The sequence below is a fragment of the Ornithorhynchus anatinus genome, chromosome 15 (genome assembly GCF_004115215.2).
Source record: "Ornithorhynchus anatinus isolate Pmale09 chromosome 15, mOrnAna1.pri.v4, whole genome shotgun sequence".
Classification (NCBI taxonomy): Eukaryota; Metazoa; Chordata; class Mammalia; order Monotremata; family Ornithorhynchidae; genus Ornithorhynchus; species Ornithorhynchus anatinus.
The window spans coordinates 9143273-9282063 of NC_041742.1; the positions used below are offsets into that span (position 1 = coordinate 9143273).

The 138791-nt window shown below is 46.7% G+C and overlaps 8 protein-coding genes and 1 non-coding gene across 18 annotated transcripts in view; 4 read left to right on the top strand and 5 right to left on the bottom strand.

The window, feature by feature from the left end:
- The first annotated feature begins 7416 nt into the window (after positions 1 to 7416).
- On the top strand, positions 7417 to 27046 carry GPRC5C (G protein-coupled receptor class C group 5 member C). 2 transcript variants are annotated; one of them, XM_029080071.2, is made up of 4 exons: positions 7417 to 7541; positions 19242 to 20316; positions 24371 to 24465; positions 26447 to 27046. In XM_029080071.2, the coding sequence occupies exons 1-4, from the start codon at positions 7533 to 7535 to the stop codon at positions 26621 to 26623; spliced, it is 1356 nt and encodes a 451-aa protein (XP_028935904.1). In that variant the 5' UTR covers positions 7417 to 7532; the 3' UTR covers positions 26624 to 27046. The 2 variants fall into 2 exon arrangements, with proteins under 2 accessions (XP_028935904.1, XP_028935905.1); XM_029080072.2 differs by lacking the exon at positions 7417 to 7541 and adding an exon at positions 8739 to 8974.
- Positions 27047 to 43387: 16341 nt separating this feature from the next.
- LOC107547813 (CMRF35-like molecule 8) lies at positions 43388 to 58562 on the top strand. The gene is made up of 7 exons (XM_029080027.2): positions 43388 to 43550; positions 45564 to 45896; positions 47018 to 47132; positions 49851 to 49966; positions 53536 to 53573; positions 55379 to 55516; positions 57574 to 58562. The coding sequence occupies exons 1-7, from the start codon at positions 43511 to 43513 to the stop codon at positions 57700 to 57702; spliced, it is 909 nt and encodes a 302-aa protein (XP_028935860.1). The 5' UTR covers positions 43388 to 43510; the 3' UTR covers positions 57703 to 58562.
- A 4548-nt stretch (positions 58563 to 63110) lies between these two features.
- LOC100079851 (CMRF35-like molecule 8) lies at positions 63111 to 71867 on the top strand. 4 transcript variants are annotated; one of them, XM_039914240.1, is made up of 8 exons: positions 63111 to 63365; positions 63467 to 63711; positions 64937 to 65269; positions 66821 to 66923; positions 68297 to 68409; positions 69308 to 69345; positions 70247 to 70339; positions 71522 to 71867. In XM_039914240.1, exons 2-8 carry the CDS (start codon positions 63672 to 63674, stop codon positions 71663 to 71665), a joined length of 864 nt encoding a protein of 287 aa, XP_039770174.1. In that variant the 5' UTR covers positions 63111 to 63365; positions 63467 to 63671; the 3' UTR covers positions 71666 to 71867. The 4 variants fall into 4 exon arrangements, with proteins under 4 accessions (XP_039770174.1, XP_028935859.1, XP_007664684.2 ...); XM_029080026.2 differs by lacking the exon at positions 63111 to 63365 and having other exon boundaries at positions 63375 to 63711; XM_007666494.3 differs by lacking the exons at positions 63111 to 63365; positions 63467 to 63711 and having other exon boundaries at positions 64490 to 65269.
- A 2122-nt stretch (positions 71868 to 73989) lies between these two features.
- LOC100079824 (CMRF35-like molecule 5) lies at positions 73990 to 85002 on the bottom strand. 4 transcript variants are annotated; one of them, XM_029080035.2, is made up of 5 exons: positions 84471 to 85002; positions 81865 to 82092; positions 79656 to 79988; positions 77119 to 77227; positions 73990 to 74477 (listed from the first exon to the last, which is right to left on the bottom strand). In XM_029080035.2, exons 2-5 carry the CDS (start codon positions 81902 to 81904, stop codon positions 74321 to 74323), a joined length of 639 nt encoding a protein of 212 aa, XP_028935868.1. In that variant the 5' UTR covers positions 81905 to 82092; positions 84471 to 85002; the 3' UTR covers positions 73990 to 74320. The 4 variants fall into 4 exon arrangements, with proteins under 4 accessions (XP_028935868.1, XP_028935866.1, XP_028935865.1 ...); XM_029080033.2 differs by having other exon boundaries at positions 81865 to 82058; positions 84138 to 85002; XM_029080032.2 differs by having other exon boundaries at positions 84138 to 85002.
- A 2653-nt stretch (positions 85003 to 87655) lies between these two features.
- On the bottom strand, positions 87656 to 97033 carry LOC100079799 (protein CD300H-like). 3 transcript variants are annotated; one of them, XM_007666493.3, is made up of 5 exons: positions 96918 to 97032; positions 93799 to 94122; positions 92105 to 92158; positions 90817 to 90925; positions 87656 to 88120 (listed from the first exon to the last, which is right to left on the bottom strand). In XM_007666493.3, exons 1-5 carry the CDS (start codon positions 96955 to 96957, stop codon positions 87928 to 87930), a joined length of 720 nt encoding a protein of 239 aa, XP_007664683.2. In that variant the 5' UTR covers positions 96958 to 97032; the 3' UTR covers positions 87656 to 87927. The 3 variants fall into 3 exon arrangements, with proteins under 3 accessions (XP_007664683.2, XP_028935864.1, XP_028935863.1); XM_029080031.1 differs by lacking the exon at positions 96918 to 97032 and having other exon boundaries at positions 93799 to 93897; positions 93998 to 94079; XM_029080030.2 differs by lacking the exon at positions 92105 to 92158 and having other exon boundaries at positions 96918 to 97033.
- LOC114817095 lies at positions 91957 to 92094 on the top strand. The gene has a single exon (XR_003764946.1). It is a non-coding gene; the product is annotated as a small nucleolar RNA SNORA7 (small nucleolar RNA).
- Positions 97034 to 102507: 5474 nt separating the features above from the next.
- On the bottom strand, positions 102508 to 110239 carry LOC114816898 (protein CD300H-like). The gene is made up of 4 exons (XM_029079605.2): positions 109836 to 110239; positions 107460 to 107789; positions 104007 to 104115; positions 102508 to 102767 (listed from the first exon to the last, which is right to left on the bottom strand). The coding sequence occupies exons 1-4, from the start codon at positions 109942 to 109944 to the stop codon at positions 102629 to 102631; spliced, it is 687 nt and encodes a 228-aa protein (XP_028935438.1). The 5' UTR covers positions 109945 to 110239; the 3' UTR covers positions 102508 to 102628.
- Positions 110240 to 115003: 4764 nt separating this feature from the next.
- Positions 115004 to 120086, bottom strand: LOC103170070 (CMRF35-like molecule 6). The gene is made up of 4 exons (XM_007666491.3): positions 119891 to 120086; positions 119020 to 119352; positions 117935 to 118022; positions 115004 to 115802 (listed from the first exon to the last, which is right to left on the bottom strand). Exons 1-4 carry the CDS (start codon positions 119928 to 119930, stop codon positions 115565 to 115567), a joined length of 699 nt encoding a protein of 232 aa, XP_007664681.2. The 5' UTR covers positions 119931 to 120086; the 3' UTR covers positions 115004 to 115564.
- Positions 120087 to 128714: 8628 nt separating this feature from the next.
- Positions 128715 to 138791, bottom strand: part of LOC114817035 (CMRF35-like molecule 1) — a 25346-nt gene continuing 15269 nt past the window's right edge. The window contains exons 6-9 of the mRNA XM_039914262.1: positions 134944 to 135056; positions 131487 to 131524; positions 130045 to 130200; positions 128715 to 129281 (exon numbers count right to left, since the gene is read on the bottom strand). Of these exons, the coding sequence (XP_039770196.1) occupies positions 129132 to 129281; positions 130045 to 130200; positions 131487 to 131524; positions 134944 to 135056 (457 nt within the window). The 3' untranslated portion in view covers positions 128715 to 129131. The remainder of the gene's footprint in view (positions 129282 to 130044; positions 130201 to 131486; positions 131525 to 134943; positions 135057 to 138791) is intronic.

Genomic DNA, 138791 nt, shown 5'->3' on the forward strand with positions numbered 1-138791 from the left:
CTGAGACCCAGAGAAGTGAAGTGATTTGCCCAGGGTCGAGCAGCAGACAAGTGGCAGAACTGGGATTAGAACCCAGTTCCCCCTGACTCCCAGGCCTGTGTTCTATCCATTAGGCCATGCTACTTCCCTAATCATATTTGCTTCCCTCATAATATTTGCATTGGCCGGGAAACAACCCCAAGCCTCTGTCACCTGGGGACAGTTCATCCGGAATCAGCCCTGCAGAAGTGAGAGACTAGGGTCAGAAAGGCTGAAATTAATTCCGCTAGGCAAATCGACTTATTCGATTATTTTGGACACAGCAAATTGAACTCCCCTTTCGGGAGGAATATGATTATTTAATGGTATTAGAGCTTCCCTATCTGGAGGAATATACTCATAATAATAATAATGGTATTTGTTAAGCTCTTACTATGTGCCAGGCACTGTACTAAGGACTGGGGTGGATACAAGCAAATCGGTCTCATTCCCCATTTTACAGATGAGGGAACTAAAGTTCAGAGAAGTACAGTGACTTGCTCAAGGTCACACGGCAGGCAAGTGGCAGAGTCGAAATTAGAACCCATGACCTTCCGACTCCCAGGCCTGTGTTCTTTCCACTACGCCATGCTGTTTATGCGTTACAAACACCTAGGTCCCGCCCAAATACCCTTCATGCCCGGGAGGGAATCCTTTATGCCTTGTTCGCACTTGGCAAGGCAACTAGCTCCCACCCACGAGGAATCCATTTCTGCGTTCCACACCCTGGATGAAGCACTCTAATAATAAAGATGATGATGATGGTATTCAGTAGTATTTACTGAGCGCTTACTATGTGCAGAGCACTGTACTAAGAGCTTGGAATGTACAATTTGGCAACGGATAGAGACAATCCCTGCCCAGTGACGGGCTCACAGTCTAAACGACGGTGGTATTTGTTAAGCGCTTACTGTACTAAGTGCAGAGGTGCATTCTGGCAAATCAGGTTGGACACAGTCCCTGTCTCTCATGGGGCTCGCAGTTTCAATCCCCACTGTCCGTCTCCCCCGATTAGACTGTAAACCCGTCAATGGGCAGGGATTGTCTCTATCTGTTGCCGAATGGTACATTCCAAGCGCTTAGCGCAGTGCTCTGCACATAGTAAGCGCTCAATAAATACTATCGAATGAATGAATTTTACAGATGAGGGAACTGAGGCCCAGAGGAATGATTTGCCCAAGGTCACACAGCCGACAAGTGGTGGAGGCTGGATTAGAACCCATGACTCCCAAGCTCTACTCGCCAGGCCGTGCTGCTTCTCCTACCTTCCAGGCCCACGAGCGTTCAGGGGGACACTCACCCATCCCATGGCTCCTCACTTGGTGCAAGGGGAGAGGACATCCTCCTGTCTGGGCAGAGTCGCCCAGTACGCAGCCAACTGATGCCAATCTCAAACCACTATCCCGAAGGTTAGAACCCACAGGTGCTCATTACCTCTCTGCCTCCAGGCCTTTCTAGCTTCCGGCCTCAGTTTATCCAATCTCCGCCCTCTCCCCCTCCCCCTTACCTAATTTAATTGGCACGGAGGCGAGGGATACCTTCTGGACTCCCGGTTTGGGCTGACAATCTAACGGTTTTGGTCGTGGGGGTGGTAACCCACCCACGCTTTCGAGTTCCACCTTGCTGGCTCGGGCAAGGTCAGGTAGCATTTGTCCTTGAGATGGTGGGGATTCATTCATTCATATTTGAGTGCTTACTGTGTGCAGAACACTGGACTAAGCGCTCGGGAGAGTACAATACAATAACAGACACTCCAGCGCTTAAAACAATGCTTGGCACATAGTGTTTAACAAATACAATCATTATTATTATTATTATTACTCCCTGCCCACAACTAGCTTACAGTCTGGGGGGTGGAGTGGAGAGAAAGATATCCATAAAAATAAATGACAGATAAGTACAAAAGTGCTGTGGAGCTTTGAGGGGTGAAGCTCGGCCACTTCTCTGCTGTGTGACCTTGGGCAAGTCACTTTACTTCTCTGTGCCTCAGTGACCTCCTCTGTAAAGTGGGGATTGAGACTGTGAGCCCCACATGGTAGAGGGACTCGATTTGCTTGTATCCGCTCAGGAGCTTAGTACAGTGCTTGACACATAGTAAGCGCTTTACAAATACCATCGTTATTTAAGAAAGGAAGTCGGGGAGACGCAGAAGGGAGTGGGAGATGAGGAAAGGGGAGTCTTGTTTCCCCCTCTTATCCCTTGTATAACTGGCCCTTTGAGGGTAACCCTGTGAAAATGCATGACTACCCGGATGCTCTCTGCACAGATACATAATAATAATAATAGTGCCTATTAAGTACTTATGTGCTAAACGCTGTACTAAGCCCTGGGGTAATTACAAGATAATCGGGTCCCACCTGAGGCTCACAGTTTAAGTAGGAAGGCGGAAAGGGGGTAATAGTAATAATCATTATAATGATAATGGTATTTGTTAAGCACTTACTCTGTGCCAAGTACTGTTCTAAGCGCTTCGGGGGTGGGGGATGGAGGGAATGCAAGGTAATCTAGTTGTCCCACGTGGGGCTAAATCTTAATTCCCATTTTACAGATTACAGATAAGGTAATTGAGGCACAGTGAAGTGACTTGCCCGAAGTCACAGAGTTTACAAGTGGCAGAGCCGGGATTATAACCCATGACCTCTGACTCCCAAGCCTGGGCTCTTTCCACTGAGCCTTGCCGCTTCTCACGCTCACAGAATCCTCACTCTGCAGAAGAGGGAAATGAGGTCCAGAGAAGTTAAGTGACTTGGCCAAGGTCACACATCTCTAGAGGTCACACTTGTTTCCAAACTTCCCTGTTTCGAAAGGGAAATCTGGTGATAGACGGATGAGGAGCAGAGGAGGAAGTAATTTCCGATCCGGATGGAAAATGTGGCAGTTTCTGCTGATAGCAGAGTTGGACCAAGCCCCTTCTGTCCCATTGCCCTTCTTCTCTACTGGGGAAGTTACCCACCGTGTCTGACCTGATGACATCAAAAATAATTAATTAATAATGGTATTTGTTAAGTGCTTACTATGTGCCAAACACTGTTCTAAACTCTGGAGTAGATAGATACAAGATCATCGGGTTGTCCCATTTGGGCTCACAGTCTTAAAAACCCCATTTTACAGATGATCTAACTGAGGCATAGAGAAGTGAAGTGACTTGCCCAAGGTTACACAGCAGACAAGTGGCGAGCAGGGATTAGAATCCATGACCTCTGACTCCCAAACCCATGCTCTTTCCACTAAGCCATGCTGCTTCTCATTCAGACATCAGAAAAGCAGCGTGGCCTAGTGGATAGAGCATGAGCCGGGGAGTCAGGTCCGCTGTGTGACTTAGGGCGAGTCACTTCACTTCTCTCTGCTTCGGTTCCCTCACCTGTAAAAAGAGGAATTAAAACTAAGAACCCCACGTGGAACATATACTGAATCCAAGGTGATTATCTTGGTTCCACCCCAGCGCTTAGTAGTATACACATAGTAAGCGTTTAACAAAAGCCATTAAAAAACTAACAAAAAAAGAGGATCTACCAACCCTGCTATAGTGTAGCAAGTGTGCTGGGCACACAGTAAGGTCTCAATAAATACCACTGATTGATTGCCAGGGTTTCTCACAAACGGCCGAAGATAGCCGAGGCTGGAGGGATTAATTGAGGATTATTCGCACCTGTTGGCGAGAAGGAAACAAATGACTTCAGGAGTCCAGAAATAATCCCAGGGCAGTACTTAGCTCCACTGAAGGTGACTGCACTTCTAACTCTGCTTAATCGTGTGGTTCTGCTAACCGTGCCCAAGCACACACATTCACTTACACAAACACACACACACCCCCCTTGGATAAGGAGGATTTGGGGGGCAGAGAGGGGTTACCCCACCGAGTGCATCTGGCATAGCTTTTCTTATCCCTAAAGCAGCTACATACATATCTGTAATTTGATTTATCCCTTTGGCTTTCCCCCCTCCAGCCCCAAAGCACTTATGTACATATCTGTAATTTTATTTACTTATATTGATGTCTATCTCTCCTCACATAATAATAATAATAATTATGGAATTTGTTAAGTGCTATGTGCCAAGCACTGTTTTAAGCACTGGGATAGAAACAAGGTTATCAGCTTGTCCCAAGTACAGCTCACACTCTTACTCCCCATTTTCCTGATGAGGTAACTGAGGCACAGAGATGTTTTCCAAAGTCACACAGCTGACAAGTGGCAGAGACAGGATTAGAACCCACAACCTCTGACTCCCAAGCCCATGCTCCTTCCACTAAGCCACGCTGCTTCTCTAGACCGTGAGCTCGTCACGGGGAGGGAAAGTCACCGTTTATTGTTGGATTGTACTCTCCCAAGCACTTAGTAGAGTGCTCTGCACTGTCATTCATTCATTCATTCAATAGTATTTATTGAGCGCTTACTATGTGCAGAGCACTGTACTAAGCGCTTGGGATGAACAAGTCGGCAACAGATAGAGACAGTCCCTGCCGTTTGACGGGCTTACGGTCTAATCGGGGGAGACGGACAGACGAGAACGATGGCACTAAACAGCGTCAAGGGGAAGAACATCTAGTAAAAACAATGGCAACTAAATAGAATCGAGGCGATGTACAATTCATTAACAAAATAAATAGGGTAACGAAAATATATACAGTTGAGCGCCGAGAAGCATCATGGCACAGTGGATAGAGCACAGGCCTGGGAGTCAGAAGGTCGTGGGTTCTAATCCCGGCTCCGCCACTTGCCTGCTATCTTGGGGAAGTCACTTCACTGTCTCAGTTTCCTCATCTGGAAAATGGGGATTGAGACTGAGAGCCCCAGGTGGGACAGGGACTGTGTCCAACCCCATTTGCTTCTATTCACCCCAGCGCTTAATGCAGTGCCTGGCGCATAGTAAACACTCAACAAATTGCATCATCATCATCTCCACACAGTAAGCGCTCAATAAATACAATTGGACCAATGAATGGGAATCAGCTCGGCCTCTCGACTTGGCTTCGCCTGGAGCTGGCTGGGGTCCCAGGAGTCCTGGCCGTCCCCCGCCCTGGGGGACCCGAGGGGCGGCGATTACATGTGCTCTGGGGAAGGGGCTGAGGTTTATCGCTCGGTTGTCATAGATCAGGGCACCCAAACAAACAAGCTGCTTCTCCAACCCTCGCCCTTCTCCTCCTCCCGTCCTCCGTCCCACAGGGAGTCGCCAGATACCCCGACCGCGAAGCCTCGGCTTCCCACCAGGCCCGACGCTGTGCTTGGCACAGAGTAAGCGCTTAACAGGTACCATAATTATTGATTATTATTATTATCTGGAAATCACTGTTCTAAGTGCTGGGGTTGATACAAGGCAATCAGGTTGGACACAGCCCCTGTCCCCCATGGGGCTCACGGCCTTAATCTCCATTTTATAGATAAATGAAGTGACGGGCCCAAGGTCACACGGCAGACCAGTGGTAAAGTCGGGATTAGAACCCAGGTCCTTCTGACTCTCAGGCCTGTGGTCTACCCACTGAACCACGCGGCTTCTCCCTGGGGACTGTCTGCACGGTTTTGCTTCCCGGGGTGGAGAAGTGTGAGCCCCTTATTGGGCAGGGATTGTCTCTATCTGTTGCCGAATTGTACATTTCAAGCGCTTAGTACAGTGCTCTGCACATAGTAAGCGCTCAATAAATACTACTGAATGAATGAGAAGGGGTGCAAAGAATGTTTGTGATTTTTGAGGTGTCCCCACCTCAGGGAGTGCTTCAAATCCCACAGAAACAATCACGTGTGAACGACCGACCTACCTACCTACATACAGACACACACCTGGAGGACAGACGCACGCTTCCAGCAGCATTGTAAGTGTGCGATATTTTGTTACGTACTTTCTTCGTACCCAGCCCAGGGATAGATACGGAATCATACAGTCCCCGCCCCACTTGGGGTTCACAGTCTAAAGGGAAGGGAGAAGAGGAATTGAATCCCCATTTTACAGCTGAGGAAAGTGAGGCCACAGGGAGGTTAAATCCAAGATCACCCAGCAGATGAGTAAGAATAATAACGGGATTTCTTAAGAGCTTACCAGGCACTGTACTAAGCGCTGGGGTGGACCCAAGCAAATCGGGTCCCTGTCTCACGTGGGGCTCGCAGTCTCAATGCCCATTTTCCAGTTGAGGGAACTGAAGCCCAGAGCAGTGAAGTGACTTGGCCAAGGTCACGTGGCAGACGGTGGTGGATTAGAACTCAGGTCCTCTGAATCTCAGGTCTCTGCACTTTCCATCAGGCCCCCCTGCTAGTTGCGCCCCCTCACCCCACGTTCCGGGGGCCCGGATAGGGTGTCTGAGCAAGGCAAGTACATTGCCTGCCAAAGAGTGTGTGTGTGTTTGTGTGTGTGCGCATGAGGAAGGAAAGGGACGCACAAAGTGTGACAAAGAAAGACTTTATGTGCAATGGTGCATGTGGAGGAGAGACCCGATAAGCACAGCCAAAAAAAAAAGGGCTGCGTGTGTATGAATATTTATGTGAATGTACTATTGAGTAAATGAGAGGCACAGTCCTCTGGTAAGGCTTGGGTGTACATCTGGGAGAGGTACAGAGCCATTAAGGGCCGCAAAGAAAACTTGTGTGTCTGTGTTTTTGTGGGTGTATTTGCAAGTTACTCAGGAAACCGGGATTCTAATCCCCGTTCCACCATTTGCCTGCTGGATGACTTTGGGTAAGTCACTTAACTTTCCTCAGCCTCGGTTTCCTCATCTGTCAAACGGCAACAAAGTACCTGTCTCCTTTTCCCCTCGGACGGTGAACCTCTTGTGGCTGTGTCCGACTTATCTGATCATCCCAGTGCTTGGCACAGTGCTCGGAACCTGGCCAGGGCTTAATGATTATTATTATTTATTGTTATGAGCAGCTTGGTTTAGTGGAAAGGGCATGGGCTTAGAAGCCATGGGTTCGAATCCCGGCTCTGCCACTTGTCAGCTGTGTGACTGTGGGCAAGTCACTTAACTTCTCTGTGCCTCAGTTACCTCATCTGTAAAATGATTAACTGTGAGTCTCACGTGGGACAACCTGATTACCCTGTATCTACCCCAGCGCTTAGAACAGTGCTCTGCACATAGTAAGCGCTTAACAAATACCAAATACCGAGTCAGAGGACGTGGGTTCTAATCCTGGCTCCACCACTTGTTGGCTGTGTGGCCTTGGGCAAGCCACTTAACTTCTCTGTGCCTCAGTTCCCTCATCTGTAAAATGGGGATTAAGACCGTGAGCCCCACGTGGGACAACCTGATGACCTCGTATCTACCCCAGCGCTTAGAAAAGTGCTTGGCATACAGTAAGGGCTTAACAAACACCATTATTATTATTATTATTATTATTATTATGGCTGTTGCTCCTGGTGAATGAATGCTTGATCCAGCTCTCACTGTTGGCAAGGAACCGAGAATCGCCGACAACACAAACATTCCGGTTGTGTGTAGCAGTCTGAGTGTGTGCTACCAAGCAGCAGACAAAATTGGCAAGGAATTTCAAATCGCAGAAGCCACCCGAAAGTGAGAGGCCAGAGGAATGTGGGAGGTGAGTCCGGTAAACCCCGTGTGGGCAGGGATTAATCTCTCTTTCTCTTTAATGCTGTACTGTACTTTCTAAGTGCTTAGCCTAGTGCTCTCTCTGCACACGATAAACGCTCAGTAAATACAATTGAAGCAGCAGCAGCGTGGCTTAGTGGAAAGGCCCAGGGCTTCGGAGTCAGAGGATGTGGGTTCTAATCCTGTCTTCGCCATTTGTCTGCTTTGCGACCTTGGGTAAATCACTTCACTTCTGTGTCTCAGTTACCTCATCTGTAAAATGGGGTTTAAGACTGTGAGCCCCACGTGGGACTACTTGATTACCTTGTAACCACCCCAGTGCTTAGAACAGTGCTTGGCACATAGTAAACGCTTAACAAAGACCATAATGATAAGAATAAAAGAAGAAGGAGGGATCAAGGAGGGGCGGGGTTCTGGGATCAGGGCCGGTTTTGTTAGCACTTGTCTGCTGTGTGCCACTTAATTTCTCTGTGCCTCAGTTCCCTCATCTGTAAAATGGGAATTAAGACCGTGAGCCCCACGTAGGACAACCTGATGACCTTGCATCTACTCCAGCTCTTAGATCAGTGCTCGGCACATAGTAAGCGCTTAACAAATACTATCATTATTATCATTATTACTCACTTCTGTGTGCCTCAGTTCCCTCATCTGTAAAAAGGGGGATGAAGACTGTGAGCCCTACATGGGACCTCCTGATGACCTTGTACCTCCCCCAGCTCTTAGAACAGTGCTTGGCACATAGTAAGCGCTTAACAGATATTAGCACTATTTTTATTATTACTCGCTTCTCTGTGCCTCAGTTCACTCATCTGTAAAAAGGGGGATGAAGACTGTGAGCCCTACATGGGACCCCCTGATGACCTTGTACCTCCCCCAGCTCTTAGAGCAGGGCTTGGTACATAGTAAGGGCTTAATAAATATTATCACTCTTTTTATTATTACTCCCATCTCTGTGCCTCACTTCCCTCATCTGCAAAAGGGGGATGAAGACTGTGAGCCCCACGTGGGACCGCCTGATGACCTTGTACCTCCCCCCAGCTCTTAAAACAGTGCCCGATCCATAGTAAAGACTTAACAAAGACCGTAATAAGAAGAATAATAAAAGAAGAAGAGGAAGGGATCCAGGCGGGGCGGGGCTCCGGGCTGTGGGGAAGGTTTTGTTAGCTTGCAAAACGGATTGCCCAGATACCTTGGGAGGACTCCTGGCGCTGCGAGGAGGCAGATAAGAGCCCTGAATGGAGCTGATGTCACGGTGATGTCAGGTCTCCGGCCTCCCCCTGGGAAGAGGAGGAAGCCGGAGAGCCAGGGACAGTCGAGGGAGGCGGGTCCACGAGGCTCATAGTCCAGGGTTCCCCTGGCCGCGCCACTGTGCGCTGTGCGCTCTGCACCGTGCGCCCTGCTCCGTGCGCCCTGCGCCTCCAGGTAAGAAGGCTTCCCTTTCTCCCCACCCTGTGAGGTTTTGGGGGGGGGGGGGAGGGGATCGTCCCCGGACCTGGGGAGGGGGCTGCGGTCACTCCGGCGCCCCTTGGAAAAGTTTCCAGCTGGATTTTCTCCGAGGAGGAAACTCCTGGGAGGGCCCGATGCGGGAATGGAGAGGCTGGGGAGGGGTCCCGGGGACAGAGGCTGCTCCCGCCTTGGGGGGCTGGGAAGGGGGGTGTTTCTCTCCCTGGACGTTTGTGGTCGCCCCTCGGACTCTCTCGGACAGAGTCCAGAGGTCAATATTGACTCTTAGAGGACAGATACCTGCGGAGCCCCACAAGTCTGGCTTTTTGGGGGGGAAGGGGATTGTTGGGGGCGGGGACGGGGGAGCAGATTCCCACGTTGGGAATGGACGGCTTCCTTCCACCAAGGACAACCCTCCTGGGAAAGTAGAGCTCGGACAGCCTCGCATGGCGGGCGCCTGACGGACCCCAGCTCTGATTTAAGGGGAAACTGAGGGGGGGCACCCTCCTGCAGAAAGGCGCCCACAAAAAACCCTTAGAACGGTGTTCCGGCGCTTAGAACAGTGCTTGGCACATAGGAAGCGCTGAACAAATACCAGAATTATTAAAGAGCTGCCTACATGCGCACCTTCCCCCCCCCCCCCCAATTCCCTCCCACTCAGTTTGGTGGCGACTTGCACTTTCTAAGCGCTTAGTACAGTGGTCTGCACAGAGTAAGCGCTCAATAAATACGAGTGAATGAATGAATGTTTCATCCTGGACCCTTTATAAGCAGCCTGACTGTCTCCTTGTCTTCCCAAGTCTCCTGACTCTCCAGGGAACTTTCATTTCGCCCCTGGAAAAGATGGGTTAATTCCTTTTGAGCAGATGGACACGACCCCAGAGAATAACTGGAGCTTGTTCCCGCAATGGGGATGGGAGGTAGTAAGGAGACCTTATCCCTGATTATTTTTATTTCCTTTTTTATGGTGTCTGTAAAATGCTTGCTAGGCTCCAAGCACTGTACTAAGCGCCGGGGCAGATACAAGCTAATCAGGTTGGACGCGGTCCATGTCCCACATGGGGCTCACAGTCTTACCATTTTACAGATGAGGGAACTGAGGCCCAGAGAAGTGAAGCGGCTTGCCCAAGGTCACGCAGCAGACAAGGGGGCACAGGCAGGATTAGAACCCATGACCTTCTGACTCCAGGGTCCCGGCTCTATCTACTACATCCTGCTTCTTCCTAAACACTCAGAGGCCACCTTGGATCTGTAGGAGTCAGAGGAGGAAAAACTTGGTGGAAAGTCGCCTGAATCCTGATCCAGAGAGGAGAGGAATATTTAAAGCGCCAAGCCTTAGGCATTTGGGGACAGTTTCAAAACTAGAAGTTCTTGCTTCCCGGATCCCCTGAGGGCTCTGACCTAACTATTCAGGCATCTGGGTCTTTCTGGCTTTGGCGTTTTAAAACAGTTTTGGAGAAAAGATACCCCCTCCCCCCAATCCCCGTGCAAAAGTCTTTTCGCCCCAGCAATCCTGGAGGCCTGAAGCAGCGTGGTCTAGTGGATGGAGCAGGGGCCTGGGAGTCAGAAGGAACTGGGCTCTAATCCCAGCTCTGCCACTTGCCTGTCGGGTGACCTTAGGCGAGGCATTTCACTTCTCTGTGCCTCAGCTACATCATCTGTAAAATGGGGATCAAGACCGTGAACCTTATGTGGGACAGGGACGGTGTCCCACCTGATTATATTGTATAATGATTAATGACTGTTGTATTTGTTAAGCGCTTAATAATAATAATATTTGTTAAGCCTTTCTAGGTGCCAGGCACTGTACTGAGCACTGGGATGGGTATAAGCTAATCGGGTTGGACAGAGTCCCCGTTCCACGTGGGGCTCATAGTCTCGATCCCCATTTTACAGATGAGGTGACTGAGGCCCAGGGAAGTGAAGTGATTTGCCCAAGGTCACACAGTGGACACGTGGCCGAGGCAGGATTAGAACCCATGTCATTCTGACTCCCGGGCCCATGCTCTATCCACTACGCCATGCTGCTTACTATGTGCCAGGCACAGTACTAAAGCGTTGGGGTGAATACAAGCAAATCAGGTTGTATGTAATAATACTAATAATGATGATGGTATTGGTTAAGCGCTATGTGCCAAGCACTGTTCTAAGCGCTGGGGTAGATACAAGGTAATCAGGTTTTCCCACGTGGGGCTCACAGCCTTCCCCGTTTTATAGATGAGGGAACTGAGGCACACAGAGTGAAGTGACTTGCCCATAGTCACACAGCTGACAAGTGGCAGAGTGGAGATTAGAACCCACGACCTCTGATTCCCAAGCCTATTCTCTTTCCGCTAGGCCACGCTGCTTCTCATGTACCTACCCCAGCGCTTAGTACAGTGGCTGACACATAGTAAGCGCTTAGCAAACCCCATCGAAAACAAAACACACCCACCTGTAGCTCCTTGGTGGGCGGTGGGCTGGGAGGGGAGCAACGTCTAGACTGAGGAGTGGGTCAGCTGGAGCTTCCTCCCGGCTAGGAAGGAGCAGAAGATGATGCCTTAAGAGGGGAGGAAATGGAAAAAACAATCGATACGTCAATAGATCGGAAAGACTTCTTAAATGGAGGGGAAAGAGAAGAGTCTGAGAAGTTCACGGGAGAGAGAGCTGAGGGGCGAGGGTGGGCAAGGAGGACAAGACCCCCCAAATCGGTAGGCTTCAAAGCCCCGAGTTCAGTATCTTGCTCCTTGGGGGTCTTTGTTGCTACTGGGGGGATGGAGGGAGGTGGAATGGTGGAGAGAAGGGGGTATGAGGAAGAAAGACGCTTTTAGTAGCTGCTGCACTTGTGTTGCTTTCAAGAAGCCGGTCCGTTCTGGTTTCAAACCCCAAACCCATCCCCTCCCCATGTCCAAAGCGTCCCCTCTCCACCCAGCTGGCTGGGCCAAACAGCTCGAGGTTTGGGCCGGACTGAACCGGACCAACGTTCGGAGGCCGGGCGGCTGGGCCTGGGGAAAGCCTGATTTTGAAGGTGATTAAAAAATGTTGTGTGCTTCTTAGGAGCGGAAGCGAAAAGGCCTTTTGTGTGGGAAGGAACCCAAGTCGGGCCCCGATCTCGGGCCTGGAATGTACTGCCAGGGGGTGAGGCGAGAGGGAGAGGAGAGAAGAGAGTCTCTTGGATGGGGGGGGGGTCTTGATAACAACAATAATAATTCTGGTATTTTTTACTGGGTCCCAGAAACTGTACTAAACACTGTGGTGGATGCAAGCAAATCAGATTGGACACAGGCTCTGCCCCACATGGGGCTCACAGTCTTAATCCCCATTTCACAGATGAGGAAACTGAAGCCCAGGGAAGTGAAGTGACTTGCCCAAAGTCACACAGCAGACAAGTGGCAGAGGTGGGATTAGAACTCAGGTCCTGCTAACTCCCAGGCCCGTGCTCTACCCACTAGGACACAGTCCCTGCCCCACACGGGGCTCTGTCTTAATCCCCATTTCACATTGAAGCCCAGAGAAGTGAAGTGACTTGCCCAAAGTCACACAGCAGACAAGTGGCAGAGGTGGGATTAGAACTCAGGTCCTTCTGGCTCCCAGACCCGTGCTCTATCCACTAGGCCCTGCTTCATTTTTCCCCTCTCTCTTTCTGTGGGCCAGGCTGATGGGTTTTAGCAGCCTAGGCTGAACTCAGAAGGAATCTTAAGAATCTAAACTCAAGATCTTCCAGGCATTGCTCAGGAAATCCAGCTTGTGAGCTTCATTCACTCATATTTATTGAGTGCTTACTGTGTGCAGAGCATCTTGCATTTTGCACTGTAATATTTATCAAACACTTATTATGGGCAGAAGCAGCAGGGCCTAGTGGAAAGAGCACGGGCCCGCGAGTCAGAAGGACCTGGATTCTAATCCCACCTCCCTCACCTGTCTGCTGTGTGATCTTGGGCAAGTCACTTCTCTTCTCTGGGCCTCAATTCCCTCATCTGTAAAACTGGAGATTAAGACTGTGACCCCCATGTGGGACAGGGACTGTGTCCACCCCGATTATCTTGTATCTATCCCAGCTCTTACAGTAAACCCTTGGCAAATACCACAGTTCTTCTTATTCTCTGTGCTTGTTTCTTCAACTTTAAAAAAAAAATTAAAATGAGGATTCAATCCCTGTTCTCCCTCCTAATTATACTCTGAGCCCCATGTGGGACAGCAACTGTGCCTGACCTGATTAGCTTGTACCTATACGAGTGCTTTAAAACAGTGCTTGACACATAGTAAGCACTTAAATACCATCATAATAAACGCACTGTACTAAAGGGTTTGGGAGATCTCAGTGCCGTATACACAATCCCTGTTCTCTCTCAGTAAATACTTGCTAAAATGCAAAAGAAGAGAAAAATTATCTTCAGAGGTGCCTGCTCTACAGGAAGTTGAACCAACCGATCCAGCAGCCTATTTAGTAAGCACCTTCTCACTGCGTGCTTGGGAGAGTTTTTAGAAGAGGTTCCCCTCAAAGAGTTTACAACTCAAACATTTTGGTAGTCATTAAGCACTTACTAGGTGTCAAGCACTATTGAAGATCTCTGGCCACCCATTCACTGCCTCTGTCTAAATTTCACTGTCCAAGAGATAAGGATTAGCAGGCATTTTATCCCCATTTTACAGAGAAAACTGATGGGTTGATTGACGAAATGCTGAGTGGCTGTTAGGCTGAAACATATGGGATGCTAATAACAATTGTTAACGGTTACAAGGTAACGATGTGTCAAGCACCTTAGTAAACTCAGGAGTAGATACAATCAGGTCAGATACGGCGGGGCTCATAGTCTAAAGAGATGGGAAAACAAGTATTTAATCCCCATTTTGCAAATGAAGGAACTGAGGCTCAGTGAAGTTTAAGTGACTCCTCCAAGGTCACCCCGATCAGGGGAGCCGTGAAGTTGGAGCTACCAAGTCCTCTGACCCCCGGGCTTTTTCCACTAAACCACATAGCTTCTCTAATAATAATAATAATAATGGTATTTGTTAAGCGCTTACTGTGTGCCAAGTCCTGTTCTAAGCGCTGGGGTAGATACAAGGTAATCAGGTTGTCCCAGGTGGGGCTCACAGTCTTGATCCCCCATTTTACAGATGGGGGAATTGAGGCCCAGAAAAGTGAAGCGACTTGCCCGAGGTCGCACAGCAGACAAGTGGCGGAGATGAGATTACTACCCAGGTCGTCCGGACTCCCAGGCCCGGGGTCTAGCCGTGGTGGTGGGAGATTAACCCGGAGGAGGTGGGTTCCCCAAAGGGCTCTGGCAGATTTGAGGAAGGGGCGAGAGTAAGCAAAGGGTTGGAGGTGGAAGGCCTGCTCTCAGGTGCCTCTTGGTGGGTGGATCGATAAATATGATTTTTCTCTGCGCCGATACGGTGACAGGGAGGAAATGGCGGAGGGAAATGCTGGGACCCCAGAAAGGTCAGAAAGAGTGGATGACCTCAACTTTCCAAGCCTGGAATGTGGAGGCCCTTCGGGAGGGGATGGGCATGGGGGGGAAGGGGGTGGAAAGCCCCATGATGAAGGGGTCCCAGGGCCAGTGGAAATAAACTGATTAGATTGGAAGCTCCTTGTAAGCAGGGAGTGGTCACTTTATTATTCTAAACTTCCCAAGAACCTAATACAGTGCATCACACCAAGAGGGAGCTCAATAATTACTACTGTTACTACGACAGCTCCTACTACTTTTAATAATTTTATTTATTTGTATTGATGTCCGCCTTCCCTCCTCTAGACTGTGAGCTCGTTGTGGGCAGGGATTGTCACTCTTTATTGTTGTACTGTGGAAAGAGCCTGGGCTTCGGAGTCAGGGGTCATGGGTTCGACTCCCGGCTCTGCCACTTGTCAGCTGTGTGACTGTGGGCAAATCACTTAACTTCTCTGTGCCTCAGTTACCTCATCTGTAAAATGGGGGTTACCTGTGAGCCTCACGTGGGACAACCTGATTACCCTGTATCTACCCCAGCGCTTAGAACAGTGCTTGACACATAGTAAGCGCTTAAATACCAACATTAAACCAATACCAACATTACTGTACTTTCCCAAGCGCTTAGTACAGCGCTCTGCTCTCAGTAAGTGCTTAAGAAATACAATCGAATGAATTTTAAACTTTTCCTCAAGTGGCTAGAGTACTGGAACTCTGGATTTTTCTCTTTGCACTCCTGGTCTTCCATAAACTCTTCCGGCCAGTGGTCTTTCCCTCCCCATGCCTCAGTTTCCCCACCTGAGAGATAATAAAACCCATCGAATTCCTACCCAAGGAGTGCTAGTGGCTATTTATATTAATGACTGTCTCCCCCTCTAGACTGTGTTTGTTGTGGGCAGGGAATATGTGTGTTATATTGTATTCTCCCAAGCGCTTAGTACAGTGCTCTGCACGCAGTGAGCGCGAAATAAATACAATTGAAAGAATGAAGAAAGGAAGGAATTTTGCTCTATGGGAGAAGGAGAGAAGCGAATTCTGTGTTCCTGCTAAGTGCATTAGTCTGTTTTGTTTGTGTCCTGGTGGAAGACAAAGAATGGGACCCACAAGCCAGATATCAGCTGATATGCCTGCAGGAAGGGAAGTGAGGCCAAGGATTCTGAATGGTTGGTTGGTAGGGTATTTATTTACACAGACTGGACTCTGGATCTTCCCAGAGTGATGCAAGGGACCAGGGTGTGTTGGTTAATGATAGTTAGTTATGATAGTTATTAAGCGGTTCTCTTGGGGAAGCAGCTTGGCCTAGTGGAAAGAGGATGAGGCTGGGAGTCTAGAGAGCCGGGTTCTAGTCCCAGCTCTGCCACTCATCTGCTGTGTGTGACCTTGGTCCAATCACTTCACCTTACCTCAGTTTCCTTATTTGTAAAATGGGGGCTCCCTCTTAGACTGTGAGCCCCTTGTGCGACAGGGACTGTATGCTACCTGGGTATCTTGTGTCATCTACCCCAGTGTTTAATACAGTGGTTGGACCGTAGTAAACACTTAGATGTCACTACTACTAGAGTGGGGCTGGAAGTTAAGAGAACCAGCTCTGCCATTTACCTGCTGGGTGAACTTGGGCGGGTAATTTACCCTCTCTACCTCTGTATCTTCATCCTTAAAATGGGGATTCAATCCCTGTTCTCCCTCTCAGACTGTGAACCCCACGTGGGACCGGATTATTTTGTATCTACCCCAGCGCTTAGTACAGTGCTTGCCCCATAGTAAGCACTTAACAAAAACTACAAGCTTTAGTATTATTATGATCATTCATTCAATCTTTTTTATTGAGCACTTACTGTGCAAAGCACTGTACTAAGCACTTGGAAGAGTACAATATAACAACAAACACATTCCTGCCCACAACGAGCTCACAGTCTAGAGGGATTATTTGATTATCCTGTCTCTGCCCCAGTGGTTACCGCATAGTAAGCACTTATAATAATAACAATAATAATAATAATAATAATAATAGCATTAGCTGGCTCTGGAATTTCTGGGCATGGGGAATAGCAATCCGGATAGTGCGCTTTAATACTTGTTCTCCTCCCTCTTAGTAATAGTAATAGCATTTATTTTATTAAGGACTGACTGTACACAGAGCACTGTAATAATAATAAGAAGAAGAAGTAGTAAGATATTTGTTAGGTGCTTACTTTGTGCCAAGCACTAAGCACAGGGGTAGATACACGGTAAACAGATTGTCCCACATGGGGCTCACAGTCTCAATCCCCATTTTACAGATGAGGTAACTGAGGTGCAGAGAAGTGAAGTGACTTGCCAGTGCTGTACTGAGAGCAGAGAGAAAATGCACAGGTAGAAATTAAACACACAGTCCCTGTCTCTCGGGGGACTCGCAAACTAAGAACCCTTAAACTAAATACCCCATTTGGGACAGGGATTGTTTTCTACTGTCCAATCTGATCAATCAATCAGTTTATTGAGCACTTACTCAGTGCAGGCACTGTACTAAAAGCTCGGGAGAGTATAATGCGACAGTTGCTAGACATATGTCCTGCTCATAATCTGGGGGCGGAGGCAGACATTAATATAAATAATTTATAATACATAATTTATAGATTTGTACATAAAGCGCTGTGGGGTTGAGGGTAGGGCAAATATCAAATGCTCAAAGGTGACAGATCCGAGCGCATAGACGAAGCAGAAGGGAGAGTGAGCTGGGGAAAAGAGGGCTTAATCGCGGAGGGTCTCTTGGAGGGGATGTGACCTTAGACCTTGTTTCTAAATCAGTGCCCAGCCCAGGGTTTAGCACGTGGGTATTTTGGGCCAGAGAAGGGGAGGGATGGAGAGAAGCAGCAGTGTGGTCCAATGGATAGAGCTCGGGCCTGGGAGTCAGAAAGACCTGAGCTCTAATCCCAGTTCCTCCACTTGTCTGCTGGGTGACCTCGGGCAAGTCAATTCACTTCTCTGTGCCTCACTTCCTTCCTTTTTAAAAATAAAAAAATGGGGATTAAGACCGTGAGCCCCCTGGGAGACAGGGACTGTGTCCAACCTGATATTAACTTATATCTACTTAGATAAGCATATTTTGGACACATAATCAGGAGGAGTAATTCTCTGAAGATGACAGTAATGTTAGGAAAAGTCCAGGGAAAACGTGGAAGAGGCAGACCAGCAGTTAGATGGAGAGAGACCATAACAACGATAACAGAAGAACCATTAGAAAGGTGGTGGATCAGGGCAGAGGACAGGATGTTCTGGAGAAAGTATATCCATGGAATCACGATGAATCAGAAACGTCTCTACGGCACTTAATAATAATAAAGCCCCAGCACTCATTACGGTATCTGACACATAGTAAGCGCTTAACGAATACCATCAACAACAACAACAAAACGTTGGTTAAGGGAGACATGAGAAGGGCAGGAGCAGAGAGACAGTTTGCAAAGTCAGGAGGGGAGGGGACCGGGAGGACACCAGGCTGAATGGAGAGAAGAACACTCCGCCTTACCCCTAGGCCGTTGCTGGGTGCCGGGTGCTGGGAGGGCAGCCAGAAAGGAGCACTGTGTAATCAGCTGATTGCCACGGGGGCCTCCAGGGCAAGCAGAGGGGAGAATGGAGCAGGTGTGACAGGTAGCAGACGCCCTAATAATAGGTCCTGGTGTTAAAATGGAGATTCAAATTGTGAGCCCTATGTGAGATAGGGACTGTGTCCAACCCCATTACACTATGGGGAATGCAGCGTGGCTCGGTGGAAAGAGCCTGGGCTTCGGAGTCAGGGGTCATGGGTTCGACTCCCGGCTCTGCCACTTGGCAGCTGTGTGACTGTGGGCAAGTCGCTTAACTTCTCTGGGCCTCAGTGACCTCATCTGTAAAATGGGGATTAACTGTGAGCCTCAGGTGGACCACCTGATGACACTGTATCTACCCCAGCGCTTAGAACCCTTCTCTGCACATAGTAAATGCTTAACAAACAGCAACATTATTATTATTATTACTATATCTACCCCGGCGCTTAGTACAGCAGCATAATGCCATAGCGGATAGAACACAGGCCTGGGAGTTCTAATCCCACTTGCCTGCTGGGTGATCTTGGGCAAGTCAATTCACTTCTCTGGGCCTCAGTTCCTTCCTTTGTAAAAAATGGGGATGGGGACGGGGGGACAGGGACTGTGTCCAATCTGATTTGCTTGTATCCACCTCAGTGCTTAGTACAGTGTCTGGAACATAGTAAGCGCTTAATGAATATCATTATTATTAATAATACTAATATTAACATTTATATCGTATATTATCCTATTATACAATTCGATTATAACTTTAACACTATCAATAGTGGTAACATCATTACTTATTAATGATATTATTAATAATCATAAGCACCGGGGAAGACACAAGATAATCGGATTGGATCCGGTCCCTGTTCCACATGGGGCTCACAGTCTTAATCCCCATTTTACAGACGAGGGAACCGAGGCCCAGAGAAGTGAGGTGACTTGTCCAAGGTCACACAGCAGAGAAGTGACGGATCCGGGATTAAAACCCTGGTCCTTCTGACTCCCAGGCCCGGACTCTATCCGCTGGGCCACGGTGCTTCTAGGACATGAGTAGCCCAGAGAAAGGATAGCAGTAGGCCTCCCAGGGCAGCGTGGACCTGCCCCGCTTGCTACTCGGTTATATCGTACTCTCCCAATCGCTTAGCACAGTGCTCTACACACGGTGAGCACTCAGTAAATGGCGACTGACTGACTTTGCGTCCAAGGGCAGGGACCGCCCTCTGTCCAGCCTCGACCCTTCATCGTAACTTCCTTCCTCCGTTCCAGGCCGCTCCAGCGTCCCAAATGGGATTAGGCTCGAGAGGCGGGATGGCCTCGCTCACCGGTCTGTGGCTTCTCCTCCTTCTCCTCCCCGGAAGCGGGGCCCAGACGCCAGCCCCTCCCGGCTGCGGCCCGGACCTGGACCCCATCTACTACAACCTGTGTGATCGGTCCGGGGCCTGGGGCATCGTCCTGGAGGCGGTGGCCGGGGCCGGCATCGTCTCCTCCTTCGTCCTCACCATCATTCTGGTGGCCAGCTTCCCCTTCGTGCAGGACGGCAGGAAGAGGAGCCTGCTGGGGACCCAGGCCTTCTTCCTCCTGGGGACCCTGGGCCTCTTCTGCCTGGTTTTCGCCTGCGTGGTCAAGCCCAACTTCTCCACCTGCGCCTCGCGGCGCTTCCTCTTTGGGGTCCTCTTCGGGATCTGCTTCTCCTGCCTGGTGGCCCACGTCTTCGCCCTCAACCTCCTGGCGAGGAAGAACCACGGCCCCCGGGGCTGGGTGACTTTCGCGGTGGCCCTCCTACTGGCCGCGGTGGAGGTGGTCATCAACACCGAGTGGATGATCATCACCCTGGTCCGGGGCGGGGGGCCGGCCAGCCATCCCAGTAACGGCAGCGGGGTCGGGGCCACCTCCTGCGACGTGGCCAACGCCGACTTCGTCATGGCGCTCATCTATGTGATGCTCCTTCTGCTGGTGGCCTTCGTCGGGGCCTGGCCACCCCTCTGCGGCAGCTTCAAGCGCTGGCGGAAGCACGGCCTCTTCCTCCTGCTGACCACCGCCGCGTCCGTCTCCATCTGGGTGGTCTGGATCGTCATGTACACCTACGGGAACGAGCGGCGAGCCGGCCCCACCTGGGACGACCCCACGCTGGCCATCGCCCTGGCCGCCAACGCCTGGACCTTCCTCTTCTTCTACGTCATCCCCGAGGTCTCCCAGGTGACCAAGTCCAGCCCTGAGCAGAGTTACCACGGGGACGGCTATCCCACCCGTGGAGTGGGCTATGAGACCATTCTCAAAGAGCAGAAGGCCCAGAGCATGTTTGTGGAAAACAAGGCTTTCTCCATGGACGAGCCTTCCTCCGGTAAATAATGGGGGGACGTGATCACGGGCTTTGTCTATCTACTTCTGTATTGGACTCTCCCAAGCGCTCAGTACAGTGCACACAGTAAGCACTCGATAAATACAATTCAATGAATGAATGAATGAATCAGCAGCCGGGCCAGGGAAGTTTAGGTTTGCATCCTCAAGAATTGGACATTCCCGTTGCTCTTCAACAGGCAAGGTTAACGATGATGATGATGATGATGATAATTGTAGTTTTTGTTAAGCGCTATCAGTCAAGCACTGTACTAAGCGCTGGGGTAGATACAGGATAATCAGGTTCCACATGGGATTCCTAGTCTAAGTAGGAGGGAGAGCAGGTATTGTATCCCCATTTAGCGGCACTTTGACTGGGAGCCCCATACGGGACGGGGACTGTGTCTGTCCTAATTAACTTGTACTTACTCCAGCATTTAGAACACGTAGGAAGTGAATAAATACAGAGGGACAGAGAGAAGTGAAGTGACTTTCCCAAGGTCACGTAGCAGGTATGTATGTGGAAGAGATGAGGTTAGAACCCAGGTCCTGTGACTCCCTGGACAGTGCTCCAGCTCTTCCTAATAATAATAATTACGGTATTTGCTGAGCGCTTAATGTATACCAGGCACCGTACTAAGTCCTTTGTGGAAAGAGCACGGGCTTGGGATTCACAGGTCGTGGGTTCTAACCCTGACTCCTATCAACTGTGTGACTTTGGGCAAGTCATTTAACTTCTCTGCGCCTCAATTACCTCCCCTGTAAAATGGGGATTAAGACTGTGAGCCCCACGTGGGACAACTTGATTACCTTGCATCTACCCCAACACTTACAACAGTGCTTGGCACGTAGTAAGTGCTTAACAAATACCAAGATCATCACTTTCATAAAAGATAATCCTATTGGCTGCGGTTCCTGTCCCACATGGGGCTCAGAGTCTTAACCCCCATTTTACAGATGAGGTAACAGAGGCACAGAGAACTGAAGGGACTTGTCCAAGGTCACGCAACAGACAAATGGTGGAGCCGGGATAAGAACTCAGGGGTCCTCTGACCCCAGGCCTGTACTTTTTCCACGAGGTCCTGTTGCTTCCCAGAGTTTGTAATCTTATAAGAGTTTATAAGAGTTTACAAGCACTAGTTGGGGTTTGGGGAGGGAGAGGAGTGAGGAGGCTATCACTACTATCCTCCCACCCCAGTTTCCACCCTCTACCCTTTTGCCAAGACCAAATAGTTCTTTGCTTTTGTTCTCGCAAGGTAAACACTTCAGTACTGTGGGTTTTTTTTTTTTTTTTTAATGGAAAAATCAATAGACTGAGTTCAGCACTTAGGCAGCTTTATGCGAGCTGTGGTCTCATGGGGTGTGGGGGGAGAAAGGAGGGAGGCGACATAAACCCCTGTAAGAGCCAGCTCTGCTACTGAAGACTATTCAGTAGCCTCTCTGTAGTAGCCCACTGGGGGAGGGGGGGCTTGCTTTAGGAGTAACTCTACAGTAATGGTACTAAAACTAATAATAGTAATGTTTGTCGAGCACTTTTGGGGTATCTGTTAAGCATTACTGTGTGCCATGCACTGTATTAAATCATGGGGTAGATACAAGCTAACCTGATAGGACACAGTCCCTGACCCACATGGGGCTCACAGTCTTAATCCCCATTTTACAGATGAGGTAACAGAGGCACAGAGAAGTGAAGGGACTTGCTCAGGGTCACATAACAGACAAATGGTGGAGCCAGAATTAGAACTCAGGTCCCCTGAATCCTAGGACCGTACCCTTTCCACTAGACCACCCTGTTTTCGAAAACACTATATGCCAGGTGCTGTACTAAGTGCTGGGGTAGGTACAGGAAAATCAGAACAACACAGTCCCTGTCCCCTGTGGGATTCACAGTCCATGAGGGACATAGTGGGGATTTTAATCCCCATTTTATAGATGAGGAAAGCCAGGGCCAGAGAGGTTAAGTGATTTGACCAAAGTCACACAGTAGCTGAACGGCAGAACTGGGCCTAGAACCCAGGTCTCATGACCTTTCCACTAGGCCACCTGCCTCTTTGAGTAAAAACGAGTCCCAAAAAGGTTAATCAATCGTGTTTCAATCAATGGTATTTGAGCGCTTACTAGGAGCAGAGCACTCAATGAAGCCCTCGGGAGAGTCCGGTATAACAGAGTTGGTAGACACGTTCCCTGCCCACAAGGAGCTTCTAGTCTAGAGGTTTGAGTGACTTGCCCGAGGTCCCTCAGCAGACTGGGGTCTTGGGGTCAGATTCAACTCCTCTGGCATAATCCTGGGGTCAGAAAGCATAGATCCCAAGCGCCCCATACTCCATGGACTCTGACCACCTCTAGCAGGAAGTAAGCACTCATGGGGGACCTGCTCCGGCCCCAGGGGAGGGCTAGGGCTAGCGGGCCCTTATGGCAAGCGATGAGCGATTCTCTCTCCTCATCTCTGCCGCCAGCCCAGGAGGGGAGTCTAGACTATAAGCTCCTTGTGGGCAGAGAACTTGTCTACCGATGCTGCCGGAGTGTACTTTCCCAAGCACTTAGTACAGTACTCTTCACCCAGTAAGTGCTCAATAAATACCATTGATCGATTGAGTGATTGAGTCAGCAGACTGGGATTTCTGGGAAAGAAGGGAATCTAGTCGACCCTCAAATTTGGGGTTCGGAGGGCTCCTAGCACCAGCGGAACACCCGGCCCATCCACTTGCCATCCTGGCTTTAAAGGATTGGGTAGGATGAGGTGGGAGATGGTCCGGGTCGCTTCCTACCTGAGTTCTAATCTTGACTCCTCCATATACCTGCTATGTGACCTTGGGCAAGTCACTTAATAATAACTGTGGTATTTATTTAGTGCTTACTACGTGCCAGGCACCGTGCTAAGCCCTGGGGTGAGTACAAACAAAGAAGGTTGGGCACAGGCCCTGGGGCGTTCAGCGTCATTCCCCATTTTCCAGACGAAGTAACTGAGGCCCAGTGAAGTGACTCATCCCAGGTCACGCAGCAGATAAGTGGCAGAGCGGGGATTAGAACCCATTACCTTTTGACTCCCGGGCCCATGCTCTATCCACTATGCCTCTTTTGTGCCTCAGTTCTCATTCAAATCCTGTTCTCCCTTCTACTCAGTCTGCAAGCTCCACATGGGACCTGATCATCTTATATCTACTCTGGCACTTAGTACAGTGATTGGCACATAGTAAGCCCTTAACAAATACCGCAGTTACGACTACTAGTCTTGAGGGATTATTTCCGGACGTTCCTGATAAGTGCTCCATCCACACTCCTGCTTTCCTCCTTTCCTGTCAGTCTGCTCTCCAGGCAGCCCGGCCCAGCTTCTGAAATCATCCATCCATCAGTGGTATTGAGTGAGCGCTTGCTGTGTGCAGAGCATTGTACTAAGCAGTTGGGGTGTCGCTGAGTGGATAAAGCACAGGCCTGGGAGTCAGAAGGACGTGGGTTCTAGTCCCGTCTCCGCCTATCTGCTGCTGGGTGATCTTGGGCAAGTCGCTTCACTTCTCTGGGCCTCGGTTCCCTCATCTGGAGAATGGTGATTGAGACTGGGAGCCCTATGGGGGACAGGGACTGTGTCCAACCTAGTTACCTGTATCTGCCCCAGCACTTAGTGCAGTGCCTGACACATAGTAAGTGCTTAACAAATACCATTATCGTTATTTTTATTTTTTACTAGAGATGGTTGGCACATTAGAGAAGCAGCGTGGCTCAGTGGAAAGAGCACGGGCTTTGGAGTCAGGGCTCATGAGTTCGAATCCCAGCTCTGCCACTTGTCGGCTGTGTGACTGTGGGCAAGTCACTTCACTTCTCTGTGCCTCAGTTCCCTCATCTGTAAAATGGGGATTAAGACCGTGAGCCCCACGTGGGACAACCTGATTCCCCTATGTCTACCCCAGCGCTTAGAACAGTGCTCGGCACATAGTAAGCGCTTAACAAATACCAACATTCCCTGCCCACAATGAGCTTACAGGGTAGAGCTGGAAGCTAAGAGCACTGTAGCTCGGGACTCTCCCTCGTACCTACTGTCCTGTTCTCTTCCTTCCTTCCAGCCAAGAAGCCTGTGTCTCCCTACAGCGGATATAATGGACAGATGCTGACCAGTGTGTACCAGCCCACGGAGATGGCCCTGATGCATAAAGGCCCCGTAAGTGACCTTTGGGGAGTGGGAGTGAGAGGCTTTGGCCAGCCCCGGGTGTCTCAGTCTAGAAGCAGCGAGGCATACTAGAAGCAGCATCGTGTAGTGGATAAAGCATGGGTCTGGGAGCCAAAAGGTTGTGGGTTTCAATCCCAGCTCTGCCACTTGTCTGCTCTGTGACCTTGGGCAAGTCACTTTACTTCTGTGCCTCAGTGCCCTCACCCGTAAAACGGGGATTAAATCTGTGAGCCACAGGGACCGTGTCCAACCCGCTTTGCTTGTATCCCTAGCGCTCACTACAGTGCATGGCACAAAGTAAGTGCTTTACAAGTACCACTATTATTATTATATAGGAGCCGGGTGGGAGTTTCCAGCTGAGACTGGCCAGATGTGTTGGCAGAGGGGGGCTCCCTCTGAATGACTCTGCTCCGCCTCACCTGTCACTACTACCTAATATCCTTCCCCTTCCCAGCAGTGGTATTACAGGTTCCAACCAGTCAGTCAGTCCTATTTATTGAGTGCTTACTATGTCCAGAGCACTTTACTAAGCTCTTGGGAGAGTACGATATTCATTCAATCATTTATTGAGTGCTTACTATATGCAGAGCATGATACTAAGCAATAGAATAGAATAACAGACATAATTCCTGCCCACAGTGAGTTTACAGTTTAGAGGGGGAGACATATTAATATAAATAAATCCCAGATATAACTCAAGTGCTGTGGGGCTGGGAGGGGGATTGAATAAAGGGAGCAACGTAGGGTGAGGCAAAAGAGAGTGGGAGAGGAGGAAAGGAGGGCATAATCGGGGAAGGCCTCTCGGAGGAGATGTGCCTCCAATAAGGCTTTGAAAGAGAGGAGAATTTTCTGTCGGATAGGAGGAGGGAGGGCTTTCCGGGCCAGAGTCAGGATGTGGTCGGCAGCGAGATAGACAAGATGGAGCTACAGTGAGAAGGTTAGCACTAGAGGAATGAAGCGTGAGGGCTGCATTGGGCTGTTAGGGCACTGAGCGTCAGTGTAGTTCTGGTGGAATCACCCTTATTGAGCATTGGGTGCAGAGCACTGTACTAAGCCCTTGGGAGAGTACAAAGGCGTTAGTAAATATCATCTCTGCCCTCAAGGAGTTTACAATCTATTAATTCTAATCTACAGTGCTCTGCACCCAGCAACTGCTCAAATGCCGTGGATTGATTGATACTGGATGTAGAGCCCTTACAAATAGACTTCCACCCCACCTTGTGTTCTCTGATCCCTGGGTAATAAGCCTTCCCAGAACTCTGAATATAAATCAGCTTCGCCCTGGTAGGTTTCCCGAGGTCCTTTGTACACCCCAAGGGGAGGGACAGGGCAGGGAGCAAGGTTCCCTGCTCCCTCTAGCGGGAGTGAAAATTCCAGACCCGTGAGCTTTCCCAGATGGGAAAACTTGGAAATGGGCCTGAGTCTGGGATGGAAAAGGGGTGACATTCCCAGGGGACTCACTGGTCCTTCTCCCCCTTTAGTCTGTCAGCTCATGGTGGGCAAAGAATGTGTCTGTTCTATTGTTATTTTGTTCTCTTCTGAGGGCTTCGTACGGCATTCTGCACACAGTAAGCGCTTAATAAATATGATTGATCGACTGAATGGACCGGTAGTTTGAACTGAGAAAAGATTCCCGGAAGCAGGCCCTGTTTTCTCAGACGTCCAATGAGTCGCTGTCCATCCTCCTTCCCCGGGGAAGGATGTGGACCCTCAACCCGGAGAGGAAAGGGTTTCCCAGAGTGTTTTTTTTTCCCTGAGGGGAGGCCCTCCCCTTCCCTCTTGCCCAGGCCCAGTTTGGTGCCAACGGTAGGGCATCCTGGTCCGAGGCCGGACCGCTCAGTCTGGTCAGCCTGGAGGACGACGGACTCCCCTCGGCTTGGCCGGTGGGCGTGATTCTTCCTGGTAGGATACCTGGATGGATTGCGCCCAGGACCCCCTGACACCCACGCCCCCCGCGTTCTTCTCTTTCCAGTCGGAAGGGCCCTACGACGTCATCCTCCCCCGGGCCACCGCCAACAGCCAGGTGATGGGCAGTGCCAACTCCACCCTGCGAGCCGAAGACGTGTTTGCCGCCCAGAGCCGCCAGGCCCCGGGGCCGCACAAGGACAAGAATCTGCAGGTCTATACCAACCCTTATGTTTGGGACTGAGCCCACCGCCTGGACGAGCGAAGCAGCCGGGAGGGGCGAGCCCTGGCCTGGGACTCCTGGGTTCTCTCCACCGCCTACTCACTGGACAGCCTTGAGGGGAATCTATCGGCATAGCCCCCCGTGCCTCAATTTCCCCTCTGCCTGCTGAAGGGTGGGTGAGAGTTCCAGACTCCTCCCTGCTTCACAGTGTTTTGAGTATAAGGAGCTCGCTCTGGGGGCCACGTTGAGAGAAACTCGGAGCATCACGTGAACAGACATTGGGGGTTTCCTCCTCGTTACCGCTGGTCCCGCCCTCCATCCGGCTTGGAGGAGCCGCCGAGCTGATTTGCCGGAGGCCCTTGGAGCCGACGACACCGACTATTCCGAGCCTTGCTCCTCTGTGAGGAACAGGGGAGTCTAAATAAAATGCGTTATTGCTTTATATTCTGGGCCTGTGTCATTCCAATCTGGGCTGCAGTCAGCTGTCCTCCTTCCCTTTAAGTCTTCTCCCTGTCTGGACTTCCCATGTATCTCTTGGAGATGAACGCTTCCCCTCTAGACTATAAGCTCCTCGTGGGCAGGGGTTACAACTACCAACCTCGTTGTATTGTACTTTCCCAAGTGCATCACTCTGTACACAGTAAGTGCATAATAAGCGCTCAATAAATACCATTGATTGATTAACACTTAATAAATACAATTGATTGATGCCCTGGATCCCACCTAGAGGTTGTCTGATTGAAACAAGAGAGTCTGCCAATCGATTCAGTATCCACGGCCTTCCTTCTCCCTGCTCATGCACTTTTTTTTTTTTTTCCAAACATTGAAATGCGTACTGTATTCCCTTGCATAATTGCCCCCGACATAATTATCTCCCCGCTCCCGGGTTCTCAAAAAGGAAATCAGAAATTATTTCTGTAAGCAGCGAGAGCGGTAGGGGCTCGGGTAAGAGTATTGTGCGGTGCTGGGTTATTGTGGATAAAGCTACCGGAGATGTGTGAACTCCAAGTTAGAAAGACGATGGTCAGACTTTGACCCTGTGAATTCCAGGCTAGGAGTTATAATTAATAGCTGTGACATTTGTTAAGCACTTACTATGTGCCAGGCACTCTATTAAGCGCTGGGAGGATATGATTAAATCAGGTTGGACACAGTCCTGCTGGGATTCACAGTCTCAAACCCCATTTTACAGATGAGGTAACTGAGGCCCAGAGAAGTGAAGTAACTAGTCCAAGATCACACAGCAGACATATGACGGAGCAGGATTAGAACCCATGTCCTTCTGACTTCCAGCCCCGGGCTCTGTCCACTAGGCCAAACTGCTTCCCAGAAGAAAGCAGAGAAGCAGCGTGGCTCAGTGGAAAGAGCCCGGGCTTTGGAGTCAGAGGTCATGAGTTCGAGTCCCAGCTCTGCCGCTTGTCAGCTGTGTGACTGTGGGCAAGTCACTTCACTTCTCTGGGCCTCAGTTACCTCATCTGTAAAATGGGGACTAAGACTGTGAGCCCCACGTGGGACAACCTGATTCCCCTGTGTCTACCCCAGCGCTTAGAACAGTGCTCTGCACGTAGTAAGCGCTTAACAAATACCAACGTTATTAAGAAAGGGGAAAGGATCGAGCCCCATTGCTCCAACCCCAGCCCTCGCCGGGACTACCTGGGTGGCTTCCACTCCCCCCATCCTCTTCCCGCGTCTCCTTAGAAAAGCTGGTTCCACCAGAGCCGCCCCGTCCTCATCCTGGCCCTCGCACCCACGCTTCAGCTGGATGTGGCCTCACAGCAGTGGGAAAGTGAGCTTGTTGTGGGCAGGGAATGTGTCTATTATTCTATTGTACCCTCCCAGGTGCTCAGTATAGCGCACTGCACACAGTAAGCGCTCAGTAAATACGATCACATCAGTGAAGGTCTTTCTGCCTGGTTTCTCCCTCTCGCCTTCCTGGGGAGGTCACTTGGCTGTGTGACCTTGCACAAGTCACTTCACTCCTGGGCCTCCGTTCCCTCATCTGTAAAATGGGGATCAAGACTGTGACCCCCCCGACTTGGGACAGGACTGGGTCCAGCCTGTGTACCTTTTATCTACCCCAGACCTTAGAAGAGTGCTTGACACATAGTAAGCGCTTCACAAATGCCATCAACATTATCATCATCATTACAATATAAGAATAAGCAGACACATTCCCTGCCCAGAACGGCACCGCCCCCCACAGATGTTCCAGAGCAGTAGGCGGGGCTAGGAGATGCCCCACAGCAGAAGGAGGGGCAAAAGGATGCACTGGAGCAGGGTCGCCAGGGAATCAGTGTGGGTCCGGGGCAGGGAGGGATGGAGAGAGGACACGTCAAGGTCAGACAAGAGCTTTTAGGTCTGTATCGTCTTTCCTGTCTGCAGTCTCGGCTCCTGCCAGTCGGGAAGCCGCAGCCCCCGGTAGAAGCAACTCCATGAATAATTGAGCATCGGTCCGACCTCTCAGGACTCCCCCCACCCCCCGTCTTCCGTGGCCGGAGCCAGCGTGGATGGGTTTAATGTATAGAGAGGGGGCCCTAACACTGCGTTGGAGGAAGTAGGGAAGAGACAACTGCCCTATGGTTCAGGAAACCTTTCACAGTTTAAGAATAATAATAATTATTATGGTATTTGTTAAGCGCTTTAATCCACACTGCAAAACTTGTTCCCTGCACTACAATAATAATGATGCTATCTGTCAAGTGTTGACAATGTACCCGGCATCTCACTGGGGTGGATACAAGCAAATTGGGTCGGACACAGTCCCCGTCCCCCATGGGGCTCACAGTCTCAATCTCCATTTTAAAGATGAGGGAACTGAGACCCAGAGAAAGTGAAGTGACTTGGCCGAGGTCACACAGCAGACAAGTGGCGGAGATGGGATTAGAACCCATGACCTTCTGCCTCATGATATTTCTCATGCTGCACTGCAGGGCCTGGGTTCGAGGTGATATCTAAGACCACAGGTTCGAATCCTGATCCTCACTTTGGGTTCACGTTCTGCTCCAGGAGCTGCTATGTATTCCATGGAAAGAGACCCAGTTTAAACTTTAGTCAATGGTATTTATTGAGAGCTTACTGTGTGCAGGGCACTGTACTGAGCACTTGGAAGAGTATACTACAACCAAGTTGATAGACAAGTTCCCCATTTCCCCCTTAGGGCCCACACCAAGAGCCTCCAGAATAGCTGGGTCAATCAACTGTATTTATTGAGTGCTTACTGTGTGCAGAGCACTGTATTAAGCGCTTGCGAGAGTACAATTTAACAATGAACAGACACATTCCCTCCCTACAACAAACTTATAGTCAAGAAGGGGAGGCTGAGCCAATGTTCACTCTTGCTGAGCATCCTGCCCCTTTGCCCAGAATTCCCATTCTCACCCACCAGGGGACTTGTACTTACCCTCAATCAGTGGTATTTATTGAGCACTTTCTGAGTGCAGAGCAGTGTTCTGAGCTCTTGGGAGAGGACAAAATAAGAGATTTGCTACAAACGTTCCCTGTCCACAAGAAGCTTACAGTCTGGAGAGAACACATTCTTAAGGATTTCACTGAACCTCTCAGGTCTGTATTGGAATTTACTCCCACAGCAACCAAGATGGATGAAAACCTGCGAAAAATTGTTATGCCCATTCTAGGTAAACGCTGGAATTAATTTTTCTCCCGCCCTTTGCTCCTCAGCTCGGGTTCAGAGCAGCATTCATCCACTCAATCGTATTTATTGAGCCCTCATTGTGTGCAGAGCACTGTACTGAGCGCTTGGAAAGTACAATTTGCCAACAGATAGAGACAATCCTTACCCAACAATGGGCTCACAGTCTAGAAGGGAAGGGAGGGGTTGCTTCTCCTACTGAGAGAAGCGTGGGGCTTGAAGGACCCCCCCCCAGAAGCCAACCCCAAAGACTCCAGACCTGATGGGCTGGGTAGAGGCAGTGTGGATTATTTTCAACCTGGGTTTCCTTTCAGGTCAATACAAAATCCAGGGAAAAATGTGTTAAAACAACATCAACGCCCTTTCACAAACGCAATTATCTTTCTTTTTTTTATAGACAGCATTTCCATTCAAAATAGGATTATATTGAAGATGAAGAACCCACACCCACCCCTGCCTGGCCAGTTTCCTCACCCCACCCACTGGTTCTTCCCTCTGTGCTACTCACCCTGAGCCATGGCGCCCATTAGCCATTTCCAGCAGGCCACTGGTCCAGGGGAATGAGCATGGCTGTGGTGATCCGAGGACTCAGATTCTAATCCTGGCCCTGCACTCACTCAATCGGTGGTATTTAACGAGCATTTACCGTATGCAGAGCATGATACAAGCGCTTGGGAAAGCCCAATACCATAGAGTTGGTAGACAAGATTCCAGCTCTCAAAGCGAAGAAGCAGCAGCAGCACGGCCTGCTGGATAGAGCCTAGGCTTGGGGGTCAGAAGGACCTGGGTTCTAACCCTGAATTTGCCACTTGCCTGCTGAGGGAACTTGGGCAGATCAGTTAACTTCTCTGTGCCTCAGTCACTTCATCTGTAAAATGGGGATTCATTCATTCATTCAATAGTATTTATTGAGCGCTTACTATGTGCAGAGCACTGTACTAAGTGCTTGGAATGTACAAATCGGCAACAGATAGAGACAGTCCCTGCCCTTTGACGGACTTACAGTCTAATGGGGGGAGACAGGCAGACGAGAACAATGGCAATAAATAGAGTCAAGGGGAAGAACATCTCATAAAAACAATGGCAAATAAATAGAATCAGGGTGATGTACATCTCATTCAACAAAATGAGCCCCATGTGGGACAGGGACTGTGTCCAATCTAATTAGTTTCTACTTATCCCAGTGTTTCCCTCTCGGGATGGCACCTAGAGAGTTTCTCCCATACTCTACCAGTCTCGGCTACGGGACGGAGAGTCAAGCAGAGGCCTACCTATTCCATTCCTAGCTCGGGCAACGGCTAGCAAATGGAAGTCAATCTGCTACAAGTCAAAACTCACCCGTGCTGGGCAGCAGCAGCATGGGAGAGAGTCAAGGGCAGAGACTTGAGTTTACTGGACGGAAGGATGCAGCGGTAAACCACTTCCCGATTTTTACCAGGAAAACTCTACGGCTCCACTATCGGAACGATTGGAGGTGGGGTGTTCTGGGAAAGAGGTGCCCATGGAGTCGCTATTCGTCGGAGATGCCTCGGCGGCATGAGACAGAACCCCAGGGCTTAGAACAGTGTCTGGCCCAAAGTTGATTGCTTAACAAATGCCCTTTAAAAAAAATGAATTGAGAAGACACCATCCTTGCCCTTAAGGAGCTGTCAATCTAATGGGGAAGGCAGACAGAAATTAGCAATCTATCCAGAGAGGCACACATTGCTGAAAGAGAGTTCCCTAATTGTACAGCTGTAGTCTATCCAAATTGGGTCACAAAAACATACCAGGAGGCAGAACTGACTGCACTACGTTCTGGAGAACCCCATTATCATGTTTCCACCCCAGTGCTTAGTACAGTGCCTGGCACACATAGTAAGCACTTAAGAAACACCACAGTGATTATTATTAATAAGGGAGTAAGTAGAGGAAGCAACATGACCTAGTGGAAGGAGCATGGGCCTGGGAGTCAGAGGGTTCTAATCCCAGATCTGCCACTTGTTTGCTGTGTGACTTCAGGAAGGATTCTTCCCTTCTCTGTGCCTCAGTTACCTCACCTGTAAAATGGAAATTGAAACAGAGTCCAATGTGAGACAGGGACTGTGTCCAACCTGATTATCTTATAATTACCCCAACACTTAGTACAGTGCCTAGCACATAGTAAGCACTTGGCAAATACCATAATAATAATTTCCCTGCTGCTCCATCTCCTACCTGAGCCCTTGGCTGCTGGCCTTTGCCCCTGGACACGGTGGAGGGCGCCCTCATCCTCCAGGAAGAAAGACTAGATGGTCTCTCCCTCTAAATTGTAAGTTCATTATAGGCAGGGACTGTCTCTACCAACTCTCTTTATATGGTACCCTCCCAGGTGCTTAGTAGAGTAAGTAAGTGCTCAATAAATACCATTGGTTGATTGATTGATTACAGATTAGTGACAGGTGATTGCCCCACCGACCTATCAGCCTCACCCTCTCCAATCTCTCCAGCTTCCAAAATGCCCTCCCGACTCCTCTTCCTGAGCCTCTGTTCCCTTAGGGTCCTGGTCTTTGGAACCCTATTTTTGGCTCCCTTCTCACCTCCCGTGGGCTCCCAATATCCCCAAAATACATATATTAACACAGACACACTTGAACTCCATGTTCATGAGCTTGAAGCAGTGTGGCCTAGGAGCCAAAGCCAGGTCTAGGAGTCAGGAAGCAGCATGGCCTAGTGGATAGAGCACGGGCCTGGGAGCCGAAAGGACCTGGGTTCTAATCCCACCTCTGCCTCTTTCTGCTTCTCTGGCCCTCAGTTACCTGATCTGTTACAAATACCATCATTTTATTATAGGACAGCAGGCTCCCAGGCCCACCTTTCATTCATTCATTCAATAGTATTTATTGAGCGCTATGTGCAGAGCACTGTACTAAGCGCTTGGGATGAACAAGTCGGCAACAGATAGAGACAGTCCCTGCCGTTTGACGGGCTTACAGTCTAATCGGGGGAGACGGATAGACAAGAACAATGGCAACAATGGCACCTCTGACCCTGGCCTTCTGGGTCTTTAACCCTTCTAAGCCTCAGTTTCCCAGCATGGTCTAGTAGGAAGAGTGTGGGCTTGGGAGTCAGAGGATGTGGTTTCTATTCCCGGTTCCACCACTTGTCTGCTGTGTGACCTTGGGCAAGCCAGTTAACTTCTCTGTGGCTCAGTTCCCTCATCTGTAAAATGGGGATTAGGACTGTGAGCCCCACAGGGGACAACCTGATTACCTTGTATCTACCCCAGTACTTAGAACAGTGCTTGGTACATACTAAGCGCTTAACAAATACCATCATCATCATCATCATTATTATTATCATCTGCACAACGGGGATAATACCTGCCTTTCCATTCCCTACAGGGAGATTGTGAGGATAAATGAGATCACTGTTGTGGGAAAATGACAGCACCATACAAACTCAAGGTTGTAATGACCATATTGTGAAGGCTACGCTAGTCTGTCCACTCATGCTTGCCCATCTGTGCCCACCTCCAGAGCCTTTGGACGGCTTGGGACGGGGGGATGTTGGGAAATTATGGCTAGGCAGATGCGGCCTCTGGCCTGGAACATCCGCTCTCTTCGTATTTGACAGGCAATGACTCTCCCACCTTTCAAAACCTTATTGAAGGCACATCTCCTCCAAGAGGCATTCCTTGACTAAGCCCTCATTTGCTTTTCTACCACTCCCTTCCGTGTCGCCCTGATTTGCTCCCTTTATTCACCCCCCCCACCCAGCCCACAGCACTTATGCCCATATCTGTAATTTATTTAAAATTATGTCTGTCTCCCCCTTTAGACTGTAAGCACATTATGGGCAGGGAATGTATCTGTTATACTGTTAAATGTAGTCCCCCAAGCACTTAGTACAGTGCTCTGCACACAGTAAGTGCTTAGTAAATTTGATTGATTGATTGATTGATTGATGGGGCATAAACCAGAAATATTAAACAGTGTTGGAGAGCCGGGAGTCTGGGGTCCAGGTTTGGGGGTCTGCAGGACTAGGAGGAGGAATAACTGGGTGCTACATCCCTCCACTTGGTTGGGATGGGGTTGGAATTGGAGGGTGGTGGGGGGAAGGGCTTCTCTCTTCTGGTCTCCAGGCCAACACAAGAACAGTCTTGGGGCTCCTGGACTCCTGTTTCCTACTTTTTTCTCTTTTTTTTTCGGTTTTGCATTTTCTAAAAAAACGGTATTAAGCACTTACTACATGGTAGGCACAGTTCTAAGCGCTGGGGGAGACACAAGCTAATCAGGTTGTACACCGTCCCTGTCCCCCATGGGGCTCACAGTCTTAATCCCCATTTTACAGATGGGGAACCCAGAGTAGTGAAATGACTTGCCCAAGATCACACAGAAGACAAGGAGCTGGGATTAGAACGCAGGTCCGAGGCCCCTGACTCCCGGGCCCCGTGCTCTCTCCACTAGGCTTCAGTGCTTCTCTGGCTGACTGGGCTTTTGCTGGAGATCGCCAGCTGTTGGTTGACGTCAGCTGAGTGGATCCCGTTCTGCCTCCGCTAGTGTTCAAGAGCACTGTGTCCGCAAAAGAAGCTGGAGGGAGGCAAGGGACTTGCCCAATTTTAGGAGGAAGAGGACACTGAGGCCCAGGGGGATGAGACAGAGGAGAGGGAGGAGCCAGAGGAAGAGGAGTAATTTATTTATTTGTATTTAAGTCTGTCTCCTGGCCTCTAGACTGTAAACTCATTGTGGGCAGGGAACGTGTCTGCTTATTCTTGCAGTGTACTCTCCCAAGCGCTTATTACAGTGCTCTACACACAGTAAACCCTCAATAAATAGGATTGAATGAATTAGTAAATAAAGGAAAAAGGGGAAGTGTTGGCTCTTGAGAAAGCCTTCTTGGGATGCTGAGTGTCGGAAGAAGTCCAAGACTTGGTCCCCCCAAATTGGCAGGAAGGAAATGACAACAACTCTGGGTAGGGTGCAGTCTCCCCAGAGAGAAAGCATTTGACTGCAGGGCAGGGAGCTGCAGGTCACACAGATACAGAGATTAAATTTCTCAAACCCCAAACCCCATGAGGGACAGGCAGTGTGTCCAATCTGACTATCTTTATCTACCCCACTGCTTAGTACAGAGTTTGGAAAATAATGATAATGATGATAACAACAACAACTACTGGTATTTCTTAAGCCCTTACTATGTTCCAAACACTGTAATAATAATGGCACTTGTTAAACATTTAGTATCTGCCAGGAAGGATTCTAAGTGCTGGGGTAAATACAAAGTAATTAGGTTAGATGCAGTCCCGGTTCCACATGGGGCTCACAGTCCCCATTTTACAGATGAGGCAACTGAGGCATAGAGAAATGAAGTCACTCTCCCAGGTCACACAGCAGATACGTGTTAGAGGCAGGATTAGAACCCAGGTCCTTCTCACTCCCAGGCCCCTGCTCTATTCACTAGACCAAGCTGCGTCCCACCGGGGTAGATACCAGATAATCAGGTTCCACTTGGATCTCACAGTCAAAATAGTAGGAAGGCAGTGAACGTCCATTTTGCACATGAGGGAACTGAGGAACAGAGAAGTTAAGTTACTCACCCAAGGTCACCCGGCAGGTATTTGTAGGACCAGGGATTAGAACTCAGGTCCTCTGATTCCCAGGCTTATGCCTTTTCCAAATGCTTACCAAATTCCACAACTAATACTGTTACTGTTATTATTACTCTCCCAAGCATTTAATACAGTGCTCTGGCCATAGTAAGCGCTCAATAAATACCATTAATTGACAGATCACTGTTAAATCTCATGATTTCTGCAAAGGACGAAGTGAAGACTCACAGGCTGGTTATCATGCGCCATCTGGTGGGATCAGAGAATAAGCTGCCCTCGTAGGGAAATAAGATTCATTTTAATCGTCACCAGTGGTATTTATTGAGCGCTTTCTACGTGCAGAGCACTGTACTAAGCTCTTTGGAGAGGAAAGTGCAACAGGAGCTGGTAGACAAGACCCTGGCCCTTAAGGAGCTTACAGTTTAGTGGGGAAGACAGGCATTAGCGTAAATTCGAGATAGGAAGCAGCAGAGTGTAAGAACATATACATGAGTAACTTGGGGTATCAAAGTGTTTATTCTGCATGGACACGACAGAAAGGAAAGAGAAAAGGAGGGTTGAGGGGAGGAAAGAGAGGGTGAGTCTGAGAAGCCTTCTTGGAAGAGATATGATTTTAGTAGGGATTTGAAGATGGGGCGAGTGATGTCTGTTGGATATAAAGAGTGAGGGAGTTCCAGGCCAAAGGGAGGATGTGAGGAAGGGGTCGAAAGAGAGAGACAAGATGCTGGTGCAGTGCAGAGGTTAACATTGGAGGAGCCGAGTGTGAGGGCTGGTTGTAGTGAGAGATAAGTGAGGCTAACTAGGAGGGGGAGAGCTGATTGCCTGATTCATTTATCAGGTTTTCCTGTTCGATGCAGAGATAGATGGACAACAATTGGAAGTTCCTGAGGAGTGAGATGATGTGTTCAGAATGAATTTTTAGAAAAGTGATCCAGGCAGCAGGGTGAAATATGAACTAGACTGGGGAGAGGCTGGAGACAGGGAGATCTGCGAGGAGGCCGATGCAGTAGTCTAGGAGGGATGGGGGACATGCTTTGATCAACAGAGTAAGCCATTTGGTTGCAGAGGAAGGGACAGAATCTAGAGATGTTGTGAAAGTAAAGCCGAAGGGGACAGAGTGGATATATGAGCTGAATGAAAGGGATGAGTTGAAGATGATGCCAAGATGTCAGGTTTGTGAGACAGGGAGGACAGTGGTGTTATCTATCGTGATGGAAAAGTAGTGGGGAGGACAGGGTTTGGATGAGAAGATAAATTCTGTTTTGAGCACATTAAGTGAGAGGTGTCAGTGAGACCTCTGAGTAGAGTTATCCTGAAGGTAGAAGGAAACGCGAAACTTGCAAAGAAGGTGAGGGGTCAGGGCTGGAGAGGTAGATTTGGAATAATCCACAAAAGAGACGGCTGAGAGGCCAGAGAGAGAGAGAGGAGAAGGCTCAGAGAAACAGTGTCAGCGAAGCCAAGGTTAGATAACGTTTCCAGAAGAATGGAATGGTCCTCAGTGTCGTAGGCAGCTGAGATGCAGAGGAACATTAGGATGGAATTAGAGGTCACTGGTTTTGGGAAGAAGGAGTTCATTGGTGGCCTTAGAGATGGTAGTTCCATGGAGCGGAGGGGGCGGAAGCCAGATTGCAGTAGATCAAGGAAAAAATTAGAGGAGAGGAAGTGGTGTAAACAATTCTCTCACAGAGTTTGGAAAGGAATGGTGGGGGAAATGAGGTGATAACTGGATGGAGCTGGAGGTGTTTTTGCAGGCTAGGGGAGATGTGGACACGCTTGAAAGTTAGTGGAGAAGGAGCCATTGGAGAGTGAGTGGTTGAAGATGGTGGTCAGGGAGGGGGAAGTGGATGGAGGCAAATGTTTTAATAAGCTTTGAAAAGAGGGGTAAAAGGCACAGGTGGAGAGGGCAGATTTTAAGAGGAGACAGGAGATCTCTTTTTGAGATACAGTTGAGAAGGATGGGAGGGTTGAAGAGGGGCCAGGAAGAGTGTGAGACTGGAGAGAAGCAGAGGAGATTGGAGGGAATCACCCCTCATGCCGTTGTGGGTAATGGACATGGGAGTCAGTAAGGATGGAGAAGTATTGTTGCTGAGCAGAGGAGAGGGCAGAGTTTTAGCCTGTGAGGATAAGTTTGAGATGGATGAGGTTGGCCTGGTGTCTGGATTTCCGCGAGGAGTGATCCTCAGCTCGTACACAGGAGCGGAGGAAGCGTACTGTGGAGGTGATCTACTGTGGGTAGGTGGGTTGGGGCAGGGGAGAGAGGGATTTGAGATTGACGGACAGGGCAGAGTGAGAGGTTTGGATTTTTGTGGCAAGAGAGGGTAAATTGAGTATGGAGATCAAACACTGAAAGCAGCATGGCTTATGAATATGAGCCCCATTTGGGACATGGACTGCGGTCCAACCTGATCAGCTTATATCTACCTCAAGGCTAGTACAGAGCTTGACACATAGTAGATGCTTAACAATACCATAATAAAAACAAAAAAAACATGTTGGCACCTAAGCCCTCATATGCCCCATCTCTCCACTTCCATTTCACTTATGACCACATCTTTAAATGCTTTCCTTTTCGCTTCTGCAGTTGATTTTAGCTCTATCTCCCCTGATTTTTTTCTAATGGTATTTGCCAAACACTTATTATGTACTAAGCACTGGGGTAGCTACAGAATGTCAGAATGTCATGTCAGACATTGTCCCTGTCCCACTTGGGGTTCAGGAGGGAGGACAGGTATTGATTGTAAGCTCTTTTGAGGGCAGTGGTTCTGTCTACTAACCCTATTACACTCTCCCAGGCATTTAGTACAATGCTCTGGACATAGTAGGAGTTCAATAAATATCACTGATTAGTTGACTGGCCCCTATTGTTCAGGAGCTTACAAGATCTAATTCTGGCTCTGCCGCCTGTCTGCTTTGTGACCTTGGACAAATCACTTCACTTCCCTCTGCCTCATTGACCTAATCTGAAAATGGGAATTGAGACTGTGAGTCCCACGTGGGACAGGGACTGTGTCCAACCTGATCTGCTTGTATTCACCCCATCACTTACTACAGTTGCTGGCACATAGTAAGTGCTTAAATACCACAGTTATTATAATTATTATTATGATAAACACCTCCTTTCACTCATAATGGGAGGGAATGAACCCAAGCCATCAAACCTGAATTCGATAATTTCTCCATCATATGAGCGATCCCTGACCTTGCCATAAGCACTTGCAGTGGATAGATCGAACAGGGACCAGCAGAGAGAGTGCAGTAGCCTTCTTCCAGAGCACTGGTCCAAACTGATTACCCTTCATCGAGGGCACAGGCAGTTTGAGTTTAGGTATCCAATCATTCCTGCCACACTCCCTTCACCCAGTCTGTCCTCTGGCCCATTTCCTGGCTGTGGTTTTTCCTTATCTTCCACTCCTTTCTGCATCACCTGATTTGCTCCCTTTATTCTCCCCGTCCCCTGCCCCAGTCCCTCAGCACTTATGGAGCACTGTACTAGGTGCTTGGTAGAGTACAATACAACAACAGACACATTCCCTGCCCACAACGAGCCTACAGTCTAGAGTGGAGGAGACAGACAGACATTAATATTAAAAAAAAAATCCTGAGGAGGCAAGCGGGGGATTCGGTGAGTATCGCAGTCAGTTTGGAGGCCTCTTTCCCGCACAGGAAGCTGCAGAGTTTCCCAGAGAGCTTCACAGCTCTTGGGTTTTCTGATGTGGTCAACTCCTCTCTGTTCTCTCCTCTCCTCTTCCTCCAAATCTGACAAGCCTGGGAAGAGAGCCAGTTTCAAGAAGATCAGGACGAGGGTGTGCCTCAGGAAACCCCTGTGCATTTGGGGTGAGAGGAACAGGGTCAAAAATCTTACTTCCTTTTTATGGTATTTGTTAACTGTCTACTATGCACCAGATTCCCCTCTGAGGTTCGCATCTGGAGAGTTTCCAATACTCTACCAGTCTCAGCTCTGGGAGGGAGAGTCGAGCAGAGGTCTTCCCATTCCATTTCTACCTTGGGCCGTGGTTCGCCAGTGGAAGGCAATCTGCTACAAGACAAAACTTACCGGTGCTGGGCAGCAGCGGCATGGGAGAGATTTGAGGGTGGAGACTCGAATTTACTGTGCAGAAGAAGGCATACCAGCTCCACCACTTGTCTGGGCCTCAGTTACCTCATCTGTAAAATGGGGATGAAGACTGTGAGCCCCACGTGGGACAACCTGATTCCCTTGTGTCTACCCCAGCGCTTAGAACAGTGCTCTGCACATAGTAAGCACTTAACAAATACCAACATTATTATTATTAACATTATTAAACCATTTCTGGATTTTTACCACGAAAACTCTATGGATCCATTTTCTTGCTGAATTGTACTTTCCAAGTGCTCTGCACACAGTAAGCGCTCAATAAATACAATTGAATGAATGAATTCTGGAATATAGTAAATGTTTAACTCCCCCCTTAATCACCACCAGCCACAATGGGGGCTGTTTTCTCTTCTCCCTTCCTCCCTCCGTTCCCCAAGCTGGAGTCAGGATCCTGACTGTGAGGTAGATCATGGCTGAGGCTGGGGTTTGAGATCCCGATTCCAACTTGCTGCCACTTCTTGGAAAGCTTTGAGACTCTGGAGAGATGGGGTGCGGGTAGGGTCAGAGGGTCAAGTCTAGGCAGGGGATGTGGCTTTCACAGCTCCTAGAGTTTTTACACACCGACCTCCTGGGATACAGAGTGAACCTGGCTCTAATTCCACATCTAGGGATCTAGTAGCCCCGGTCTACTAGGTGACCTTGGGCTTGTCATTTCACTTCTCTGGGCTTCATCTGTAAAATGGGGACTAAATCCTACTCTCCTTTACTTAGACTGTGAGCATCACGTGGGATGGGGACTGTGCTCAACTGGATTATCTCGTATCCACCCAAAGACTTAGAACAGTGCCTGACATATAAAAGCTTGTAACAAGAACCATAATTATTTTTTTGGCAATGATGAGGGGGGCAAAAAGGAATCAGGAACAGAACCAGAAAGGTGTTTTGAAGTGCTGAGAAGGGAAGACAGATAGGAGAGGTCGGAGGAGGATGTCAAGGAGACAGGGAGGGGAGAAGCAGCAAGACCTAGTGGAAAGACCAAGGACGTGGGAGTCGGGGACCTGATTTCTAATTCCAACTCCACCACAGGGTCTACTGTGTCACTCTGGGCAAGTCACTTGACTTCTCTGGGCCTCAGTTCCCTCACCTGCAAAATGGGGATTCAATCCCTCGTCTCCCTCCCACTTAGACTTGTGAACTCCATATGGGACCTGATGACCTTGAAACTACGGCACTTAGTACAGCCCATGACCCATATTAAGCACTTTAACATATACCACAATTAATATTATTTGAGTCCACTGCCCAGGTGGAATTCATTCCCAGCCAGGAGACGCTTTCCTTGGGGAGAGAATGACCAGAAGCACCCAGGAGTGGGAGGAGTGACAGTTTATTTCTGGTCACCAGAAAGTTAATCTCTAGCTCAGAGAAAAGGAAGGAAGTTTGCTGAAGCCCTCCCCACTCTCCCCACTCTCCCCACCCTTTCCAAATGCTGACAAAGCAAAAGGGGAGGATCTGAAGTAAGTCAGTCAGGCCCTCTTTCCTTGCAGTGGTCTCTGTAGTGCCCGGGCTGTGGTGAGGGGGGAATGAGAATAGCGTGGTATAACCAATGTGTGGGGGAAAAGGCATCTTCTTCCGTCAGCGTCTCCATCCACTCTTAGGCTCGGGGCATCCCTACAGTTTCTAAGTAGGAGCTGGGGTGGCCCTTAAAGTGGTTTAGTGGAAAGAGCTCCGGTCTGGGAGTTGGAGGTTCTGGGCCCTGGGTTCTTATCCCAGCTCTGCAGATTGTCAGCTTTATGACCATGGACAAGTTGCTAAACTTCTCTGGGCCTCAGTTCCCTCCACTGTAAAAATGGGAATTCAAAACCTGACCTCCCTCCTCCTTAGGCCAGACACACTCTCTGTCCCACATGGGACTCATAGTCTAACTGATTTGTATTTATCCCAGCACTTAAAACAGTGTTTGATGCATAGTAAGTGCTTAACAAATACCATTTAAAAAAATGGCTAACCACCTTTTTTCTGTCTATCTCTTTCTGTCTCTGTCTCTCTCCCTCCCTCCTCTAGATTGTAAACTCACTGTAGGCAGGGAATGTGTCTATTATATTGCACTCTCCCAACCTCTTAGTACAGTGCTCTGCACACCGTAAACGCTCAATAAATACGACCGACTGAAATCTAATAAGATTTCCCTGTACTTTGTTTCCTTGTAGACTGTAAATTCTTTGTGGTCAGGGGTCATGTCTACCAACTGTCTGTCCCCACTTAAGTCCATATTTCTCTCTGCTGCCCATTTCATTTTCCTATAGAAATGTTTAGGCCATATTTCCCCACTTCATTCATTCAATCATATTTATTGAGTGTTTACTGTGTGCAGAGCACTGTACTAAGCACTTGAGAGAGTACAATACAACAGTAAGCAGACGCATTCCCTGCTCACAATGAGTTTACAGTCTAGAGGGGAGTCAGAGAGAACCTCCAGTGGATGCTCATCCACCTCCACAGCAAACAAAAACTCCTCATCATTGACTTTAAAGCAATCAATCACCGGCTCCCCTTCTACATCACCTTGCTACTCTCCTACTACAACCCAGCCCCCACACTTCTCTCCTCTAATGCCAATCTTCTCACTGTACCTCTTGATCTCATTTATCTTGCCCACATCCTGACTCTGTCCCAGAATTCCCTCCCTCCTCATATCTGACAGACAAATACTATCCCTACTTGTAAACCTTACTGAAGGCACATTTCCTCCACAAAGCCTTCCCTGTCTAAGCCCTCCTTTCCTCTTCTCCCACTCCCTTCTGAGTCACCATGACTTGCTCCCTTTATTTAACCCCCTCCCAGCCCCACAGCACTGTATACATATCTGTCATTTATTTATTTATATTGATATCTGTCTCCCACTCCAGACTATAAGCTCACTGTGGGCAGGAAATGTGTCTGCTTATTGTTGTTGCATTGTACTCTCCCGAGCGCTTAGTACAGTACTCTATACACAGTAAGCACTCAGTAAATATGATTGAATGAATGAATTATGGGGATTAATACCGTGAGCTCCATGTGGGACAGGACCTGAGTTCCACCTGATTATCTTGCATCTACTCCAGGGCTTAGTACAGTGCCTGGCACATTGTAAGTGCTTAGCAAATAGCACAGTTATTATTAGTAGTACAGTGCTCTGCACGCAGTGAGTGCTTAATAAATATGACTGACTGATGGATTGACTGATTAACTGATGGAGCAGTTGCTGAGTAGCCGGGGTTACAGTGTTACACAGCTAGGCGGGTCAGGCTGGGCTGGACTCTGTGAATTCTGAAACCAAGCTGGTGAAGCCAGGAAGGTGGGCTGGGGTAGAGTGATGGTGGTGGGGCACATTTCCGGCCTATAACTCTCAACTTTGCCTTATAGCAGCTCCTCACTCCCCCTCCCCCCAGCTTCTTCCTTCTCTGCTCAAAAATATGAAGCTAAAAAAGGAAACGGTTGAGAGAAGGAAATGAAAAGGAGAAACGAGAGATCTGGAATTTGGGGTTGTTTAAAGCTTGGGTCTAGTCCAAGGAAGAGCCAGAATTGGAGGTCTCTGAAGGCATCAGACCAATGAGTTAATGAGCTAGAACAATGCTCTCACCTTGGCTCCTGGTGCTCCTAAGCATCCCAGGTAAGACTCCATTCTCTGGGAATGGGTAGGGTTGGGGTGGGAGGAGAGGGAAAGAGAAAGCAGGAAGAGGTGTCAGTAGGGAGGGTATCAAGAGTGTGGCCTAGTGGAAAGAGCATGGGCCTGGGTGTCAGGGGACCTGGGTTCTAATCCCAGCTCTGCCACATATCTGCTGGGTGACACTAAGCAAATCCCTTCACTTCTCCGTGCCAGTTTCCTCAACTGTAAAATGGGGATTCAATACCTGTTCTCCCTTAGAATGCGGCTGGGTGAAGGAATGTAGCCAACCTGAGTGCTTTGTATCTACACCAGCGTTTGGTACAGTGCTTGATATATAGTAAGCACTCTAGACTATAAGTTCGTTGCGGGAAGGGAAAATGTCTGTTGATTGTTGCACTGTACTGTCTCAAGTGCTTAGAACAGTACTCTGCACATAGTAAATGTTCAATAAGTAAGATCGAATGAATGAACAAATACTATTATTATCATTACTAACAGGATAATAATACTACTAATAATAGTATTTGTTAAGTGCTTACTATGTACCAGGCACTGTTCTAAGCACTGGCGTGGATATAAGCAAATTGGTTTGGACACAGTCTCTGTTCTACAAGATGCTCACAGTCCCAATCTCCACTTTACAGATGAGGAAACAGAGGCCCAGAAAAGTGAAGTGACTTCCCCAAGGTCACACAGCAGACAAGTGGCAGAGCCGGGATTAGAATCCATGACCATATAAGATCCACAGGGAGATGCGGGGAGTAGGGGATGTTGTTCCATTCTCCACTCCTGAAAATTCCCACTTGATATCTAGAGGTTTCCTGCCTGAGGAAGTTGGTGTTATTTTGGAAACTGACTGAAGGGCAGTCTGAAGGGCAGAACCCAGCACTCTTTCCTTCCAGGAACTGACGGAAAGATTCTCGCCTCGGCCCCTTCCACCTCCACTTCCCCATCTTCCCGCCCACCCCCCAGCCTCCCCTAGCCGGCCTGCTGGACCAGAAAGAGTTAATAAAATCTCAGCCGGGGTGATGGTAACCGCGGTCGGTGTGTGGATTCCGTGAGGACCGGGAATGTTTTGGGGAGGGCACTGAGAGGAAGAGGGAGCAGAGAGGAAATCGTTGCGGCAATAGGGAAGATGGCAGGCTGCTTGGGGTCGGAGGTCAGGGGTGGAAGAGCCAGGAGCAGACAGAGGAGGAGAGAAGGGATATGGGTGAGGGATGATGGGAGAAGGAGATCCCTGGAAATTCAGAAATTACTGGAGACTTAATCGTGGGATATTTTAGAGAAGCAGCATGGCCCACTGGATAGAGCACAGGCCTGAAAGTCAGAAGGACCAGGGTTCTAATCCTGGCTCTGCCATATGTCTGCAGTATGACCTTGGGCAAGTCACTTCACTTGTCTGTGTCTCAGAGACCTCATCTGTAAAATGGGGATTGAGACTGTGAGCCCCACTTGAGACATGGACTGTGTCCAACATGATTTGCTTGTATCCACCCCAGCATTTAATTCAGTGCCTGGCACATAGTAAGCGCTTAACAGTTATTATTCTTATTATTGTAATCCCAGCTCTGCCATGTACCTGCTGTGTGACCTTGGGCTAGTCATTTCACTTCTCTGTGCCTCAGTTCCCTCATCTTCAAAATGTTCTCCCTCCTACTTACACTGTGAGCCCCATGTGGGACCTGAGTATCTCGTATCTGCCCCAGCACTTAGTACAGTGCTTGGCACATAGTAAGCCCTTAACAAATACCATAGTTCTCATTTTTATTAACTCAGCACTTTCCACTTTGTCCACACCCAATGTCACTGCAGTGGCCGAGGAAAGCAGCCCTAGTTAATCCTCTGGAAACACCGTCCTAATCCTCGAAGACTACAGGCCAACTCCCTGCTTCCTCTTCCCTCAGAGAGACCCCTCCAGTTCAAAACTTTCTGGGGACCAGGCCCTTGGGCTGGGAAGGAGGGGGACACCTTCTCCCAGCGTGTGAGGAGATGGGGACACGGGGTTATGTTTTCCAGGTTGTTTTCTGGTGAAAAACCATACGAAGGTGAATGCGATCATGGGAGAATCCCTGAACGTGCAGTGCCCGTATGAGGAGGAATACAAAATGTCTGATAAATACTGGTGCAAAGGAAGCTTTCGGGTATCCTGCTCCCCCATTGTTGAGATCAAAGGGTCACAGGAAGAGGCGAAGAAGGACCGAGTGTCCATTAGAGACAGTCGGCAGAACCGCACATTCACAGTGACCATGGAGAACCTGGCCGCAGAGGATGCCGGCTCTTATGCCTGTGGGATCGACAAATTCTTAAAATTCGATCCCCTGCTGTGGTTTACGGTGTCTATCTCCCAAGGTGAGGACTCTCCGCTCTGGGCCCCAGGGGTGTGAAATCTGGAACTCCTCTCCCTTCCTCTCAGTTCTAAGAACCAGCTCAGGGCAGCTGAGGGAATAAGAAAATGTTGGGTTGTGTAAATCTGGGATCTCTGTGGACATTTATTTGATGTCTATCTATCTGTTGTTGCCTTTCATGCTGGAAGAAGATACCGATGATGAAATTCACCTTTGGGTGCTTGGGAAACTTAAAACGCTAATGAGATCACCATCTTTTCTGCCCTTAGCAAACATTAAAAGTGTCCTTCCTGAAGCTGACACTTTTATTGCTGCAGTTCCAGGTGCTGTCTTCACTTTTGCCCCCATGGTCATCATCATCATCATCATCAATGGTATTTATTGAGCCCTTACTGTGTGCAGAGCACTGTACTAAGCACTCGGGAGCATATACTACAACAGATTGGTAGACACATTTCCTGCTCACAACTAGTGATCCTTCCTGAGGCGTAGAACATAATTAAATGCCATCATAAATTGCTGCAGTCTGATCTTTCATCTTTTTCTTCTTGAAAATGGGGATGATGGAAACGTTTTGTTGCATATCCTTGGTGGTTCACAGGTTGAGGAAGAGCTTGTGTAAATGTGCCTATCACAATCTCAGGGAAATCTCAGAGCAATGAGATGGGGGAGATTCCTTTTGGTCCAAAGAAAGAATGGAGAAGTCGCTCAGTGGGGTCGATTTTCCCACCAAGAAACGATAGACGAGAATTCGGGTTCAGGAACTCAGAAAGAAGAATTCTATATTATATATAAAAATTATGCATAAGTGCTATACTGTAAGTTATTTATTCACAGTAATGTCCATCTGCCCCTCTAGACTCCAAGCTCACTGTGAGTAGCGAACCTGCCTGCCAACTGTCGGATTGAACTCTCCCAAGCGCCTAATACAGTGCTCTGAGCATAATAAGCACTCAATAAATACCACTGATGGATTGATTAACTGATGTACCAAGCCCTGCGCTAAGCACTGGGGTGGCTACTAGAAAATCAGTCCCTGTCCCACATGAGACCCAAGGTTCCAAGGGCTCAGATGGCTGCCGGGGAGAGGTAGTGAGGAATTATTGTGTCTGGTTTGAATTCTAGTACCAGAGGTCAGATCGACAACTATCACCCAATCTCCCTCAGCTGCAGCGGAAACAAGTGTCACCTCTACTTCAGCTCACAGAATAGGCGGGGAGACGGCCTTCCCCACATCTGGGTAAGGAGAACAGGGTGCTACTGTAGTCTGATCCGACGTGACTTCTCCCACCGGTATTAATTGAAGGTAGGGATCACCTAAGCATTTGTTCCATGGTCCATCCAACGTCCACGTGGGATATGGACTGTGTCCAATCCGATTGGCTTCTATCTCCCTCGGGACTCAGTACACTGCCTGGAACGTATTAACAGATACAATTGAAAAAGAAAATTCTGCCGTATTGTACTCTCCCAAGGGCTTAGTACAGTGTGCTGCTCACAGAAAGTGCTCTAAACTGTAAACTCATCGTGGGCAGGAAATGTGCCTGTTTATTTTTATATGGGGCTCTCCCAAGCGCTTAGTACAGTGCTCTGCACATAGTAAGTGCTCAATAAATAGATTTGAATGAATGAATGGAGTGTTCTGGGTGTCCCTATCCAAAAGAGACCATCCTGTTGTTACCCAAATAAAATCCTTCCCCCAACAATTTCCATCTCCAGAGAGCTCCTTTTTTCTCCTTTTCCTTGGATCAGTGTTTCAGGATTCATTCATTCATTCAATAGTATTTATTGAGCGCTTACTATGTGCAGAGCACTGTACTAAGCGCTTGGGATGAACAAGTCGGCAACAGATAGAGACAGTCCCTGCCGTTTGACGGGCTTACGGTCTAATCGGGGGAGACGGACAGACAAGAACAATGGCACTAAACAGCGTCAAGGGGAAGAACATCTCGTAAAAACCGATGGCAACTAAATAGAATCAAGGCGATGTACAATTCATTAACAAAATAAATAGGGTAACGAAAATATATACAGTTGAGCGGACGAGTACAGTGCTGTGGGGATGGGAAGGGAGAGGTGGAGGAGCAGAGGGAAAAGGGGAAAATGAGGCTTTAGCTGCGGAGAGGTAAAGGGGGGATGGCAGAGGGAGTAGAGGGGGAAGAGGAGCTCAGTCTGGGAACGCCTCTTGGAGGAGGTGATTTTTAAGTAAGGTTTTGAAGAGGGAAAGAGAATCAGTTTGGCGGAGGTGAGGAGGGAGGGCGTTCCAGGACCGCGGGAGGACGTGACCCGGGGGTCGACGGCGGGATAGGCGAGACCGAGGGACGGCGAGGAGGTGGGCGGCGGAGGAGCGGAGCGTGCGGGGTGGGCGGTAGAAAGAGAGAAGGGAGGAGAGGTAGGAAGGGGCAAGGTGATGGAGAGCCTTGAAGCCTAGAGTGAGGAGTTTTTGTTTGGAGCGGAGGTCGATAGGCAACCACTGGAGTTGTTTAAGAAGGGGAGTGACATGTCCAGATCGTTTCTGCAGGATTCCTTCTAGACTATGAGCTTGTTATGGGCGGGGAAATTTCTGCTAACTCTACTGTGTTACGGTCTCCCAAGTGCTTAGTTCAGTGTTCTGCACATAGTAAGCGCTTAATAAATACCATTAATTGATTTGGGTTCTAATCCCCGCTCTGCCACCTTTCTGCTATGTGGCTTTGGGCAAGTCAAATCACTTCTCTGTGACTCAGTTACCTCATCTGTAACTTATTTGTAACTGATTTGTAACTGATTTGTAACTGATACAAACTCGATTTGTTTGTATCCACCCCAGAGCTTGGCACACAATAAGTGCTTAATAAATACCACAAGCATTTCCAGTTTTACATTCTGCATCCCCTGCTTGATGCCCAAGGGAACATCGCTGGACTGACATGTTTCCATCCATCAATCAATCGCACATGTTGAGCACTTACTGTGTGCAAAGCACTGTACTAAGCACTTGGGGGCTTAATAATAATAATTATATAACAATTATATATAATTATTATTATTATGGTACTCGTTAAGTGTTTAGTATGTACTAGCCCTGTTCTAAGTGCTGGGGGAGATACAAGTTAATCAGGTTGGACACAGTCCCCGCCCCACATAGGGCTCACACTCTTAATCCCCATTTTACAGATAGGGGAATTGAGGCCCAGAGAAGTTAAGTGACTCGCCCAAGGTCCCACAGCAGATGTGTGGCAGAGCCAGGATTAGAATCCAAGTCCCTTTAAAGCCCAGGCCCGTGTTCTTTCCACAAAGCCACAATGCTTCTCTACAACATAAGGAATCGGTAGACACATTTCTCGCCCACTGGGAACTTACAGTCTAGAGATTCTAGGCATCAAACACTTCTCGGTTACTAGACAAGCCTTCTTTGTGCGTGGACTCATCTCTCTGGAGCCCCTCCCTAGTCCCTTACATTAATCATCAGGCAAGCCACCTAACTCTCAATTAAATTCTCTTCATTCAATCGTATTTACCGAGCGCTTACTGTTTGCAGAGCACTGTATTAAGTGCTTCAAAAGTACAATTCGGAAATAAATAGAGCCAATCCCTGCCCACAACGGGCTCGCAGTCTAGAAGGGGGGAGACAGGCATCAAAACAAGTAAATAGGCATCAATAGCGTCAATATAAATACATAGAATGATAGATGTATATACATCATTAATATAAATAAATAGAATTATAAATATGTACATATATACCCAAGTGCTGTGGGGCGGGTGGGGGGGAGGGCAAAGGGAGTGAGTCAGGGTGATGGAGAGGGGGAGCAGAAGAAAAGGGGGGCTTAGTCTGGGAAGGCCTCCTTGAGGAGGTGAGCCTTCAGTTGGGCTTTGAAGGGAGGGGAATCCGGTGGTCAAGCCCGGAAGTGCCAGGGTTCGGACAATGGTTGGGCGGGATGCGCATCGACTGGACTGCATTTTTATTTCTTTCCAGGGCCGGTTTTACTGAAAGGATCGAAATCCTGCTGCCCTTCATCTTTGCAGTTCTGCTGGTTCTGTTTGTGGGGGTGTCCCTTGTGGCTTGGACAATGTTGCTGAAGCAGAAGAAAGGTGAGGGAGAGGATCGGGCTGCTTTTCCTGTCCTCCTCTCTTCTGAGTGTCTGTCCTCTCTCCAAACAGTCTTTTTTACCAGGCGAGGGGCTCCTTAGAGAAGCAGAACGGCCTAGTGGATAAAGCCCAGGCCTGGGTGCCGGAAGGTCATGGGTTCTAATCCTGGCTCTTCCATTTGTCTGCTGTGTGATCCCTTCACTTCTCTGGGCCTCAGTTACCTCCTCTGTGAAATGCAGACTGAGACTGTGAGCCCCATGTGGAAGAGGGGCCGCTTCCAACCCAATTGGCTTGTTTCTACCCCAGCTCTTAGCACAGTGCCTGGCACATAGGAAGCACTTAACAAATACCATTGTTGTTATTATTATTATCACTGGGCTAAAGCTATAGACAGAGTCAGATTCTTCCCTAAAACTAAGCCCGTCAAGAAGTTTATAACCAAGCCCGTTGTCGGGTAGGGCTTTTCTCTAACTGTTACCAAATTGTACTTTCCAAGCTCTTAATACAGTGCTCTGCACACAGTAAGCGCTCAATAAATACGACTGAATGAATGAATGAATAAATGAGGCCCAGAAAGTTTTAAGTGATTTGCCCCAAATCTCACTGTGAGTCTCCCAGGGCCAAAACAGAGTCCTCGGTGGAGCCGGGACTCTCCCCAAGATGCAGAAGCGGTGTGGTCAAGGGGAGTAGGAGGACCTGGGTTCTAATCCCGGCTTCGTGGGTCTGGTGTGTGACCTTGGGTAAATCACATCACTTCTTTGGGCCTCAATTCCCTCATCTGCAAAATGGGAATTTTGAGCCCCTCGCCAGAAACTGTACTAAGTGATGGGGTAGATACAAGGTAATCGGGTTGGACCCAATCTCTGTCCCACAGGGTGCTCACAGTCCTACCCCCCATTTTATAGATGAGGCAACTGAGGCACAGAGAAGTGAAGTGACTTGCTCTAGGTCACCCAGCAGACAAGTGACAAAGCTGGGATTAGAAGCTAGATCCTCTGTCTCCCAGGCCCGGGCTCTTTCCACTAGGCTACACCACTTCTCAAAAGGCCACGTTACTTCCTCTAAGGGCCAGACTAACTGACTCCTTGCAGTGAGGACAGGTCTTGGGCCCTAAAATGTCAGGACCCTGGTCATGGAACCACAGCAGAAACAAACTCATGGAGAGGCGAGTGGAACTCTGATGAATTATTGCCTGACGCTTTCCATCTCCCTGTTAAACTACACTCTTGTGTGTCAGGGTGGGCCGGGGGGAGATCCTGTTGACACAAAAGAGTCGGGGTCTCCTATCCCTGCCCCTCTACCTTCCCCCGGCTTCTCACCCTTCACCCATCCCGCCCGAGCTGCTCGCTTCGTCAGTTGCGCGTGTTCAGATTTTCATTGGGCTTTTTCAGAGACTTGGGGAAGTATGAGGTTCTCATTTGCGGAGAGTGTCTGTGTCAGGAAAAAAAACCATTTCTTGCCCTTCGTTTGGGCTTTCCCCGTCGGTCTCTCCCTGACCTTATGGACTTCAACACTCTTATTCCTCTTTCCCATTTGGTTTTTGTGCAGTAGTCAGCTCATACAGAAGTCAAGTCCATGGCCCGTCTCGTAGAGCCGGGGAAGGTGGAAAAATTCCCCAAAACATCCGTCCAACACCGGGCCAGCCGGGGGTTGTGGTGGGCACAGCAGGGAAACACAAGGACTGTGAGATATTAGAACTAGATGCCTTGGGAGAGGTTAGTAATAATAATAACAATGAAAATACAGTGGTATTCATTATGATCATTATAATAATTATTATAATAATAGTATATGTTAATAGCACATTATTAGTAATATTACAATAATGATAATTATAATAATGACATTTGTAAAGTGCTTACTATTTGCCAGGCACTGTTCTAAGCGCTGGAGTGGTTAGCTAATTGGTTTGGTCACAGTCCCTATCTCACATGGGGCTCACAGCCTTAATCTCCATTTTACAGATGGAATCTGTGAGGACTAGAGAAGAGAAGTGATTTGCCCAGGGTCACACAGCAGATGAGTGGCAGAGATGGGATTAGAGCCCACGTCCTTCTGACTTCCAGGCTTGTGCTTTCTCCATTTTATTATTTACCCAGTACTTACCCCAGTGCTTGGCACATAGTAAGAGCTAAGCAAATGCTGACATTTGTTGAACTCTTACTGCCTAACAGCTTATTCTTACTCTAAGCGCTTGTATTTAGTAAGACCTTAACGAGTAATAATAATAATAATAGTATTTGTTAAGCTCTTACAATCTGCCAAGCACTGGTAGATGCAATATAATCAGATTGGACCCGGTCCCTGCCCTACATGAGGCTCACAGCCTAAGAGGAAAAGAAAATAGGTATTTAATCACCATTTTATAAATGAAGAAACTGAGGCACAGATAAATATAGTGACTTGCCCAAGGCCATACAGTCAATCACTGGTATTAATTGAGTGCTTAATGTGAGCAGAGCTCTGTTCTTCATTCTTGAGAGAGCACAGAAGACTTGGTAGACATGCTTGCTGCTCTCAAGTGGTGGAATAAGGATTAGATCCCAGCTCTCCTGACTCTAAGCCCTGTACTTTTTCCAATCAATCAATCAATCAATGGTATTAATTGAGCCCTTACTGTGTGCAGAGCACTGTACTAAGCACTTGGGAGAATGCGATATAGCAGATTACAGTACAGTAGAGTTCAGCAAGAGAGATCTTCAGTGAAAGAGACCATAAGGAACAGAGAATGGCTACTGTAGTTGCTTACTTGTTTAGAAAGGTTCTTTTTTTGTTTGTTTTTCAATGGTGTTTGTTAAGCCCTTACTATGTGCCAGACACTGGGGCACATACAAGCTAATCAGCTTGGACACAGTCCATGTACCAAATGGAACTCACAGTCTCAATCCCCATTTTACAGATGAGGTAACTAAGGCAGACAGAAGTTAAGTCTTACCTAAGGTCACATAGCGGACAAGTGGTAGAGCCGGGATTAGAACCCAGGTCCTCTGACTCCTGGGCCCGGGCTCTAGCCACTAGGCCGAGCTGCTGCTCTTGAGGTAGAGCCCTTCCAGGTAAGGGGAATAGGATCATCTTTTTTTTTATGGTACTATTTGTTAAGTGCTTACTCTGTATCAGGCACTGTTCTAAGCACTGGGGTCTCTTGCAGCTCTGTGACTAGATGTTGGAGTGAGGGATTTTCTGACTCTTTTCCTTTTAGGGCCACTATTCTAACCCTGAGGTTCCCTCATCCTTCCTGTGTGGCCTGTCCTGATGATGATGATGATGATAAAAATAAAAATTTTGCCATTTGTTTAGTGCTCACTACGTGCCAAGCATTGTGGGAAGCACTGTGGTAGATATGATGCAATCAGATCAGAAACAGTTTCACAAGAAGCTAAGTGGGAGGGTGAAGTGATAGTTAATCCCTACCAAACTGATGAGGAAACCGAGGCCGGGAGAACTTAAGAACTCGGACAAGGTCACCCAGCAGGCAAGGGGCAGGGTCAGAACCGGGGTCTCCTGACTCCCAGGCTGGGAGTTTTGAGTGTGAAGATGATTCTGTGGTTTCTATTCCCTTCCCTTCCTTTTAGCTGGTGATAATTCAGAGGTTCGTCGAAACTCCAATCAGGTAAAAAAGGCTACCTATCTGGTTGGGTGGGAAGGAGGGTCAGGAACACAGAAAGCTTGCCGGGCACCTAGAGGTGAAAGGTTGAAGAAAGGGCTGCCTCTTTGGGAGGCCATGATGATGATGGTATTTATTAAGAGCTTACTATGCACCAGAAACTGTACTAAGTGCTGGGGTTCGATACAAGCAAATCGATTTGGACACGGCCCCTGTCCCATGAGGGGATCACAGTCTCGATCCCCATTTTACAGACGAGGTAACTGAAGCCCAAAGAAGTGAAGTGACTTGATCAAGGTCACACAGCAGACAAGTGGTAGAGCCGAGATAATTATGGTATTTGCCAAGAACTTACTATGTGTCAGACACTGTACTAAGAGCTGGGGTGGATACAAACAAATAAAGCCCATAAAGCCAGTGTGGCATTTTCTAAGTGACCCACAGATCTGGTGGGTAGCTGAGGGGGGGAAGGGGGAGACGCACTCCCCAAAATAATAACAGTGATAATAATAATAATTGTGGTATTTGTTATGTGCTTACTACATGCTATGCACTGTACTGAGCACTGGAGTGGACACAAGCGCTGGGTTAGACACAGTCCCTGTCCCCCATGAGGCTCTCAGTCTTAATCCCCATTTTACAGATGAGTTGACTAAAGCACGGAGAAGTGAAGTGACTCGCCCAGGCCCACATAGTAGACAAATGGCGGAACTGGAATTGGAACACAAGTCTTTCTGACTTTTGAGCCTATGCTCTACCCACTAGGCCATGATGCTTCCTCAATTTCTCAGTGGCCCACAGATTTGGTGGGTAGCCGGGGGTGGGAGAGGCATTCCCAAGCAGGCTCAGCACCTCTTGGGAAGTGGGATGAATGAGGGCCATTCCTAATCTGTCAGCTACACTCCACTGGCTCCTGGGCTATTGTTAGGCCGTCTCCTGCCCTCTCATAGCCGAGCAGCTCCCCACCCCCTGGCCTCCATCTCGGCTTCCCGGCTTCTGCCTCCCACCTGCCCGTGATTCCTTCCTCTGATCTGCCTTCACCTTCCTGAGCTGGCTTTCTACCCATCATCGCTTCTCAGTCGATCAATTGTATTTATTGAGTGCTTACTGGGTGCAGAGCACTGTACTGAGCACTTAAAAGAGTACAATATAGCCAATTTAGTAGACACATCTCCAGTGAGCTTTCAGTTTAGAGGACTCACCACCTGATTAACCTGTCTCTACCCCAGTGCTTAGAACAGTGCTGGGCACATAATAAGCGCTTCACAAGTACCATCATAATTATTAATGATTATTACCTCCGCTCATCACCCCAGCAGCCAGTGGGGAAGTAAAGCTGGCCCTGGTCAGGGGGAGACCTAGGGGGACGGAAACCTGAGCACTAGTGTGGGAGATGGGGAAAAGGCCGGGGTCAGTTAGTCAGTCAATCTTAATTATTGAGCGCTTACTGTGTGCAGAGCCCTGTACTAAGCGCTTGGGAGAGTACAGTACAACAATATAGCAGAAACATTCCTTACCCACAACAATCTTACAGTCTAGAGGGGGAGACGTTAATATAAATTAATAAAATTACAGATATGTACACTGGGGTGGTGAATGGGGATCCAGGGATCTCTTGGCTATTGGAGGGATGGTAATCCTGGGTGGGGAGTGAGAGGGAAAGGTGGTGGGGAGGCCTAGAAGGAGGAGTGATGAGGAAGAGAAAGAGAGGTCTGGGCCAATCAGAAAAAAGGGAATCTCTGCCGGGGGCCTTGAGCATCTCGGAGCAGTTGCCCACCTGCCCACTTTTTTCAACATTGGCAACGGAGAAGGTTGACCTCTGCTACTCCTCGTTGGAGCTCCAGCCAAGAAGCCCAGGCGTCAACCTTGTGGGATCCCACCGAAAAGGGGGTCCATCTCTGGGACCCTCCAGGCCCCAGAACGACCAAGGAGTGGAATACAGCCAAGTGGTATGTACCGGAGAATTCCTCTTTCATTGCAGAAGCTTTAATAATAATAATTGTGGTATTTCCTAAGCCCTCACTCTGTGCCAGGCACTAGACTAAGAGCTGGGGCTGATACAAGCAAATCTGGTGGGATACAGTTCCTGTCCCCTGTGGGGCTCACAGCCTTAATCTCCATTTTACAGATGAGGTAACTGAGGCACAACGTCATGACGCAGATGAGTTGAGGAGCCGGCATTAGAACCCGGGTCCTTCTGACTCCCAGGCCCGTGATCTATCCACTAGGCAATGATGCTTCCTTTTAATTCTGGGTCCATTTTGGCCCCAGACAACTCTGAGGTTTGCAGCAGCCTCCTGCCCACGGCAGATGGTTTGGTCTGAGCTAGACAGGTGAGAAACCAGTGAAGGACAAGGCTTTGGCTGTGGAGAACCAGCTGATCTGTTCTTGGCTAGTGGTTACTATTTGTTTTCTCCCAGGCCCCGTTGTTCTATGTGGCCTAATGGAATGATCCAGGGCCTGAAAGTCAGGTCTAATTCTAATTCTGCCACTCGCCTGCTGCTTGACCTTAGACAAACCACTTCGCTTCTCGGTGCCTTGGTTCCCTCATCTTTAAATAAGAATTAGATACCTGTTCTCCCTTCCCTCTAGACTCTGAACTCCATGTGGGACAGGGAGTGGGCCTGACTTGATTATCTTGTATCCACCCCAGCACTTAGCACTTGGCACATAGTAAGGGCTTACTAAAACCCCCCAGACTGCACTTTGTAGGGTTTCAATCTTGGTTCCTCAGCCCTCCTTCTCTCCAAATTTCCCCCGAGATTCTGCTTGGCACTTATGAAGATCTTAAAATTAGTTAAGACAGGTTCAGTCATATTTGTGGCTTCTGGCTCACCAAGGGGAGGAAGCATTCTTTCTGGGTTTCAGGGAGAGGGGAAGTGAGTGTCTCTCGATCCTACACCTGGTTGGAGAATCTAGAAAGGGAAAGAAATCCTGACCCTCTCTGATGAGCTGGTGGGGGAAGATCACTGATTAACCTATTATTATTATTATTATCTATTGTTCACTTACTATGTGTCAAGCACTGTTCTAAGCACTGAGTAGCTGCTAATCAGGTTGGACACAGTCCCTCGCCCACATGGGGCTCACGGTCTAAGTAGGAAGAATAGGAATTGATATTTAATTCCCACCTTAGAGATGGGGAAACCAAGGCAAAGAGAAGTTAATTGACTTGCACAGGGTCCTATAGTGGGTAAGTGAGAGAATCAAGATTAGAACCCAAGTCTTCTGATTCCTCGGCCCAAGGACACTTACTGTGTGTCCAGCACTCTACTAAGCACTGGGGTAATAATAATAATAATACTGGTATTTGTTAAGCACTTACTGTGTGACAAACACTGTTCTAAACGCAAGGGGAGATACAAGGTAATCAGGTTGTCGCATGTGGGGCTCACAGTCTTAGTCCCCATTTTACAGATGAGGTAACTAAGGCACAGAGAAGTGAAGTGACTTGCCCGAAGTCACCCAGATGACAAGTGGTGAAGCCGGGTTTAAAACCTTTGACTTCTGACTCCCAAACCCATGCTCCTTCCACTGAGCCACACAGCTTCTCTAGATACAACATAATCAGATCCCACAAAGGTCTCAGAATCTAAGTTGGAACGAGAGCAGGTATTGAATCCCCATTTTGCAGATGAGGGAATGGAGGCCGGTGAAGTGAAGTGACTTGCCCTGAGGTCACACCACAAGCAAGTGGCAGAGCGGGGATTAGAACCCATGTTCAGTGACTCCCAGGCCCAGGATCTATCTTTCTACTTGGCCAGGCTGATCCTCAAATCCTTCCGACTTTAGTATATCTGAGCTGGGTAACCCTACCATGGGGGTGCGGAGATGCTGGTTTCCCACCATAGCCCCCATCTATATCCTCTGGCCCCATCTATTCATTCATTCATTCAATCGTTTTTATTGAGGGTTTACCACGCGCAGAGCACGATACTGAGCGCTTGGGAGAGTACAATACAACAATAAAGAGACACATTCCCTGCACAACCATTTCTGTTCCCAGGCTACCACCAGGAGAAAGGATGTTAACTTCGCCACCTTGAACCTGCATACTATCTATGACAACTTGTCAGATCCAGCCCCCAAGAGGAAACAGACGGAAACCGTTTACAGCGAGATAAAGAAGACTTAGGCTACAGACTCTAGCAGCCTGCCAGACCTGGAAATTTTCCTTGTGGCCTCTGTTCCTGACTTCATCACTTCTCTCCATTCTAGGCCTTCCTGGATTTGGTAGTTCCTGAAAGAACTATAGTTAAAGCTAACTCGAGTTCTCTTTCTCTTATATTCAGCCTCAGTGACTGTGGAAAGAGTCCCACAATGTAGGTCCTGCCCTCAGGAACCTCCCACTTTGTAGGAATTAAAGTGAATGCTATAGGTCAGATTTTCTTTTGATAGTTTTTCCTCCACTTCATAATGTTAAGGAAAGGTCAGAGATCTACTTTCATGGTGCACACAGGGAAAGCTTCCTGGAGGGGGTGGGATTTGGGAGTGGGTTTTAGAGGGCAATGTGAAGCGGAGGAAAAGCATGGCAAGAAGCAAACCTCTGGGAAGTGGGAGGGGCAGAGGCAAAAGTCAAGAAAGAGGAAGCTTTATTATAGCCCTGAGATCAGGGCTGTTTGTTACTTCTGAGTCAAATCTGTGCTTTTTGAGATCTTGGGAACAGGGAATGTTTAAGTAGATTTAAAAGAAGAGAAGGCAGGAGAATTGTTAAAGAGACAGTAGGAAATAATCCCAAGTAGAGGGGTTGTTGGGGGAGGGCCCAATGGAGATATCTTGGGGTGAAGACCCCTAGGGAGAAAACAAAATATGTGGTTTCCTGAGAAAAGATGAATGTCAGAGGGAATTCTGAATCAATTAATCCATGGTATTTATTGAGTACTTGTGTGCAGAGCTCTGACTGAAGTAGGCATTTGAGCATGTATTGATAATAATAATTTTGGCACTTGTTAAGCTACTTATTATGTGTGCTAATTGCTGGGGTGGATACAAGCTAACCACGATGGACACAGTCCCTGTCCCTTATGGGGCTCACATTCTTAATACCTATTTTACAGATGAAGAGAAATGAGGTACAGAGAAGTTAAATGACTTGTCCAAGGTCACCCAGAAGACAAGTGACAGAGCTGGGATTAGAATCCTTCTGATTCCCAGGCTCGTGCTCTATCCACTAGATGATGGTAGGCATGAACAGTGCTCTGCACATAGTAAGCGCTTAACAAATACCAACATTATTGTTATTATTATGATTCCCTGTCCTTAAGGAGCTTACCATCTAGTAGGGGAGATGGACATTAAAATAAATTACAGGTAGGGGAAGTGGCAGAATATAACAATATATGCACATAGGTGCTGTGGGGCTTGGGGTAGGGTAAACAGAAAGTGTTTAAAGGGAGATTGGTTTAGATTAGAACCCAGGTCCTCAGATCCCCAGGCCTGCAGTGCATAGTGATGCAGAAAGGAGGGCAAAATGGACGGGGAAAAGAGAGGTTAGTCAGGGAAGGCTCTTTGGAGGAGATATTTCAGTAGGGCTTAAAGATCTGGAGAGTGGTGGTCTTTGTGGGGAGAGTTACAGACCAGAGGGAGGATATGAGCAAGGTGTTAGCGGTGAGATAGGTGAGATTGAGGTACAGTGAATAGGTTGGCATTAAAGGAGAAAAATGTTTGGGCTGGATTGTAATAGGAGAGCAGGTAAGTAAGGTAGAAGGGGGAAAACTGACTGAGTGTTTTAAAGTTACTGGTGAGAAGTGTCTGATATGGAGATGGATGGACAACCACTGGAGGTTCCTGAGGAGTGGGGAGATGTTCTCAGGGGGTTTTGAGAGAAATGATCTGGGAAGCAGAGTGAAATATGGACTGGAGTGGGGAGAGGCCGGAGGCAGAGAGATCAGCAAAGAGGATGATGCAGTAGTTAAGGCAGAATGTGATAAGTGCTTGTATAGGTGTGGTAGGAAAGGGGCAGATTCTACACATTGAAGATGGACAGGATTTGGTGGCAGATGGACTATGCAAGTTGAATGAGAGATGAGTGGAGGATGATGCCAAGGTTAGGGGCTTGTGAGACAGGAAGGATGGAGGTGTTACCTGCAGTGACAGGAAAGCCAAGGAAAGGAGAGAGTTTGGGTGGGAAGCCCATGGGTTCTGTTTTGGACATGTAAAGTGTGAGGTGCCAGATGGACATTCAAATAGAGATGTCCTGAAAGCAGGAGGAATTGTGAGACTTACAGAGAAGGCTGGAGATGTAGATTTGGTAAAAATACGCATAGAGGTGGTAGTTGAAGTCATCGAAGCAAATGAGTTCTCCAAGGGAGAGGGTGCAGAAGGGAGAATAGAAGGGGACCCAGAACTGAACCTTGAGGGACTCCCACAGTTAGGGGGTGGGAGGCAGTGGAGGAGTCAGCCAGAAAGACTGAGAAAGAACAGTCAGAGCGATAGGAGAAGAACCAGGAGAGGACAATGTCAGTAAAGCCGAGGTTGGATAATGTTTCCAGAAGAAAAGTGTGGTCTGTAATGTTGAAGGCAGACAAGAGTTCGAAGAGGACTAGGATGAAGTAGGGTTGTTGGATGGTTGGATTTGGCAAGAGATAGTTCACTGGTGACCTTTGAGAGGGTGGTTTCCATAGAGTGGAGGATGAGGAAGCCAGATTGCAGGGGATCAAGATGAGAATCAGAGGAGAGGAAATAGAGGTAGCTGGTATAAACAACTCACTCAAAGAGTTTGGAGAGGAAAGGTAGAAGGGAGATGGGGCGATAATAGGAGGAAGCCATGTTGGTTTTTTTCAGGATTGAGGATGGTTGAAAGCAGTGCAGAAGGAGACATTGGATAGAAAGCAATTGAAGATGATAACAATAATGGTATTAGTTATGTGCTTACTTTGTGCCAGACAGTATTCTAAGTGCTGGGGTTGATACAGGATAATCAGGTTGGACACAGTCCCTGTCCCACATAGGGCTCACAGTCTTAATCCCCATATTACAGATGGAAGAATGGAGGCAAATGGAGGCAACAAACAAGAGGCAGAGCTGGGATTAGAACCCAGGTCCTTCTGATTCCCAGACCCATAATCAAGGTGGGAAGAAGAGAGGGGGGAAGGTTCAGAAAAATTGAGTTGGGGTGTAGGGGGAGGATACAGGCTATAAGATGAGGCAGGAGATCTCTTGAAGACACTTCTGGAGGGATGAGAGAGTTGAAGAGGTGACAGGAGGAAGATGAGGCTGGAGAGGTGTAGGGGAGATTTTAGGGAGATCATCCCTGATGGTTTTAATTACACTGATAAAATAGGCGGCAAGATCGTTAGGGGAAAGAAACGGGAGGTGGAGAGACAGGTGGTTAAAAGTCAAAAGTCTGAAGCAGCTGGCATGGGCAATGGGCAGGGGATTCAATAAGTATTTCTGCTGAAAAGAGAGGAGGGCAGAGTTCTAGCACGTGAGGGTGAGTTTCCCCGGGCGATTGAATTTCCACCAGCAGCGCTCTGCAGTTCATGGCAAAGAATAGAGGAATCTCACTGAGGAGATGATCCAGGGCTGTGAGTTGGTTGTGCAATTATTGTGATTATTATTAGTAGTAATTGTAGTAGCAGTGATAGTATGGTTCTGTGATGTGGCAGCCAAAAGTCAGAAGGACTTGGGTTCTAATCCCCGCTCCGCCACTTGGCTGCTGTGTGACCTTGGGGAAGTCACTAACCCTTCTGTGTCTCAGTTATCTCATCTGCAAAGTGAGGATTAAGACTGTGAGCCCCAGGTGGGGCATGAACTGTGTCCAACTTATTAACTTATATTTACCCCAGCAGTTAGTGCAGTGGCTGGAACATAGTAAGGGCTTAATAAACTCCACTAAAAAAAAGAAACAAAATAAAGGACTTTAAGAAATCTGGAAGTCTATTGCTGCCCCCTCATGGTGTGATTCTGCAAAGCAGTGAAAAAGGGATTTTATGGTCTTTTCTTAATAATAATAATAATAATAATAACTGTGGTATTTGTTAAGTGCTTACTATGTGCCAGGCACTGACCTAAGCGCTGAGATAAATACAAGCTAATCTGGTTGGACACAGTCCCTGTCCCATGTGGGGCTCACAGTCTTAATCCCCTTTTTCCAGATGAGGTCACTGAGGCATAGAGAAGTGAAGTGACTGGCCCAAGGTTACACAGCAGGCAAGTGGCAGAGTCGGGATCAGAAGTCAGGTTCTTCTGACTCCCAGGCTCGGGTTCTATCCATTAGGCCATTGCTGATGGTGATGGAATCTCAGGTGGATATCAGTGGATCAGGTTTAGTTCTACCACACACCAGGAAGGCTTTAGGAGCAATAACCTGTGTGATGAAAATGATTATAGTGATGGTAGTTTGAACGGTTCCATCTGCACACTTTCAACCTTTGCTCTTGGGAAGCAGCACGGCATAGCAGAAAGAGCGAGGAGACCCAGGTCTAATCCTGGTTCTCCCACTTACTTGCTATATTGCCTTGGAAAATGGGGACCCAATATCTGTTTTCTCTCCTCTTAGACTGTGAGTTCCATGTGAGACAGGGACTGTGTCTGACCCAAGTGCTTGGCACAGAGTAAGTGCTTAACAAAGACCACCATAATTATTATTCATCTTTACCAGTCACTGCCTTCTCTCTGTGAAAGTGTGTCTGATCACAGTCATCAACTGAGGGTCAGAATCCCTTACTGTTCCTTAAAGGACCTGAGTCTCCCCCCAAAAAGAGCAAAGCACACGAAAACTGATTCAAATGGGTGAGAATTCCCTGGAGGGTCTGGAGACAATAAGAGAGAGAAGTCCTGGGGTTAAATGAGAAGTAGCATGGCCTAGTGGAAAGAACATGGGCCTGGGAGACATAAGACCTGGATTTCAATCCCAGGTCAGACACTTGTTTGCTCTGTGACTTTGGGCAAGTCACCTGACTTCTCCATACCTCAGTTATCTCATCCGTAAAATAAGGATCAAGACTATGAACCCCATGTGGTTCATGGACTACTTTCAAACTGATTAGCTTGTATCTACTCCGTTTTGTACAGTGCCTGGCTCATAGTAAGTGCTTAACAAATATCATAACAAATTGGGCTCTCCCCTGAGCATTCTCTCTTGTTCCCCTCCGAATGCCACCAAAAACAGGTATCTGAGCTTCTATGAATTCTCTAGACTGTAAGCTCACTGTGGGCAGGGAACATATCTATCAACTCTGATGTATCATACCTTTGGTCCTCCCATGCCAATCTACTCATTGTACTTCGATCTCCTATATCACACCGCTGATCCCTCTGCCTCTGAACTCGAACACCCTCCCTCTTCATATCTGACAGACGATCACTCTCCCCACTTCAAAGCCATATTAAAAGCACATCTCCCTGACTAAGCCTTCATTTCCTCTCTCCAACTCCCTTTTTTATTCACCCCTCACTCAGACCCACAGCACTTATGCATGTATTCATAATTGATTTATATTAATGCCTACATCTCCTCCTAGACTAAGCTGGTCGTGGGCAGGAATTGTGTCTACCAACTCTGCTATATTACACTCCTCCTAGTGCTTAGAACAGTGCTCTGCATACAGTAAGTCCTCAGTAAATGCAATCGATAAATATGATTGATTGATTCCCTGATGTCAGCTCTGCAGAGAACCCAGCTTGCTAGATGCCATCATCAAAAGTCAAAAGGTCAAGCCTGATGCACACGCTCAACAGAAAAGTTGTGACATAACCACAAATAGAGCAACCATCTGGGTAAGATGGATGGTATTGGTCAGATCCAGATGGAGCAACAACATCTATGAATCCTCAGTGCAAGGCGACAGGCTACAGGTTGGGAACTTGTATTTTTCTTTGTGAAAACAAACTGTGTGGCAGAGATGATTGTTTTTGATGAAGGTATCATCCTGCACATTTCTATCGCTTTGTGTTAGGAATTTAGAGCTTTCTTTTTTCCTGATCGATGCCACTGTTGAGAATTGAAAGACCACAGAAAAAAAGGAAGCAGAGAAGAAAAACAAGGGAAGAGGAGAGATGAGAGATTTGGACCTTTGAAACTTCTAGATCTGCTTTGTCCTCTTGAAACCCAAGCCAGCTGTGCTTTTGGTTAATAAGCCAGACAGGTAACGGGACAAGACAATGTTTCTGCCTCTGGCTCTGCTTCTTCTTGACTTGTCAGGTGAGTAGACCTGTAGACTTGTCAGGTGGGTCTTCAGCCCACCGGAGACAGATCTGAGGGGGATGAGGAGAGGAGGTGGAAGCAATCATTTTTTTGAGCTCTTACTGAGAAAGAACACTGTACTAAGTGCTAGAGAGAGTACAATACAGCAGAGTTGGTAGACATATTCCCTGCCCACACCGAGCTTACACTCTAGAAGGGGGATGCATACATTAAATATCAATAAATTATGGATACGTGCATAAAGGCCGTGGGCTGAGTGAGGGGTGAATAAAAAAGGGAGTGAGAGAAGAGGAAATGAGGGCTTTTATATGAGGGGAAAGCCTCTTGGAGATGTGGTTTTAATATGGCTTTGAAAGAGGGGAGAATGATCGTCTGTGGGCTATGAAGAGGGAGGGTGTTCCAGGGCAGAGGTAGGATGTAGGCAAGGGATCGGTGGTGTGATATAGGAGATTGAAGTACAGTGAGTAGGATGGCATTAGAGGAGCAAAGTGTGCGGGCTGGATTGTAGTAGGAAGTCAGTGAGATAAATTAGGAGGGCATAAGGTGTGTGAGTGCTTTAAAGCCCATCATAAGCACTTATGGTAAGCGCATATCTGTAATTTATTTATAATAAATTCTGCTTCCCCCCCTAGACTGTGAGCTCATTGTGGGTAGGGAACATGTCTACCAACTCTTTGATATTGTACTCTCCTGAGCGCTTAGTATAGTCCTCTGCACACAGTAAGTGCTCAATAAATTGACTGATTGGTAAGGAGTTTCTGTTTGATGTGGAGGTAGGAGCTGTGCTATAGGGGGGAAAGCAGGGGAGAATTCCGTAGGGATTATGCTCCCTCTAATTTGCTTGCTCGTTGTGAGCAGGGAACATGTCAGCCAACTCTTGTACTTTCCCAAGTGCTTAGTATAGTACCCTGCACCTAGAAAGCACTTAATAAATAGTACTTACTGATTGAGGCTGACACGGAGATGAGACAGTCCAGTTCTGACATTCACTTCTGGGAAAAATCTGCCTGAATATTCTGAGGATTTACTCCTGAGGAGAGTATGGGAATTTTACACTGCAAGTGCTGTGTCCTGGGCTCTAAAACGACGTTTTCCTGGCTCCTCCCTCCCTCTGGGATCCAGGACAAGGTCTTTAGGGGCTATTTGTGCAGAGGATACACCTGCTCAGGTCCCAGAACCCCCAGAGTTGGGGGAGATGAGAACCTGAGGTTGTGTTTTTCAGGCTGTTTTCCGAGCAGAGACTCCACGGAGATGAAGGGCATCATGGGAAAATCCCTAAGAGTGCAATGCCAATATAAGAAGGAATACAGGACATGTGGGAAATACTGGTGCAAAGGACCCAGTAGGTTAGACTGTCCCACCATCGTTGAAACCAAAGGGTCAGAGGAAGAGGTGAAGAATGGCCGGGTGTCCATCAGAGACAATCGCTTGAACCGCAGATTCACAGTGACCGTGGAGAACCTGACGGCAGAGGATGCCGGCTCTTACGCCTGTGGGATTGTCAAGAACTTTGACTTAGATCTCCTCTTGTGGTTTACAGTGTCTATCTCCCAAGGTGAGGGTCCTCTGCTCAGGACCTCAGGGATTTGGATTCTGAAGCTCTTCTTCATCTTCTTCTCCCTTGTCTCACTGGTGCTTCCTGGCAAGGGTGAATGTGTGCGTGAGTGTGTGCGCATGCTTGTGTGTTGTCTGGATCCTCCTATCCTCGCTCCAGGTTCAAGGGAAATCTCAGCCAGGAATGGGTGAGATGGGAATGTGGCAACAGAATAGATGGATGACTGAATTTCTGGGGACCGGTCAGAAGATCTAGCCTGAGCTGGGGGTGGGGGGAGTTAGGGGCCTCTCCAGAGTAGAATAGACCCCTGGGCATTTCGTCTTCTGTGCAGCCAAGGGCCCGGAGGGTGTCCATGGCCTCTCCATCTTGCACCAGGACCCTTCTGAAGCCCCCAGAGGCATCCTTCCAGCACAGAGAGGCACCGTCCCTCCCTCTCCTTTTTCCCAGAGGGCCCTGCTTCAGGAGATAGAATCTGCTCCCACAATCTGCCAAACTATGGCATGGCATACAAGATAGAGCAGGGGCCTGGGAGTCAGAAAGTCATGGGTTCTAATCCCAGCTCTGCCACTCATCTGTTGTGTGGCCATGAGTAAGAATAAGGCACTTCACTTCTCTGTGCCTCAGTTCCCTCATCTGGAAAATGAGGATTGAAACTGCGAGCCCCAGGGGGAACAGAGACTGTGTTCCACCCGATTTGCTGGTATCCTCCCCAGCCCTTAGTACAGTGCCTGGCACATAATAAGTGCTTAACAAATACCACAATTTTTTTTAAAGGGCCAGGGCCCCCCACCCTTGTACTGAGCCCTCTGCCTGCCTCATGCCACCCACATTTGGAGGGAGAAGCCCCCAGTGTCCATCATGTGCTTTAGATGGAGTGGAAGGAACCATGTCTGGTCCCTAAAAAAGCAAGTGGACTGGATGGGGAGAAGCCAGTCAGGATGATAATAATAAAAATAATAAGTATGTTATTGGTTAAGCACTAACTATATGCCAGCCACCATTTTAAGCACTGGGGAAGTTACAGGATAATCGGGTTGGACTCGGTCCCTGTCCCACCTGGGGCTCACAGTCTTAATCCCCATTTTACAGATGAGGGATCTGAGGTCCAGAGAAGGTAAGTGACTTACCTGAGGCACACAGTAGACAAGGATCAGCTCAAGGTGCCAGGAGGTGGGTTCCAGACTCCACTTTCCTGCAGCGCCCACCTCCCCGCCATCTTCCAGCAACCACCTCCACCAATCGGAGAAGGTTTTCCTTCTCCTTCCCTCTGGGGGAAGAAGTGTATGAGGGGCTGAGGACTCACCTGAGGGCTGGTTGTGTCCCAGAGTCTTGTGCGTGGTGTCCATGTGAAATTGATGCCCCGTTCCTTCCAGTGGTCCTGGTTTTGTCCCTGGGAGACTTTGGTCTCCAGAGTCATCTGGCCTGCCCTTTTGGTGTAAACCAAGTCAGATGGGGAGGGTGATATGAGAGGTCTCAGATTAGCGCTTTGAAGTCAAGGCTGTAGAGTTACTGGGGAATGGGGGAAGTGCCAAATCTGATTTTGAATTTTAGAGAATGAGTCGACCACAGCCAAATCTCCGTCAACGTCAACGCTGATGACAAGATCTCCTGGAAGGGGCAGTGCGGAGCCTGTCTCCATGTCTCACCCCTCTGGGTAAGGAGAATTCAAACCAAAAATAACTTTAGAAGCAGCATGGCTTAGTGGATAGAGCATGGGCCTGGGAGTCAGAAAGACCTGGGTTCTAATCCCGGCTCCACCATGAGTCTGCTGTTTGACCTTGGGCCTCAGTTCCCTCATTTGTAAAATGGGGATTAAGAGTATGAGTTGTAATAGCATTAGTAGTTGTAGTATTATTATTATTACTCCTAATAACAATAATGGTACTTTTTAAGTACTTATTCTTGTCAAACACTTGTTCTAAGCACTGGCGTACATATAATACAATCAAATCAGACACAGTCCTTGTTCCACATGGCGCTCATAGCCTAAGGAGGAGGGAGAATGGGCACTGAAACTCCATTTTACGGATGAGGGAACTGAGGCACAGACAACTGAAATGACATGTCCAAGATCATGCATCAGGCAAGTGGTAGAGCTGGGATTAGAACTCAAAGGTCTGGTCAGTAGAGAGTCAGGGTGGGGTCCACATCGATGCCAAGGGCTACTCCAGCACCAGCCCCGGGTCTCAACTAGGCACCAGCCCTGAGCTGAGGAACCAATCTATTTTCTGAGCACTTATTGTGTGCAGAGCACCAGACTAAATGTTTGGGAGAGGGAAGCATGGTAGAGTTTGTAGGCACCATTCCTGCCCACAGGAAGCTTACAAACTGGAGCAATCAAGAATGTAAGTGGGGTGTAGAGGATGAAGAGGGCTGATAGAGGGAAAGTCTAAATCAGAGGGAAAGGGGATTGAATCACCATTTTATAGATGAGGAAACTGAGTCACAGAGAAGTGAAGTGACTTGTCCAAGGTCACCCAGCAGACAAATGGCTGAGCCAGGATTAGAACCCAGGTCCTCTGACTCCCAGGTCTGTGCTCTTTCCACTAGTACAGAAGTCACTGGGAAGGAATTTCTGTTTAATGTGAAGGTAAGCTCGTTGTGGGGAGGGAATATCTGTTTATTGTTCTATTGTACAGTCCCACATGCTTAGTGCAGTGCTTTGCACACAGTAAGCACTCAATAAATACTATTGAATGATTGAATGACTAGAATTACCCTATTTATTTTATTAATGAAATGTACATGGCCTTGATTCTATTTAGTTGCCATTGTTTTTACGAGATGTTCTTCCCCTTGACTCTATTTATTGCCATTATTCTTGTCTGCCTGTCTCCCCCGATTAGACTGTAAGCCCGTCAAACGGCAGGGACTGTCTCTATCTGTTGCCGACTTGTTCATTCCAAGCGCTTAGTACAGTGCTCTGCACATAGTAAGCGCTCAATAAATACTATTGAATGAATGAATGAATAGAAGGATAAAGAGAATGAACAGCACTGGCTCCATAGGCTTTTCTTTTCCTTCCAGATCTGGTTTCCAAAAACCTGAAATCTTGCTGCCCCTCGTATTGACAGTGCTATCACTGTTGTTGGTTGGGGTCTCTCTTCTGAGCTGGAGAGTGGTGTTGAGAAGGAAGAAGGGTGAGTGGCAGGTTTCTGGGGCCTAAATGAGTCCATAATAATAATAATAATAACTGTGGTATTTGTTAAAAGCTTACTACATGCCAGGCATTGTACTAAGCACCGGGGTAGATGCAAGATAATCAGCTTGGACACAGGCCCTGGCCCACATCCGCATTTTCCATTTGAGGTAACTGAGTCCCAGAGAAGTGAAGTAATAATAATGATAATGGTATTTGTAAAGTGCTCACTATGTGCCAAGCACTGTTCTAAGGGCTGGGGTAGATACAAGGTAATCAGATTGACCCACGGGGGGCTCACAGTCCTAATCCCCATTTTCCAGATGAGGGAACTGAGGCCCAGAGAAGTGAAGCGTCTTGTCCGAGGTCAACCAGCGACAAGTGCAGGAGCCGGAATTAGACTCCGGGGCCTTCCGACTCCCAGACCCGTGTCCTATCCACTAGGCCACACCGCTTCTCGTGGTCCCGGGACAGAATGCCCTATTGGAGGCCTCTCTCTGGTGTAGGTGAATGTGACGACAATAGGGGCAGGAGAGAGAGAGGCCCAAACCCCAGTATATTTCTGGACTTGTAGTACCAGAACGAGAACCCTGGAGGAAGAGCAATGCTCCCCTCAGGCGTATTTCCAACCCCAAATCTGGAAGTCAGGGCTCTTTCATAGTCATACCGGTTCCCTTCCCCATGGTGGATGCATACAAAGTCTTCAGGGATAGGAAGAAGGGCCCTGGGCAGTTTCCCCAAGTGCCCCAATGGGAATTACCTCCCTCCAGCTCTCATCATTCCCTCTCTCCTGTTGAGTCTCTGTGTGAGAGTTGATAAACCTGGCCCCGCATGGGTCAACAACAGCGATGATCATGGTCTGAGGTTTCTAGTTCCCCATTTTTCTGTGTCATTGTTAGGTGATGGGAAACGAAAGGCGCTTCTAGGACACAATCAGGTAAGGAAGATGTCCTTCCTGGGAAAGAAAGTAGCTGAGAATGGGGTTAGAGGAAGACTCGGGCGGCAAAATAATAATGATAATGATGATAGTAATGAAAATGGTGTTTGTTAAGCTCTTACTATGTGTCAAGCACTGTTCTAAGCGCTGAGGTAGATATAAGTTAAGCGAGTTGGACACAGCCCCTATTTTCTGGTCTGGAAGAAGCTACTCCACATCTGACAGATGATCACTGTCCCCGACTTCTAAACATGATTAAAAGTACATCTCCTCCAAAAGGCCTTCCCTTCCTAAGCCCTCATTTCCTCTTCTCCCACTCCCTTGCGAGTCCCTGGGGCTGAGAGTCCAAATTGGAAAGAGGGGGGTTTAATCACCATTTTATACATGAGAAAACTGAGGCACAGAGAAGTGACTTAACCAAAGTCACCCTGCAGACAGGTGGAGGAGGCAGGATTAGAACCCAGGTCCTCTGACTCCCAGGCCTGTGCTGTTTCCACTAGTTCAAAGCCTGCCTTTACCCTGGGCTCAAGCTGCTGAGCATCTAAGACAGTGGAGGGAGAAGAAATAGGGGCAAAGGGGAGATCTCAGTCTGACAGGAGAAAGAGAATCTCCCTCCAATGACCACTCAAACCTGGGCAGTCAATCAGTATTTATTGAGCACTAACTCTATGCAGAGCACTATACTAAGCACTTGGGAGAATACAATATAACAATAAATAGACATATTGCCCACCTACAACTAGCTTGCATTCTAGAGGGGAGCTATCAACTGATGATATTTATTGAGCACCCACTGTGTGCAGAACACTGTACTGAGCGCTTGGGAGAGCACAATATAACAGAGTAGCAAGGGAGTGACAACCAGCTCTGAGCAGCCAACCACAGACTGTTCTGGCTACAGGTTCCAGAGAGGACGGTGGATGATCTTTGTTACGAAAATCTGGAGTTGCAGTCAAAAGCCCGAATAATGAAATCACCTGGCAGTGACACAGCGGTATGTCCTGGAGAATGTCTCTCATTGCGTTCGCTCTAATGCTTCATTTTCAACTGTTCGGTTCGTGTTTCCCCCTTCTCAAGAACCTCCGGGGGTTGGCCATCCACCTCAGCATCGAACAGAAACACCTTACCATTGGCTTCATAACACATAATCACCTTGCTCCCACCTTGCTGATTTCCTACTACCACGCAGCCTGCACACTTCACTCCTCTAATGCCAATCTACTCACTGAACCTCAATCTCGTCTATCTCATCACTGACTTCTCACCCACGTCCTGCCTCTGGCCTGGAACGTCATCTCTCCTCATAACCGACAATCACTCTCCCCACCTTAAAACCCTGTTAAAAGCACATCTCTTCCAAAAGAACTTCCCTAAGTCCTCATTTTCTCTTCTTGTACATGGTTGCCTTTGAATTTGGATTTGCACCCTTTGTTCACTCCTCCCTCAGCCCCACAGCACTTATGTACATATCCATAATTTATTTATATTTGTGCTTGTCTATCAGGGGAGACAGACACAAAAATAAATTACTGGTCAGGGAAGCACCACCAAAAAGTGTTCTTCAGTGTAAGGATCCACTGATAGTGACCACTGATTTATTTTTATATTTCTGGATGTGAAGCTGTTAATTAGCAAATCCCCAAAACACACGGAACCAAAGCAGAATGCTTTGTTGAATTACAGTCTGCTTTGCCCACGTCATAGATACAACTTCTTCTTCTTGGAACAAAACCTCAAACCAACAAACCTAAACACACGTAGACTTTCATTACACTGGGCTTCCCCTTGCTCAGCTGCTCCCAGAAGTTCCCAGCACATCAGGCCTCAGAGAACAGAGATTTTTTTAATGACATTAGATGCTTACAGTGTGCCAGGCACTGTACTAAACGCTGGGGTACACATAAGCTTACCAGGATAGATACAGTCCAAGTCCCACATGGGGCTCACAGTCTTAATCCTCCTTTTACAAACGAGGGAACTGAGGTACAGAGAAGTTAAGTGACTTGCTCAAGGTCGAACAGAACACGGGTGGCAGAATAATCCCTTTCTTGGGGAAGACCAAATCTCGGGCCCCACGTTGTGGAGTCTTCCTGTTAAACAAAGCAGAAAGTGACTTCTAAATTCCTCTGGTGGCCCCACAGTGAATCTCTGACCCCTCTGCTGATTTCACCTGCAGGCATCCAGCAAGGAAGATGATAACTACGTCACATTGTCTCTTTCCCATTTGAACCCAGCCACCACCTCTAGCAACTTGTCGCGTTGGATCTCCAAGCAGGAACATACTGAGGAAACAGACTATATTCAGATAAAGAAGACTTAGACTGCAACCTCTCGTACCTGTCTCACACATTCTACTCCAGCTTCAGTTCCTGAGTTCATCTTTCTTCTCTTCACGCTTCCAGCAGAAGAGTTCTCTCTGGGGGCTGGTATCATCCTGTGTAAAAACGGACATGGTTTGGTCCTGCCTTCGGAGAACTTTTATCCTAATCAATCAATAAATGATACTTATTAAGCATCACTCTTCAGAGAAATCAGTGAATCAGTAATACTTACTGGGCATTTAGGAAGAGCGCTGTACTAAGCAGTTGGGAGAGTAAAACAGAATGGGTAGGCATGATCTCTGCCCATGAGGAGCTTATAGTCTTGAGGGGGAGTCAGATAGTAATATAAATTATGGATATGTACTTAAGTGCTCTGAGGATAGGTAGGTGTGTAGGTGATTCAGAAGGGAGATAGATTAGGGGGAAAGGCAGGCTTAGTCGGGGGAGGCTTCTTGGAAGGGCTGTGGTTTTAAGAAGCCTTTGAAGATCAGAAGAGCGGTGGTCTGGTGTCTGTGGAGGGAGAGGGAGTTCCAGGCCAGAGGCAGGACGTGGACGAGGGGTCGGCTGTGGGCTACTAGTTGGCCTTAGAAGAATGGATTGTGTGGGTTAGATTGTAGTAGGAAATCAGCAAGGTAAGGTAGGAAGGAAATCGCTAATTAAGTACAAAAAGGGGTTTCTGTTTTTGCAGAGGTGGATCGACAACCACTGGAGGTTCTTGAGGAGTGGGGAGACATGGGCTGAACTTTTTTTAGACAAATCATCCCAGCAGCAGAGTGAATAAGGAACACTGGGCTAGTCCCATAAAAATAGAAGAGACAGTCCCTGCCTTCAAGAAGTTTACAATCGAATTGGGGGAAACAGAAAGATATTCACGTAGTACAAGTATTTTTAGCGGAAGGAAGAATAAAGTTAAGCTGTAGATCACAGGAGTAGTGCAGAATCAGAAAGAAAATATAAGTGCAAGTAGATGGAAGTCGACATAAACAGAAATTGCTAAGGGTAAGAGTAAGAACACATTTGTGGATGTTGAATTGATAGGATCTGGGAAGACCAAGATTAATTGGGAAAGGCCTCCTGGATAGATGAGTTTTCAGAAGGGCCTTCATATTATTTTAGTCATTCATTCAATCGTATTTATTGAGTGCTTACTGTATGCAGAGCACTGTACTAAGCATGCGGGAGAGTACAATACAACAATAAACAGACATTAGCTGCCCAAAATGAGTTTACAGCCTCATATTAATGTCTAGACTATAAACTCGTTATGGCAGGGAATGTGTCTGCTAATTCTGTTGCTTTGTCCTCTCAAGTGCTTAGTACAGGGGTCTGCACATAGTAAATGCTCAATAAACACCACTGAATGATTAATTGAGGGTTTTTGAAGAAGGGGAGAGCAGTGATCTGGAAAAATTAGAAGGGGAGGGAGTCCAAGGTGGTCCAAGTACAGTGTGTGCTGAGCACTGTATTAAGTGCTTGGGAAAGTACAATACAACAATAAATGTGACTTTATGGAAAGCGTTGGGCCATTCGCTAGTTAGATACACACCTATCTCGTACCCAGTTGAGAGCAAGGTCAAGTAAGAAGGCTAACTGGGGAGGAACAAAGATGGCAAGCTGGGCAATGGGTGGAGAGAACTGAGAAGAAAGAGGGACCGAACTGGTGGAGATCCTTGAAGCCAAAATTCAGGGATTTTTGTTTTAATATAAATGGCTAAATATTGGGGATTTTGAGGAGTGGAAGAGGCATGTGCTGAGCAACATTTTAGAAAGATAATCCAGGGATTATTTAGACATATGGGCTGTTTCCAACTTGCTCAGTTTGTACCTACACCAGTGTTTACTACAGTGCCTGGCCCATGGAAAGTGCTTAACAGATAACATGAATGAAAAATTGTCAGGGTAACTTTTCAACAACTCTGAGAGTGATTAAGTTTGGGAGGAATTCCAGGCAAGGGAAGAAAAGATCGCTTGGCATCTAGAGTTTCTTCTATTCTTGTTCCAGTGTTCAGAAGATGCTTTTAATCCTATTAAATGCTACCAACTTTGTAATACTGTACTCTCCCAAGTGCTTATTACAGTGCTCTGCCCACGGTAAATACTCAATAACTACCCTTGATGAAGTAATCTGGTTTCCCAGTTCTTGACCTCCCTCTGTTTTTAAAATACCTAAATATTTAGAATTGAGGATTTAAAAGAAGCCATACCTGCAGGAACTGTTTTTCCACTGGAGTGGGATATATATATATAAAATCCACTTTGAGGGAAGGTGAGAGAAACCAATTTAAGGTTCTGAGAGATGACAGCAAAAAGCTCATACAGAATATCAAGAGGCCACTTGGTGTCAGTTTTTATTCTGAGTCTATTGATCACTGTGCATTTTAGCGAGTGGATCACTCTGGGCCTTCACAAGAACAGGGTTGATCTATTCTTGGGCCAGGCAGAAGTTAGTCCTGGGTGGTTAGAGTCCCTGCTGCTTGCCGCTTTCCATGCTGTCCTGTGGAGAACATCTGGAGAGATGCCCGGTTTGGGTGATCCGGCCCCAGCCCTCCCCACCCTCCTTGGAAGCAGGTTGTCAGATGATGCAGGCTCTGCTCATTGAGCGTCCAGAACCTCGGGCCCTGTGGGTGGATGTTGGGATGAAAAGCAAGAGTTCCTCAGTGGTGATGGGCACCTGCTGCCCTCTGCCTCCTCTGCAATCTCTTCATCCAGATGACCATTGAGACCAAGCTCAGGAAGATGGGCAGCTTCAAGCTGGTGAGGAAGATCAGGACCACAAAGACGTTGCTGAGAGATGACCTGTGTGGAAAAGTTCTGGAGATAAGGATTGACATCCCCTCAGCCAGTCTGTCCATTCATTCAATTACATTTATTGAGCGGTAACTGTGTGCAAAACATTGTAATAAGCATTTGGGAGAGTACAATACAACAACAGATACATTACTTGCCCATAATGAGCTCACAGTCTAGAATTCTGAAAGTACAGTGAGCACTCAAATTATTAATATTATTTCATATTAAACATTTACTAATGCCAAGTGATGTACTAAGTCCTGGGGTGGATTTCTTTTTATAAGGTATTTGCTAAGCATTTGCTATATGCCAGGCACTGTTCTAAGCACTGGGGTAAGTACAAGAAATTCAGGTTGGACACAGTCCATGTCCCTTATGGGGCTCAGAGTCTTACTTCTCATTTTACAGATGAGATATGTGAGAAATGGGGAAGTTTAATGACTTACCCAAGGATACAAGCTATTCTGGTTGTCCAGAGTCCCTGTCCCTTGTAGGACACAGTCTAAGTAGGAGGGAGTAGGATTTAATTCCCATTTTTCAGGTGAGGAAATTGAGGCACAAAGAAGTGAAGTTAGTCGGCCAAGATCTCGCAGCAGAAAAGAGGCAGTCCTGGGATTAGAACCCAGGTCCTCTGACCCTGAGGCCCATGCTCTTTCCATAAGGTTTGGCTCTTTAGGGCCTGGGAAGATTTCATTGGAAGGGTGTGGCCTGCCCTTCCCCATCATCATCAACATCACCCCCTCCCTCAGTTGAGAGTCCTGGAATCACTCCACAAACCAGTTTAATATGACTTCTGGGGTCTTCCAACTATCAGGGGTTGATTTCTCAGAATCCATCAGTGGTAATCTTGAAGGTCAAAACCCCCAAGAAGACAAGGAATCAGCTATGCCTCAGGGATGAATTCCTCTTTTTAAAGTAGGAAAGCGGCAAGCGGGCTGCTGAAGAAAATACAGTTGTGCTTTAACATCAGAAGAGATTGTAATCTATATACACACACCCCCAATCGAGCCCTCTGTGGAAAAGGGAGACAGAAGGAGATAGCAAAAATGGTAGTTTGAAAACTCTATGGATCCACTATCAGAACGATTGCAGATGGAGGTGGGACACTCTGGGAGAGATGTGTCCCGAGAGTTGCTATGGGTCAGAGACGATTGGACAGCCTAAGACAAGACATTGCAAACCCACTCTGACGCGTGCTTTTTCTGTTATTGATGAGCTAAAGAATTATGGCTCGGGGGCTGAATTTTATATTTGGAGGCTCAGAGGTGACTGAAGAGGGAGAGATCCAGTGGCTATGATGACCAATAGTGGGGCGGATGGACTGGATCTCTGCCTCGGGAAGAAGAAGAGGAGAGTGACATTCCAGCTCCTTGATGGATCATTTTTCACCGAGGATAGTGAGTGTGTGTGTGTTGGGTGGCAGGGGATGGGAGTCCTCTCAACTGCAAGCTCATTATGGACAGGGAACATGACCACTAATTCTGTTGTATTGTATTCTCACAGTCACTTAGTACAGTGTTCTGCATGGGCAGCGAACGTATCTGCTAATTCTGTTATATTGTCCTCTCCTAAGTGCTTAGAACAGTGCTCTGCTTATATTAAATGCTCATTTAACTTCTCTGTGCCTCAGTTATCTCATCTGTAAAATAGGGATTAACTGTGAGCCTCACGTGGGACAACCTGATTACCCTGTATCGCCCCCAGCGCTTAGAACAGTGCTCTGCACATAGTAAGCGCTTAACAGATACCAACATTATTAGTAATAAATACCTCTATCACTTGATTGATTCTACACAGTAAGTGCTCAGTAGATACTATTGATTGAGCATTTAAGTACCTATCTGTAATTTATTGATTTATTTGCTTATGTTAATATTTCTTTCCCATCTAGATTGTGAGTTTATTGTGGGCAGGGAATGTGTCTGTTTATTGTTATATTGTACTTTCCCAAGTGCTTAGTACAGTGCTTTGCACACAGTAAAACTCAATAAATATGAATGAGTGATTAAATAATAATAATTATGGCATTTTTATTTTAAGAGTCTCCCCCCTCCTCAGAAAAATTCGGTAGTTGCCCATCCACCTCGGCATCAAACAAAAACTCCTCACCATTGGCTTCAAAGCACTCAATCACCTTGCCCCCTCCTATTTCACTTCATTTCTCTCCTTCTACACCCCATCCTGCACACTTCACTTCTCTAGCACTAACCTTCTCAAAGTGCCTCCATCTCACCTGTCTTGCTGCCGACTCCTAGCCCACGTCCTGCCTCGGGTTTGGAAGGCCCTTCCTCCTCTTAATCTGACAGACAACTACTCTCCCCAGCTTCAAAGCCTTAATGATGGCACATCTCCTCCAAGAGGCCTTCCCAGACTTAACCCCACTTTTCCTCATCTCCCACTCCCTTCTGCGTCGCCCTGACTTGCTCCCTTTGCTCTTCCCCTTTTCCAGCCCCATGGCACTTATGGACACATCCAAAATTTTATTTATTTGTATTGATGTCTGTCTCCCTGCCTCTAGCTCTCTGTGGGTTGGGAATGTCACTATTTACTACTGTACTGTACTCTCCCAAGAACTTAGTAACAGCGTTGTGCACACAGTAAATGCTCAACAAATACCATTGAATGAATAAATGAAGGAATGAGACTAAGGAACTCGCCTTACCTTCTAGGAGAGTTTTTGTCTTTAGGCAAATTACCGTCCAGTAACCCTTGTGTAGTGTTTGTTATTTCAGCAGTCCATGTTGCTGCCTTGCTTGTTTTCACCACCGTTTCTAAACACACAAATTGCACCACAACGTGAGTCACTCTTCCGCCTGACCCACTCTTCTCAGCCTTCCAGCCCACTGCCAGCTCTACGTTTCAGGGGGCTTGGGGTCTCTTCCAGAGCAGGGTGTCTATGAAGTCTGGCAGCTAAGACTTCTGCCCTGGGCAGTGGGGATGGAGGAGGATGGGCCATGGTGAATTAGAGGAAGAAGAGGGATATGCATTGGGATGGGCAGGGCCTGGTGGGATGCTAAGTGTTTGCGACTCCACCTTTTCCAACAGAGCTTGAAAGATCCCTTTTCTGCTATCTACTCAGGGTTTGGGGGTACATGGGGAGAGGGGAGTTCACCAGCCTTGCTTTTACCTCTAAGCACTCATCTATGCAATTCATGAAACAGTGTGGCTTAGTGGAAAGAGCATGAGCTTGGGAGTCAGAGGACGTGGGTTCAAATCCCGGCTCCGCTGCTTGTCTGCTGTGTGGCTTTGGGCAAGTCAACCTTACTTCCCTCTTCAAAACCTTACTTAAAAATCACCCCCTCCAAGAGGCGTTCCCAGACTGAGCTCCTCTTCCCCCTCTACTCCCTCTGCCATCCCCCCTTTACCTCTCCGCAGCTAAAGCCTCATTTTCCCCTTTTCCCTCTGCTCCTCCACCTCTCCCTTCCCATCCCCACAGCACCGTACTCGTCCGCTCAACTGTATATATTTTCGTTACCCTATTTATTTTGTTAATGAATTGTACATCACCTTGATTCTATTTAGTTGCCATCGGTTTTTACGAGATGTTCTTCCCCTTGACGCTGTTTATTGACATTGTTCTTGTCTGTCCGTCTCCCCCGATTAGACTGTAAGCCCGTCAAACGGCAGGGACCGTCTCTATCTGTTGCCGACTTGTTCATCCCAAGCGCTTAGTACAGTGCTCTGCACATAGTAAGCGCTCAATAAATACTATTGAATGAATGAATGAAAGTCACAACTTCTCTGTGCCTCAGTTACCTCATCTGTAAAATGGGGATTAAGACTTTGAGCCCCAAGTGGAACAACCTGACAACTTTTTATCTACCTCAGCGCTCAGAACAGTGCTCGGCACACAGTAAGCACTTTAAAAATACTGTATCATTCAATCGTGTTTATTGAACGCTTACTGTGTACAGAGCACTGAACTAAGTGCTTGGGAGAGTACAATGCAACTGAGTTGGTATAGCACTTTCTTTGTCCTCTATGAGCTTACGGCCTCGAGGAAGCTAATTTCTAAGTGTTCATAAGGTGGTCAGTCCAAAAATTAGCCTCCTCAGCTGCATTAATACCAGAGTGGGAAGATGGGTGAGGTCCATATATAGATTTTTAACGTATTAGTGTAGGCTTCTCAGTTCTCAAACTCCATAGATTCTCCCATCCCCTCACCCCACTCTCTTGTTCATAGCTGGTTAGTCCTGGTTAGAGAAAAGTCTTGGCTCTGAAAATCTCAACACATCCATTTTAGAATATCACTACTACTAATAAAAATAATAACAATCATCAGTTGTGGGGGTCTCAATCTCTTTCTATGTATCAAGCACTGTATTGTACAGGGGAAGATATAAAAGAATTATATGTGTGTATGGGGCTCACAGTCTAAATGCACAGCCTCATATTCTCACACACACGTACACACACACACATTAAACAATCAGTCACATTTATTGAGTGGTAACTTTGTGCAGAGTACTGTACTAAGCACTTGGGAGATTTCAGTATAACAGACTGATAGATGTGTTCTCTGCCCACAATGAGTTTACAGTCTAAAGGGGGATAGAGATATTACTATAAATGAATAAATCATGGATATTTTCTTTAAGTGTTGTGGGGCTGAGGGAGGGGTGAATGAAAGATGCAAATTCAAGTGTAAGAGCAATACAAAAAGGAGTGGGAGAAGAGGAAATGAGGGCTTAGTCGGGGGAGGCTTCTTGGAGGAGACATGTTTTTTACATGGCTTTGTCGGACATGAAGAGGGAGGATGTTTCAGGTCAGAAGCAGGACATGGGTGAGTTGCCACTGGTGTGACAGATGAGACTGAGGAACAGTGAGTAAGTTGGCATTAGAGGAAAGTATGTTGGCTGGGTCGTAGTAGGAGAGCAGCGAGGTAAACTAGGATCGAGTGCTTTAAGGCTTTGTCTAAATCCATGTATTCACTCACGCACACACACATACATACACATAATTATTGGGTACGCACAAACATTTGTAAACATCCACACATTTTCCCAGGCATGAGCACAGTCAAGAGTATCAACAAATAACCTCCTACACACGTATTCATAGTCCCACTCTCTCCTGCACCCAAATAGGCACAGTGAGAATAAGCCAGGGGCTTGAGCACTGAACTATTCCTTGTAGAGGTTGGATAGGGCAAACAGTACACATTCAAGACCCCTGGCGCCAGGAATAAAGGACTCTCACCTTGGGAGATAGACACTGTAAACCACAACAGGGGTTCAAAACTAAAGGGTTCATCAATCCCACAGGCATAAGAGGCAGCATCGTCTGCTGACAGGTTCTCCATGGTCACTGAGAATATGAGATTCTGGTGATTGTCTCTGATGGCCACTCGGCCCTTCTTCACCTCTCCCTCTGACCCGTTGGTTTCAAGCAGGGTGATACAGAATACCAGACTGGATCCTTTGCACCAGGATTTGCCATGCGTCCTGTGTTTCTCTTCATACGGGCACTGCATGCTCAGGGATCCTCCCATGATGCCCTTCACCTCCGTGAAGTCTCTCACCAGAAAACAGCCTGGAAAACACAATCCCGTGTCCCCATCTCCTCTCTCTCTGATGGGGGAGGGAGGTTCTGGTTCCTTCAGTTTACCGGGCCCAAAGGAATGGGGCCCCCATTGGACTCTGTACACTGGGGGAGCCAGCCGAATTGTGGAAACTGTCATCAGGTAGAAGGACAGGGTGGACATCCAACAGGATGAAACCTGGACCTGGGCATCAGGAACTCTGAGGGCGATAATGGGAGTGACCCACAGAGGAACTCAACCCATTGAGGAACCAAAGAAAGCAATGAAATGCTAGTAACAGTTCCTGTCTTGCACAGGGACAGGAACTAAATCTAAATGTGAGGGAGATTTGATCTGCGTTTTACATATGAGGAAACTCAGGCACAGAAGAATTACATGACTTGTCCAAGGTCACAGAGCAGTTAAATGACTTGCCTCGTCCACATACACACCACCACTTCCCTCCCTTCTGCAGCTTCTATCCCTGGGACATTCAAACCAACACCAGAAACCCAGAATCTTGCAACATTTTAAGCATAATCCTGAACTCTTTGTCATTTCCACAGGGTGAAGCAAGTACACTGAAGCATGCTTGTTTTCTCTCTGGGCCACGATGCCCCCAAATCGATCTTTACCATCTTCTTCCCACACGTGCTCCTCTCCACCCCCACTTCTTTGCCCAGTTCTGTTTCCCTTTTCTGCCTCTCTGCCTGTTGTCCTTTGGTTGTTTCAAATGTTTACTCCTAGAACCCAATTCCTCTCTCTCTCTTTCTCACCATCAGATTCTTCCGCTATAGTGCCCACCTCACACCCACTTAACGGATCCTCTCTCCACTGCCCAAATCCACCCCCTCAGCCTTCCTTGGTCCTACCCAGGTCCATTCTGCTCCTCATTTCTCACCTGTGGTCTTCAATGACCCTGGCTTTATTTAAGTGGAAACCCCCCTCTCCACTGGGTGGATTCCCCAACCTCTTCCAGTTCCTCCTCAGTGCCCGCTCTTCCCCCAAGTCTTTCCTAGTTCCAAGATTACAGGCATCAGACATTCTCCTTTTTCCTTTTGTGGACAAGGTCTGATCCGGGTGGCTTCATCTGGAGGCTCCAACAGGTCCCCTGGACCGCTGGACCAGTTTGGCTCTGAACTTTTTCTTTTATATTATTTAGTATTTATGTCATTTTCTCTTTCCTATCTGCCACCAATCCCTTCTCTACCTTGTTTTTAGACCTGGAGCCCCTGGAAGGCCAGGAGCTCTGTTTAAGTTTCACTTGCGTATCCCTATCCAGTGCTTCATCTGCACCTGTTACTATTACTGCTGGTACTAGAATGGGTAGAACATAGGCCTGGGAGTCAGAAGGATATGGGTTTGAATCTTGGCCACGTCACAAGTGGCTTCGTTTCTCTGTGCCTCAGTTCCCTCATCTGTAAAATGGGAACTAAGACTGTGAGCCTCGTGTGGCACCTGGATTGTGTCCAACATGATTTGCTTGTATCTACCCCAGGGATTAGTACAGTGACTGGCACATAGCACTTAAATTCCTTAAATACCACAGTTATTAGTGACTAGTACTGCTATTATTACTAATATTAATACTATTACTATTATTGCTACCACAACCATTACCACTATTTTCGGGATCCCAGCCCGACTGTCAAGCTTTGAGAAGAGTTCATTCCCATCCCTCAGCAAACGTTCCTCGAGGGAATCTTCAAGTCATTCAGATGGATTTCCTAGAATCAGGGATCATCATCCAGTTTCTCTGGACTCCTTAGAAGAATCCCCAGTGATTTCCCCATTATTTCTCTTCCCCCATGACCTATTTCCTCTACTCTTCCTTCTCCCCCACCCTCAGATTAGCCTTCCTCGGGCCGGAGACCCAAACGCACTTACAGGGTAGCAAGAGAAAAAGCAGAGTCCAAGGTAGATGCATTGTCCTGTCTTCTAATCTTGTTCTTCTGACAGCAAAAATGAAGTGTGGTGGGTCCCTGGGAATAGGCTAGTTTGCTCTGGAGAATTGAAATTTTAATCCTTTCACTTCCCTTTATGATCTTTCTCCTCATTTACTTCCGGTGTTTGCTTTCTGACTGTTGGAGGGGAGAAGTGGGTGATGAGAGAAATCTGAAATTAGACAAAACCCAGCAATCTAAGACACGTGTCACAACCCTTCTTTTCACAGAGAAACACCAGAAAAGAACAAATCCCAGCCTTCAAGAATTGTACTTCTGCTGTTCTGGGGTCTGGCTACTTTCTGGATCTCTGTCTCATCTATCTTATCTTAATCTCATTTATTTCACTCTCCCCACCTTCGAAACCTTACTGAAAGCACAACTCCTTCACAAGAGGTCTTCCCCTACTAGGCCCTCATTTCCTATTCTCCCACTCCCTTCTGCATTGCCTTATTTGTCCCCTTTATTCACCCCTCCTTCAGCCTCACAGCACTTATCTATAATTTATTTATTTATATTAATGTCTGTCTTCCCCTCTATACTGTGAGCTCACTGTGAGTCAGAAACCCGTCTACTAACTCTGTTCTAGTCTCCCAAGTGCTTAGTACAGTGCTCAGCACACAGTAAGCACTCAATAAATATGAATGACAGATTAATTCCTGGACCTGATTGATGACTCTTCCTAGGATTCTGCTGGAGCTGCTCTGCAAAATCTGGGGTTGAGAGCTCCCTGGTTTGTTTCTGTGGCCAAAAGGCCTTTCCTCTGTAGGCGTCTGAAGCGTGGGCATCTCAGAGTATGAAGCCTGGGCATCAGGAGCTCTGCCCTCTGCTGCTGCAGCAGTTCTGTGTGGGGGTGCAATGTGGTGGGGGGTGTGGGTAGGGGTGTGGGGAGCACACTGGATTTCAGGGAGTTGGGCTGTGCTCCTCCCGCGGAAATGTCAGCCACTAAGATAGACCATCCTGCCCCTTTGTGCCCAGACCTAATGCGAGTGACTCACAGCAAATCCAACCCATTGGAGGAGCCAAAGCCAAACACAAAATACTAGTGACACCGTTCCTATCCCACTTGGGGCTCACAATCTAAGCACGAGGAAGATTGGATCCCCATTTTACAGATGAGGAAACTCAGGCTTAGAGAAGTTAGATGACTTGCCAAAAGTCGCACAGTCGTTAAATGACTTGCCTCTTCCATATACACCTTCCTTATTGTCCCCTCTGCAGCTCCTGTTCCTTGGAAATTCATCAGGGACTGTGTCTGTTTATTGCTGTATTTTCTCTCCCAAGCGCTTAACACAGTGCTCTGCCCACAATAAGCACTCAGTAAAAGTGACTGAATGAATTAATTCAAACTCACACCAGAGACCCGAGAATACCGTTATGTTTTAAGTACAATCCTTTGCCCTTTGTCATTTCAGCAGACAGAAGCAAGTTCCCTGAAGTGTGCTTGTTTTCTCCCTGGGCCACCATGCCCCCCCAAATTGATCTTTACCACCTTCTTCTGCCCCTAGTCAAGCCCACTCCTTTATCCAGTTCTGTTTCCCTTTCCAGACTGTCTGGGGGTGCCAAGCACCACTGGAGGACAGTACAGAGAGGAGATAGGAGAGGGAGAGAGCAGGAAGGGGGATTAGTGAACTGTGCCATCACCTCTCAACCCCCTGCGCCTCTCATACTACTCCAGCATTTCCTGGACTGACCTTCCTCCTTCTGTCCAGCCTCTGAGTTTCTGGGAATCTGAGTATCTGGTAAGTAGCTGGGTTTCAGGGCGTTGAAGGAGGAAGGAAAGAAGTGTGCTGGACACTGACCCCAGAAAGGTGCCCCTCTTCCCTTGAAGAATCTGAGGCATCCTGGGAGAAAGGGCTCCAACTGTGGACCCAGCCAGATGGAGGCACCAGAATGGGAAGCACTGTGGCCATGTGGGAAAAAGCCCAGACCTAAGAGTCAGAGGACTTAGAATCTAATTCCAACTCCAACGCTATCTGGCTGTGTGGCCCTGCGGCAGTCACTTATTTACATCTCAGATTCCTCACCTATAAAATGGGGTTTGAATCCCTGTTCTTCTTCCCTCTTAGCCTATGAGCCCCATGTGGGACAAGGACTGTGTCCAATCTACCTTTCATTCATATTTATTGAGTGCTTACTGAGGGTAAAGCACTGTATTATGCACTTGGGAGTGAACAATAAAATAACAGACACATTCCCTGCTCACAACAAACTTACCTTTTCTCTATCCTAGTGCTTAGTATGTTGGTCAGCCCAGAGTTGAACAAATACCATAATCAGTATTTTCAGAGAGAGTATATTCACGGTAGCTTCCTTCTTACTCCGTCCCCTAAATAGACCGGCTACCAGAAGAGGATGAGCTTTGCTAAGACTGTCAGTTTCTCATTCTTCTTCCTCCAAGCAAAGAAACTCCTTCTCCTTCTACTTAGCCCTATGTGGGTCAGGGACTACATCCTCCTTGAATATCTTGAATCTCCCTCAGTGCTCAGCACAATGCCTAACATACAGTAAGTTCTTAACAAATACAATAATAATAATTAGGCTTCCGACCTGTAGAGATCAGGGTAAGCAAAAGCTTGGGAGAATAACGGGACGAGCCAGATGGTGACCCTTGTTAAGTCCAAAAGAAATCAAGTGGCATCAACATGGTACAGGAACTTTTGTTGGTTTTTTTTTTTTAAATGACACTATTTAATACAGATCTCTATGGGTGAGGACAAACAGAATCTGAGACCCTAAAACCATGCTCAACCTCATCACTGAGAGCTGGAGGAGTGGGGGACTGTGGGAGGCAGCTATTTATAGTCTGTGGTGGGAGCTGTGCTCCTTCACACCAACAACTGAATCCAATTAAGTGAACTCCCATTTTCTTAATTGAGGACAGAGTAGTGGTTGAAATTGAAGATGGGGAAGGGTGCAGCTGAAGCATGATTAGAAAAACAAGGAAGATTAATGCAAAATGAAGACTGAAACCAAAATGGAGTAAGACTGGTTAAGAGTGGTTTTCTTACCCTGCTTGCATGTAATGTTTTCTACAAAATTGCCCAGGGCTGAGCAGGGTGGGCATTTTGCTGGATAGACTGAGACATTGGAAAGGTTGTATCTGTCTAAATGAAGAATCCCCCCAGTATAGGACCAGAGAAATCAATCTATTTTTTTAATTTTATGGTCTTTGTTAAGCTCTCACTATGTGCCAGGCACTGTACTAAGAGCTGGGGTAGATACAAACTTATCAGGTAGGACACAGTGCCTGTCCTAAATGGTGATCCCAGTCTTCATTCTCATTTTACAGATGAGGTAGCCAAGACACAGAGAAGTTAGATGATTTGCCCAGAGTCACACAGAAGACAAGTGGCAGAGCTGAGACTAGCACCCAGGTCCTTCTGGTTCCCAGGCCCGTGCTCTAACCACTAGACCATGCTGTTTCTAATCATGTTTATTATTATTATTTTGGTATCTGTTAAGTGCTTAATATGTGCCGAGAATTGTTCTAAGTGCTGGGGTAGATGCAAGGTAATCCAGTTGTCCCACGTGAGGCTCACAGTTTGAATACTAATAATAATAATATTGGTATTTGTTAAGCGCTTACTATGTCCCGAGCACTGTTCTAAGCGCTGGGGTAGACACAGGGGAATCAGGTTGTCCCACGTGGGGCTCACAGTCTTAATCCCCATTTTACAGATGAGGTAACTGAGGCACCGAGAAGTTAAGTGACTTGCCCGCAGTCACACAGCTGACAAATGGCCGAGGTGGGATACGGACCCATGACCTCTGACTCCAAAGCCCGTGCTCTTTCCACTGAGCCACGCTGCTTCTACTCATTTTACAGTTGAGGTAACTGAGGCACAGAGAAGTTAAGCGGCTTGCCCATGGTCACAAAGCAGACAGGTGGAGGAGCCGGGATTAGAACTCATGTCCTCTGACTCCCAAATCCATGCTTTTTCCACTAAGCCATGCTGCTCATTATCAATTTACTGAGCATTTACTAGGTATAGAGGTCTGTGGTAAACGCTCAGGAGAGTACAATATAACCGAGTTGGTAGACACATCCCTAGCCCAAAAGGAGTTTATAGTCTATATTAATGTCTGTCTCCCATTCTAGACTGTAAGCTCATTGAATGTTTAAGAATTTGAAGAACAGAGTGGAGATTCAGGTATTAAGGAAGCAAGAGTGAAGCACCTAATGGGATGAAAGCACAGCTTCTAAACTTTGAAACTAGAAGACACTCTAGATGCAAGGCAATCTTTTCTGCCCTTGCCTAAATTTCCTCCCAGAGTTAAATCAGCCTCTGAGTTGTTGAAATAGAGAAGCTCTCTGACCCTCTACTATTCCCCTATTTTTAATTTTAATGTCGGTCTCCCATTGTGGACTAAATTCCTCGTGGGCAGGAATCATGTCTACCAACTCCATTGTTTTGTAGTTTTCCAAAGTGCTTAGTACACTGTAAAGCCCACAGTAAGCACTCCACTAAATCCTGTCAATTCTACCTTCACATCACCAAAATCTGCCCCTTATCTCCGCCCCAACTACTATCACATTAATGCAAACACTTATTATAGTTATTACTATCATTATTATTACTAATACCTCATTAAGTGCTTACTATATGTCAAGCACTGCTCTAAACTCTGGGATGGATACTAGCTAGTCACAACAAACACACTTTCTGTCCCACATGGGGCTCACACACTAAATGGGAGAGAGAACAGGCATTGAATCCCCATTTTTCAGATGAGGAAATTGAGGCACAGAGAAGTTAAGTGCAGCCTGTTGTGGGCAGGGAATGTGTCCATTTACTTACTGTTGCATTATACTTTCCCAAGCACTTAATACAGTGCTTCGCACACATCAAGTGCTCAATAAATATGACTGAATGATTGAGTAAAAGAGATTCAAGTGACAAATTCAGGTCACATGCTGTGTTTTCTTTTTTTCCTCTTCCCTGTTCCTTGGTTGGATTGGGTGGTGTCTGTGGGTGGTGGGAAACCCTCTCTCTTCTTTCACTCTGGAAAGGCTAAAGGAGATGTTTAGGTGGTTTTGAAAGAATGGAGGTGGGAAACTTGCCAGAGATAGAATGTAAGGTGGGGAGGGATTCTGTGTGTGTCTGTTTATGTATTTGGGAGTGGGAGTAGGTGGAAGGAGGGGGTTTAGACATAGCTGGCAGAATAGGGAAAGGAAGTCTGTAGGGGATTAAGACACATGGACTGTTTTCAACTTGCTCAGCTTGTATCTACCCCAGTGTTTAGTACAGTGCCTGGGCACATGGAAAGCACTTAACAGATAACATAAAAAAAATCAGCAGGGTAACTTTTCAGCAACTCTGAGACTGATTAACTTTGGGAGGAATTCTAGGCAAGGGAAGAAAAGATTGCTTTGCAACTGGAGTTTCTTCTATAATTGTTCCAGTGTTCAGAAGATGTGCTATTAATCCTACTAAATACTACCGACTCTGTAATACTGTGCTCTCCCAAGTCCTTAATACAGTGTTCTGCCCATAGTAAAAGCTCAAAAAAAAACCCTTGATGGAGCGATGGTTTCCTAATGCCTGACTTCCCTCTGTTCTTAAAACACCTAAATATTTAGAATTGAGGATTTTTTAAAAAGCCATACCTGCAGGAACTGTTTCTCCACTGGAGTGGGATATTAAAAAAAAACCATTTAGAGGGGAGGTGAGAGAAACCAACCTAAGGTCTGAGGGATGACAGCTAAAAAAGCTCATACTGAACATCAAGAGGCCACTTGGTGTCAGTGTTTATTCTGTCTCTATCATCCGTTGCGTATTTTAGCGAGTGGCGTCACTCTTGCCTTCCAAAAAACAGAGTTGACCTGTTCCTGGGCCCAGGCAGAGGTTAATCCCGGGTGACCAGCTGTCCCTGCTGCAAGCCGCTTCCCATGGCTGTCCTGTGGAGAATGGCTGGAGAGATGCCCGGTTGGGTGATCCGACCCAGGCCCTCCCCTCACCTCCTTGAAAGCATCTTGGAAGATATCAGACAATGCAGGCTCTGCTCATCGAGCCTCCAGACCCTCAGGCTCTGTCGATGGACATCGGGATGAAAAGCATAAGCAGCTCAGATGCCATGCCTTCTGCCTCCTCTGCAATCTCTTCATCCAGATGGCCGCCAAGACCAAGCTCAGGAATATAGGCAGCTTCAAGCTGGTGAGGAAGATCAGGGCTATGAAGCTGCTGCTGAGAGACAACCTGTGTAGAAGAGATCAGAGGATAAGGATTGAGATTCACATCAGCTGGAAAGACTCAAAATGCCAGTCTGTCCAGAATTCTTAGTGTACAATGAGCCCTCAAATTACTATTACTATTATTATTGTATTAAATGCTTACTAGTACCAAGTGCTATACTAAATGCCGAGATGGATTTTTTTAACGTATTTGTTAAGCACTCACTATATGCCAGGCACTGTACTACGGGCTGGGGTAGATACAAGATAATCAGGTTGGACACGTTTTACAGATGAGCTAAGTGAGAAACAGAGAAGTTAGATGGTAGAGAAGTGACTTGCCCAAAGATACAAGTTATTCAGGTTGTCCCTGTCCCACACAGGAGTAAGCCTAAGTAGGAAGGAGTAGGATTTAATTCCCATTTTTCAGATGAGGAAACTGAGGCACTGAGAAGTGAAATGACTTGGCCAAGGTCACACAGCAGACAAGGGGCGGAGCTGGGATTAGAACCCAGGTCCTCTGACTCGGAGGCCCGTGCTCTTTCCAAAAGGTTTGGCTCTTCAGGGCCTGGGAAGATTTCCTTGGTGGGTGTGGCCCGCCCTTCACCATCATCACCAACATCAACCTCTTCCTCAGGTGAGAGATTCAGGCGTGAGATTCAGGAGAAACAGCGTGGCTCAGTGGAAAGAGCCCGGGCTTGGGAGTCAGAGGTCATGGATTCGAATCTCGGCTCTGCCACTTGTCAGCTGTGTGACTGTGGGCAAGTCACTTAACTTCTCTGTGCCTCAGTTACCTCATCTGTAAAATGGAGATTAACTGTGAACCTCACGTGGGACAACCTGATTACCCTGTATCTACCCCAGCGCTTAGAACAGTGCTCTGCACATAGTAAGCACTTAACAAATACCAACATTATTATTTTTATTAATCATTTTGCAAACCAATTCAATATGACTTCCGGGGTCTTCCAGGAATGAGGGGTTGTTTTGTCAGAATCCATCAGTGATAATCTTGAAGGTCAAAACCCCCGAGAAGGCAAGAAATCAGCTATACCTCTTGGGATGCATTCCGTTGGCCGTTGGCCGTTGAAGAAAATACTACAACGTTTTAACATCAGAAGAGAAAGTAGTCTATACAAACAAACACACACACACACACACACACACACACACACACACCTTCCCTCTCCTTCCCACCCCCCTCCCCAAACCCTCCATATCGAGTCCTCCATGAGAATGGGAGATAGGAGGAGCTAGCAAAAGAGACTGAAATGACAAACCTGCTCAGCAAGGTGCTTTTTCTGTCATCAGCATGCTAAAGAATTATGGCTCGGGGATGAATTTTATAAAATAATAATGATGGTATTTGCTAAGCGCTTACTATGTGCGAAGTGCTGTTCTAAGTGCTGGGATAGATTCCAGGTAATCAGGTTGTCCCACGTGGGGCTCACAGTCTTAATCTTCATTTTACAGATGAGGTAACTGAGGCCCAGAGAAGTTAAGTTCATTCATTCACTAGTATTTATTGAGCACTTACTATGTGCAGAGCACTGTACTAAGTGCTTGGAATGTACAATTCGGCAACAGATAGACAATCCCTGCCTTATAATGGGATTACCGTCTAAACAGTCACAGTCTAAGTGACTTTCCCAAAGTCACATAGCTGACAAGTGGCGGAGTCGGAATTGGAACCCATGACCTCTGAATCCCAAGCCTGTGCTCTTTCCACTACGCCATGCTGCTTAAGCAGCGTGGCTCAGTGGAAAGAGCACGGGCTTTGGAGTCAGGGTTCATGAGTTCGAATCCCAGCTCTGCCACTTGTCGGCTGTGTGACTGTGGGCAAGTCACTTAACTTCTCTGGGCCTCAGTTCCCTCATCTGTAAAATGGGGATTAAGACTGTGAGCCCCACGTGGGACAACCTGATTCCCCTATGTCTACCCCAGCGCTTAGAACAGTGCTCGGCACATAGTAAGCACTTAACAAATACCAACATTATTCTCTACATTTGACAGATTAAAGGTGACTGGAAAGGGACAGATGAGAGGTGACTGAAAAGGGAGGGATCCAGTGGCCAACAATGGGATGGATGGACTGTATCTCTGCCTCAGGAAACAGAGGAGGGTGAGATTCCAGCTACCAATCAATTATTTTCCACCCAGGACATTGAGAGAGAGAGAGAGAGAGAGGGAGAGAGAGAGAAAGAGGGAGAGAGAGTGTGTGTGTGTGTGTGTTGGGTTGGGGGGGTGGGGGGAGCATAGTCCTCTAGACTGTAAATTCAGTATGGGCAGGACACGTGACCTCTAATTCTCCTGTATTGCATTCTCTCAGGCATTTGGTACAGTGCTCTGCATGGGCAGGGAATGTGACTGCTAAGTCTGTTGTATCATCCTCCCCCAAGTGCTTAGTACAGTGCTCTGCACATTGTAAGTGCTCAATAAATAGCACTGATGATATGATTGATTCCACACAGTTGGAGCTCCATAAATACTTTTGATTGATTGGTAGAGCACTTATGCATATATCTGCAATTTATTTATTTATATTAATGTCTGTCTCCCCCTCTAAACTGTAAGCTCTTGGTGGGCAGGGAATGTGGCTGTTTATTGTCATATTGTATTCTCCCAAGCAGTTAGTACAGTGCTTTGCACACAGTAAGAGCTCAATAAATATGATTGAATGAACGAGCAGAGATCAAGGAACTGATGTTTTCTTCCCCTTACCTCCTAGGAGAGTCTTTGTCTTTAGGCAAACTCATGTCCAATAAGTCTTGTGTAGCGTTTGTTATTTCAGCAGTTGATGTTGTTGGTTTGCTTCTTTTCACGGCCGCTTCTAAACACACAAACCATAGCACGAGTCACTCTTCCCCCTGAGCCATTCTCCTCAGCATTCCAGCCTACTGCCAGCTCTACGTTTTAGGGAGTTGGGGTCTCCAAGATATCCAGAGCCAGAGCAGGAAGAAATTCATAAATCAATCAGTGATATTTAGTATTTTCAAGATTTTCAAAATATGTAGCTTGAAAATGATTGCAAGCTAGGAACCAGAGGCAATCCATCAATCAGTGGTATTTATTGAGCCCTTAGTATGTGCAGAACACTAATTGAAGCACTTGGGAGAGTACAAATAAAACAGAATTAGCAAAAATGTTCCCTGCCCAAAACGTGCTTTCATTCTAGAGGCAGGGAGTAAGTACATGGCACTTAATCCTAAGCCAGTTTGAGATGCCGGAGTGGATACAATCTAATCAGGTTGGACACAGTCCCTGCCCCACATGGGGCTCACAGTCTTAAGCCCCATTTTACAGATGAGGTGAAAGGCAGAGAGACGTGAAGTGACTTGCCCAAAATCACACAGCAGGCAAGTGGCGGAGCCGGGATTAGAACCCAGGTCCTTTTGAACCTCAGGCCCATGACTCTAACCATTAGGCCACGCTGCTGTTGCCGTCATTGCAGCCAGCTGGACGACAACCCCAGGTGGACAAAGTCCATAGGCCCTGGTCTCCCCTCTGCAGTCCTCTCAGAGTTCCCAAGGTTCTTGACTTTGTCAGTTCAGTTGTTCAGCAACCAACAGTAAAAGTGGTGTTCCCTAGTGGAAAGAGACTAAGACTGGTTGTCAGGAGACCCAGCTCTGCCACCGGGCTGCTGTGTGTCCTTAGGAAGGCACTTAACCTCTCTGGGACTCAGTTTCTTCATCTGCAAAAATGAGGATAAGATCCCTTCTCTTCTAACCTCTTGAATGGTGATCCTTGTGAGATTGGAACTGCGCTTGATCTTATTGATGCCCCACAATTAATACATATAAATATGCTGGTTGTCCTACTGCTATCTATCTATGTATAGCAGATAGCAGTAGGACCCCAACTCCCCTCTCAGGATTGCACCTGGAGAGTCTCCAGTCCTCTACCAGTCTCCGCTACAGGAGGGCGAGTCAAGCAGAGGCCTACCCATTGCATTCCTAGCTTGGCCAGGGGCTAGTGAGTGGAAGGCAATCTGCCACAAGGCAAAACTCACCTGTGCTGGGCAGCAGCATCATGGGAGAGAGTTGAGGGCAGAGACTCAGATTTACTGTGTGGAAGAAAGCAATGGCAAACCACTTCTGAATTTTTACCAAGGAAACTCTATAAATATACTACCAGAATGATTACAGATGGAGGTGGGGCATTCAGGGAGAGCTGCGTCCATGGAGTCGCTTTAAGTCAGAGACGACTCGACAGCATAAGACGAGACAAGGACAAGGATTTTTATTATTTTAGGCAAAAGCTTAGGGGGGACTGGGAGAAAAAGAGTTAAAAATGGAAACAGAATTAGACATAATAAAGCCCAAACATGTCAGCATATAGGCCAGTTTCAGACAGTCAATCAAAGGTACTTCAGTGCTTACTACTGAGCGCTTGGGAGAGTACAATACAACCAAGTTGGTAGAGCACATTCTTTGCCCACTAGGAGCTTACAGTCTAGAGGGAGCGTATTTGGAGGTGTTCATAATGTGGTCAGTCCAAAATGAGCCTCCTCAGCCACATTTATATCAGAGAGGGAGGAGGGTTGGGGACAAATATATGTATTATTGTAGGCTTCTCAGGGCTCAGACTCCATAGATTCTCCCATTCCTCTCCCCCTACTCTCTTGTTCATAGCCGGTTAGTCCTAGTTGGATAAAGCTGGCAAAAGAAGAGTCCTGGTTCTGAAAATCTCAACACATTTGTTTTAGAATACTACTACTACTAATAAAAATAATAACAATAATCAAATGGGTGATCTATTAAGTTCTTTCTATGTGTCAAGCACTGCAGTGAGCACTGGGGAAGATATAAAAGAATTAGGTCAGACATAGTCCCTGCATGGGGCACACAGTCTAAATGCATAGCCTCATATTCTCACGCACACACACAATCAATCACATTTATTGAATAGTTACTGCGTGCAGAGCACTGTACTAAGCATTTGAGAGAGTTCGCTATAACAGAGTTAGTAGACATGTTCCCTGCCCACAATGAGCTTACAGTCTAGAAGGGGAGACAGATATTAATATAAATGCTTAAATCACAGGTACATTCTTAAGTGCCGTGGGGAGGCGGGAGGAGTGGATAAAGGGTGCAAATCCAAGCGGAGGGGCCACACAGAAGGGAGTGGAGATGAGGAAATGGGGGCTTAGTCGGGGAAGGCCTCTTGGAAGAGATGCCCTTTTAATACAGCTTTGTCGGATATGAAGAGGGAGGGCATTCCAGGACAGAGGCAGGTTGGGGGTGAGAGGTAAGTGGTGACATAGATGAGATCAAAGAAGAGTGAGTAGGTTGGCATTAGAGTGAGTGAAGTATGTTGGCTGGATTATAATAGGAAAGCCGCGAGATAAGCTAGGAGGGGGCAAAGTGATTGAGTGCTTTAAAGCCCGTGGTGAGTAGTGCTTTAAAGCCTATGGTGAGTCCATATCCACAAACATATATATACATGTATATATATATCAGGAATGTACATACAATTGTACACATCCACATACGTTCCCATTCATCAGCACAGACATGTGTACCAACAAGTAACCTCCTGCACATGTATTCATAGTCCCAGTCTCTCCTGCACCCAAATACACACACCATGAGGCAGTGAGAATGAGCCAGGGGCTTAAGCAACTGAACAACTCATTGCAGAGGTTGGGTAGGGAAAATGGAGCCAGATTCAAGACCCCTGGGGCTGGGAGCAAAAGACACTTACCTTGGGAGATAGACACTCTAAACCACGATATGATTAAGCCTTTGTTGATCCCACAGGCGTAAGAACCAGCATCATCTGCGGTCAGGTTCTCCATGGTCACTGTGAATGTGAGGTTCCGGTGACTGTCGCTGATGGCCACTCGGCCACTCTTCACTTCTCCCTCTTTGCTTTCGGTCTTAATGATGATGGAACAACTTACCCAAAAGTTTCCTCTGCACCAGTATTTCCCATACATCTTGTATTCCTCCTTATACGGGCACTGCACGCTCAAGGGTTCTCCCACGATGCCCTTCACCTCCGTGAAGTTTCTTGCCAGAACACAGCCTGGAAAACACACCACCATGTCCCCATCTCTCCACACCCTGGGTGAGGGAGGGGGTGTCTGGTATCCGAAGGAGTTGGGCGTCTATGGGCCTGGTGCACTGAAAGGTCTCAGGGGGAGGGAGGAGCCAGTTGAATGATGGCAACTGTCATCGGGTAGAAGGACGGGGTAGACATCCAAGAGGATGAAGCCTGGGTCTGGGCGGCGGGAGCTCTACCTTCTGCTGCTGCAGCAGCTCTATTTGGGGGTTTACTGGGGTGGGGGACGCTGGATTTCAGGGAGTTGGACGATGCTGCTCCGGGGGACTGTCAAGCACTGAGATAGACCATCCTGCCTCTGTGGGCCCAGGCCTAATGGGAATGACCCACAGAGGAATCCAACCTGTTGAAGAACCAAAGAAAGTCACAAAATGCTAGTGACGCAGTTTCTGTCCCGCATGGGGCTTACAGTCTAAGTGCAGAGGAGATTTGATCCTCATTTTAAAGATGAGGAAACTCAGGCATAGAGGAGTTATGTGACTTGCCTTTCCCACATACACACCACCCCTTCTCTCCCCTCTGCAGCTCCTGTTCCTTAGAAATTCAAACCAACACCAGACACCCCAGAATGCTGCTTGTTTTTAAGCATAATCCTGAGGTCTTTGTCATTTCCGCAGAGTGACGCAAGTTCACTGAAGCGTGACTGTTTTCTCCCTGAGCCACCATGCCCCCAAATTGATCTTTACCATCTTTTTCCCACATCTGCAGCTCCCCACACCCACAGAATTCGGTTTCCCTTTCCAGTCCCTCTGCCTGTTGTCCTTTGGTCATTTCAAATGTTTACTTCCAGAACCCAATTCCTCATTGATTCATTTCATTCCTTGTCATATTTACTAAGAGCTTACTGTGTGCAGAGCACTGCACTAAAATCTTGGAAAGTACAATTCAGCAATAGATACAATCCCTGCCCACAACAGGGAAGAGTCTAAAGGGAGAGACAGAGAACAAAACAAGTAAACAGGCATCAATTTCAGTGGGAATCAGTTCTTTTGCAGACATTTAGACCACAACATTCTAATTTCTTCAAACAAACACTCTGCACTGCTCCTGGAGCCTGAGCACAAAAATGAGCCAAGCTCTGTTTCAAAGCAATCTAATATTCACTAAAATAAATGAACGCAGGATAGCTATACAGCATACTGTCCATTTCCTATAGCTTCCATTTCAAATCTAATATCCTATGAATGATTTTTACGGGAAGTCATCTTATGTTGCAGAGCATTGTTATTTTCTTGAAGCCAGGGAAATTTAATGTTCAGAGAAAATTAAAAAACACTCAGAGTTTTGGCAAGACAGTTCTCCCTGGCTCTTGAACAGCATTTGATTTTTCAGTTGAGCATGCAACCTGAGGGTGAAGGGAAAAGGATTGAAGAACCCCGGACCTGGCCCACAACCAAAAAGCAGTTATTGAACAGCTCCAGTGGTGAAATGGTGGAAATCTAAGCAAATACTGAAGGCCATTATAAATGTACATAATTTAATCCACCTGATAGAGTAACATCATCAATCTTTCTCATTCAAAATTCTGATCTCTCTCTCTCACTTTCTCTGTTTCCCCCCATCAGATCCTCTCTCCACTGCTCAGATCTCTCCCCTCAGCCTCCTTTCATCCAACCCCACGCCCATTCTGCTCATTTCCTACCTCGTGGCCTTCAACGATCCTAGGTCTATTCCACTGGAAATTTGCTAATCCACTGGGTGGGCTCCCAACCCCTTCCAGTCCCTCCTCAATGTCCGCTCGTCCCCCAAGTCTTTCCTAGTTCCAAGGCAACCGGCATCAGGCATTCTCCTCTTTTTCTCCGTGGACAAGGTCTGAATCGGGTGGCTTCATCTTGAGGCCCCGACAGGTCCTTTAAGACCACTGGACCAGTTTGGCTCTGAACATTTTCATTTATATTTGTTGTGTACTTTGATCACTTCATCTTTCGTATCTGCCACCAATCCCTTCTCTACCTTATTTTTAGATCTGGAGCCCGTGGAGAGCCAGGAACTCTAAGTCTCCCTTGTGTTTCCCCATCCAGCGTTTCATCAGTGCTCCACAAATTGACACTACCACTGCTGCTCCTTCCGCTACTACTGGAACCCCAGTGCTTAGTACAGTGCCTGGCACATACTAATTGCTAAGCAGTGTGGCTTAGTGAATAGGGCACGGGCCTGGAAATCAGTAGGACCTGGATTCTAATCTCGGCTCTGCCACATGTCTGCTGTATTAACTTGGGCAAGTCACTTAAATTCTCTGTGCCTCGGTTACCGCATCTGTAAAATGGGGATTAGAGCGTGAGCCCCATGTGGGATAGGGACTGGGTCTAACCTGATTAACTTGTACCGATTCCACTGATTAGAACAGTGCTTGGCACAAAGTAAGTGCTTAGCAAGTACCATTATTATTATTAATAATAACAAATACCAAAATTATTATTATTACTACTATCGGTACTATTACTAGTATTATCATTACTACTACTACTATCATTACTCCTGCTACTACTGCTGCCTGGATTCCAGCCCAGTTGCCACTAGTCAAGCTCTGAGAAAAAGTCATTCCCACCTCTTAGCAAATGTTCCAAGAGGGAATCTGAAAGTTGTTCAGACAGATTTCCGAGCATCAGGGATCAGTATACAGGCCCTCTGATCTCCTTAGAAGAATCCCCAGTGATTCTCCACCATTTCTTTTCGCTCCCGACCTCTTTCCTCCTGCGCTTCCTCCCTTCCCCTCCTCAGATCAGTCTCCCTTGGGCTGGAGACCCAAGCACACTCACCTGGCAGGAAGAGAAGAAGCAGAGCCCAAGGTAGAGGCATTGTTCTCTCTTCTAATCTTGTTCCTCTGACAGCAAAACCAGAGCACAATAGGTCTCTGGGAATGGGCTGGTTTGCTCTGGAGAAATGAACTTTTAATCCTTTCACTTCCCCTTTTGATCTATCTCCCTCATCTACTTCCGGTCTGCTTTCTGACCATACATGGAAGAGGGGAAAAAGAAGCAGGTGATGAAAGAAATCTAACACCCAGCAATCGAATACGCAAATCCCCAACCTGCTTTTCACAAAGGAAGCGGAATGGACCAAACCCCAGCTTTCAGGCCTGACTTGCATTGCACTCTTACCGCTGTCGTCAGATCTGGCTATTTCCTGGATCCCTATCTCATCTACCATACCTTGATCTCATCTATCTTACCGTCAACCTTGCAGGTCCTGTCTCTGGCCTGAATGACCTCCCGCTTCATATCTGACAGACGATCACTCTCCCCACTTCAAAACCTTATTGAAGCCACATCTCCTCCAAGAGGCCTTCTCCAACTAAGCCCTCATTTCCTTTTCTCCCACTCCCTTCTGCATCGCCCTTGTAGTTGGATTTGCACCCCTTATTTACCACTCCCTCAGCCCCACAGCACTTATGTCCATATCCATAATTTATTTATTATTAATAATAATGATGGCGATATTTATTTATATTAACATCTGTCTTCTCTAGACTGCGAGCTTATTGTGGGTGGGGAAAGTATCTACCAATTCTACTATATTCTAGCCTCCCAAGCGCTAAATACAGTGCTCAGTAAGCACATTCAGTAAATGCTCAGTATAAATACGATTGACTGATTGATTCCTGGACCTGAATGATGACTTCTTCCAGGATTTTGCTGGAGCTGATCTGCAAAATCTGGGGGTGAGGCCTTCCCAGTTTGTTTTTGTGGCCACATGCCCTTTCCTCTGTGGGGATCTGAAGTGTGGGCATCAGGAACTCTGCCCTCTGCTGATGTAGCAGCTCTCTGTGTGGGTACATTGGGGGCACTGGATTGCGGAGAATTGGACTGCGCTCTTCCTGGGGAAATGTCAGCCACTAAGATAGACCATACTGCCCCTGGGTGCCTGGGGCTAATGGGAATGACCCACAGAGGAATCCAAGCCATGAAGAACCAAAGAAAGTCACAAAATGCTAGTGACACAATTCCTGTCCCAAACAGAGTAAGTGCAAAAGAGATTTGATCCCTATTTTACAGATGAGGAATATCAGATATGGAGAAGTTACATCACTTGCCCAAGGTCACACAGCAGTTAACTGACATCTCTCCCACATAAACATTACCCCTTCCCTCCCCTCTAATAATAATAATAATAATTATGGTATTTGTTCAGCGCTATGTGCCAAGTACTGTTCTAAGAGCTGGGATAGATACAAGGTAATCAGATTGTCCCACGTGGGGCTCCCAGTCTTCATTCCCATTTCACAGATGAGGTAACTGAGGCACAGAGAGGTTAAGTGATTTGCCCAAGGTCACACAGGACAAGTGACGGAGTCGGGATTAGAATCCACATCCTCTGATTCCCAAGCTCGGGCTCTTACCACTCACCCACGCTGCTTCGGCAGCTCTTGTCCCTTGGAAATTCAGAGCAACACCAGAAACCCCAGAAACCTAGATTTTAAATGTAATCCTGAGCTCTTTGTCATTTAATCAAAGTGAAGAAAGTTTATTGACATGTGCTTGTTTTCTCTCTGGGGCCCTATGCCCCCCAAATCGATCTTTACCATAGTTTTCCCACATCTGCCCCTCCCCACACCCACTTTTTTATCCAGTTCCATTTCCCTTTCCCAACTCTCTGCCTGAGGGGTGTCAAAGATCACTGGAGGACAGTACTGAGAGGAGAGAGGAGGGGGCGAGCAGGAAGGGGTATTAAGGGGCATTAAGGGGCATTAAGGGGCTCCTCGCCTTAGTGAAATATGTCACATCCTCCCAACTCACTATGCTTCTTTACACTACTCCAGTGTGTCCTAGATTGACCTTCCACCTCGTGTCCAGCCTCTGAGTTTCTGGGAACCTGAGTATTTAGGAAGTAGCTGTGGTTTCAGGGCCTTGAAGGAGGAAGGAAAGAACTGCCCTGGGCACTCACCCTGGGATGGGAGAGGGGGCAGAGGTGCCCCTCCTCCCTTGAAGATTTGGAGGCATCTGGAAGAAAGGACTCCTGTGTAGAACGTGGTAGGGTGGGGGACGGAGGCCCCAGGATGGGAAGCAGAGTAGCCTGGTGGGAAAAAGGCCGTGCATGGGAGTCAGAAGACTTGGGTTCTGATCCCAGCTCCACCACTTTCTAGCTGTATGGCCCTGGGGAAGTCACTTATTTATGCCTCAGATTCCTCACATATAAAATGGGGGTGAATCCCTCTTCTCATTCCCTCTTAGCCCATGAGCCTCAAGAGGGACAAGGTCTGTGCCCAATCTGACTACCTTTCATTCATTCATTCAATCATATTTATCGAGTTCTTACTCTGTGTAAAGTACTGTACTAAGTGCTTGGGGGGGGGAGTAAAATATAAAAATAGACACATTCCCTGCCCACAATGAGTTTACCTTCTACCTACCCTAGTACTTGACACACAGTGTTTGACACATCCTAAGGGCTTAGCGGTGCTCAGCCCAGAGTTTAACAAATACCACGATCAGTATTTTTATCAGAGGGAGTGTGTTCACGGTAGTTCCATTTGCTTCCTGCTTAGCAGCGTGGCTTAGTGGAAAGAACACAGGCTTGGGAGTTAGGAGACATGGGTTCTAATACTGGCTCTGCCACTTGTCTTCTGTGTGACCTTGGGCAAGTCACTTAACTTCTCTATGCCTCCCTTACCTCATCTGTAAAATGTGCATTAAGACTGTGAGCCCCATGTGGGATAACCTGATTATCTTGTATCTACCCCAGTGTTTAGGACAGTGCTTGGCACATGACAAAAACCATAATTATTACTTATTATTATTCCTCGTCACTTGGCCCCCTAAATCAACATGCTATCAGGAGTAGAACTGGAAAAACTTTGCTGAGACTGTCAGCTACTCGTTCTTCTTTCTCCAAGAAAGGAAACTTGCTGACACCAGTCCATTTGGCTCATAGAGTTTTATGGAGACAATAAAGGCATCTTGAAAGTTCAACTCGTTCGCTAGGCCAAGCTGAGGCAACTCGGGGAAGAAGAGAATCAGATTCCTCCAACTTCCACTTCCCGGCATGGCACTGAAAAGGAAGCAGGTGTGAACTGTGATTCAAAGGTCACTTACACGGTGATACGGAGTGGAACGATGGTGCTACAACGGAACTATCGAAGGATCCGCTGGCTAGAATTTGAGAAGCAGCATGGTCTAATGAGTGGAGCATGGGACTGGGAGTCAGAAAGATCTGGGTTCTAATCCCAGCTCTACCGCTTGTCTGCTGTGTGACCTTGGGCAAGTAACTGGAATTCTCTGGGCCTCAGTGACCTCATCTGTAAAATGGGGATTAAGACTGTGAGCCCCCTGTGGGACAGGGAAGGTGTCCAACCTGATTAGCTCATATCTACCCCGGCACTTAGAACAGTGCTTGACATAGTATGTGCTCAAATACCATTATCATCATTATTCTGGATCCTCCATACCCTGATCTCTGTGTGGGGCCAACTCAGCTTGACTGCCTCATGCAGCCCCGGGCCTATCCTACCTTTTAGACATCTCTTCCTTCGACTTTCTAGAACCCCACTCTAAGATCCTTATTAGACTATAAGCCTTCCATTAGATTGTAAGTTTGTTGAAGTCAGGATTGCATCTGTACTGTTGGTACTTTCCCAAATGCCTAGTACAGTGTGCTATGCGCAAAGTAAGTGCTCAGTAAATATTACCGATTGATTGAGCTCACATTTCTATCTCAGAATCATGATCCCCTCTCTTCCTCTTCTCCCTCTTTCCAGACCATCACTCCCATGGCATCACTGCCTGTCATTTTCAATCTCTGGTGCCCTCAAAAACAGGATTGATGTTAGGCTTCATCACAGAAAAATCCCAAGAGCGGAGGTTCAAACACAGCCCCTCTGACTCAATGCTGATCTCCCCGAAACACTTTCTCACTGATTCCCTACAGTTTCCCTTCACCCACCTTTACCCTCCCACTACTGTTACCACTCTACCACTGTCCTCAATTCCTCTAATCTCAGATTCCCAGCCCCACTCAGCAGGGAAGACCAGAAGGTGCCCAGCTAAAGGGTGAAGTGTTATCCTTGTCTCTTCCTTCCGGAGGGTTCAAACATCTTCTCACTTTGGTGGATTTAACCTTCCCATATCACTTGGTAATTCTGCTCTGAAAAAAAAAAAAAACAGGAACTGGGGAAAGGTAAACCACAATAAATCAGCAAAAAATAAATTGTTTTTTTAATGGTATTTGCTAAGCTCTTCCTATGTGCCAGGCACTGTTCTAAGCAATGCAGTAGTTACAAGGTAATCAGGTAGGACACAATCCGTGTCCCATATGGGGCTCACAGTCTTCATTTTAATTAATAATAACTTTAGTCTTAATTTTACAGATGAGGTGCCCGAGGTGAAGTGAAGTGATTTGCCCAAGGCCACACGGCAGACAAGTGGAAGAGCGAGGACTAGAAACCTGGTCCTGGTGACATTTGGTTTCATTTCCAGTAAATTAATAACTATCTCCGTGAAAGACTCACATCTTGGAAGCTCAAGAGAAAGACATGCTCCCCAACTCCCGGGGTACATCACCTATTCTTCACCAGATGGCACACGTAGTTCAGGTTGATTTTCCTGGATTTCCTGGGCATTCCTCTCTTAGTCTCTTCTCTTTAGATTTTAAGCTCAGTGTGGAGAGGGAACATGCCTGCTCCCTTTGCTGTATTATCTTCTCCCAAGCATTTGGGAAAGTGCTCTGCACATTAAGCGCTCAATAAATATCATTGGTTAATTGGAACGCAAGTCTCTTGCCTTCCAGACCTGTGCTCTTTCCACTAGACCACACTGCCTCTTCTTCCCAGCTTGTGGCGGTTCCTTATGTAGGAACCAAGAGGAGCTGAGCAGAGGTTTGTGTTCCGGGGTGGTGTTACCCCTGCCCTTACCTTGACTGTCCTGGGAAGCCCTGCTGCCCCTGCTGAAGAGGCTCTGACTGTCCCTCTGACTCAGGTAACAACATTAATAATTATAATAACAACAATAATAAGTATATTATGGTATAATGATGGTAATTTTTAAGCACTATGTGCCAAGCATTGTTCTCAGTGCTGGGGTAGATACAAGGTAATCAGGTTGGACACAGTCCCCATCCCACATGAGTCTTACAATCTTAATCCCCATTTTATAAATGAGGTAGCTGAGGACTGGAGAAGTGAAGGAGACTTGCCCAATGTCACACAGCAGATATGTGGCAGAGCGGGGATTAGAACCCACATCCTTTGACTCCCAGGCCCGTGATCTTTCCATAGTCCACTTCTCAAAGGGCTTTTCTCAAAGTGCTTTGTGGTGAACGGGAGGGGATGGAGATCAGCTGAGAGATTGTAGTTCAATCAATCCATAAGTGATATTTATTGAGCACTTACTATATGCAGAGCTCTGTACTAAACGCTTGGGAGAGTATAATGCAACAGATTTGGTGAACATGTTCCCCGCCTCCTCCCTTTATCGAGCTGACAGTCTGTAGTTCTTCCTTCTTCTGGGGGTGACAGGAAGCTGGAGGCAATGGGAAGTCACTGGTTACTGTGGACATCTCCTTTCCTCAAGGTCCTCCATGGCCTGTTCACCCAGAACACGGCACATAGCAGGCTCAGGAAGATGGGCACCTTCAGGAAGACCAGGATCTGGATGTGAATGTTTCCAAGGAAGGATCTGTGCGGAGATCAGATGATAGGGGAGTGAGCTGCCCGAGACACATTCATTTATTCATTTGATCATGTTTACTGAGCTCTTACTGTGTATGGAGCACTGTATTAAGTGGCTGGGGGAGTACGACAAAAAACAAAAAAGGTCTAAACAAAACAAAACAAACCAAACAAGCTCCTAAACAAAAAACAACAACAGACATTCCCTGCACATGATGAGCTTACAGTCTAGAGACGAGCTCTAGTTCTTCTGACTCTCTCTGTGCTCCATCCTCCTTCCTTCTGCAAGCTTCCGGGACAGAGATCATGTCAGTCTACTCCACTCGACCTTCCTCCCCGAGTCTCCATCTGCTTCCACTCTGCTCCCAAATCACAGAACAGGTCACGGCTGAGAAAATACTGTAAAATCTTCTAAGTTTATGGGGATCTCCCTCCCGCATACCGTCTGCTCTCCCTCTTAATAATAATAACAATAATAATTATAGCATTTGTTAAGCACTTACTATGTGCCAGGCACTGTATTAAGCACTGGAGTGGATATAAGTAAATTGGGTAGACACAGTCCCTGTCCCACATGGGCTCAGTTTGACAGTTGAGGTAATTGAGGCACGGATAAGTGAAGTGACTTTCCTCAGTTCCAACAAAATTAGAACCCAGGTCCTTCTGACTCCCAGGCCTATCCATTAGGCCACGCTGCTTCCTTTTCATATTTGGGAGAATTAGGGAGCTTTGAGAGATCTTGCCTACATCCAGCCTCTGTCCTGGAACTCCATCCCCCTTCATGTCCATAGAATTATCACTCTTCCCACCTTCAAAGCTTTATTCATTCATTCATTCAATAGTATTTATTGAGTACTTACTATGTGCACAGCACTGTACTAAGCACTTGGAATGTACAGTTCGGCAACAAGTAGAGACAATCCCTGCCCAATGACGGGCTCACAGTCTAATCGGGGGAGACAAGACGGACAAAAACAAGACAATATAATCGAAAGCACATCTCCTCCAAGAGGACTTCCCCAAGCCCTCAATTCCTCTTCTCCCACTCCCTTCTGCACTGCCCTCACATTTGATTTGATGGGAAGATTGTAAACTCACTGCAGGCAGGAGACAAGTGTTTATCATAGTATTGTAGTCTCCCAAATGCTTAGTCCAGTGCTCTGCCCATAGTGAGCACTCAGTAAATACGATTGAATGATGAAAGAAAGAGAAATGGGTGGCTAACGCTGACAATACTTCTCCTTACCTGGAGAGGGGAATGGGTGCAGGTGTCTTCTTGCTGTATGTCCTCAGAGGTGAATCAGGGGCTCCTCTGGAACCTTTCGGGGTTGACTTGATGACATTTGTGGCTGATGCTGAAATCACATTCAGACCCAGAATACTTTACTCCTGCCCTCCTAAACTGTGAGCTCTGTGTGGAACAGAAACACGCTTTACTGTGTAAGCTCCTTTTAGTCTGTAAGCCGGTTGAAGGCAGGGAATGCCACTGTTTATTACTGCACTGTACTTTCCCGAGAGCGTAGTGCAGTGCTTTGCCCACAGCAAGTGCTCAATAAATACAATTGAATGAATGTGTCTTATGAATGCCTCAGCATATGGTTCATCTTGAACTCTTAAAAGCTGTTATTAGTAGTAATTATGATTACAGTGCTACTATTAATAATTATGGTATTTGTTAAGTGCTTACTGTGAGCCAAGCAAAATTTCAGAAATGTGCAGATGTGCCAGGCAGCAGAGACCTCTGGTAGCAGGGAGAGCTGGGGATATGAGAGAGTTATTGGTGAACAGCTTAAATTCTAAAATTAATTAGGATCAAGGCAAAGCCATAGGGCATTTGGAGCCTTACAAGACCTTCATCCGTCACCCTGGTTAGAGTGGCAGGCAGAGTGTATCTCTCCAATTGGGCCTGAACAAGAAGCAGAGACACTGAGTGTTTGCTTTGTCCAGAGCACTGTACTAAGCACTTAGGAGACTACAAGGCAGCAATGTTGATAGAAATGTTGCCTGCTCACAGGGAGCTTACAGTCTATAAGGGAGAAGCAAGAATGAATATAAACAAATAAATTAAGGCTATGTGTATATGTGCTATGGGGCTAGGGTGAATGTCAAGCTCTCAATAATAATAATTAATAATTATATATTTAATTGCTATGTGTCAGTCACTGTACTAAGCAGTGGGATGGATATAAGCAAATACAGTTGGATACTGCCTGATCCATGATTCAGTCTTAATTTCCATTTTACAGATGAGGGAACTGAGGTCCAGAGAAGTGAAGTGATTTGCCCAAGGTCACACAGCAGACAAATGGTGGAGTGACCTTCTGTCTCTCAGCCCTGTGCACTATCCTCTAGGCCATGATGCTTCTCAAAGGGTATGGATTCAATAATAATGTTGGTATTTGTTAAGCGCTTACTATGTGCAGAGCACTGTTCTAAGCACTGGGGTAGATACAGGGTAATCAAGTTGTCCCACGTGAGGCTCACAGTTAATCCCCATTTTACAGATGAGGTAACTGAGGCACAGAGAAGTGAAGTGACTCGCCCACAGTCGCACAGCAGACAAGTGGCAGAGCCGGGAGTCGAACCCATGACCTCTGACTCCCAAGCCCGGGCTCTTTCCACTGAGCCACGCTGCTTCCCATGTTGGTATTTGTTAAGCGCTTACTATGTGCCGAGCACTGTTCTAAGCGCTGGGGTAGACACAGGGGAATCAGGTTGTCCCACGTGGGGCTCACAGTCTTCATCCCCATTTTACAGATGAAGTAACTGAGGCACAGAGAAGTGAAATGACTTGCCCAAGGTCACACAGCAGACAAGTGGCAGAGCTGGGATTCGAACTCATGACCTCTGACTCCAAAGCCCGTGCTCTTTCCACTGAGCCACACTGCTTCTCTAATAGTTACTCAATAGTTACTCATCCCTCTCTGCATCAAGCAGAAACACCTGGCCATTGACTTTAAGGGAAGCAGTGTGCTCTAGAGGAAAGAGCTTAGGTGTGGGAGTCAGAGGACCTGGGGTCTAATCCCATCTCTGCCATTTGCCTGCTCTGTGATCTTGGGAAAGTCACTTCACTTCCACAGGCCTCAGTTTCCTTATTTGTAAATGGGGGGGGATTAGATACTACTCCCTCTACTTAGAGTGAGAGCCTTATGTGGGACAGAGACTATGTCAAACTTGAATATCTTGCATCTACCCCAGTGCTTAGTACAGTGCCTAATGTATAGTAAATTCTTAATGAATACAATACTAGTAATAACTATTATTATGAAACATGACCTGTAGAAGTCAGTGTAAGTAATAGATGCAGCATGTCAAAGTGGATAGAGCACAGGCCTAGTAGTCAGAAAGTCCTGGGTTCTAATTCCAACTCCACCCCTTGCCTGTTGTGTGACCTTGGGCAAATCACTTACTTCTCTGTGCCTCAGTTACCTCATCTGTAAAATGGGGATTAAGACTGTGAACCACACATCGATCAGGGACTGTATCCCAGTGCTTAACTCACAGTAAGCATTTAGCAACTACCATAATTATTATTATTAAAAGTTTGGGAGAAGAACAGCAAGATCCAGAAGGTAATCAATCAATCTTGTCAATCTCCCCCCCAAAATCAAGTCACAGCAACATGGCACAAGAACTCTTTTCATATTGCAATATATAATACAGATCTGGATGGGTGAGGACAGATAGAATCTGAGGCCCTAAATGAGAGCTCAACCTCATCACCAAGAGCTGGGAGAGGTACCTATTTATAGTCCTTGATGGGAACTGTGCTCCTTCACACCAACAACAGAATCCAATTAAGCTGGCTTCTATTTCTTAATTGAACAACTTGTGGTTGAAATTGAAGACAGGGGAAGGGTGTGGTTGAAGCTTCATTTAGAAAAACAAGGTAGATGAATGCAAAATGGAGACTGAAACCACAAATGGAGTCAGGCTGCTTAAGGGTTGTTTTCCACACCCTGCTTTCATGAAATATTGTCTACAAAATGGCCCAGGAAAGGATAGAGTGGGCATTTTTCTGGAGAGACTGAGACATCGCAAAGGTTACATCTGTCTGCAACCAGAATCCCCCAATATAGGACTAGGGAAATCAACCAATCTATAAATCTATTTTTTTTTATTTTATGGTCTTCATTAAGCTATCGCTATGTGCCGGGCACTGTACTAAGTGCTAGGTAGATACAAAGTTATGAGGTTTGACACAGTCCCTGTCCCACTTGGGGCTCCCAATCTTAATCCTCATTCTATAGATGAGGCAGCTGAGACTAAGAGAAGTTAGATGACTTGCCCAGGGTCACACAGAAGACAAGTGGCAGATAGGAGATTAGAACCCAGGTCCTTCTGATCCCAGGCCCGTGCTCTAACTACTAGACCATGATGTTTCTCAGTTGTATTTATCATTGCTTATCAATCATTATCAATTTACTGAGTACTATGTGTAGAGCTCTATATTAAGCGCTCAGAGTACAATATAATAGAGTTGGTGGACACTTCCCCCGCCCACAAGAAGCTTATAGTCTATATTAATGTCTGTCTCCCACTCTAGACTGTAAACTCATTGTGGACAGGGACCATGTCTACCAACTCTTCCACTGTACTTTTCCGAGAGCTTGGTACAGTGCTCGGCACACAGTAAGTGCTCAATAAATACCATCAGATGATTGATTGATGCCTGAGGCCTGGAGCAGAGAACACTCACCTTTGGAAACCAACACCATAATCCAGAACTTGGGATCCTTCCGGGTGGTATTGATCCCACAAGCATAGGAACCGGAATCATCTTCAACGAGATGTTTCATGGTCACGAAGAAGGTGAGGTCTCGGGGATCGTCTCTGATGGACATCCGGCCGATAGTCACCTCTTCTCCTGATCCTCTGGTCTCCACAATCTTGGAACAGGCTAACCAGTAGCCCCTTCTGCACCAATATTTCCCACTCATCCTGTGTTCCTCCTCATACCGGCACTGCACTCGCAGGGATTCTCCCACGATGCCCCTCAGCTCCTTGGGGCCACCCAGAAGGTAGCAGCCTGAAAAACAAAACTCTTTGACTCCATCTTGCTATGCCCTGGTTGAGGAACCAGTTTCCTAGGGGGGGGGATTGTCCTTAGAATAGAATAGATAATCCTTGTCTCGGGTGGTCACCGGAGGCCTCAAGGCCCTCTCAAGATCATAAGCTTGTTGTGGACAGGGAATGTGTCCACCAACTCTGTTGTACTGTAGTCTCCCATGCGCTTAGTACAGTGCTCTCTGCACGTAGTAAGTACTCAATAAATAGCACTATATGTTTTAAAGGATCCACAAGTGCCACCAGTGGCAGGTGTTAGAAAGTCACAAAAGTTTCATGACACAAAGTGGTCTAAATAATAATAATAATGATGGCATTTGTTAAGCGCTTACTTTGTGCAAAGCGCTGTTCTAAAACACCTTGCTAACCTCCCCATACTCATCTCACTTTCAAGTCGAGTGCCTTGCCCTCTATCAGAATTTGGACCAGAACCACATAAACAAAAGGAATGAAAGCTCATTGTCTGCAGGGAATGTGTCTGTTATATTGTTATACTGTAATCTCTATTGACCTTAGTTCAGTGCTCTGCACAGAGTAAGCACTAAATGAGTACCACCGATTGAAGGGATCCACAAGTGTCACACTTAGAAATTCAAGGGAAGTCTTCCAAGTGTCTTGACAAAAAGGGGCCTTGAGACACCTTACTAGCATCCCCATTTTCATGCACTTTCAGACCACAGGTGGCTTGCTCTCAGTCAGAGTTTGGGCCAGAACCATGTACGCAAAGAAACGAAATTGTAAAGTAGTTGGGAAACAGGAAGTGGGAAACCTATTTGCTTAGAAATCCTCAGTTTCACCCACTCTGGTTCTAAAAGGCAGGCTCAGCTGATGCTTTTCCACTCTCCCATCCTCCTTAATTCTGGCCACTTCTTAAACGGCAACGACCACCTCTGCAATTGAACAATCCCACCTCCAAATTTTCTAAGCCCTTTTTTATAAGCAGCAAAATCACAGAACTTTCAAGTCTTGCTGAAAACACAATAGAACAGGGTTCTAATCCTGGCTTTGCCACTTTTAATAATGTTGGTATTTGTTAAGCGCTTACTATGTGCCGAGCACTGGTCTAAGCGCTGGGGTAGATACAGGGTAATCAGGTTGTCCTACGTGAGGCTCACAGTTAATCCCCATTTGACAGATGAGGTAACTGAGGCACCGAGAAGTTAAGTGACTTGCCCACAGTCACACAGCTGACAAGTGGCAGAGCCGGGATTCGAACTCATGACCTCTGACTTCCAAGCCCGCGCTCTTTCCACTGAGCCATGCTGCTTCTCACTTTTCTGCTGTGTGATCCAGAATAAGACATAACTTCTCTGCGCCTCAGTTACCTTATCTGTAGACTGGGAATTCATGAATCAATCAATCAATCATATTTCATGAGCGTTTACTGTGTCAGAGCACTGAAGCGCTTGGGAGACTACAGTATTACAGTGTTGGTAGATACGTTCCTGCCCGTAACTAGTTTACAGTCTAGAGGGGGATTATTAATAATAATTATAGTATTTTTAAGCGCTTCCTATGTGCCAGTGACTGTTCTAAGCGCTGTAGATACAAGGTAATCAGGTTGTCCCATGTGGGACTCACAGTCTCAATCCCCATTTGACAGATGAGGTAACTGAGGCATAGAGAAATTAAGTGACTTACCCAAAGTCACAAAGCAGACAAGTAATGGAGCCGGGATTAGAACCCACAACCTCTGACCCCAAGCTCGTGCTCTTGCCACTAGGCCATGCTGCAATAAAGACTGTGAGCACTATAACCAAACTGTATCCAAACTGATTAGCTTATATCTACCTCAGTGCTTGGCACATAGTAAGTGCTTAACAAATCCCATTAAAAAGAAAAGAGGGTAAGGACTGGTTGGTAAGCAATTAATGAAATTTATTGATCATTTGATTTATCACCTGCTCTTTCCTCACATATCACCACTTTGTCCCCTTCCCACATTCCTTTTCACCCCTTCTTCTCACTAGATCAGATTCCCTTAGGCTGAATCCTCATCTCTACTCACCTGGAATGCAGAGGAAAAGCAAAACACAAGTCAGGAGCATTATCTTCCGCCTGTTTTCTTGGTTCATTTTCCCTCCTTCTCTCTCCAGGAACTCAGCCCCAAATCCCATCTCCAGTTCTTTCACTTCTTTTTTTATTATTTTTTAAAATTTTATTTCTCTCATAGTGGATTCCTTTGAAGCAATCTCACTTCCTTTTTCCAGTGAAAATGACAAATAATCTGTGGGAGAGGCAGACTGCACGTAACGGATTGAAAACTTCGGTGGAATTTTGCTAGATTTTGTCTGATCGTCTAACAATCAAATCCTCAGAGCTCACTCCGGGTTTCTAGAGAGTGAAATCCAATTCTGGTCTTTTCTGCCTCTCACAGGGTCTCTTATCGCTCCTTCCCTAAACTGAAAAGTGTTGCTCTCTCATCCAGATAAGACCCAGACATTCAGGAGAATTTGGATGTGTGTGTGTGTTGAGGGTCAGGTCATGCTTTGCTTTTTTTTTTTAAATGGTATTTGTTGAGCGCTTACTATGTGTCAGGGATTCTACTAAACACTGTGGTAGATATGAGTTAATCTTGGACACAGTCCTTGTCCCACATAGAGTTTATAGTCTTCATCCCAATTTTACATATGAGGGAATTGAGGCACAGAGAAGTGAAGTGATTTGACCAAGGTCACACTACAGAAAAGTGGAAAAGAGGCAGAGCCAGGATTAGAACCCAGCTCCTTCTGACTCCACGGCCTGGGCTCTATCTACTAAGCCAGGCTGCTTCTCATGTGTCGGGCATAAGCCCAGTTTGGCTTTGTAGATCATCCAGCTCTCATTCAGTGTCTTCTGGGAATGTTTTTCCATTGCTGGGAAGCACAAACGAAGAATGTCTCTAGGACAGAGCTCCTAATAATAATAATAATTATATTTGTTAAGCGCTTACTGTGTTACACTATTCTAAGCATTGGGGTAAAAACAAGGTAATCAGGTTGTCCTACGTGGGACTCACAGCCTTTTTCCCCATTTTACAGACATAAGAACTGAGGCACAGAGAAGTTAAGTGGCTTGCCCAAGATCACTTAGCAGACAAGTGACAGAGCTGGGATTAGAGCCCATCTCCTCTATGATGGTATTTAAGCACTTACTACATTCCAAGCACTATATTAAGTCCTGGGCTAGATACAAGATAATCAGGTTGGACACAGTGCCTGTCTCATGTGGGGCTCACAGTCTAAGTAAGAGAGAGAACAGACATTGAATCACCTCTTTAGAGATGAAGAGAACTGAGGCATAGAGAATTAAAGTGACCTGCCCAAGATCATACGGCTAGTCTGACCTAGACACTGGCCTCACCTGCATGTGTATGGTTGTCATTCATCTTTGAAGTCACAGTTTGACTGGGTTGTTCAACTATCAGGGTGTGTGGGACCCACAATCCTGACTGTATTATATACACCGAAATGCTGTCCCATATTGGCATGCATATTGTCTACAGTACCTGATGTCATTTACTTTTTCTTCGGTATCAGTGAATGGTATTTATTGAGTGCTTACTGTGGGCAGTACACTGTATTAAGTGCTTTGAGAAAGTACAAAACAATAGAGTTGGTAGGCATGATTTCTGCCCATGAGGAGCTTAGTCTACAATGGGTGACTGATTTTTAAATTAAAAATAGGGGAAAAAGTAGAGGGTCAGAGAGCTTCTCGATTTCGGCAACTCAGAGACTGATTTAACTCTGGGAGGAAATTTAGACAAGGGAAGAAAAGATTGCCTTGCATCTAGAGTGTCTTCTATTCTTGTTTCAATGTTTAGAAGCTGCACTTTCAGCCCGTTATATGCTTCACTCTTGCTTCCTTAATACCTGAATCTCCCCCTGTTCTTCAAATTCCTTAACATTCAGAAATGAGGTTTTAAAAAATACCTGCAGGAATCGAGTGGGATATAAAAAAAATCCACTTAGAAGGGAAGTGTTAGAAACCAATTTAAGGTGGTTGAAGGACGACAGCAAAAAAGCTTATACAGGTCAATGGTAAGAGGCCACTTGGTGTCAGAGTTTATTTTGACTATCAGCCGTTGTGCACTTCAGTGAATGACTTTGCTCTTGCCTTCCAAAGAACAGGGTTGACCTATTCCCAGGGTCAGACAGAGGTTAGTCCTCGGTGACCAGCATCCCTGCTGCTTGCCGATTTCCACGCTATCCTGCGGAGAACGTCTGGAGAGATGCCCGGTTTGGGTGATCCGTCCCAGCCCTCCTCACCCTCCTTGGAAGTGTCTTGGAGGTGTCAGAAGACACAGGCTGTGCTCATCGAGGGTCCAGACTCTCAGGCCCTGCGGGTGGACGTTGGGATGAAAAAGCATGAGCTCCTCTGTGGTGTCCGGCACCCTCTGCCCTCTGGCTCCTCTGCAATCTCTTGCCCCAACCAAACTCAGGAATATGGGCCGCTTCAAGCTAGTGAGGAATACCAGGACCACAAAGATGTTGCCGAGAGACGACCTGTGTAGAAGAGATCCGGGGATAAGGATGAATATTCCCTCAGCTGGAAAGTCTCAAAGTATCAGTCTGTCCAGAATTCTGAGAAGAGTGAACCCTTAAGTGATCATTATTATTATTATCAGTGTTATTATTACTACTGTATTAAGTACTTACTATGTGTCAAGCACTGCTCTAAGTTCTGGGATGGATACAAGTTATATCAGACACAGAATGTGAGCCCAGTGTCAGACAGAAACTAAGTGGGAGAGAAAACAGGCAGTGAATCCCTCTTTTCTAGATGAGGAAACTGAGAAGTTCAGTGAAGCTTGTTGTGGGCAGGGAATGTGTCTGTTCATGTACTCCCCCAAGTGCTTAGAACAGTGCTGTGCACACAGTAAGCGCTCAATAAAGACGATTGAATGAATGACTGACTTGAGTGGCTTCTCCCCCTAGAGCCTAAGCAACTGGAGACAGAGCGTCCTGCCACTTATCCCTGCCAGCTTTGCCAAGCTGCCCTGACTTCTGCCAGCCCTGTCTTCCCCTTCCCTCTCTAGCTCTGCACCTGAGAGACCCAACAGCAGGATGGCCTTGAGGTGGGAGTAAGAATAGCCACTCTTTTTCCTACCCCTTTCCTGAAGTTCCTCGTCCTACCCTCCTTCTCTTCTTCGCCAGCACTGCTTTCCTTCTCCCATGATGTGGTCGACTTTGGGCACCAAAAGAGCAACGCATCTTTCTCGGTAGGGGTTGAAGAAAAAGAGAGAAAGAAAGTATGTCGTGGTGGCTAGAGCCCGGGACTGAGAGTCTAAGGTCATGGGTTCTAATCCGGGCTCTGCTTAATCACTGTTAAGGTAGGCTCCTTTGCTTTTTTTGTGTGTATGGTATTTCTTAAACACTTACTATGTTCCAGGCACTATAAAGGACAAGGTGATTGAGCACTATAAACTCCATGGTAAGGAGTATCTCTCTGATGCAGAGGTGGATGGGCAACCATATATACCTGCTCCAGGACTTAACATATAATTTCTACTTAATAAAGGCTACTATTATTATGTAACAGAGACATACCCTGGAGTGATCAGGTTTATTAAATGTGAATATGAAGAAATCCATGGAGTAGGGTTCCTAGTCGGACATGGGCTAACCCAGCAAAATTTTACATTTCAACCTCCTTCATTCCAAGTGCTAGAACGAAATTCTTTCCAAAATAAATTCTTAACCCATGTAACACACCTGAGGGTCTTGCCCTCTCTGACTCTTTCTCTCTCAGATCTCTTCTTCTTGACTCAGGTGGATAAAGGGCTCCTTTTGGGGACACTTGTCCTTACAGAGCTCAAGGAAAGGTAAAATGTTGGATAGATTTCCAAAGCAGGGTTTGGTACATAGCTGGAAGGTCCAGATGGGAAAATCATGAAGTAGAAGGACCAAGGAGTTATTGCGGAGATGGGCTTTACTAAATCAGGCCCCAGGTTCTATTCTCCAGCCAAAGCATTACACGCTGATACTCCTGTCATTCATTCAATTGTATTTATTGAGCACTTACTGTGTGCAGAGCACTGTCCTTGCTAGGCATTATAATTTCTTAGATGGCTTTGAGGCAGCAGTCTGGCCCATTCATGAATTAAAAAAAACTCCAAATCTTCGATGTTAGGATTTGTTGCTCAAACTGGAATAAATATCCTCTGTTAAGAAGTCACAGCCTAGAATAGTCTAGAGAATGAGTGTAGATTAGTGGATAGAATGCAGGCCTGGGAGTCAGAAGGGCCTGGGATCTAATTCGGACTCTGTCACTTGTCTACTGGGGGATCTTGGCAAGTCACTTCACTTCTTCCTGCCTCAGTTCCCTCATCTGTAAAATGGGGGTGAAGACTGTGAGCCCCAACTGATACAGGGACTGTGTCCTAGCTGATTATCATGTATGTACCTCAGTGCTTAGAACAGTGCTTGGCTCATAGTAAGAGCTGAACCAATACCATATTTATTATTATAATTAGTCTAACTGGAGCAAAAAAAAAGTCACAGCAGGAAGCCCTAAACCCTAAATCTTCAATAGTTTCACAGTGTTTACCAACAGGAAATCCCCATAGTCAACTCATCATCTGTGTTTAAAGTTGTTGGGTACCCACTGCAGGTTAGTCCCTCTCTTAAGGCCCCCACCTTTCAAAACCCTCTAATGGATCAAATAACTACTTCCTCTGCCCCACCTCAGAAATGCCAAAATGAAGAACAGCCTCCCTCAATCTCAAACATCTTTAGTGAAACAATATGAGAAGCAGCATAGGCTAGTGAAAAGAAGCAGCATGGCTCAGTGGAAAGAGCACGGGCTTTGGAGTCAGAGGTCATGGGTTCAAATCCCAGCTCGACCGCTTGTCAGCTGTGTGACTTTGGGCAAGTCACTTCACTTCTCGGTGCCTCAGTTACCTCATCTGTAAAATGAGGATTAAGACTGTGAGCCCCACGTGGGACAACCTGATTCCCCTGTGTCTACCCCAGCGCTTAGAACAGTGCTCGGCACATAGTAAGCGCTTAACAAATACCAACATTATTATTATTATTCTTATTAGTGGATAGAATATAGGCAAGGCAATCAAGAGAGCCTGGGATTAGATCCCAGCTTTGCCACTTTGCTGCTGTGTGGCCTTGGGCAAGTCACATCACTTCTCTTTGCCATAGTTACCTCATCTGTAAAATGAGATTAAGGCTGGGAGCCCCACGTATGACTGACCTGACTAGCTTGTATCTACCCTGTCGTATCTGACACAGAGTAAGCACTTAGCAAATAACATTTTTTAAACAAGCAATAGCCTTGTTGTTCCTTAGCTACAGTTGGGATCCAGTTTTGGGATTCTCTTTTTCATCGTTCCTTCAAATCTTGGAGATTGAATCCTGTATTGTCATATCTTCTTAGGCCCTCGTCCTATCTCAGATGGCTGAGAGCAAAAAGCTCAGCGCCTCCAAGAAGTAGTGACGAGATCTTCTCTCCATGGGAGAGAGTCACTCGCCATTTGGATCCTCCCAGAGTTCTGCAGATTGGGCTAAGCAGTAGACAGTCCCGCTTTGCTCCTCTCACGGTTCTTGTCCAGGATAAAGCAGCCAACTTGGAGAGTCATTTTCATCTTGGAGAGCCATTTTCTTTGCACGCTTGAGATTCCTTCTGCCACTGGCTTCAGAGTCACAGAGACTGTGCCCAAAGCACCCAGCTAAACAATCTGAGGCCCATCTAAGGACAGCGGCTTAAGAGCACATTCTTTCTACCTCTTTGTGTTCTCCAAGAGCTTTAAACTGAAACTTGGCCCTGGTTTGGTGTTGAAGCGTTTGATCCAGAGGAGCTGGTGGATCTGTGACCTTTTCTCCAGAAAATAAACTTCATAGGACACACTGCTGGTGGAAAGATGAGAGTTCTTGCAGTTGCCATTCCCGCTGTCTTTCCAGTCGGGGATTTCCATCTCCAGATGGCAGCACAGGACAAGCCCAGAAAGATGAATATTTTCAAGATTATTACTGTGACACAGGCCCTGATTGTAGGAGACAAAAAAAGAGAGATGGTTCTCAGAGCTGTGTACAGAATCAGATTTCCTCCCTCCTAAATAACCAGGCTGCCTCTCTTCCCTGTGAGCCTCAGGGAGGCAGGGAGGACCAGTGGAGCCAGCATAAGAAGCTGGGCTCAGGTCCTGCTTCTATCACTGGCCTGCTATGTGACCATGGTTAAGACACATAACCTCTCTGGGCCTCAGGTCTTCCTCTATAAAATGGGGATGAAATAGATTATGAGCCCAGCCCGGGACAGTTATTGGTTCTGAACTAATGACGCTGTATCAATTAATCAATCGTATTTACTGAGTGCTTCCTATGTGCGAAGCATTCATTTATTCATTCAATCGTATTTATTGAGCGCTTACTGTCAACAGAGCACTGTACTAAGCACTTGGAAAGTACAATTCAGCAACAAATAGAGACAATCTCTACCGAGCAACAGGCTCACAGTCAACAAACAAAACAAGTAGACAGGCATCAATAGCATCAGTATAAATGAATAGAATTATAGATATATACACATCATTAATAAAATAAATAAATATGTACATATATACACAAGTGCTGCGGAGTGGGGCGGGGGATAAGCAGTGGGAGTGAATAGGGGTGATGGGGAGGAGAGGAGGAGCAGAGGAAGGGGGGGGGTTCAGTTTGGGAAGGCCTCCTGGAGGAGGTGAGCTCTCAGTAGGGCTTTGAAGGGGGGAAGAGGATGCGAGGATGTGAGGAGGAAGGGCATTCTAGGCCAGAGGGAGCACATGGGCCAGGGGTGGATGGCAGGACAGGCGAGAATGAGGCCCACTGAGGAGCTTAGCACCAGAGGAGCGGAGTGTGCGGGCTGGGATGAAGAAGGAGAAAAGGTAGGTGGGATAAGAGGAGGCAAGGTGATGGAGAGCTTTGAAGCCAGTAGTGAGCACTGTATTAAGCACTTGGGAGAGCACAATACAACAGAGTTAGTAGACATATTCCCTGCCCACAACGAAGGGACATTCCAGAAGGGTAGGCAGACATGAATAAAAATAATTTCCAACTCCAATGTCTAGCACATAGTAAACATATAAGCACAATGGCTAATTATTTAGATCCTCGGCACCATACGTAAGCACTTTGTTTCCCTTGTGCAATAATGTATTAAGCAAGAATCTTTTTTTTTTTTTTTTTAACAGCATTTGTTAAGTCCTCACTATGTGACAGGCACTGTCCAAAGTACTGGGGGAGATACAAGCTAAAGAGTCTGTACATAATTCACGTCTACAGGGGCACCACAGTGTTAATCCTGATTTTACAGATGAGGTAACTGAGGCACAGAAGAGGTAAGTGACTTGCCCAACATCATATGGCAGGCAAGCGGCAGAGCCAGGATTAGAAACCAGGTCCTCTTACTCCCAAGCCCGTGCTTTAACCACTAGGCCAAACTGCTTCTCAAGCAAATCTGAATTTGAAGCAAAAGGGGTTTTTCCCCATCTCCCTCATCAAACATTTAGTAGAAATAGAATTCCTTATAAGATGCTGCTTCTCTCTGGATGGGAATGCTGGCATTCTGAAACAAATGGAAACATCAAATCACAGCATCCTAATCAACAAGTAATGGATTTCTTCTTAAAATAATCAACCATATTTACTGAGCTCTTACTTTGTGCAGAGCACTGTACAAAGCACTTGGGGGAATACACTATAAGAGAGTTAGTAGACATGTTCCCTGCCCACAACGATCTTACAGTCTAGAGGGGGAGACAGACATTAAATATCAATGAAAAGATTAAATTACTGATATGCACAAGTGGTCTGAGGCTTAGGGAGGGGTGAAGAAAGGGTGCAAATCCCGTGTGCAGAGCACTGGACTAAACCCATAGGAGAGTACAGTATAACAGAATTGGTAAACACGTTCCCTGCCCACACTGAGTTTACAGTCTAGAGGGGGAAACAGATATTAACATAAGCAAATAAATTACAGAGAGGTAAATAAGGGCTGTGGGGCTGAGGGGGAGTGAATAAAGGATGCGAATCCTAGTGCAAGGGTGATGTAAAAGGGAGTGGGAGAAGAGGAAATGAGGGAAGGCTTCTTGGAGGAGGTAATTGTGGGATACAGGGAGGGAGTTAAAAAGCAGACACTCACCCAACAGTATTCCCTTGGAACCCAGAGCCAGCCTCAAGAGGAGGAGAATCAGACCACATGCCATCAGGCCAGTTGAACTCTATGGGTCCTGGAAAAGAATCCAGAAATGAAGATTGGGGAAAAAAACCTCAAGAAATAAGCGGTATCAGACAAGCTAGGGACATTGGAAATGTGGAAGCAGCTTGGCCTGGTGGATAAAACACGGGCCTGGAAGTCAGGAGGACCTGGGTTCTAATTCCCTCACCACCACTTGTCTGCCACGTGACCTCGGGCAAGTCACTTCACTTCTGTGTTACCTCATCTGATACATGGGGATTGAGACTGTGAGCTCCATTTGGGACATCAACCTGATTAGCTTGTGCCTGCCCCAGTGCTTCGAACAGTGCTTGGCACATAGTAAGTGCTTAACAAGTATCATTATTATTACGTAACTTCTCTGGCCCTCAGTTCTCTCATCTGTCAAATGGGGATTAAGACTGTGAGCCCCGCGTGGGACAACTTGATTACTTTTTATCTACACCAGCGCTTAGAACGGTACATGGCACAAAGTAAGCACTTAACAAAACCCATCATTATTAGCAGTAGTAGTAGTATTATGAAGGGTCAGAACACAAGAAGCCTCAGATCCATCTGGTGCTTGTGGAGACACCCAATGCCGATGACACAGGAATTTTCAATTCAATAGTATTTATTGAGCGCTTACTATGTGCAGAGCACTGTACTAAGCGCTTGGAATGAACAAGTCGGCAACAGATAGAGACAGTCCCTGCCGTTTGACGGGCTTACGGTCTAATCGGGGGAGACAGACAGACGAGAACAATGGCAATAAATAGAGTCAAGGGGAAGAATATCTCGTAAAAACAATGGCAACTAAATAGAATCAAGACGATGTACATTTCATTAACAAAATAAATAGGATAAGGAATGAAGGAATGAAGGAGGGAGGTCATATTTTTCTTTTCTTCTGAAACGCGAGCTGCTGCTGCTTTCCCAACTTTCCTCCTTTTTGCAGCTCAGTTCCCTCTCCCCACTGCGCCCCTTCCCACGCTGCCAATATCCTCGAAGAGAGAGGCGTCCATCTTTACCTGAGGGACTCACAGTCACGCGGACCTGGACCTTGAAGTCCCGGGCCGCTATCCTATCGATGGCGCACCAGTAAGAGTCCTGGTCTTGCTGGGTCAGATTCTCTATGGTCACTTCGAACTTGAGCTTTCTCGGAAAGTCGCGGATGGTCGTCCGGCCATCCTGGAGTTTTCTATCCGTCCAGGTCTCAACTACTGGCTGACAGGAGGCCCACTGGGCCCCACGGCACCAGTATTTATTGTGCTTCTCGTAGCCCTCCTTGTACATGCAGGTCACGGTCAGGGGCTGGCCTTGGGAGCCGCGTACGTGCCTGGGGCCCGTTAGAGAGAAACATCCTGAAAGAGAGCGAGGAGAAAGGGTGATGGGCTTCAGATGCCTCAGACTCAGCTTGTGAACCAAGAGAGGAGTCTGGTGCCCAGAATTCTGCAAAGTGAAAAAAGTTCACAGAATCTCAACTCTGTCCTCTAGACCGGAAGCTCGTTGTGGATGGGGAATATGACTGTTCTATTGGACTCTCCCAAGCGCTTAGTACAGTGCTCTGCACACAGTAAGTGCTCAATAAATACAACTGACTGTCCCATGCTTTCTGCCCCAGGACTCAGGGCAGCAAGTGGACTCCCCGACTTGCCTTGGGCAAATCACTTCACTTTTCTGGGCCTCAGTTATCTCATCTGTAAAATAGAGATTAAGACTGCGAACCCCATGCAGGAGCGGGACTGTGCCAAACCCGATTTCCTTGTATCCATCCCAGCGCTCAATATAGTGTCTGGCACATAGTAAGCATTTAACAAATACCACAATTATTATTATTAAACCTGCAAAGAGGAAATGCAACTTCTACATCCTCCCACTGAACTCTCGTATTTTACTCACCTGGAAAAATGCTCCAGGTCCAAAGCAGGAGAAATCTCATGGTTGCCTTCAGCCTGCAGAAGTAGCATCCTCAGTGGGACCAGCAGTAACCTGCCGCATTTCCCTGGAAGGGTGGCCACTTGGGGCTTCTTTGGCATCAGACAGGGACACTATCCTCTGCCCGTTTCTGGTTTGGCTTGCCCAGAACTTCCTCTTTGCAGGGGTTGGGTGTGGGTGGGGCAGAGTCTGGGGAATGGGGGTGGAAGGAACCAAAGGATTGGGTAAGAGACTCTACCCCACTCTGGGGAGGAAGAAGCCCGGGGGTGGGGGTGGGGGGGGGGTGGTTCCGGCCTCATTCCCACTGCTATCATTTCAGGAACAAAAGAGATAAGGCCTGTCACATGTAAGAAGTTTGTCTTTCCAAATTAGGAAACAAAATGGCTCCAGAGATATATACACAGTTGCTCATCCACCTCCACAGAAAAAAACTCCTTATCATCGGCTTTAAAGAACTCAATCAGCTTGCCCCCTCTTACCCCTCCTTTCTACTCTATTACAACCCAGCCCGCACACTTTGCTCCTCTAATGCCAACCTTCTCACTGTACCTCTATCCCATCTATCTCACCACCCACTTCTCGCCCACAACCTGCCGCCTCTGACCTGGAATCACCTCCCTTTTTATATCTGACAATCACTCTCCCCACCTTCAAAACCTTACTGAAGGCACATCTCCTCCAAAATGTCCTCCTTTCCTCTTCTCCCACTCCCTTCTGCATCACCATGATCTGTTCCCTTTATTCACCCCTCCCTCAGCCCCAAAGCACTTATGTACATAACCAAAATTTATTTATTTATAGTAATTTGCATCTCCTCCTCTACACTGCAAGCTTGTTGTGGACAGGGAATGTGTCTTTTGTATTATTACACTGTACTCTAGCAAGTGTTTAGTACAGTGTTCTGCACACAGTAAGCGCTCAGTAAATATGACTGATTGATATAGCACGTGTTTTCTAGAGCTAACCACAGTGGGGATCTCTTCAACTTCCCAAATATCGAGACAACAGAGTGTCTGTTATCTTTCTCCTACAGCCCTGCTCCTGAGCCTAGAAGGGGAATGTCAATAGCTGGCTGGAAAATAAGGTTGAGGGCTTTAAGATTATAATAATAGTAATAATTACGGTATTAGTTAAGTGCTTACTATGTCCCAAGCACTATTCTAAGCACTGGGGTAGATACAAAATAATTAGGTTGTCCCACATGGGGCTCACAGTCTTAATCCCCATTTTACAGATGAGGTGACTGAGGCTCAGAGAAGTTAAGTGGCTTGCCCAAGGTCACACAGCAGATAAGTGGCAGAGCCGGAATTAGAACCCACAACCTCTGACTCCCAAGCCCATGCTCTTTCCACTAAGCCACACTCTCCAAGAAGGCCCCACCTTTAAGGCCCTACTACCCTGAGACACAAGCAGTCCGGTGGAGGAATGCCCTTCTGGAATTCTGGATCTCACCTCTTCAGCTTTCAAATAATTGACAGTTGGCATTTGGTGTTCTTCAGGCAAATCGCTTATCCCCATTTTACGGTTGAGAATATTGAGACCGAGAGAGGTAGAGAACCCCACTCTTCTTTCCTCTCAGACTGTGAGTCCCAAGTAGGACGGAGATTGTAACAGATCTAATTATCTGCCCAAATCCGTATCACTATTCTTGGCATATAGGAAATGCTTAATAATAAGAAGAAAGGTGCAATTCTTGTATCACTGACGCAGTGATTCAGAAGAAGCACATCATAAAACATGTCATTTCTCTAGAACACAGTTCTGGTGGTTTTTGAAATCTGATGGAATTTTCATTTCCCTGATGCCTTGGAGAATCTGACTGAGCCCCTTCCCCTCACCTTAGAAATGGGAAAAAGGAATTGGTTCTTCTGGTTATAATAATAATAATATTTGTTAAACACTTAGAACTGTATTAAGCTCTGAGGTAGGTATGAGATCATCAGGTCCCACATTGTAAGTAGGAGGGAGAATACGTATTGAATCCCCATTTGCCCATTTTACAGATGAGGACGCTAAGGACAGAAAAGTAAATTGACTCACCCAAGGTCACATACAGGAAAGAGGCAGAGGTGGGATTAGAGCCCAGGTCCTCTGATTCCCCCACCCGGGCTTTCTCCACTAGACCAAGTTGCTTCTCAGATGATCTTGGCCCTCATTCGGGATTATAAGGAGGAAAGAGAGCGATCAGTTTCTATCTCCACTAATCCAATGCAAGTGGAAGAAAGGGGGAATTTAGATAAGGCAGAAGACAGACCATACTGGCAACCATATTCACTGGGAAGCTTTAAGAGCAAGATAGGGAATCACTAGTTTAAGATGCATGAAGGGGAAAAAAGTTGGTTTTTTGGGGGGGGGGGACGGGGGCTATGGCATATGTTAAACTCTTACTCTGTGCCAGGTACTGTACTAAGCGCTGGGGTAGATCAATAAATCATTCAACTGTATATATTGAGCACTTACCTTGTGCAGAGCACTGTACTAAGCACTGGGGTGGATACAAGCAAATGGGGTTGGACACACTCCCTGTCCCATGTGGGACTCACAATCTCAATCCCCATTTCACAGATGAAGTAACGGAGGCACAGAGAAATGAAGGGTCTCGCCCAAGATCACCTAGCAGACAAGTGGTACAATCGGTATTAGAGCCCATCACCTTCTGACTCCCAAGCATGTGCTCTATTCACTGCCCCATACTGCTTCTTCCATCCATAAAATGTGGATAATATACCTGTTCTCTTTCCTGCTTAGCCTGTGAACACATGTAGGACAGGGACTATAGCAAGCCTGATTATTTTGCATCTAGAGTTTAATACTGTGCTTGGTACATAGTAAAATGCCACAATTATTCTAAACCCGTGGAATGACGCAGAGGGCGTTGACCTTTCCTCTGCTGGAGGAGGGACAGCAAGAGGAAGACCAGAGAGAGTGACTGAGTCAGAGAGTTGAAGTTCAGAGGAGAATCTGGCTCCCTCTTCCAGATTCCCCTCAGAGCTTCCCATCCACCCCATCGCCGCCCCCCCCCCCCCCCCCCCCCCCCCCCCCCCCCACCCAGGTCATTAGTGGAACACAGATATGAGGGTTCTACTAACTACAGGCTCTCTCTTTTCTAAGCCTTCCCACTCTCTCTCCACAAATCCAGTAAGCCAAGAGAGAACCAGCCCATTCTCACGGTTGGCTCTCCGAGGATCGCTGGCCTGAGTCAAGCTGAGCTACCCCAGGGGCCTGAGGAGGGGTCTGAAATAGGCTGAGCTACCCTAGGAGCTGGAGCTGGGCTCCAGCCAGGGCTTGAGCCACCCCAAGGTCCTGAGCTGGGGTCTGACCACCCCATCCAGGGGGTTCTGAGTAATTATGGCCTCAGGAGGGGAAATGAGAGGAGCCTATTGGGGCAGGGCTGTTCCCCAGCCCCAGCCCCAAACCCATGAGTCAGATTCTCCATCCTGATGACTGGCTGCTGCGGTTTTCTAGAGCTGGGCACATGGAGGTTGAATGCAAGGTCTCCGATATGAGGGCCAGGAAATCCTGACACCTAAGCTCCCAACATGCGTGTGTGTCTGTCTGTCTCTCCACCGCCCTTCCCCCCAACCCCCCACACTCATTAGGGCGGGGATGGCCACAGCAGCAGGAGGAATTGGAAGAGAGGGAGGAAACCAAGGAGGAAGAGTGGGAAGGAATGAAGGATGGTGGGAGAGAAAGGAAAAGGGAGGGAGGGAGAGGAGGAAGAAGGGGAAGGACCAAAGACAGAAGAAAGAGGAAATGGGAGGAAGGGAGGGAGAGAAGGAAGGAAGGAAAGGAGGATGGAAAGAGGAGCAGTTTGACAGAAAGAGCACAGTCCTGGGAGTCAGAGGACATGGGTTCTAATCCCTGCTCTGCCAAATGCTTGCTGTGTGACCTTGGGTGAGTCACTTAACTTCTCTGAGCATGAGTTACCTCATCTGTAAAATGGGAATTAAATCCTCCACCCTCCAATTTAGACTGTGTCCAACTCGATAAACTTGTTATTGCAGCACTTAGAACGGTGCTTAACACAGAGTAAAGTGCTCATCATCTACTATGAAAAGAAACAAAGAAAAAACAAAAAGAGGCTCCTTTTTTCTCTCCCTGGAACAGGGATCTCAGGTGCAGCTCTCTGCTCACCTGTGTCGGGCCAACTTCTCCTCTGAGAAGGTGGAGGGAAGAGTGGAGCTGTGTAAGAGAGTTGGGGGTGGAGTGGGGCGTGGGGAACCAGGTAGCACGTGTGAAGGGGGTGACAGTGCAGCAGAGTTTAGGCTCTGTCTCAATCTGCAATATGAGGCTGCAATCCAGAAGCCGCAGGTCAAACTGTGCCCGCAGATCTGGTTCAGGTCTGGCTCTGCTGCAGGCCCGGCTGTGCCCACAGTCCTGGCTGTGCCCGCAGGTCTGACTGTGCCCACGTCCAGCTCTGCTCTCAGATCTGATTGTGTCCGCACGCCCGGCTGGGGCGCAGGTCCAGTTCGGCCCGTAGTTCCGGCTCTGCCCGCAGGTCCAGTCGGGTCCTGGGAGGGGATCAGGCGTGATCCCAAGCACTTAGTACAGTGCTCTGCACACAGTAAGGCTCAATAAATACAATTGAATGAATGACTATGTCTGTCATATTGCTCTATTGTACTTTCCCTAGCGCTTAGGACAGGGCTCTGCATAGAGTAAGTGCTCAGTAAACATGACTGACTGAGTGAGAAGTCCTGCATTCTGTAGAGTTCCGCTCAACCTGGCTCAACCCGGCTCAACCCGAAATGGGGTGGGGAAAGCAGGTTGGATGGAAGGGAGCCTGGGTCCAAGTGGAGAGGATTGTCTTCTTTCCTCTAGTTCCCTGGAGCTTCCTCCACCCCCCACCCCATCTGAGACCCCTGGTTATTCCCCTGGGATGCCATTTCAGGGCAGAAGGGAAACCATGGGGAACAGCTGCAGCAGTGATGATTTGGGGGGGCTTCCCCTCCAAAGACTCAGGCCCTGGATGGGTAAGATTCAAGTAATGAGGAAGGATGTAATAAATAATAATAACTGTGGTATTTGTTAAGTGCTTACTATGCGCCAAGCACTGTTCTAAGAACTGGGATAGAAGCAAGGTAGTCAGGTTGGACACAGACTTTCGGTCTCAAACAGAGAAGTGAAGAAGATTGCCCAAGAACACATAGGAGACAAGTGGAGGAGTTGGGATTAGAACCCAGGTCCTTCTGACTCCCAGGCCCGTACTCTACCCACTAGGCCATACTGCTTCTATACTACTGAAAGAATAGACGTTGGCCGATTTAAGACAAGCCTTGCCATCAGACATCCCGTTTGAGAAACTATGAGCATCAATTTTTCCTGTTCATATTGTCTTTGATACCATTTGGGACACCATCCTATTCAACCTCAGAATATCACTTTATGTACATATGTTTAAATTATATATTAGAAACTATTTATAATGATGTCTGTCTCCCCCTTCGGAGTGTAAGCTAATTATGGGCCAGGAACATGTCTGCTAATTCTGTCGTATTGGACTCTCCCAAGACCTTAATACGGTGCTCTGTACACAGCAAGCACTCAAATACCACTGATTGATCACCTCTGGACAAAGCACCAGTCACTTCTTTTAGACTGTGAGCTCACTGTGGGCAGGAAATGTGTCTACTGTACTCTCCCAAGAGCTTAGAACAATGCCCTGCATAAAGTAAGTACTCAAATACAACTGATCAATTGATTGAAGCTGCCGACAAAGATTGTTTTTGAACCCTTGAGGTTGCACAGGGGCCAATGTGGAAGCAAAGTGGTCTGGGCCTTGCAATGTCCCCCCCCCTTCTCTCTCTGACCACCTCCTCTGAGCTGTTTTCCACCTAGGCCCACTTGTCTGTCTCCTAACCATCTTGTTTAAGTGAATAAGGGTATCTCCAGTAAACAGAGTCGCTAGGAGTGGTGGAATGTCAAGGGATGGAATGTGATGGGCTTTTAGACCTGGAGTCCATTTGGTCTGGCCAAGGCACCATTCACTCAAATCAGGCACATCACATATCCTCCCCTCCTTTGTCCCGTCCAGACGTGTGCCTTATTCGGGAGTTTGGTTTGTCAAAGTCTCAGGGCAGGATGGAGTGGTTCCTTTCTTAGCAAGATCAGGACCTCTGGCCTGCGTAACAGTGGTATTTGCTCAACTGGCCTCTATAATGGGGAGACACAAGCAGGGCCAAACAATTACCCCAAGGAGAAATTTACTGCCCTTTGGTCTAAAGTATGTATCATGTACTGTGGTCTTTGTTGACATGCAAAGCATATAAAGAAACTCTGAATTGCTTGAAGATGAGTGGCCTTTGGAAAGAGCACAAACCTGAGAGCCAGAAGAACCTGGGTTCTAATCCCTGCTCTGTCACTTGTCTGTGGTGTGACCTTGGCCAAGACACTTAGCTTCTCTGTGCCTCAGTTCCCTCATCTGTAAAATGAGGGATTAAAGGGCGAGCCCAGTGTGGGACAGGGACTGTGTCCAACCCAATTATCTTGGATCTATCCAATGCTTAGAACTATCCCTGGCATGTAGTAAGCTCTTAACAAATACCACAGTCATTATTATGAGCTGAGTTGGCCTTGAGTAGTAGAGGAAACTCTACCTGTCAGCAACCGCTAGCAACAATAGAAACAATCTTGTCTCTGAGAAACTCGCTTAAACACAACACAGAGCCTATGAAGTTTTCTTCGACACCAACGTGACACTCATTTTGCCTGGTTTGGTTATTACTCTTGATGGGCAATGCCATAAGTAAACCCACCTCCAAGCTGCATTTATCATTAACCTCCTAGTAAATAGGAAAATGAAGTCTTCTAAAATAAAGTCAACTTTGACTGAACAGAAGCAAGAGACAACATAAAAGAGAATTAAGCAAAACCATGGCACATGAAACTTCAGTGCCCAGAAGGTTAAAGTGGAGGAAGGATTATCAGTTATTCAAGCCAGCAAGTTCGATGATGAAGACAGGAGCCCTTTATGTAATTTACACCTTGACATTTTCAGCAGGAAACAGAGGTTTCAACAATAAGGTGCCACACAATCCCATCCACTAATACATATATAGAGAGGGAGAGAGAGAGAAAAAAAAACACATTTGTATCTTGCACAACAAATGCTTTAGAATTTTTTTTTCCCCACCAAATTATTCTTCTGGTCATGTTGACTTGAAGTTGCACATTCACATTCCCTGTTTTCAAATAATTCTATTTAGCAGTTTTAGTGCACACTCCAGAAATAAAATCCTAGTGAATAAGGTTTATCTAAAAAAAAGTGGCCCCCAAAAATGTCTGGGGATGAACAAAAGCATAAAAAAAATTCCAAACTACTCTTTCTGTAAAAAATGGAAATTATAATAAATACACGGGACTAGATAATCCCAATGTTTGCCTTCCAAACTCAACATTCAAACAACTTGTTTTTCATAGTATTTTACACGAGGTGTATTAATTGAATTCGGAGCCTTAGGTTTGAATTCTGCTAAGTTCTCAGATAGTTTTGCTGAGGTCTTGATTGAGAAATTTGCTTCATTAAGTGTCACTCACTGCATGGCAGTTAAAGACTTTTGGATATGGGGTGGGCTTGTTTTAGTCATTTGCATTTCAGGCAGCTGTTCTTCTAGTTTTCCTCCCTCCTGTCTTCAAATCCTTCCTCCACCTTCACGATTTCTTTGGCCGGCAGAGCAAGAGGGCAATCAACTCAAACTCAGCCATGATTTCCTCCGCCATAAGGATACCTCCTTCTCCTTTGATTTCCTCCTTTATCCTCCTTTCTGTGCCTGCTCTGTTTCATTTGGCCTGGATACTCACATATCATTGGCCTCAGTAAACACTCAGAATAGTCCCCAGATATTCAGGGTAATGAGTAAATATTCCAGGGAGAGCCAGTGTTAATCCTTACTGCTGCGTCCAGGTTGCAGATTTGGATGGAGGGAGATGGTGTAGGGGGAGAAAAGGGAGGGAGGGAGGGAGGGAAGGAAGAAGGGAAGAAACGAGAGAGGGAGGGAGAGAGGAAGCATCCAGTTTCAATGGCTCCTCCTTAAGGCAGAGAGATCAAAGTCTTCTGTCCTACTTCTTGGCTCCCTTTGATTTAATGGCAAGCTGAGCTGAAACCCATCCATTTTAGGGTCTCATTTTAGCACAGTCAAAGGCACGTCTGTAAGCACTTAAATTCCACTTTCCACTAGCTTGGCCTAGTGGCTAGAGCCCGATCCTGAGAATCAGAAGGATCTGATTCCAATCCTGACTCTGCCACTAGTCTGCCGTGTGACCTTGAGCAAGATACTTTATTTCTCTGTGCCTCAGTTCCTTCATCTGTAAACTAGGGATTAAGACTGTGAGTCCCATGTGGAACATGGACTACGTCCAATTTTATTATCTTGTATCTAATCCAGCGCTTAGTACAGTGTCTGACACATAATAAGCACTTTACAAATACTGAGCTAGCCCAGCTAGCTCAGTCGGAAGAGCAGGAGACTCGTCATCTCGGGGTTGTGAGTTTGAGCTCCACATTGGGTGAGCAGCTTATCTCCTCCAAGAGACCTTCCCTGACTAAGCCTCACTTTCCTCTTCTCTCACTCCCTTTTGCATTATCGTAACTTGCTCCCTTTATTCATCTCCCTTCCCAGCCCCACAACACTTATGTCCATATCTGTCTTTTTTTTTAATATTAATGTCATCTCTCCCTCTAGACTGTAAGCTCAATGTGGGCACTGAATGTGTCTGTTTATTGTTGTCCTCTCCCTCAAGCACTTAGTGCAGTGTTTTGCACACAGAAAGTGCTCAATAAATTATCGCAATGAATGAATAAACTGAATGAAAATACCGTTAAAAAAGTTAATATCAAGGTAGGATTCTCCAGCTTCCCTGTCAGTTACTGGGGAATGATTGTTCTTCACAGGCCTGGTTCTGTGCTTCACCCACAGGTGTTCATGGAATATGATCGATATTGGTAACAAACTCCAGCCCAGTGGGATAAAGTGGGTTTCCCACAGGCTCAAGTTGGTTCACTTCTATCCCCCTCAGGGTATACTCATCCATCGCTTCTCATTAGCATTCTTCCCCAAGATGGTGGCTCTCAACAGTTGAGTCAAGAACAAAGCACTGGGGAGCTGGCTACTCAGGTCCTGACCGAGTCCTGGTGAGGACAGATCCGGAGACAGAAGAGACGACAATGTCAGAGAGGCAGGACCCGGAGGGAGGGTGCGGGAAGGGGCTACTGGATCACGGAGTACTCGGTTTCCACCTGCCAGTCTTGCCGAGGGTGGGTGGAGTTGAAGGGCTTCACGTTGTCATAGGTTGGGTTCGAGCCTGGTGTGAGCTGAGTCAATGAGGCGTAGGAAATGTCCTTTGTCTGGATGGAACCCTGGAGTAATAATAATGTTGGTATTTGTTAAGCGTGTACTATGTGCAGAACACTGTTCTAAGCCCTGGGGTAGACACAGGGGAATCAGGTTGTCCCACGTAGGGCTCACAGTCTTAATCCCCATTTTACAGATGAAGTAACTGAGGCACAGAGAAGTGAAGTGACTTGCCCACAGCCACACAGCTGACAAGTGGAGTAGCCAAGGGAATGGGTTAGAGGGATTGAGGAGAGGTGGGAGAATGGAATAATATTAATAATAACAATTATAATAATAATCTGCTAATTCTGTTGTACTCTCCCAAGCACATAGTAATAAATTCTGTAAATCCATACATGGATGTCTGTGAGTAGTCATGTATGAATTTACAGACACATGCTCGTTTCTATGGTTGGTCCACGAGTTTCCAGAAGGTCCATGAATTTATGGGCAATTGGCAACTCCAGCTCGAGAGTTGTGTGGGACCTGGGGTGATCAAGGTGACGTTAGGAAAAAAAAGCGATGTTAGGGAAGCAGCGTGGCCTAGTGGAAAGAACATGGGCCTGTGAGTCAGAAGGACCTGAGTAGTAATCCCGGCTCCACCACTTGTTGGCTTTGTGCCCTTGGGCGAATCACTTGACTTCTCTGTGCTTTAGTTACCTCATCTATAATATGGGGATTAATCTTGTATCTGCCCCAGAGATTAGAAAAGTGCCTGGCACATAGTAAGCACTTGAGTGCCAGAAAAAAAAATAAGAAAGAAAAGTAGAACGACTGAGCACGTACCATGATTGCATATTCCACTTCGTCATAGGAGCTCTGGGTCTGGAAAGATTGAGTGGAGGTCGCCGCGGCCCCATGGGAGTTCAGTGGGGATGGGTCGGCTTTTCGTCGATGAAGTATCAGATTTTTGTAACACACCCTGTCCTGTGGCCCTGGGAACTGTGTTGGAAAGAATCTGTAGTCTTGCTGTACAGGCACAAGAAACTGCAGCCTACAAATCATCAAAGCTTCCCCAACCCTCTCTACAACTCTATTTTCCTCCTTTCATTCATTCAGTCATTCAATCGTATTTTTTGAGCACTCACTGTGTGCAAAGCACTGTACTGAGCGGTTGGGAGAGTACCACAGAACAATAAACAGACACATTCTCTGCCCACAATGAGCTTACAGCTCAGTGGGGAAGACAGACATTAATAGAAATGAATTACAGATATGGACATAAGTGCTTCCTACTTATTAAATCTTGCCTGGTGTCAAGACCCTCCTTTTCAAAAGCACATCTCCTCCAAGAGGCCTTCCCCAGCTAAGCCTTTATTTCCTTTTCTCCCACGCCCTTCAGCATCACCCTTCCACTTGGATTTGCAGCTTTTATTCACCTCACCCTCAGCCCCAAGGCACTTATGTCCATATCCATAACTTATTTATTTATATTAATGTCTGTCTCTCCCTCTAGACTGTAAGCTCCATGTGGACAGGGAACATGTCTACCAACTCCGTTATAGTGCACTCTCCCAAGCAGTTAGTACAGAGTTCTGCACTCAGCGCTCAATAAATCTAATTGATTGATTGATTGATCTCCCACCACCTCCAGACAACTCCTCCAGTGAGATCAAAGCCTATATATTTGACCCATTTCCTGCTGGGTCAAAGGGCAAGCACTTCTTTGGGAAGGTGAATGCACCTGTGTCAGCCATCTTGTTATGGGTAAATTAATCAGTCAACGTCATCTATTAAGCACTGATTTTGCCGAGCCCTGTATTAAGTGCTCAGGTGAGGGAATACAGTAGACTTGGTAGATACTTAGATATGATGCGTGTGGTCAACCTACAGTTTCATTAAACATAAGGTCTCCAAACTGTAACCATTTTAAGAGATGGGGAAGGATAATTTCCTTAACTTCCTCTCAGCCCTAAACAGACAGAGGAGACAGATGGATTTAGTTTGGGACCTATCTGCTTCCCGAATCTCGAAAACTGAATATGCAAACTGAATTCCTAAGAGAGGAAAGCTAGTAAGGCATTTTCCTTTTCCTTTAATGAAACTGAGAGCCACCCAATCCACTTACTATGTGGGACTGAAATGGCCTCTCACAACTTGGGAAGTCTTTAGTGTTGAAGGCTGTGTGCCTCATCCACCTGCATCGACCCACATCCCTATCATTGGCTCAGTTTCCGCACAAGAGTCGGCTTTGTTCTGTCTCCCATGCAATCACGTCACCTTCTTACCTCTTGCAAATTCAGGGTGGCAGCAGACACTTCATCTCCTAAAAGAAGCAGAGACGGGGAGGAGTTAGAAGCAACATAGCCTGGTGGAAAGAAGCTGGGCTTGGGACACAGAAGACCTGGGTTCTAATCCTGGCTCTGCCTCTTGCCTGCTGTGTATGACCCTGGGAAAGCCATTTAACTTCTCTGTACCTCAGTTCCCTCTTGTGCAAAATGGGGATAAAATCTGTCTTCCCTCCAAGACACAAGATAAACAGATTGGGCGCAGTCCCTGTTCCACAATGGGATTTACAGTCTAAGTAGGAAGGAGAAGGCAATGAATTAACTTTTACAGATGAGGAAACTGAGTCATCAAGAAGTAATGTGACTTGCCCAAGGTCACAGAGCAGGCAAGTGGCCGAGCTGGGATTAGAGCCCAGGTCCTCGCTCAGGTCCATGCTCTTTCCACTAGGCTCCTGAATTCAAGGACTCGGAAAGTCACATTTTTCCTCCTTGCCTTTCCAGCTAAGATCTTTTTTTAAATAAGCTCAGGAATTGCAAGCTATTCCTACCATCTCTCCCCATCATCGCAACACTGTCGACAATGGGCAGTGGAAGCGGCATGACAGCAATAGTTGATTGCATGTTGTTGGCTAATCCAAAAGATGGTGTAATCATTCAGAGAAGAGAAACTTTAAAACAAAAAACAGCTTTGAGTTGCTAAACCTTCAATCAAAGGAAATAGGTATAGCACATGCGTCTGTTTTTTGTACTCTACTTTCCCAAGCGCTTAGTATACTGCTCTGCACACAGTAAGCGTTCAGTAAGTACAATTGAATGAACAGAAGTAGTCACCTACATTTGAAAAGCAGGATTCAGGTTATGAACTGTCAAAGATTTGGGACTTTAGGTGGAAGAGAGTGAAAGAGTCCAGTTAAAATCTCCAGGGATTTGGGGATTTCACTGCAAATTGTCACCTGCAATGTGCAGAACAGCTGCAGTGAGGTTGGGTAGGGACATTAATTTGTCCAGGGTTATGGAGGCAAGGGGATGGGAGCGAGGGGCAAGGAATTCTTTAGGAAAACTGAAATAGTTTTTCTTGACTCCAGGAGATGGTTTGGCATTAGAATGTCTTTGTTGTCTCAGGATTGTAGATTCTAGACAGTAAGCTCCTTGTGGTCTGGGAAAAGGGCAACCAACTTTGTTTTATACTGTATTGTCCCAAACGTTTAGTACAGTGCTCTGCACACAGTAAACGCTCAATAAATACCACTGATTGATAGATTGAGGACAAAAAAAATTCTTCACTTTTGAGAAGCAGTGTGGCCTAGTGGCAAGAGTAGGGGTCTGAAAGTCAGGGGACCCGGCTGGGTTCTATTCCCGGCTCCACCATTTGTCTGCCGCTTGACCTTGGGCAAGTCATTTAACTTCTCAATGCCTCAGTTACCTCATCTGGAAAATGGGGATTAAATCACCCTCCCTCCCATTTAGTCTGTGATCCTATGCGGGACAGGGACTGTGTCCAACATGATTGCCTTGGATCTTTCCCAGTGCTTAGAACAGTGTTTGGCATGTAGTAAACACTTAGCAAACACCAATAAAAAAAATGAGGTTAGCAGTACTTTATTTGCAATATCCAGAAGCCAGTAAGTTTCGGGTTCTTTTTCCACCTGGAAAGGGGAGACTCAAGCCCTACTGTAATCCCCAGGTACCAGCTGTCATTCAGAAAAATAGCCCAGCCAAATGGGGAATCATGGTCAAAGCCACAATCTTACAGGAAAGAAAATCCTTTGCTGAACAGCTTCAACCTATATCTCTCTTCAGCCTTTCCAGGTTGAGTCTTTTTTAAACTTTTTATGGTTTCTGTTAAGCACTTAACTATTTGACAAACCCTGTTCTAAGCACTGGGATAGATAAGAATCAATCAGGTCAGACATAGTACCTGTCCTACCTGGGGCTCATAGTCTAAGTCAGAGGAAAGAAGTTGCATCAGGAAGTACTAGTAAGAGATTAGCTGGCTCATGAAGCAAAATGTCTTGAGCCATTAGGAAGAAAAGGATTTTATAGTTTCTCTTCCCTACTGATCCCAAGGCCCTTTCAACTTGAGATCAGGGCAATCAAGAAGCAGCATGGCCTAATGGATAGAGCACGGGCCTGGGAGTCAGAAGGACCTGGATTCTAATCTGCCTCTGCCACTTTTCTGCTGTGTGACCTTGGACAAGTCACTTCACTAGACCTCAGTTACCTCATCTGTAAAATGAGGATTAAGACTGTGTGCCTTATGTGGGACAGGGACTGTGTCCAATCTGATGTGATTGCACCTACCCCAGAGCTTAGTACACTGCCACGTGCATCACAGTAAGCGCTTAATAAGTTCCATAAAAAGAAAAGATCCTCCACCTAGCTTATCTGAGCCTCAATTCCTCCATCTGTGAAATGTGAACATCATCCCTGCTGGCATCCCAGAGAACTGTGAGGAAAAACCAAGTGATATTTGATCTGTAGGAGGCTGAAGGACTAATAAGGCTAGTAAGCTTGTTATGGGCAGGAAACGAGTCCGCTAATTCTGTTGTATTGTTTTCTCCCAAGTACTCGGTACAGTACTCTGCACAGAGTAAGTGTTCAGTAAATACCACTGATTGACTGATTGATTTTATATTCCGAGAGTCACAGCACTTGTTGGTTGAGACAGCAGAGGAGAACCGAGGGAAATGATGCAATCTTGGCCAGACCAAGAGAGGAAACGATGTTTTGATGAAGTAACAAGCGAAAGCGTGCACGAGCCAAATCTTCTCCAGACTCTGGCCGGGACTGTGGGCATCCGAGCCTGGTCATCCTCTGTCTGCCCTGTCAGCACTTAAAAGAACCCCAGGGACCCCATCCCAATACCCAGATCTCAAAGCCCCAGAAGAAGCAGCCTGGCCTAGTGGGTACAACACGGGTCTGGGAGTCAGAGGACCTGGGTTTCAATCCTAGCTTTGCCACTCGTCTGCCTATGTGACCTTCGGTAAGTCACTTCACTTCTCTGTGCCTCAGTTACCTCATCTGGAAAATGGGGATTAAGACCGTGAACCCCATGTGGGAGAGGGATTGTGTCCCACCTGATTTGCATGTACCTACCCCCATGCCTGGCATATAGTAAGCGCTTTATCAATTCTATTAAAAAGTCATTTCACTTCTGTGTGCCTCAGATGACTCATCTACAAAGCAGAGATTAAGACTGAGACCCATATGCAACAGGGACCGTGTCCAGCCAGATAAACTTGTATCTGCCCCAGCATTTAGTACAGTGCTTGGCACGTAGTAAGCACTTAATTGAAAACAACAAAAATGGAGGCTGCTGATCTGCCCTAGACAATGTAAGCTCTCTTCTGTCAAGCTTGGGAATCAAGAGCCATCTCAGAGCACCTCCACGTGTGAGGGGAGAAAAGCCTGGAAGAGGAAAGAGCTAAGAAATAAGAGCCAACCATGAGTGACTCACCTTTCTTCTGACTCAACACCATCCTCCATGCCACTAGGGAAATCCCCACCAACAGAATCAACAGAATTGCAAATATCAGGGGTAGTAGGAGCCTGAGATCTTTGACAATCTCCCTGGAAAGGAAAGGAAATTAATGGGAAAAGCCAATACTCCATCCTCACCCCCTCTTAGTTCTTTGTGTGTGGGTGGGCAAATGACAAGAAATGACCAGGTTATTCTCAGCTTGGGTGCAAGCAAAGGCAAAGGGTAAAGGATACCAGAGAAAGCATTTATATCCATATCCATAATTTATTTATATTAATGTCTGTCTCCTCCTCTAGAAGTTGCTTATGGACAAGTAATAATAATAAAAATAATAATGGTATTCATTAGTTATTACTAGTCATGGTAAATACAGTAAATACCTTTATTTATGATTACTCTGAACAACTAGTATTGCTATCAGTAACAATAATGATAATGATGTTATTTGTTAAGTGCTTACTGCGGGCCAGGCACTGGACTAAGCTGCTACCACCTGAGCAGGAAGACAGTAACAATGATAATGAAAATAATAATGGTATTCATTAGTTATTACTATTCATGGTAAATACAATGAATACCTTTATTTATGATTACTCTGAACAACCAGTATTGCTATTAATAACAATGATGATAATATTTGTTAAGCCCTTACAGCGGGCCAGGCAATGGACTAAGCTGCTACCACCTGAGCAGGAAGACAGTAATAATGATAATAAAAATAATAATGGTATTCATTAGTTATTACTATTCATGGTAATAACAATAAATACCTTTATTTATCATTACTGTGAACAACCAGTATTACTATCAATAGCAATGACGATAATGATGTTATTTGTTAAGCGCTTACTGCGGGCCAGGCACTGGACTAAGCTGCTACCACCTGAGCAGGAAGACTGTAATAATGATAATAATAATGATAAAGGTATTCATTAGTTATTGCCAGTCATGGAAATAACAATAAATACCATTATTTATTATTCCTATGAATAACCAGTGTTACTATCAATAACAATAATGATAATGATGTTATTTGCTAATCACTTACTGTGGGCCAGGCACTGGACTAGGCTACCACCACCTTAGCAGGAAGACAGTAATGTTAATGATAATTTTGATAATAATGATGGTATTTATTAATGCTCTTACCATTCATGGTAATAATAATAAATACCTTCATTCTCACTATGAACAACAGGTATTGCTATCAATAACAATAATGATGATGATGTTTGTTACTGCAGGCAGGCGCTAGACTAAGCTGCTACCACCTGAGCAGGAAGACAGTAACAATAATAATGAAAATAATAATGGTATTTATTAGTCATTACTATTCATGGTAATAACAATAAATGCCTTTATCATTACTATGAACAACCAGTATTGCTATCAATTACAATTACAGTGATGATGATATTTTTTAAGTGCTTACTGCGTGCCAGCACTGGACTTGGCTGCCAAACAGCTCAGCAGGAAAACAATAATAATAATAATTATGATAATAATGATATTCATTAATGTTATTTCCATTCATGGTAACAATAAATACCATTATTTATTATTACCCTGAAAAACCAGTATTTCTATCAGTAACAATAATGATAATGATGTTATTTGTTAAGCGCTTACAGCGGGCCAGGCAATGGACTAAGCTGCTACCACCTGAGCAGGAAGACAGTAATAATGATAATAAAAATAATAATGGTATTCATTAGTTATTACTATTCATGGTAATAACTTAATAACAATAAATACCTTTATTCATCATTACTGTGAACAACCAGCATTACTATCAATAACAATGATGATAATGATGTTATTTGTTAAGCGCTTACTGCGGGCCAGGCACTGGACAAAGCTGCCACCACCTCAGCAGGAGGACAGTAATAATAATAATAATAATGGTATTCATTAATGCTATTACTATTCATGGTAATAACAATTAATACATTTAATCATTATTACTATGAACAACCAGTATTGCTATCAATAACAATAATGATCATATTTGTTAAGCCCTCAGAGCCGGCCAGGCAATGGACTAAACTACTACCACCTGAGCAGGAAGACAGTAACAATAATAATGAAAATAATAATGGTATTCATTAGTTATTACTATTCATGGTAAATACAATAAGTACCTTTATTCATGATTACTCTGAACAACCAGTATTACTATGAAATAACAATAATGATATTTGTTAAGCCCTTACAGCGGGCCAGGCAATGGACTAAACTGCTACCACCTGAGCAGGAAGAGTAATAATGATAATAATAATGGTAATGATATTCATTAGTTATTGCCATTCATGGTAATAACAATAAATACCATTGTTGATCATTACTATAAACAACCAGTATTACTATCAATAACAATAGTGATTACCCTATTACCCTAAATAGTCATTACCCTATTTATTTTGTTAATGAAATGTACATCGCCTTGATTCTATTTAGTTGCCATTGTTTTTACGAGATGTTCTTCCCCTCGACTCTATTTATTGCCATTGTTCTCGTCTGTCCGTCTCCCCCGATTAGACCGTAAGCCCGTCAAACGGCAGGGACCGTCTCTATCTGTTGCCGACTTGTTCAGTCCAAGCGCTTAGTACAGTGCTCTGCACATAGTACGCGCTCAATAAATACTATTGAATGAATTGAATGAACAAGTATTGGGTCTACCAGCTCTATTATATTGTACTCTCCCAAGCACTTAGTTCAGTGCTCTGCAATAAATATGATTGATTGAGAGAGAGAAAGACAACTGTACTGTGACATCTCTGCCTTCCTAGCAAAACCCGGAGGCCAGAAAAGACAGAAAAAGTGAGGGAGGAGGGCAGCCTCATAAATGGAATTTATTGAGCACTTACTGAGGACCGAGCACTGTGCTAAGCGCTTGGGAGAGTACATTATAACAGTCAGTAGACATCATTGTGGGCAGGGAATGTGTCTCTTACATTGTTATATTGTACTCTCCCAAACGCTCACTCCAGTGCTCTGCACACAGTAAGCGCTAAATAAATATGACTGACTATCCACAATGAATTTATACTCTAGAGGACATCTCAGGGTAAGAATGAAGTGAGGGTCCCAAGTGGTAAGAGATGAGAGTGACAAAGTTGCAGGAGACCAAAAATAAAAACTGGGTTGAGGGGCAGGTCTGTACACTGAACACGGAGGAGTGGCATGGTCTAATGGTTAGCGCACAGGCCTGAGAGTCAGAAGGACCTGGATTCTAATCCCAGATCCACCATCTGTCTGCTGTGTGACCTTGGCAAGTCATTTCACTTCTCTAGGTTTTAGTTCCATTATCTGGAAAATGGAAGTTAAGATTATGAGCCCCATGTGGGATAGGGACTGTGTCCAACCATATTAACTTGTGTCTAACCGGTGCTTAGTGTAGTAAGCACTTAAATGCCATAAAAAAAGCAAGACTACAAAGAGGCTGGGCAGGGAGTCAGGCAGAGTGTCCCTGCGGGAAGATCCTCGGGTCTAGATGAGGAGTGAGACTGTGGTTGCCAAAATGACTGATAGTGAATTACTACCTGGGTGATAAAGCAGAAGACCCAACCAAAAGGAACTTGGGCTTTGGGTTTTTGGTTTTTTTTGGTATTTAATGGTATTTGTTGAGCGCTTACTATGTCCAGGCCCTGTACTAAGCACTGGGGTAGATACAAGGTTGACAGGTTGGACACAGTCCCTGTCCTGCATGGAGCTCAGGGTCTTAACCCCCATTTTCCAGATGAGGGAACTGAGGCCCAGAGAAGTGAAGTACTTTCCAAGTGCCTAATACAGTGCTCTTCACACAGTAAGTGCTTAATAAACAC

Excerpts from the sequence above, each read along its gene's own strand:
- GPRC5C (XM_029080071.2), top strand. Across the intron at positions 20,317-24,370 it reads CATGGACGAGCCTTCCTCCG|CCAAGAAGCCTGTGTCTCCC; the intron begins GTAAATAATGGG and ends CCTTCCTTCCAG. Across the intron at positions 24,466-26,446 it reads CCCTGATGCATAAAGGCCCC|TCGGAAGGGCCCTACGACGT; the intron begins GTAAGTGACCTT and ends TTCTCTTTCCAG.
- LOC107547813 (XM_029080027.2), top strand. The coding sequence starts at position 43,511 with ATGCTCTCACCTTGGCTCCTGGTGCTCCTAAGCATCCCAG. Across the intron at positions 43,551-45,563 it reads GGTGCTCCTAAGCATCCCAG|GTTGTTTTCTGGTGAAAAAC; the intron begins GTAAGACTCCAT and ends TATGTTTTCCAG. Across the intron at positions 55,517-57,573 it reads GAGTGGAATACAGCCAAGTG|GCTACCACCAGGAGAAAGGA; the intron begins GTATGTACCGGA and ends TTCTGTTCCCAG.
- LOC100079851 (XM_007666494.3), top strand. The coding sequence starts at position 64,756 with ATGGGAATTTTACACTGCAAGTGCTGTGTCCTGGGCTCTAAAACGACG. Across the intron at positions 68,410-69,307 it reads GGTGTTGAGAAGGAAGAAGG|GTGATGGGAAACGAAAGGCG; the intron begins GTGAGTGGCAGG and ends TGTCATTGTTAG. Across the intron at positions 70,340-71,521 it reads CACCTGGCAGTGACACAGCG|GCATCCAGCAAGGAAGATGA; the intron begins GTATGTCCTGGA and ends TTTCACCTGCAG.
- LOC100079824 (XM_029080035.2), bottom strand. The coding sequence starts at position 81,904 with ATGCATCTACCTTGGACTCTGCTTTTTCTCTTGCTACCCT. Across the intron at positions 77,228-79,655 it reads TACAGTGTCTATCTCCCAAG|AAACGGTGGTGAAAACAAGC; the intron begins GTGAGAGTCCTT and ends TTGTGTGTTTAG. Across the intron at positions 74,478-77,118 it reads GACAAAAACTCTCCTAGAAG|AACTTTTCCACACAGGTCAT; the intron begins GTAAGGCGAGTT and ends CCTTATCTCCAG.
- LOC100079799 (XM_007666493.3), bottom strand. The coding sequence starts at position 96,957 with ATGCCTCTACCTTGGGCTCTGCTTCTTCTCTTCCTGCCAG. Across the intron at positions 94,123-96,917 it reads GCTTCTTCTCTTCCTGCCAG|GCTGTGTTCTGGCAAGAAAC; the intron begins GTGAGTGTGCTT and ends TGTGTTTTCCAG. Across the intron at positions 88,121-90,816 it reads GACAAAGACTCTCCTAGGAG|GTTGTCTCTCAGCAGCAGCT; the intron begins GTAAGGGGAAGA and ends TCTTCTACACAG.
- LOC114816898 (XM_029079605.2), bottom strand. The coding sequence starts at position 109,944 with ATGGGATTTGGGGCTGAGTTCCTGGAGAGAGAAGGAGGGAAAATGAAC. Across the intron at positions 107,790-109,835 it reads GCTTTTCCTCTGCATTCCAG|GCTGCTACCTTCTGGGTGGC; the intron begins GTGAGTAGAGAT and ends TTTGTTTTTCAG. Across the intron at positions 104,116-107,459 it reads TATGGTGTTGGTTTCCAAAG|CATCAGCCACAAATGTCATC; the intron begins GTGAGTGTTCTC and ends ATGTGATTTCAG.
- LOC103170070 (XM_007666491.3), bottom strand. The coding sequence starts at position 119,930 with ATGAGATTTCTCCTGCTTTGGACCTGGAGCATTTTTCCAG. Across the intron at positions 118,023-119,019 it reads CGTGACTGTGAGTCCCTCAG|GACCCATAGAGTTCAACTGG; the intron begins GTAAAGATGGAC and ends ATTCTTTTCCAG. Across the intron at positions 115,803-117,934 it reads TTCCAAGGGAATACTGTTGG|GGCCTGTGTCACAGTAATAA; the intron begins GTGAGTGTCTGC and ends TCCTACAATCAG.